The sequence below is a fragment of the Daphnia pulicaria genome, chromosome 5, assembly GCF_021234035.1.
Source record: "Daphnia pulicaria isolate SC F1-1A chromosome 5, SC_F0-13Bv2, whole genome shotgun sequence".
Classification (NCBI taxonomy): domain Eukaryota; kingdom Metazoa; phylum Arthropoda; class Branchiopoda; order Diplostraca; family Daphniidae; genus Daphnia; species Daphnia pulicaria.
The window spans coordinates 6,443,323-6,571,929 of record NC_060917.1 but is presented as its reverse complement, the minus strand read 5'-3'; the positions used below and the strand labels follow the sequence as shown (position 1 = coordinate 6,571,929).

Sequence of the window (128,607 nt, the reverse complement as noted above, 5' to 3'; positions counted from 1 at the left end):
TCAGCGAACGCCAATTGGGGTGGGCCCAATTCAAGGAGTTGAAGCGAACAGAAGTCCCGGTGGGTTGGTTTAAGGATCTGTTGGCCGGTCGAAGTAATTTCTTCGGTATTCTCGGAGGAAGCTTGGCAGCCGAAGTCAAGGTAGCCAAACTGGCGGTAGAATCGCAAGATCCATTCGTGGAAGCCGCAGCAACTGCTGCCGCTGCGACCGAAGCCACTGTCGTCGAGTTGGTGCGGTTGTTGCTTATCAATGGAAACAGTCGATCGTGAACCATGCGATTAAAACTAACTCCAGGTGAGGCAAGAGCTGGTGATGAGCAAAGTGTTTCAATGAAATCTCCATAAATCGGCCACGAGTCCTCGGTTGGAAAAATGCGGTTGAAGTCCCCGCGCCGCTCATAATCATCACGCAACTGAGTTAGAATGCGTGACTCCTCGGCAGTGATGTGTGTCGAGGCGCTACTCGTCAACTTGACGGTGCGAGTCTGCTGCAAGCGTGACCGTGGGCCGGTATCCGCCGATTGAGCCCTTCGATATTGATTACGCTCGGTAGATGTAGGCGCAGTTTTAGCCCGTCCTTGCCTTTGAGCGGCTACTGATGAACCAGGCGTCGTCTGCGTTGTTGCAGGGTCCACAGCAGGAATTCCCACAAGCGTCAGCAAGTCCGACAGCATGGCCGATTTCACGCGAAGATCCAATGGCGAATCACAACCCAACGAAGGTGACAAATTCACTTCCAAAAGCCACGGCTTCAGATCCGAATCGACAAGAATATCAAATCCGTACAACTCTTTGAAAACGACAACCATTAGATTTGACATCATTTTATCACAACATTATTTGCGTTACCAAAACAGTTGTTTCGATTTGGCACGAACATCTTGCAAGCCGCAACAACTGGAGGAGTAGCTGCCATGATGGCTTTGATACAAACGTCTTCAATACGACGCATTAGACGATTCACATCCTTGCCCTGTACATCAAAAATAAATTAGAATCATATAAATCGTTGAATCATCGAGAAAATATGACCTGGGATCTAAGATATTTGAGGAATCCCGTCAAGGATCTTTTGTGACCAACATCTTCCACACTTGGATCTTCGGAACTGTGGAAGACACATCAGATGTTTACGACTACGCTCAAACTCTTTCTCTGAAGTTGAAACTTACACTACGAAATCAGCATGATATTTGTTGATGCTGTAGTTACACAGGTGGATGCAGGGATTATCCAAACTGCTTTGATCAGCCGTGTACTTGACTGCGGCGAAGCGAACAATTCCATGACGATAGAGGTAAATAACAAGTGGATCGTAAGACGTAACAGCAACGTAGAGACGTAAATCGCACTATCAATAAATTGATAAAATTAATTTACTAAAACGAGAAATAACATTAAGAAATGTTACCTTATGGCCATCGACTAATAAAGGATTGGCAATATACTTGGATACGAGCACAGGCTCCTCCATCGGGACTTCTTCAGGCTAAATACCAGCGGTGAAAAAGTGATTATTGGCAAATTACAAGTTTAATGGGAAACCTACTTTGCTAACTAAATAGATTCCACGCCCCCTTGACGAAGCTACTGGTTTGACTATCCATGGGCCATGTAATCTATGGTGAGCTGACCAGAAATCCCTGCAAAATGAAAATGAAGAATGTCAGCATTTTATAATGAGTTGCGTGTTGTGCTGCAGTGCTACCTGTATTCATTTGGCATGATAAAGCTGGGTGGAAGGAAATCAAAGTGCTTGGACCCATGGCAGTGCTGAAGCCTTGCAACATTTTTATATAATCTGTCCTTTCTTGTCAACTCATATGACCTAGGAAAGTGGTTTACTCTCTGGTAGGATCGTAGTGAAGAAAATGTGTGTGGCCTAGGGTGGGAACCAGTCCAAAGTAGGTTGAAGTCATTATTGGTAGCTGATACCTCTGTCAGACCATGTGAGGACAATAATGCACTGACCAGCCAAGTGTCACTTTGAGCGGTACGGAAAGTAAGGTTCAAGGCTTTACCAACCTGGCATTTAAATTGTTTTGAAAACACGTTTTAAAAATTTGATTGGCTCGCCAAAATGAATTTAGTAATACCTGGAATGGTGGTGTACCTGACAACACACTTGCTCTAAACTTTGCAACAGGAGGTTTTCTTCCCGACTCAATCTGAATCAACCAACTATCCAGCTTTCTCAAGTCATCCCTTGAGAGGAAAAGTTTTTATTTAATAAGAGTATCAATCAATTAGCATGAAACACATGACTCACTCTGAATCTTCCACCTGGTTATTATTATTGGTGGGAGCAGCAGCCATATTACCGATTTAAATTGTTTGACTATAGAAGATGATGCTGAAAACAAGAATGACTTGAAAATACTCAAGCTCGACATATACACGTACACAAAGAAGAAAAAAAAAAGTAAGTACAACAAAATCTAAAGGCTGAGCTGCAGCATTTTCACGACTTGTCCCCACCTTTCAGAGAACTGAACTAAACTGAACTGAAGAACCTGAGGGAAAAGAATTTCGGAACTATACGCTGTTGCCATGACGACGATTGACGCAAGCCAAACTCAAAGTCCGGACTACTTTTTTATTTTCGGGGGTTGTTGTATCGTCCTTTTCCCGACTCTAGGAGGTCTATCTCCATCAGTCCTTAAACATATTACATTGACGATGGCTATGTGGCGAGATGACTTATCGACACGAAACCTTGTGGGGGTTTTGGTTGTCATAAATAAACGTTCATGGGCCCCATGTTATTCGTTTCCTTTCACGCACTGTGCGCTGGCAATGAATTAAACATTTTCTTTTATCTCTCTCTGGTCACCGTAAAACACGATTTCTCTTTCTTTTGTTTCTCCTGCTGAGAAAGCCTGTCGTCCGTCTAGCTGACTAATTTTATGTGACTGGGGCAGGTATAGCACATTACGCTCGACGGCGCATATAATTCAATTACAATAATCGATCACAGAAGATTGGATGAGCCCATCTCTATTCGACCTACTTTTATGGCGTTGCTCCCCCGTTAACGTGACCCACTATATATACTGAACTATCTTTTATAATGAATGAGCAACGCCAGCAGCATATAGACACGGATGTGGTTTGGTGTGTGTGAAGTAATCGATCGGTGCTGGTTCCTCGTGCCTATATAGTTGGATCGTTACACAAAAGAACCCCCCCAGGAGGAGAAAGAAAACCCAAAAGGAAAGAAGAAAATGACGACATGCAGTAATAGTTCTTTAAAATGTCATGCACCATCAGCGGAGCTAGAGAGAGCCGCGCATGTATTTCTGCCGGTGTATATAACGAGCGAGGGGATAGGAGCTGACGGGCAATTTATGGGGGGGGGGGGGGGGACGTTTGTTTTGGGAATAGAATATTTCATAACGCACAAAACATGTTTCGAGGAATGACTTTCTTTTTTATTATTTGCAGCGAATGACGTCAATAAAACAGGGAAATATCTCAAAAATGGAATTCATCCAGTCACAATGCCACAATAGTCTAGGGTATAATAACGTGACGTATGACGACGGAAATAATTCATATTTATATACTGTATACACACTATATGCTATGATGAAAGATATAGTTTCTCGTGTGTGAAAACGAAAGCATAAGGAGAAACAATAACACGAGACTGGGAGGGATATAATTATCACAAAACCAAGACCTTGGTCTCATCCAGCCAGGCTCCTCCTCCTCCTCATTCCCCCCCTGGAAGTTTGATTCAATTCTCAAGGTGATGGGAAATGTCAAAAGCCCAGGAGGATGTGAATAGGGATCGCAAGAAGCAAGAAGAATGATAGAAATTGACGCATAGTAGTAGTAGTAGTCGCACTAGCAGCAGCGCGGTTACTAATTACTGGTTGGCACTGATTAGGTTTCCAAGGTCGTAAATAGCCCAAACTATCCCGAGCTCGAATGCAGACCACGTACTGGGTCGGTCGATCAAGGCCGTCAATTTGATCCGAACGCAAACCGTAGCCAACATCTTTGGCGATGATTGGAGCGCTGACAAGATCGGGTTGTCCAGGAAGTTGTTGCTGTTGTTGTTGTTGCGGTTGTTCTTTCAGCATAGGGCGGACCTCGACAGAAAAATCGCCCACGTCCTGCCGCGTTTGCACGTACCAACTGTACGTGATGGACGAGCCCAAACTCGTCACCTCACGAAAAACGACGTCTTTGACGATGGCGTACTTGGCCTTGTCGTTCACGCTGCGTCCGCACGTCAGCGATTCGTCGTCGACGGACGCCAAAGTTTTTCCGGCCAGCAAATGCGGTTCTTGGCATAGAGTTTGACTCCACGGATTATGATCGTCTCCTGCCCGTTGCTGATCGATACCACTCAGCCAAAACTGCAGTGGCCTCAGTCGGCAGTCGCAGGCGATGGGGTTGCCTTCCATCAAGAGCTCCGTCGAATTGTTCTCCATCAAAAACATGAACTCGTCGTAAAAGCGCGTCAGCCGATTGAAGCGCAAGTCGACCGCCTTGAGCCGAGGAGAGGCCACAATTTCGTCGACGGGGATTTCCATCATCAAGTTGTGACTCAAATCCAATCGAGTCAGATTAGGCAAAGGACCCAACAACCCTTTGGCTAGATGCGTCAGACCGTTGTGAGCCAAATCCAGCGACTGCAAACTGGTCATGTTGGTAAGCACGCCTGTAAAGAAACGTCAAGAATCGTTAATGAATTCAGATGCGGCAATCTAATGCGAGCGAATACCTTTCCGGATTTCGTTGAGGGAATTTCCCCTCAGGTTGAGCGTGCGGACTTTTTTCGTGCCGATGAGAATCTCCTTGGACAAAACGGGCATCCGATTGTAGGATAAATCAATCTCGGACAATCTGTAAGGAATCCAAGGGCTCTCCGGGAAAGTTTTGGGCGAAATGAACGATATCTGGTTGTGAGTCAGATTTATCTATAGAAAAATAAGAAATAAAACATTCAATCATCATTCGAGTTATTCAGAGACCACTAGTCGAAATGTCGTACCCTTTCCAGAGATAGGCAATCTTCCAGGATCGAGTGGGTTTTATTGTCAAGTCGTTCTAGATTGTTGTGGGAGAGATCTAGCGTCCTCATCGACACCAGTCCGTGAAAAGCTCCGGTCGGGATGGAAGAGATGGCGTTGAAGCTCATGTTGAGGTGAAGTAGTTGGAGCAGTCCTTCGAATGCTTTCTCACTGACTCGACTAATGTTGTTGTGACTCAGTCCCAATTGGAAGACGATGGGCAGACGGCCAAACGCACCGCGATTCAACGAGGTGATGTTGTTAAAGTCCAGGAAAATGTACTGAATCGTGTTCAAATCGGACAACGACTGGTACGGCACGACAGAGACGGAATTGTTTCTCAAATCCAGTCGCTGCAAGCTGATGAGATTGGCGAAACTGCCCGCCTCCAAGTTGTCGCCGATTTCGTTGTTGCTCAGATCCAGTCCGAGAAGAGAGTTCATGACGGGCCAGATGCGGTTAGCCGGGATTTTGGACACGCGGTTACTGGCCAGGTTGAGTTCCAATAGGGAAATGGGCAGCGTGAAAATGTTGGAAATGAAATTGTGTTCCAGTGAAAGCCAGCGGATGGAAGAGAGGCGAGTAAAGGCGCTCCTGGCCACTTCTTTCAGTTGGTTGTGACTGAAATCGAGTTCAATTAACGTCACCATATTGCCGACGGCAGAGCCGCTCAGGGTCGTCATGTTGTTGTAACTGAGATTCAGATGGCGCAGAGTAAACAAATTGGACATGGACGCCCCATCGATTTCCGACAGCTCGTTGTGCGACATGTCGACAGTGTGGAGCTCGTACAACTTGGGGAAGGTCTTCTTCGGCACCACCTGCAACTGATTGTAGCTAACGTTCAAGATGGCGATGCCCGTCATGTGCTCGAACGGGACGTGCGACAAATTGGTGATTTGATTGAACTCGAGTCGCAGTTCGAAAGGGTAAGTGGTCGCATCAAACGCAGTGCGGGAGAATCCCGTCAATTTGTTGTGCGAGAAATCCAGCAGCGTCATATTGGCGCAGTTGACGAAAGCTCCAGCCTCCACCACGTCCAGTTGGTTGTAACTAATGTTGACTTTGGCCAGATAAATGTCTTTGAAAGCGGCTTTCTCGATCTTGGTGATTTGGTTGTCCGACACGTCAATGTTTTCGCAAAGATTCAATTCGTGAAACATTTGAAAGTCGATTTTCGTTAAGATATTGCGGGCCAGGTCGATGGTGCCGATACGTGACACGGCGCCAAATGTCCCTCTTCCGATATCGCTAATGTTGTTGTCGCTGAGGTACAGCCGACGAAGGAAGCGCATTCCGCGGAAGGAATTGGAATCCAATTTTTGAATTTTGTTGCCACTCAAATTCACCACTCGCAACACCTGCATGTGGCCAACCAAACGTGAATTGAAAATGATGGGAGTGTTATTATCATGTCAATTAAAATTTACCGTGTTGCGTGCAAAGACTCCGCGAGGATATTCCGTCAATCCGTTGTGGGACACGTTGACATTAATCAGTTTGGCCAGATCGGAGAAGTAGGTCGGCAGCAATTTCGAGAGGATGTTGTGACCGATGTCAAGTACTTCCAAATTACGCAGCGGTTGAAAGATGCCCTTTGGAATTTCTTTCAACTGATTGCCGTGCAAATCGAGCGTTTTCAACTTGTCGAGGCCGGCGAAAGCCTCGGGCATCAGCTGCGATATGTTGGCATTCACTAATCGCAATTCCTCCAAGTGAAGGCCAGCAAAAGCTCGACTGGAAACGTTGCTCAATCTACTTTGATCCACTCGCAAAACGGTCAAAGACGATAATTTCTTGAGACCTTCCGGTATTTCCACAAGTTCCGTCCGGGTCAGGTTGATCATCATGAGCGTATTGTTGGATGCGCCGAGGAAGGCGTCATCTTCAATGTACTGCAGGGGAGTGTCGATGATGACGAGCCGGCGGATCTCGATGTTGTGGAACAATGGACCGTACAACCTTGAAGAGGGGGGAAGCAAAACATTTCACATTGTAGAAAATGACATCAGACAATGACTAGTGACTTACCGAGAAATGCGAGAGTTGGATATGAGCAGCTCGTCAATAGGCGCCCGAGCATTGTTCAGTCCAACAGACAACGTGGCCAAATTCGTTTTATTACAATGTATCACCTGGCAATAAATTCAATTAGTTATTGGGATTGAAATTGTTTTTTATTTAAATGTGCATACCAATCCAGTATCTGCACCACGAATACAGACGCAGGGATAGATGAGCCTGGGTTCTTCCGGACACGGATATTTGGGTCCGGGTGGAATGTAGATGGAAACGGAAACTTGCAGTTGAAGTAGTAAGACAAGGGAAGATAAGAAGAACAAGACCCGACCACCAGACATTCTTGCAATTGGCGGGGGATGAACAGAGTCTTGTCACTTGTTGATTGTGTGAGAGCCACGAGAGTTGGTTCAATAGAAAAGAAAGGTGGGCTGGGCAGAGTCAAGGCCAGCCAACAAAGTTCGCTTCTTTACTACACAGTATATTAAGAAAAATTCTCTCGCCACCTTATTCGGAATACGCCCGACGTGTACGTGTCTATGTGCAAGAATTAAATTAAAAAGAAAAATTTGACTCTTTCACTTTCCATTGGCCGTTCCCTTTGCATTCGCATGACTTTCACTCGACTGTGTCACTGGCCGATTTCTCTCGATCAGCCAAACTGACTGCAATTATCCCACGTGAATAATGGCACGCAATGCAAATAGTGACTCACGCTAAAAAATTTAGAAGATCACCTGCAATAGAGCGTTTAAACGTAACGTGAGATTTTCTTGACCAAACAAGCCCAAGAAAACAAACGGCACGCGTGAATAGAATGAGGCCAAACGGTTAAGCGAAGAAAAGAAATAAACCAGGGCTCTAGTTATGATCACAGTTGCAGGATTTAGTCCAATTTAGAACACGTCGTGTCTCGGAATATGTCACTTTGCGGATGAACTGGTGGATGGAAGCGCACACAAGAAAGTAGGAAAGGATCACAATAAGAGAAGAAAAACACGTGGAGTCTGGACGAGAGTTGGAGCTCAACTTGTGCATTTCTTGCCGAGTGGATAGGTGTATAGGAGAGTCAGTCGAGTGGAAAAGAACCCCCGTTAGGCCAATGACCCACTTTCAATCCCTCCCCCTCACCTCCGCAGGCCAGCAGCAGCAGCTGCATGTACCTGTACCACTTCTTTTCTATTTTACCTTCCTTCCAGAAGAGTCTCGAAATGAAAACAAACGCGCACCGAAATAAAAGTGTGTAGGAAGGAAGGAAATGAGGATGAAAACATCAATCCCAGCAGGGGGGGGGGGGTTTGATGACGAAAACACCGAAAAGAAAAAAATATAGAAAGAGAAATCTTTCTTTCCCAGCATTACCTCCGCAAAATGAGGCGGAACGACGCCCTTTGAACGATAATTTCCCAAATCAAGAATCTTGTTATTTGAACATAAAAACGAGCAGTTATCGCACCTTCGCTCTCCATGTGTCAGCGTTCTTCTACTTGGAAAAAAAATTTCACGTCATTTGCATGCGTTTTCGTATCCTTTTTTGCGGTCCTGCAACGCCCATGATCGATGCGAAAATCTCGCCTACGCTCGCTGAACAATAATTCTTTTTTCATGATGGATGGATAAAAGATGGCCGGGTATTATCGCAGCCTCTCCTTTTCCCGAAATCCACTGGAAAGTTAGACAAATAACAGTTTTGGGCGTAGCTATATGCTAATGAAAAACAAGCGTCGTCGAGGCCATTGCAATACACCATCACTTTCGCTTAACTAAGCCAAGACGACCAAATTTTTTTTTAAATAAAAGATAAAGAAAGGTTCTTGGGGCCCAAGGTGCCCGCTGCTTTTAAAATGGTCATTCACTGCGTCCTTGAGAAAGGAAATTTTATACCATGAGGAACCGGAATCTGCTAAAACCACCAGCTGTCTATAAGAAGCTTACAAATACTCTTTTACCTGTGTTATTCGGGGTTTGCGCAACGACTTACAAGGCCAGGCGAGCTGGCAATACAAAAAGTCTGGCGATTGGCTGTTTTCAAAAAGAAACAAAATTTGTGGAGCTGTCAGTTGATAATAAAAGATAAATAATAATAAAAAGTGTTACCATTTCTTTCCATCCATCTTCCCGCAATACAAGGAAGACAACAACAAAATGTAGTAGATATAATACCTTGAGAATTTATCAACTGATTAAAAACCAGACTGTCGAATAGAAACGTCATGCAGTGGAACCTGAATTATTTTGTTAAGGACGTGGCGAAATGGTTGAGGTCATTATTCCCTTAAGAATAAACAGTGCACAAAAGAAAAATAACGACAAAAGTTGTCTCCTTCAAAAAGGGGATGATGATGATACTACCGCCCTTGGAAAAAGATGAATACAACCTGGACGTTTCTGGCGACTTTTTGTACATCAGCTCAACAACCCCGCATCTTTTCGACACAGGTTCTACATCCTGCTTCCAAATTAAGGCTTGCAAAGCTTCTTCTGTTTTTTTTTTTTTTTTTTTTTTCTTCCAGTAATTATCGCCATTGTTTCTTGTACGACGTCTCCTACCTGCATCGCCATTAATGGGCTCCTCCTTGCAGTCAATTATCAGACGCGCGATGTTTGGCCAACTAGGGAAAAATGTTATGAACATTAGTAGTCAAATGTGTGAGACTAAATTCAAGAGAAAGCGGAAAAGAATCGCCACTTTTGTTTCCAGTGTCTAGTCTTTTGTAGATATAGATGAAAATAGGTTAAACCTGCGATAACTTCCGCCATAAAATATTTAAAAAAAACTTTCGAGATAGGAAATATAAACAAGTTTTCAGACCTTCAAAAGCTATTCATTCCGAAGAGATTAGAATATGATTTACATCTTTTTTTTTTAGCAAACCACAATAACTATTGAAAGAAATTCTTTGAAGCGCAGCACGAGCTGCTTTTTTGGTTTTGTTTTACTCGTGGGAGGCTGTCTTTTTTCATTCCGTGTAGAAAACTTTCAGAAAAATTTCCAATTCCTTTAAAGTATTCTCACGACCTCGTCTCGACAAGTAAGCCATTACAGAAAAAGAAACGGATTCTCTTTGTTTTGTTTTCTTTCAACAAAGTTAAAAGATAAAAAGAAATGATCAAATAACCGTTTGTGAAACGCACTCGATTTTTGATGGACTGCTCCAAGGTATTTCTTGTTCGGCGACTCTTTCGAAAACCAGTAGCCTAAACTAGAAAAAGGAACGGCTTAATAAGGCGAATCGTACTGGCAAATAATTGATTGCAACTTTCAGAAAATAAATAAAAAAATAAATGAATAAATCTTTGGTGGTGACCTCCGTCAATTCCCAAGAATTGCGTTGACATTGATGAACAACGCTATGTCTGCTACCTACTAACTAAAAGGTTTATCTGCATTAATTATTTTTTTTAAAGCCAAAATGTAATCGAAGAAAAAACGGTTAGAATTCCAACCCGTTAACAATTGAACAGTGAAAAATATCATATGGTCCTTTAACGACTAATCCAAATCTACCTATAATATTTTTAAAAGTTAAAATTGGATATCACTTGGTCAGTTGGATTGGACGGAAGCCAAATATTCAAGGCGGGCAGGCATTTCATCGGCTGGTCGGTTATAAGGAGTCCAAACAGGTTCACCAACGAAGAAACGCTTGGCCTTGATGTAGTTCTAGAAATAGTCAAAACATATTAGCACAAAATGAAAAATGAAAGCGGTCTGGTGAACGAAAACAACGAGAAGACACAAATGACTCAACAACAGACCGAGGAATCCAACGTAAAACGATGGTAAATGCCGGCGGGCAAAATCAGCAAGTCGCCAGCTTCCACTTTAATGCGGATCCAGCTGTCATTCTTTGCGTCTCTCACATCGAAAAAACCGGAGCCAGCCACTACGAATCGGATTTCTTCGTCAGTGTGTAAATGCTCGGAGAAGAAAATCTTCAACTACAATTATTGCAAAGAAATAATAAGTAATTGATTAAGCAATTAGATTGCAAATAAAAATATAAACCTTTTCTTCGTAGTTGGGTAACTTTTCGGGTGATATCTCGATCACATCCTCGTAGTTGTAGCCTCTATCTTTCTTGATTTTATCAAGCATACCGTCTCCCTCGTACGTGTCAATGTTCAACTAAATCAAATCAATAAATTTAATTTTTAAGGAAACAATGCGACAACTAAATGTAAAAGATTATGTATTAACCTTCCAGTGGAGTACTCCAGTAAGATTGACGACATCTTTCATGTCTACAGGCTGGGGTGGATTTTTATGGTGATCCAAACGCTGATCCTCGTCCGAGTCGTCCATGTACCAAGCGCTAACCATCTTGAAAAAATAAAATAAAAATAAATCAATAAATGTCAAATTAATTCCGATTTTCAAATACATTTTTATTGAGCTCATTAAAAGATGAGATCACTTATAATGGATTTTAAATTAACATCCAGTTTGTTTTCTAATTGACGATAGGTTTCCATGGCAACGGCATGGAACTCTGAACGATCCGAGTGGACGAGCTCTCCATAAAGATAAGCGCCCATGGCCGGATGTTGAAGTAGAAACTGCTGAACCAAATGCAAAAGCGGAGTACACCGCTGAGCAACAATCAATTCGCAAGCACGGTGGTAGACATCCGCATTCATCAAATGAGGCTTGTAATGATCCATGAAACGGCAAACATTTTTCGAAAGTAATTTACTTTCCAATACCAGTAACCGATCCAATAAAGCAAGGACTTGGTCAGGTGTGGATTGAGGAAATGTGAACGAGGGTGGATTTTGTTTGGGCCGCCGCTTCCAATACTCAAAGTGCTCAGCCACTTCGGCGTCCAGGCGATTGGTAGCGAATAGGTCGTTGTTCAGTTTGGGCAATAAGGAGCTGTAGAGCCACATTTGCGCATGGTGCCGTATCTCCTCTTTTTGCTGGAATCGAAGGCAAAAGAATTCGACGCATTCGGCTGTGGTCACCAAACAGCCGTGAAAATGTTCGACGAAGCATTTCAATGCCATCAAGAGAGGATCTAAGCCAACAATGTTGACCAGCTGAATCAGAAAGAAATAACCCTTCAAATAGGGAATTTGCGAGACTGTCTTGTCCCGATTCAAGCCATTGATAACAACGTTAAGTTCCGGATCGAATGCGCTCATCCGCTGCAGAGAAGGATCGACATTTTGGCAATCAGACTTGAGGATCTCATAGCGATTGATTGCCTTCAACGCCATAAGTTCATTTCGATGAGCAAACTTTGACATCTTTAAATCGACGACATCCTACAGAGAGAGAGAGAAAAAGAAAAATCATGAATAAAATGTCTATTGGAATTTGCATTTAGAAAAATACCTCCATAAAAGTCGCGAAACCTTCACTTATCCACTCTTCGTTCCAGTTTTTCGGGCCAATGTTTATGCCGAACCAAGAGTGACTGATTTCGTGGCCAAGTCTAGCCAGCATCGGTGTTTGGCCGAAAAGAATGGTGGGCGAGATCAATATCAGACCCGGAGACGCGAACCCGAGACAGGCCACAGATTGTGGAACGATGATAAAATCCAATTTCGGAACAACATGCCTTCCCAGAATGCGATAAATGGTTTCAATCGAAGAAGAGATGTAATCCTTGAGAATCGATGGGTCAAAGGAATCTGAATGGAAGACTCGACAAGAGATCCGAGGACCGACAACATCAATCTGGGCGAACGGACACGGATAATGCGGATGGCGACATTCTATCAATCGATCATCAGGCACAACACATTCTACACTCATAGGAATGTCAGTACATTTCCATTTCCCGATTCCAAGAGCAAAAGTAGATATCGGTAGCAGCATCGACGTGAAAAAATAAGTACCCGCATCAGTAACAAGCCCGGTTTCGTCACCGGTGGTGGTTGCACTGAAATCGTTTGGGACTTGCAGCAATAACTGCCAAGTAGCCATGAGAGCTGGTGCATCTTGACTGGGCATCAGAGATCGATTGTTGATTAGACTCCCAGTAGTAAGGCAGCAAGAATTTGCTCCATCATCATCAAGAATCCAGGAAACTGAGCTTCCTTCTGGTTTGGTACGGTAGTGAAGACAAACCAGTGTTTCTCTTTTTTCAAGAGATGTTATTTTAACACACCAACTTTCCAAGTTAGAGTTCAGTACTCTCCTGGCTTTCTTTGACGTCCAATAACCAAACTGCTCGAAATTCTTTCTTTCCTCAAAACTGCTTAAAAAGGTCAAAATTTCCCCATCGCTGCAATCAACTTCTTCCACTTTGTCAATAAATAAATCTTTGAGATCTAAAATCAATACCGACTCTGGACAAGTACTTTTAACAAAAACATAAACTTCCCCAGAAAAAGTCTTTTGTTCCAAATGACAAGTTAACTTCAAAAGGTAGTGTTCTACTTTATAGCCACTTTCCAAACTGAGCAGTGGCAGATCTAGACTTTCCTCGCTACTCATTGCAAACTTAACTTTATCCCAATAATCAATACATCAAAGGTATTCTGGTGAAAAAAATTGGCAAATTACCTTAGAAATGATACCACTGAGACAAGATTCGTGTTATTCAGCGGTTCAATCGCTGCACATGTGGCAGAGAGCAGAGTGGGACAAATTGTTTGACGCGGGATTAGTCGTCTGCTACTGAACTAGTTCGAAATAAAACTGTTAGATGGCGAAAATTGTCTGCAAAAAGGAAAGTAGATCAACGAAAAATCGTGTTGTTTGGTTTCCAAACAAAAAGAAGAGAAATTCCGGATGTCGAGTAACAACGACTTATGGGAATCGTATTGTTTTACAATCATGCCGTTGTTTGACATTGTTCTTCTGTGAGGCATCTTCACTTGTGGGTCTTGGACAGATTCAGTAGGTATATACCCGGTTTGGCTTTTCAGCTTTGTTATTGTTGTTATTTGTTGTTTGGATGTGAGTGACGCATACGACGACGTGACTACCCTCATTTTATCGTAATCAGGTTATCGGTTGTCTTTTAAGCAGCAACAAGAACCAACTTGCTAAAGAAGCAGTGTAACATCACTCACCAATGTTTTTGTGTATCCCTTAGGATAATGGCAAACAGCAATGGGGAATCCAGTCCTCTAGCTCAACAGAACATTCCACCCTTCTCGGTGAGAGAAGTCTACAAAGCGGGCTGGCTCAAGGGTGTATCATTCCCAGGCGAGAGGAGAGGAGTCATCTTTGGCAAAAAGTATGAACGTCTGTGGGCCCTCTTCTGCATCCACGATGATGTCCAGCCATTCCTGGAGTTTTACATCGAACCCAAAGCCACTCCAATGCACCAACCTATTTGGGCCACATCGTTGGCTCAGTGCATGCATGTCTCCCATTCCATCGCTTTGCAGGGTGACACCTTTGAGTTTGTGGTCACCTGTCGTGAGTGCACCGTCCTACGTCTGGGCGCTTCGACTCGCGAACAGATGAACGAATGGGTGGACGTTCTGAGGAACCGTCTTCGCGACATTGGTGTCCTCCAGCCAAAAGAGAATTTCTACTCTCCCCTTCCAGAATCTGCCAAACCTCCGCCCATGACGAACCTCTCGTCCACCAGAGACCCCAATTCGCCTCTGCCACTTCCGCCAGCCAGCCGGAATGCACTCCGTTCTGACCAGCAGCAGCAGCAGCAGCAGCAACCAGACGTGCTTTACGCCGACACAATCGAGTCGCAGGTGACGACAGTGTCTCAGTCTGTGACTGGCGATGCAGTCGAGTCTCACGTCACCGTCATCTCTGTCAACGAAGACATTACGGATGATTCAACCTTCCATGCCATCGAACCCAGTGCCGTTCCAGCATCCACGCCCAGTATGTTTTCGACGCGTGTACGAATCGCCAGTGCGCCGAGTTCCTTGCGCGAAGCCATCCAAGTCGAAAACAGTTACGAGGCCATATTTAGCTCTTCTTCTTCTGCTCTCCCTCTTCTCGCTACCCCTGCGACTCCCACAACGACCCATCACCGGAGTAGCCGGCAGCTACCGGAGCTTCCTCCGGGCCCATCACCAACAGCAACAGCAGCAGCTCATCCAGCCGATCACGGGGTGGTCGTGCGGACGCCGTCGCATCACCACCATCCTCTGACTCATCACAACATTGGAGCCCACGGACAAGCCCAACGAACTCGCGAGGGTCTGAGACGGACCATGAGCGTCGGGCAGGAGCATCAGCATCTCCATCCTCAGATGCCACGATCCATCCCTCCGCCTTCGTTGCTTTTGCAAACGGGACCCCCTGGCCGTGGGGGCAGAGATGGAGGACTCGTCCTCATGCCGAGGCCTCCGCCGATGTTTGTCTCATCTCCTCCGCAGCCTTCGACTAGTTCGCATCACCCACTTGGCACGAGACACAGCAGTCCCCTGTTCCGGCCGACTCCGTCCAATCACCAGTCGTCGGGCAACAGTGCGGCCCTCCAGCCCGTCAACGCCAACCACGGCCCAGGTGGCCCGGAGTCGGGCTATTCGCTGAAAGAGAGGCAAGTGGCCCGTCTGCGGATGGAGATGCAGCATCCAGCCGGCGTCCGCATCATCCTCAAGAAGAGGGACTGCCACAACACGATAGCTTTGATCGACGCCCTCGGCACTGTTTGGTATTCCATTCGCACTTTTTTGGCCTTTCATTTTTTGGTCTCAACTGTTTTTTTGATTTTCTATTTTGGGTGTTTGGCTGTTTGGGGTCATTTCTCGCAGGGTGGCCGGATGGCGGCAGAAAGAGAAGCCGCTACTTTACAACGTTTTCCATATCGGCGATCAAATCATCCGCGTCAGCCATTGCAACGTTTCCTCATCGGTCGATGTGAATCGACTCATCAAAAACGAATCGTCCGGCCAGGTATTAAAAGGACAATCTCCGCTTGACTTCCGGTTTATCTCTCAATAACTGACTGACTCTCTCGTCTTCAACTTGCAGATTGAATTTATCGTTCGCCGGATCCCTTTCGGTCGGGTGTTTCACCTGCGGCGTGAAGCCGAGGGCCAAAGTTTGGGCATCGTCCTCACCGAGGCGGGCGGCGGTGCAGAGATCCGCGAAGTGGTGGCCGGTGGATTGGCTGCCCAGCAAGGCGTGCCACCGATGGCCCTGAGTCCGTTAACGCTCATTTCATCTGCCTCGTCATCCTCGTCCCCGATGCCCTGCTCTTGGACGTTGACCGAGATCAACGGCCGCCCATTGAATCTTTGCTCCAAGGAAGGCGAGGCGAGAGACCGGCTCAACGCGGTCGGCAAGGCCGTTTCCATCCTCATCCAGCCGACCGAATTCGTCAAATTACTCAAGAAGCAAATCAAGAGCATTCGCGGATACAAGGAATACCTACTCGGCTAGACCACAACGACATATCATCACATTGGCTGCAACTTTTCCCCTTTTAATATTAATTTTAATTTTTGTTGTTTTTCTTCAATGACTTGATGTCCTGCCCAACGAAGAAAAAAGCACAACGACCTATCAAACATTTCCCAACCGATTTAATTATTATATACATATACATTTCCAAGTGTTGATGATGACCATAATCCCCCAAACCCCTTTTGTTTATTTACCTGTTTGGATTTTTGCGGTTTTGTCTCTTCTCCAAGAAGAAGAATCCCCGTCTCTCTACATTTCTCCATCTCTCTCTCCCACCCTCTCTCCTACAGCTTTCGTGACTGTGATACTTAAAAAACAATTTTTGTCAAAAACAAAACAAGCCGGGATGAAATAAATCAGAAAAACTACAAATTCAACCAAAAAAGAAATGACAAATAATGACGGACCTGCCGCCGGCTGGAAGTCACGACGAGAGTCAAAGCCACAAGTCGACGATGGGCGCGATCGGAATTCATATATATTTGATTGTATATAAGGTGTTGAAACATTGAACGAACGAGCGGAGGAGGAGGAGAAGAGGTTGAAACAATTGATTAACAAATTCGGGAAATGACGTAATAAGACACGTAATCGTGAAAGGGGGATAAATAAAAGTGTTAAATAGAAATCTATAGCATCGCATTACGGTGTATCATTTAACGCGCCCATTTTTTGTTTTGTTCTCAGGCGTCATCACAGTTTCAACCGGCGCTGTTCAGTAATTTGTCTCTTTTGAAATTCAGACAAGTTACTGGCCATTACGGTGATCGTTTGTATATAAATGTTTGTCAATGAATGGGATGCAGATAAGAGGATAAGGTAATGTTATATGACGTTGAAGAATGCATACCGTAATAGTTTGTTTTGTTTGCGACGACGAAACTAAAATCCAAAAATAACAAACACCTGCCTGGATTGATTGACTTGTTGAATCCAACCAATTAATCCAGTCCAAAAATATGAAGAAAATGAAGAAAACAGTTTGGAAAAATAAACGGCATCATATCGGATTAGATAAACATACAAAGAGACAGGGAGATATGATGATATAGTCAAGTCACGAGAGTCGCTCAGCAATGTCCTGATGAGGGTAGAAGGATTAATGGATGAGGTACACAAGGACATACGGACGACGACGCCCCGGGCAATTCGAATTCAATTTTCATCAGCCGAGAAAAAGAAGAAGAAGAAAGATGAAAATTTCAAAATGAAGAATCAGAATGTCGGAAAAATTGTGCACGGAGATTTGTGTCAGTGTTTTGCTTTTTACTTGGTTGGTGGCGCGAAATTGCCCTTTTTCAAAAAAAAAAAGTTGAGATCCATCAGTTGGTTTTTTTTTGTTTTGTTCGTTTCCTCGGGATTGATTCACGGGTTTGGGGGTTGGGTTGGCGTTTCAGACGTGACTGTCTGTGTGGTGTGCAGACGAGGACGAGGATTCGGTCGGATTGACGACGCTTGTGTGGGACGTGGTCGAGAGAGTGGCCGTCAGCAGAGGTTTGCTGGACGCCCGGTTGGCGGCCGAGGTGCAACTGCCCTGGCGTCCGTATTTTTGCAGAACGGGCCGGGGACTGTTGGCGGCCGCCAGGAGATCCTCCTTGGTCATCCGCTTGATGAGCTGGTGCTCGCTGTTGCTGGTGGTGGTGGTGGCCGAGTGTGAGGCCGTGCCGGACGTGGTGGTGGTGTTGAAGGTGCTCTGTCGGCTGAGGTGGCGCAGGAGCCGCTTGCGCCGGCCGGCCCACGTGAAGCCGAGGGCTTTGAGGAAGGCCGTCCGGAATTTGGATGACATGACGTTGTAGAGGATGGGATTGATGGCGGAATTGAGGTAGAACATGACTCGACAAAAGTTGAGCACGTGGTAGTACGTCTCGGGTCCCATCATCTGAATGTCCTCGTCCGACGTCAGGATGAACCACAACGTGAAGATCTTGAAGGGCAGGAGGCAGATGAAGAAGAAGACGACCACCGTGCCCAGCATCGACACCACCTGCGTGCGTCCAATTTATGATTCATTAATTTCATTGGGTTTATCCAATAGGTGACGATTATACCTGGCGACGGGCCCGCAAGTTGGGGTTGACGTGATCCGTTCCGGCCGCTACCGACGCCGACGTTTGCACCTGTTCACATCCAGACAAAAACAAACTTGTAAATAACATTCGGACATGATGGCGTCAATGATTCGATTTCTACACGTCGGCGTGTACGAGTGGAAGGAAATTCTGGGACCATACGAGTTCGAGTCGGATCCGACCCACGACTCGACCACAATCAAAAATTCCATCCAGGTTGTAAACAGCAGGTCAGTTTCCTTTTCTCTTTTTTGGGCCCGTTTGGCGGCACGGCCGTTTTGGCCGCCCAGGAATGTCAACGACATTTGCGCCGTGTGGGGTTGCGCCATTCAAGAAAAAAGAAGAAAAAAGAAGTGGAAAGAGAATTTCACCTGGATGCGATGATTGGAGGCTGTGCAGGGATCGGCGACCAAGTGGCGGGCGATGACCGAGTAGATGAGGACGAGGACGATCAAGGGCAACAAGAAGAAGAGGCAAATGGCGGCGATGTAGTAGAAAACCGACCAGAAGGTGTTGGCCTGCGTCACGCAGCCGGCAGACGATCCCGCCGTGTTCTCGTCGGCTTCCAAATAGTTGGCCAGGAACAACATGGGACTGCAATGAGGTAAGAGAAGAACATTTTGTCAGAAAGAAATAGGAAAAAAGGAATGAAAAAGGTTTCGACTCCTTTTCCTTTTTTTTGATATTTGGAAAGCCCCGGCCCAGCCCCAGCCCCAGCCCGACGAAATCCTCAACACGGGATCGGTTAAGTAGTCGCTAGTAGTGGAGTAGTTTCATCACGTTCCGCTCGGAATGACCCCCCCTGCTGCTGCTGCTGTACGGATAGAGCACTGGGCGGCCGCCATCTGAGCCCAGCCCACACACGACGCCATGAGCCAAAAGAGCCAAAAGAGCCGAAAGCGAATCCAGTCCGAGTCGAGTATAAACATCATCCTAGTCGTCGATGGATATCGACACACACGCACGGAATTTAAAAAGAGCCGGTGGGGGAATATCCACATATACTACACCACCCCCAATAACCACCAACACCAACACTCTCACTATATACTAGTCGGCCGCCGACTATACAACACTCTCTTTGGCCATACCCCCCATCTCTCTCTTTCTCAATGGATGCCGGATGCAGTGGCAGCAGCTGCTGTCGGCCACTGTTTTCAACGCCGTCGGGTTGGCAGAGTTCAATTTGAACAGGAATAAATCACGTGAGGAATCATAATGGGCCGGCGTATAGTGTGTGAAACATGACTCGCCAGTTCATGGGGCCAACACATTTTGGCGTCTTGTTTTTCATCCGATCAAAAATAAAAAAATAGAAATGGAAAGAAGAAATAAATTGCCGGTGAATTGGCGAGAAAACGCAATGACAATTGGGATGAGTGTCTCTGGCGGGTTCCATCTGGCGCCGACGCGATGACCACCGCCGAGTAAAAAGATGGAAATCACCAGCTCAGCCACTCGAATTGCTCCTGTGGCTCTCGACTCGACCTGGGGTCTCACTCACTGCGCATTTAACAAAATTGAAGAAGAAAAAGAAGAAGCAAAAACGGGTGGGCAGTTTTTGAAATTTTTGGCACGTCAACAATTCAAATTGGCGACTGTCAAACGTTGGCCGACTCACGAGACGGCGGCATCTGGGCAGCAGCCCTCAGGGTGCTGGGCCAATGTTGGATGAGACCGTAAAATGATTTACGAATCAAGGTCTCTCTCCCCCCCCTGCGTTCACGTCGCCTCCTTCAAAAGATGTCCTGTAACTGATAAGACGAAGAATACCAAGCCGAAAAGATGCTTCAATCTCGTTTGACGTCATCTCGTCCGTCCGTCCGTCCATCCGTTCGTTAGGCAGTTCCTTCGCCAACCGCAGCCAAAAAGTTATTCGTTTGCCACCCCATCCCCTCCTCCCCCTTTGAGTTTGGGTTGATGACTGGACCCTGGACACAAACGAGTAGCGGCACGATATCGACGGAACGTCAATCATTTCCCGCCTTTTAGGGCGTGGTCGCCAACCCAAAGTCACAGCCAAATGTCATCAATCAAAAGCCTTTGACGAGACGCACAAGAAAACAGAAGAAAAATGAAAAATGAAAAAGAAAAAGGAATGTGTGCGTCCAGGGCGCCAAGGAGATGACGGCGACCGCGGGATAAAAAATGGCCAGTCCCAACCGCCGACTGACTTTTTCGGAACGTCAAAAAAACCAAAGAGGAGAAGAGAGAAGGCGAACGAGAGGAAGGCGAACGAGAGTCAAAAAGTTGACGGGTTGCCCGTCTCTCTGGACCGTCGCCTCTAATGACGACTCCCTGCCCCCCTCCTAGAGGACAGGTAAGATTGCAGAGTTAATGATCATCATCATCAACGTAATGATGATGGTCTGTTTCGACCGTCCGTCCACATGCCGTCCATCTAATCGTCCAGGCAACAGAAAAGAAAAGAAAAAACCCACTGGAAGATGATTCGAGTTGTCCGGCTCTTTTGGCCGTTGCCCGGCGCCAACGAAAAGTCAAAGACGACGAAAAGGGGGAAAACATCCGAATGGGAAATGCAACGTGATGAATGTACTACGGTCGTCAACTCCTACGCCATTTCAAAAGGAGAGAGAGAGAAATGGTGGTGGTGGTGGTGAGCGGCCGTTCGCCTCACGACCCTTTTTCTTTCCTTTGTGCCGGGATAACAACTCACAAACTTTCCTCATTCTTTTCAAATTAAATTTTTCTAATCAAAAACGGGAAAACATGGACGCTGAAAATTGCCCAGCGACTCACGGCGCCAAAAAAAAATTCAAAAAAGAAAAAGAAAATTTCGTCCGGTGATGTATCGGTCGTTAAGCCCCTCCCACCCACCATTATGACTTTTGATTGGGGAAAAATTCAACAGTCTCATGGCGCCATGCGTCATCTCTCCCTCCATTCATTTTGATTTTGTTTACACAATTCAACAAAAAGGAGGAAACAAAGAGTCCCGCGATGCACACACAAAATAAAGTTAATAAATGGTTATATACCCAATGCTCCCCCCTTCTCGACCGGTGGGTGTGAACGACGTCCGCAGTTGTTTAATGGACGTGAAGACAAACAAAGTCGGAGCATAGGGAAAGCCGAATTCTAACCGAATTTTGTTTGTTTGTTGTTTTTACCTGGAGGTGATGCATCCGAGGACCCAAATGGCCAGGATGATGAAAAGGGCTCTCATGCGGGTGCAAGTGTAGCCGGCCCTCAGCGGACGGGTGATGACGTAGTAGCGCTCGAAGGAAATGGCCAAGATAGTCAACACCGAGGCGTGGGCCACCGTCAATTCCACGAACGGCACCAATTTACCTTTGGAAAAGAAAAAAAAAAAAACAAACAAGAAAATGCCATCAAATCTATATTATAGGAGTGTGTTGATCAAATATTGGAAATGTAAAAGAAAAAATAAAAAGGAGCAAAAATGCGGCGATGAAACGATATGCAAATAGACTTTTGGCTGTGTGTGTGTTTTCTTTTATGGCTGGGCGACTGGGCGATGAAATGAAATCGATTTTTAAAAGACTTGTGTTATGATTGCAGTCAAGTCTCAACTGAACTGAGCGGCGCTGGCTCATTTTCCATCGGATGGAATTTATTCCCTGATTAAAAAGCCGTTGCCATTTTCAAACTATCGCCAAGATTTTTATGACTCGCACCACCAAGTCGACTCGTCCTTCTCTCTCACTGTGTGTGTCGTCGCGTTGTAAAACACGGCCATAAAACCACAACAAGAAAGAAGAAGAAAAAAGGCCCCCTTTTGTGTGCGAGTTCACACTATTATTATCGCATCGGCATAATGCACCGCCGGCCAGCCATCCAGCCCATTGCCCATTGCCCAGCTCTGACCCGAGAACTTTCTAAAAATGGAATGAAAAAGAAAAATGTTGAAAATTTCGATGAGGATGGAAATTGTGTGTGATTGATTTGGAAATGGGCAAACGCGTAACAGAGAACCCAACCCGGATATTATTATGAACCGACCGAAATGGTCGTAGTCGGTTGTCCTCCTCCTCGTGTCTCACTGCACTTTTCTCACCGTCGAGGAAATTGAGTGGTACCTACTACGACTGGAATAACGACTGGAGTAAGGCTCTTTTTTCATTCTTCTCTTTGCGGTCGTCTCTTCTTTTATTCTCCCCCCAACGAAAAAATGAGCCAAAAAGAAGAAGAAGGTACCGAGGCTGACACGAAAATGCTAATTCCTAATTCCATCCCGTGAAGAAAAGGCCAGGGGATTCGACGGAGGGGGGTTTCGCCTTCACAAATAAAAGTCGGCGTGCGTGTGCAGTGTGCTCAGTGTGCGTGAGCAGAGAGCAGAAGAATAAAAAGGTAAAAAAGGTAAAAAAAACAAAATTCTAAAGGAGAAAGACCCGGATGGAGAGTGCTGAGCGCCAATGGAATTTCTTTTTAACCAAAATTCCATCCATCCCTTCTCACGTCAAACTGGCACACACGCCAGGCCAGGGAAATTCATTTCCTTTCGTTCGCCCAGTTTTTCCATTTTTCATTTTTTTTTTCCATCATAAATCGGTGAAATAGACTCGAGGGCAGTGATTAGTCGTGTTATTAGTCGGAGGAGAAGAATATAGAGAGAGGTTCATAAGAGTCGATCGCGGGGCCTTTTTGGTCATGGCCATCGAATTGGAACAGTTGAGCGAGGGAAAATTGATTGCGCCAGGGATTCCACGACGACCTGAGCAGAGCGACATTCACGGCATTACTGCGGTGGGGAAAACGATTCGACTAAATGAAATCGAAAGATGATTGGAATTCTCGTTTGTCATCGCTGCTCAACCGACGACGACTACTAATGAAATACCCAGAAAAAGAAAATGTCAAAACTCTTCTGCAGAGACAAATGGCCAGAGTGGGTGGAATTCGCCCTGCCCAGCTGCAGCACTCACCTCAAACTGCATTACGATGATGATGATTTATTATGGTTTTTATGTGGCGAATATAAGAGAATAAACAAATTTCCCTTTCTGTATTGGTTTGGCCTATTCTCCAAATGGCGACCTCCTCCTGCTGAGGTAACGCAATCATCTCCTCAACGGCCGAGAGGTGTATAACTAGAAATAAGTGAATACGTGTAGTACGGTCTAATTCGATTTCCAACGTGCAGCTCTTTTTATTTTTGCGATACTCTAATTTTACTTTACTTAATACTTTTGTGGTTTTGTTTTGTTGTTTTACCCCCCTCATTTCTTTTATTTCCGTGTAGATTGTATAGTACAGCCCATTACCCCGGGGGGTCTGGCAGCTTAATGTGATTCCACCTTTTTACCCAACTGCACTATACAGAGTATATGCAGAGTATACAAGACTATGTGATCATTACTACGGACTAGGGACTAGGTGCCGCCAAATGAATAAGGGGCTTGGGCGCAGCAGAGTTTGCCGGCCCACTTTGATCACATCGCCCAGCAGCAGCAGCAGCATCAGAGAAATGCCCATCCGAAAACCAACGTCATCATAATCATCCCCGCGGCCAATTCCCGACTCACGCACTCGATCAACAGATATCCCAAACCGACGACGAAAACTACGACGAAGACAACCCGATCCGACGTGGGTGCCCGGCGCTCGTGCCGGACGGGTTGTGTCAAGACGAGTTTTTCTATTCTAAAAGGCGATTGGCATTTCTGCGCATTAAAGGCAGACGGCAACAGCAGCCGTCGGTTGCGTGTGACGGGAGGCCAAACGATCAAAAGTCTACACGTCGTTATCCTGAAGCGAACAACAGTAACAACAACAACAACACACCCATGAGTGGTGTTGGTGGTGGATGGCCGGAATTGACTTGATGCTGAGATATTCATCGAAAAAGAAAAGCCAAAAGAGGAGCTGCTACTGAGAAATGAATTACCGTAGTCTTCTTTTATTTTATTTTCTTTTTTTGTTTGAATTCTTGGCCTCTTTATTCTCTCCGACACCTTTGTGATTTTTTGGATTTCTTCGACTACCACCAAACACCAATTTCATGCATGAGATCAAATCGTCGTGGTGTCTTATAGCTGGCGATGGCCTACACAATCAACTGGGTTCTATCCGTTTCGCCATCAGATGGGTCGGATGGCGTCGGATGATGGATCCGAGTTATCATTCAAATTTCAGCATTTAAATAAACAAGAAGAGACTACCCATCCAAAAGATTTAACTCTGAAGAGGACGAAGCAACAGGCAAGAGGTAGAAAGAAGTACACATACTGTACGTCATGTCGTGTGGTAGTTGTACAACCACATCAGCCGAAGCCCAAAGTTCAACAACCTCCCGAAAAATCTCCAAAAAAAGTTTCGACTTGATTCGACATTCAAAAATCGTTCCATCAATTGATCGAAGTCGAGGATGAACAACTAGCAAAGAACAACAACAACAACAACATTTTGGTGTCCGAGTTGCCTGGCCAAAATTCACGGCGCCGGCGAATGATGGATGAGTCATTTGGCCCAGCAAAAAATGTGTTTCGCTTTAAAGAAAAGAGAACGAAAAAGTTACTGGGTCTCTCTGACGTGGGGGGGACACACACAAACACAAAAAAATGGCCATAGCCGGGCGGTCTGACAGTTGTCTCGCAATCATAAAATAATCAGGTCCAGGCATCGTCTACTGCAACTGTGGAAACCTGTGCAATCAGTTTGTTTTCATCTCTGAGTTGATATCAAAAAGCGACTGATGCAGCCAGCAGCCAGTTTTTGTCTCTCTTTTTCTTTTTCTTATTCGTATAATGTCACACACATTCAAAAGCGATTTGTCTTATTGTCTTTTCTGGTTTCGCAGGCGAGTCAAAAGATTTTCCCAGTGCACAGTCACAATTCTTTTTATTTTTATTTTTCTCTTTGGCTACTGCAATAGTCGCCGACACACGGCCACACCTGGGCGTCCGCGCCCCGTTTCTTTTTTTGTGTCTTGTCCGTCCACAGCGGCGGGCGAGTTTTTGGGCAGAGGCGTCAGCGTTTGTTTGTTTGTTTGTTGCTGGCCCTGCGTGTCATAGATGTTGGTGGTGCGTTTACAACGACAAGACAACAAGAAAAACAACAACGAGAGAAACAAATGACTCTGATGGCCAACGTCGAGCGGTGCGGTCTCCATACACAGTCAAAAGTGGCCAAGAACAAGAAGACGACAAATGGTGGAATTCAAGGGCCAGCACCATCATAAATCCACTGTTGGGTTTGGGTTGTTTTCGCTGGGGCAAGGAACAACCTCCTGGGCCGGCCAGCGACTTGACAAGAAGCTCAGGATGACGAGCGGCATCATGCCGTGACCCGGCGTCAACTCATTGGCATTCGTCATTCGATTGTTGTTCGATCCGTCCCCGATTTCTCGTTTGCCGTTTGGCCGGCCGTAATGTCTGCGCCGTCATCGTTCCACGTGCAATTGCCGATAGTCGTCCCGAGATTCGACAAAAGGGGACGACGGCATCGACCCAATGATCTCCGCCCGCCGCCCACCAAAGAAAAAAGTCGATTCGCCTATTCTATTCTATTCTTCCGTCGTCAAACGGACGGGACCTTATTTCACATGCCAAAACGATTCAAAATATCCAAACGACACACACACAAGTCTGCCGGGCGGCTTTTTTGCTGGCTGCCAGGCCCAAAAGAAATGCGTGAATGCGTCTTTTGAACGTCACAAAATTTGTGTTCACGAACACACACAAACGACCAATGGCCAATCGTGACGTCGACAAAATAACCAGAAGAAAAAAAGAGATTTCCTTTTTGGAGATGAGAATTATTGTGAGATGAAATAGAATTTTTATTTTTCTAAAAAAGAAAAAATGCCGCCGGATAAACATGATTCACTCCACCCCCTTTCGTCTTTCTCTCTCGTCCACACTTTTTTTTTCTTTCGAGTTGTTGTTGTTGATGTTGTTGTACCACCGCCGACTCTACCCAGTCCATCCCAACTCTCGACTGTAAATAAATCAACAAACTTGAACAGCTAGAGAGAGAGAGAAGGAGGGGAGATTGCAGTGCACACACACAGGAAATGACGTCGGTTATGAGGGTTCCGGCTCTCATCTGGCGGCCACGACTATTTACCGAGCGGCTCGCAATAGGAGCCGACCCTGCTGCTGTTGCTGCAGCCCTAATCGATGTTTAATAAGTTGGCTCTTGTCTAATGTTATTGACGTGATGATGAGTCTCGGCAGTTGGGGCAACAACAACCAGCACACTAGCACGCCAGACGGGGGGTGGCCAATCCACAAATCTATAGACTCTCTTTCTTTCTTTCTCTTCAGACTCTGTTGATGAAATGCCGGGCATATCCAGGAGCTACGCAACTGCTGGCCAGATAGTCCCGGCGGGCGATCGGCCAGCAGCCAGCTACTACTACTACTCCAAGACAACGAGTTTCTGTCTAATAAACACAACGTCATCTTGTAGATTAGCGGAAACATGGAACCAACAGCCGCCAACCGCCAACAACAACAAACCAACGGAGCGATTGAAAAGGAAACTTTTTGACGTCGATATGGAAAGGTGGGCACGTCAGAGTGTGGAAGAAATCAAGCGGACAACATCCAATGCGTCTGCCAAGGTGTTGAGGGACAGGTGCGTGAGCGACTTGGCATCTCGTGCGATCTTCTCTTTACACGGCATCGACTTGTTGTCGTCGTCTCCATTTGACTTTGGAGACTCGAAATTGTTTTGACTTTTTGACGATTGCGACGCAGAGAAGAAGAAGAAGAAATCAACGGTGACGACAGCAGTTGCCAGTTGCCTATCTGTCGACGTTGTGTGTGGTCGACGTTGAAGCCCCCGAATGATCAGGGCTGCAATCTTTTTCCCCCCCACGATTTGATTTATGCACGACGACAATGGCAAGCAGGACTAGTGCACAACTCTGTGCAAACCGGTTCTGTCCCGGCTCATTGACAACCGAGTCAACCGTCCGCCAGTGTCCGTCCCTTTGCCATTGAAAAAGGAGCGAAAAATCAAAATAAAATGAAATAAAAAGCTCAAAGGTGTGCGCATTTTGGCTCCTTTTGGGTGTTCCTTTGGTCGATTGGGATCTCGAGCAAGGAGCCACCAACACATTCCGCACTTTTTCTTCTCTGTCGCCTCTCTCACCCACAAGGAAAAGGCGAAGAAACAGGTATGTATACATACTAGGACAGCTGCCGAGACCAACCAAAAAGAAGTTGATGTTGTTGATGTTGTTGTCGGAGACGGAACGGGGGGCCATCAGACAATTTCATTAGACAATTTCTTTGGACGCTCATTCCGTCGTGCGGCCGCCTTTATTTACGAGCCAATAAAAACAACAACAACAACAACAACAACAGGGCCGTCTTCTCGGCATATCATCACATCACGACAAAGAAAGAAAAAAGAAAAACCAGACAAAAACTGGACGAAATAATAGGCGGGAGCAGCGCAATTGTGACGATTATTCGACCGTAGAAAAAAATATCCGCAGAACGACGGAACTTTAAAATGAAAATGGGCCGTCATCACGTCATTAACCTCCTTCCCCCCTACCTCTTGGTTCATTATTTGGAGAAGGAAGAAATTCAATTTGTCGCGTCGGCAATTTCGACTGGCGCAATCCGTCGAAATGTCACGTCAAAATTTCTTCTTCTTTCATTTGATAATTTCACGCCGCAATTAACGCATCAAGAGAACCCGACCTCAACAACAGCAACAACCTGGTCCCCGGCCATAATAATTATCTTTTGGCAGCGGGTGGCGGGCGCCACCAATTCAAATGAGTAACAAAAAACCCGCCAGAATAAAATAATGAAATAGTGAAAATTGGGTTGGAAAACTCACACATGACTTTGCCAAAGATCCAGGTGTCGCGTCGCTCGTAGATCTCGACGAGGACGGTGGGCATGCTGACGCAGAGGACGAGGATGTCGGCCAGGCTCAGGTTGAGCAGGAAGAGGTTGGTCGAGTTGCGCAGGTCGCGGTTGTTCCAGATGACGACCGGCACGAGGCAGTTGCCCACCAGGCCCACCACCAGGATCAAACCGCACGACAACATCATCAGCAAACTCACGTAGGCCGGGAACCGCTCATCTTCCTCCTCCGAGGACGACGACTCCATCGAATCGACGACGCCACTTGTCGTCGTCGTCGACATCAACAAGGTCGTGGCCGTCGCCAGCCACGACGACGACGAATTGACGCCACCGCCGTAATATGACCAAGTCGTGTGGTTGTTGCTGTTGTTGTAGCTGGCCGAGAGGAGGTAATCATCAGGTGGATAAGTGGAAGGCAACAGGAGCGACGGCGGCGTCGGCGGATGCGACGCTGACGACGACGCTGACGAGGAGGAGACGAGTGGCAGCCTGGGCAAGACGGTCGTCGTCATCATCCAAAGTTTCCATTCGGCGGCCATCACCACCACTCACCACGCATGACCTTCTGTTGCAAAGTGTACAAACGAAAATGGAGAATTAAACAAAACCAAAGTCAAATTCTTTTTTCCTTTTCATTTTCTTCCGTGCAGAAAAGCCAAGATCAAAAAGCCAAATCCGATTATTCATCGATTTCTCGACTGCCAAATAGCGAGGAGGGGGGGGAGAGGAGGAGGAGGGCAAACGATATTGGGAGAAAATGGATCAATCAAACAAAGCGTCCAAGGTATTTTGGCTGGGCTCACGAGACGCACTGGCTCCCCAGCTGGCCCATTCATCATCGGCGGCCATGGCCACAAGGATGTGCCAGTCCACCAACCACTCACCCACCCCAAAAAAACAAGAAGAAGAAGAAGCAAATCCATACACGTAGTACTCGTGTAACATTTAAAAACAGGAATCTGCGCTGCTTGACGACAGTCGACACCGCAGTCAAAAGATTCAAGCCGCCGTTTTGGTGTGTTGTGCAACAACAGCAACTCGATTCTTTTTAAAGACGATTTGGACAGAAACTGGAGTCACATTTTCTCAACTGCCACTGTCCGGCCAAAGGCTCAAAGGGGGTGAGAGAAGTAGCTGGAACAGTGTTGACAAATTGGGGAGAATCAATTGCGACCAAAGCCAATGTTTTTTTCCAGCGTAAAATTTTTTGTGTAGAAGGAGAGGATGGCGCCCGGTCGTGATTGTTCGTGCGGCGAATCAAGTACTACTAGCTCTGGGGCCAGCCAAAAAGAAAAATGGGTGAAATAAATTTCTTTTGTTTTTCCTTTTGACAATGGCAACCCACAAACAACTTGAGCAGTTTGTCGAATTAACCAAAAGGGAAACGAGGGACCGTATGAATAATATCATCCGAGTACAAAAAAATAAAAATAAAAAAATGAGTCTTGTTGTTGTTGTTGTTGTTGTGGGCTTGATTGGATCTCTCTTTTTTTTTCGTCTTCTTCTTGCCAGCCACTCGGCGCAATCAACAAACAGACGAAATGGCCCATTGTTTTTCCCTTTTGGTTTTCGTCGTCTCCCTCTCGCTTTTTTCCTTATTATTCCCTTTCGGCCCGGCCGGCAAAAACAACCAGCGACAACAACAACAACGTCAGAAAATCGCCATCGAGAAAATTCCGCTTGAAATTTGGCCAACTTGGATGAAAAATCAAATCGCGAGTTGATGAGCGTCGGCTGATTTCCTTGTTGTGATGATTGGCATCGGTCGTGTTCTTTTTTAAAAGGTGCCGGTGATGAACGCGACGGATTTCGGTTGTTTCTTCTTTCCTTATTATTATCCTATTCTTCAATCTTGTCTGATGAAATTTTCTTAACCATTTGCGCCTCGTTGCCTTCGTCTCTTCTCGCACTGGCCGTCCGACGACGACGAGATAAAAGGGGGAAAACCTTCCGCACCGCCAAAAATGGGAGGGAAAAATGGAATAAGGCAATGACTGGAACCTGAAAAACACGTCTGCAGCTCTCTCGGCTGCTGCCCGGCTAAGATCGGGCCAGCCATCCAACACATTGCTGATGCATTGGACATTATCTCAACTTTGCCGGGAAGAAGAAGAAATAAACCAACAAATGAAAGCAGAGCTGCTTAAACTTGCATAATAATCACTGTGAGCGATTACAGTCTCATCCCATCTTGGATTCACTAGACGGCCGGATAATAATCGTAATAATAACCAAATAGCTCAGAGGCTTGGGCCAAGGGAGAGAGAAAAAGATGGTCAAAGGCGATAATATATAACATGAGCGAAATACACGAAAGCAAAAACGAAGAGAAAACACTTAAATATTAAATACTGTTGCCAGTGTTTAGCGTTTTGGTGTGGAGATAAATATGAACTGAGCTGTCGGTGGGGGACTCTGCGGCTATTAGCCGGGATATTAAGTAACAACGTTATTATCAAACCTTCGCTTTTTGTTGACTTTTTTCGTCTTGTAGTTGCAAATGTTTCTACAATGTTTTCTTCCTTTTTCTGTCTAAACAGTCTAAATATTTAATGCGAGTGCCACACATTTCAGTTGAAAGACAAACGAAGACGGAGCAACGAAAGGCCAAAAGAGTCAGACGCTAAACTCATCCATCTTTGACGTGGCCGCAGGACCAGCTCTTAACTTCTATTCGCCAAAAGCTGATTTTTGTTTCTTTTTCTATTTCAGAGTGTTAATTCTATTTGGTTATTTTGGGTTGGTCTTTCGTTTCATTCAAGACTGGGTCCCCTTGGTGCTGTGTACAGCGTGCCATACCTATATTAGTTGCAGCGTGTAGAGCCCAAGAGTCTAATAAAGTAGACTAGAGCTGCGATGTTAATGCTAATGCTGTTGCTTAAAGCTCGCCATTCTTTCCAATCAGCTGATTGGGTAGTGACTCGAGTGAGTTAGGGTAGGGTAGCCTATATACGGAGAGAGACCCGTTTCTCTTCTTCTCTTCTCTGAATAAGGTCAAATGCTGGGCAAGACGGCAACAACAACAACAACAGCAGCAACGACAACTACGGCCATACGTAACAGCATCAGCAGGCCATCGAGTTACGAGAGTCAAAAAAGAGAAGCCCAAACTGTTGTAGAGAGACGAGAGGCGAAAGCCTTGACAAGACTGGCCAGCCAGCCAGTCAGTCAGCCGGCCCAGCAGTAGCCTGGCGCATGTATATGGGCGACGACCATTTTCATGGACCGGCAGCCCAAAATGGGCCAGTCTTATTCTGTGCTCTGCTTGATTCCAGTCAGCCAGCCTTATAGAGTTCACACTCTCGACGTTTGAGAGACCAATATCAATCATAAATATTCATTGGCGAATGCTGCTGCCGTTTTCGACTTTTGCAACACGATCATCTTCTCCGTCCGCGCCACTTTTTCAAATGGCCAAAAGAGTGTCAAGGAGCCGAAACAGGAAAAAAGAAGAAGAATCAGTAGCCATCTCAGTTTTTCTTCAGTTTTTGTTTGCAGAAAAGAATAAAAAATAAAATAAAAAGAAGAAGGAGTATACCATGTGGCTACTGTGACGAATTTGAATTCCGAGACTTTGAGAGAGAGAAAACATTTCACGTCCTTTCCTTCGAGTGGCTATTTAACATTTTTGCCAGTAGAAAAATAAAAAAAAATAAAAATAAAAGGATAGGCCAAAAAAGTCATTGGTATGCGAGTGTGCGAGTGATCGGTCAGTGCTGGAAAATAATTAAAAAAGTATCAAAAGCGGGGTAAAAAAAGAAGAAGAAAAAACACAAAAAGAGAATAAGAGAGAGTCAGTCAAAAGAGATAACGGTCAAACGGCGCTATAGGGTTCATAGAAACACGCCAGCCAAAATGGACTGTCGGCGCGCGTTGCCAATGCAAGCCAAAAAACCTTTTTCTTCTTATTCTTGCATATCTACAACACAGAAAGGACTAAGCCTCTTCTTCTTCTTCTCGGATATTTTACGGCGCCCAGAGAGAGAAACAACACAAGGGGAATCCATCATCATAAATCAAGAGTAGCTGTACACGTTCACTGGCTTTTTGCTGTGCGTCTAAAGGCGAACTTGGCCCCAACCGGCCAAGGGGTGGTGGTTGGAGGGAGAGTGTACACAGCTATACGAAAAATGGTGTTGGGAACTAGACTCGCACATCTCAAATCAAAGCCGATTTGGTTGTTAACGTTACCGGGTCGAGGCGTAAGCACAAACACGTCCAAGTCCAGGCAGCAGCAGCAGCAGCACCTCCTTATTCTTTTTTAACGGCCAAAAGCTCCCGAGGCTTCATAAGGAGATGGTGGGGTCTTTACATCAGCTCAGAGGCCCGTCATAATCTAACGAGAGTCTAGACGCGCGTGTGCGGTGCACAACCGCAGAAGAAACAAACAAACAAACAAAATAAATAAATCGACGACAAATTCAAATGCAAATTTCCAACTCAAAACTCAGACAGGCGAAAAAAAAAAAAAAATCCTCAGCTGCCGGACGCAAACGGCTGGTTGTTTCACTATGATCTTTCAACTGTTGTTTGTTTGTTGTTTCCCCGACTTTTGCTTCTGCATACAAATCGTTCAGAGAACAGACTCGAAACAGTCAGCTCTCGATATAAATAAACAGATAAAAAAGAAAACAAGAAGAAAACCGGCCCAGCGAGTGATGCTGAGTGAGAAACTGAATAACGATGGGCCGCGACTGACCTCAATAATCAAACCAACATCCCAAGTTCCAACGACTGAGCTAAGTCTCTCGACTATTCGACTATTCGATATTGCAGAGTCAGGGTGACTTAATGATGCGTGCGGTCGCGGGATGGCGATGGGAAATGATTCATTCACGGGCATTCCGTCCAAGGACAATGAAGGAATTAACGATGGTGTAAGGTGGGTAGTGGTGAATGGAGTGGGTGTCGATACCCCGACGACGCAATATATTAAAAAAGAAAAAAAAAAGGCCGACCGCATTCGTCATGTTTTTACCCGTGGTCGTGTGTCGTGACATCGGTCGGTTTAATGTTGCAAAAACACGCCAGCAGAGCATATCCGGGAGCAGAGCCTGGAGAGTTAATGCAATCGCATCTTGTCGAATAATAAAAAAGAGCCAAACAGGAAACATGGGGGTAGATAGAAAGAGACGATGGATAGCCAAGAGATTGTCGATGCTGGTGGAGTCCGACCAACAACAATCGGACGGACAGGCAGAGCCGATTCTTTGCTTATAACTACGACGGGACCTCTGATATTCTTTTCGAGCTGGGCTCTTCTGTCTTGCGCATTTCCTCCCCTCCTGGCTGAAAAGTTGGCAGCGGCAACAACTCCTGTGAATGACAGCAGGCCCAAAACACAACGCCAAAAAGGAAAAAAAAAACCTCCAAAAAAATTGAGATCACGTCAAGTCAACTCAACGGAGATGATGATGAACCGACTGCAACCCGAATTAAAACAAAATATCCACAGTAAAAACTTAAAAAAAAAGATTTGAAAGAGAAAAGAAATTGTGGCCGTCTTCTTTTACACATCAAGGAGATGTAGGCAAAAGATGTGCCCGCTTGAATATTTCATTTGAAAATCGCAACAGAGAAAAGAGAAGAGAGGGGGATCTTTTTGGGTTTCAATCTCGTTGGGTTGCCATAGTCTCGGAGGGGAAATAGAGAGGCCGATATAAAACAGCAGCGACAGTCTGAAAATACAAAACAAAAAGGAAGAGAGAGAGACGTCACCGAGTCCCTGCGACGTTACTGGGCTCTGATGAAAGAGGCGCTCGTTTTACTATCGCCCGCAAAGGTTTGGGGTTGCACTTTTTATATTTATTCTTTCGGGTATTATTAGTAGGCCCATCTTGCCAGATCCACTACTAGCCTTGTCTCTTTTCTCCTCTTCTTCTTTTTTTACGAGTCACACACACACAAGGAAACAGTAGCCAGCAGAGGATCCATATCGGTATACGCCACCATGTTCTCCTTTTTGTTTGGTTGTGTGCCCGCCTTGTTTTTTGACTGAATTATTTATGTAGCAAAACAAACAACAGGAAAGAAGAAGAAAAAGAGTTGAAAACATCAGTTGTCGAGACACACAACAACAACTACGCTACGAGGAGGAAAAAGTCAAAATCAAATCAACTGAGCCAAAAGAAAAGAAGGAAAACCTATTAAGGCACTGCTGCTGCTGCTGCTGCTGCTGCTGCTGGATGACGTCGAATGCGGCGGATGTGTACAAGGATCGATGAATCAGCGACCAACGATATCCCCCCCTCACCAAAATGACTCGCCACCTGACCTTAACCCGCAAAGAGTTTCGAACGTGAACAAATAGACAAGAGTCGATAATTGTCCCCCAGTCACCATCTTTTCTCTTTTCTATAGTGAACGAAGAGGGGCCGGATGTCTCTCTCTCGTCTCTAGTTGCCATCCATCCATTCAATCCGATTACCATATAGATTCAAACTAGCACCTTTTTGTTCATCGTTTTCTCTTTTTTTTGGGGGGTCTCCCAGACTCTTTGCTATTCGGCACACAGACTGTTCGTTTGATCCTCTATCGCCGAAAGTTGCATGTGACATCCAGCGTTTCTCAGCAGCTTCGGCGTCTTTTTCTCTTCCCAGCAAAACGTCTGGGACTTGACTTGTCTCGAATTCAGCCGGGGACTATTTGGCAATCGACCAGAAACGCTTTGATTCCATCGGCGAGAGAGAAGAGAAAAAAAGAAAGAGATGGAAAGGCAAGATCATCCGATGGCATTTGCATTCGATAGACTCACAGTGGAGTGAGAGAGATGAGCAGACAACCGATGGCTGCGTGAGAAACTCGGCTGCTCAACTCGACGGCATTTTCATCTATACATGTTAAGCGTCAAGGGAATTATTATCACTGTCCTCGGTTTGATTCTGATTCGACCCATAAAAGGAGACACACTGGAGAGAGAATGGCGAAATTGGCTTTTCACAGTTTGTGTCAGTCGCCGTGACGTTGATGCGATTGTCAATTCAAAAAACTGCAGAAAAATGTGATGATGATGCGACCGTACAGCGTGAGGAGGAGACTGTCGTCTGCTGCAGCTGTTGGCCGCCGACTAGCGCGGGCGACCGGACTATAGCACTCGACTCGACTCATAATTCCAGATAATGGCCGGTTAATGGTCCATTTCTTCATTCGGATGACTGGCCAAGAATATTGGCCGGCCAATCACGAGGCCAATAACAACCGACACCCGTCCATCCATCACCCGTCCATCGTCGTCTGTGATAGCCCTTCTCCGTCGATTGGCTCTTTTTGGGGCTTCCAGCAGCCCGTCCTTCCGTCTCCTTCACCTGACGATGTCATTGACGCGATCAGACAGCCAGGCAAAAAGGAGAATTTTCTTTCTGACAAAAACCGGATGGCTCCTTCTCCTGGGCTGGTGCCGGACCCGCGCGATAATATGACGCCCGCCCGTCGCCATTTGCATACGAGAAAATATCCGCCGACACATCACGAGACGCCGCGGTTACGGCCCAAAAAGCAAATGAAAAGTGAAATCATCAGTCAATCATGCATCAGTCAATCATCAGCGTCAAAAATGTGTAGTGGCGTGTGCGTCGGTGGTTTATGCCGTCGTCTTTTCCCTCCAGCCCCGACTTGAAGAAAATGAAAAGGACGGCGGCCAATCTCGGTCACGAGGTTATGTCAATAAGTTGGACGACTCCCTCCCTACCGACTCTGTATGCAGCAGCAGCAGGAGCAGCGGGCACAAGTCGACGCTCTTATATTCGACGGATGTTTGACGTGAGACGAAAACCGGATGGTCTCCGCGTAATGTGTCCCTACTACTACTCCGTCTAGTCGCTCCAGATGTTACCTCTCAGAATCTACAGCCCCCAGACGAAATCACAAACATTACCCAATTTTTCCCTGGCCGTCTTTTGCGCCAGATTTTGCCGGCAGGAGAAAAGGCGAGCCTATCGAGTTGCCACCCATACAGAGACAGGCAAAGACAACATCATAAAAGCAGGAAAAATGAGCCCAGACAGAAAACAACAAAAATCGAACCAGGTCCCCATTTTCTCTTCTAGTCCCTACCCAAAAAGAGTATCGCCCGAGCGCCAGACAGTCTACCAGCAGCAGCAGCAGCATCGGTAGGACAGACGTGGATGTAGAGAGACCCCAGAGTCTTGCCTTGGCCCCGCTCCTTGTCTATTAGCATTGGCTCCTTGTTGGCCAAACATATGACGTGAGACTCTCCCATATCCCTAAACTGTATAGGTGAGTCCACAGGCGCCCATTTCGTCTCTTGTGTAGGACAAAACGGGACGGTGTGCAAACACAGACGGAAACGGGACCCTATGTAAACCCTCGCTATACGGTACACGTTCCCGCACTGCTCCCCGAGAGTCCCGGTCAAATAGAAGAAAAACAAACAGCCAAGAAAAATAGATGGACGACACATATCTCAAGTGAGTCAAGACGATGAGAGGATAAATCAAATCTTTTCTCGCAAAAGGAAATAAACGCAACTGACGTCACTATTATTGACACATTTGAAAATCTCCCAATCGTGTCAAGACTCGCCTCGATGAAGCCAATAACGTGCCCGTCCAAACGGACCAGATTGGGGATGACTGATGGCGTCCCAGCAGCATTCCCGTCTCTCTTCAGAAAGGAAATATTTATACACTTGTGACGGATGCATCCAGCATCGATGGATTGGCGCCCACCGCTAAGAGGTCGACTCATTCCCTGACACTTTGCTCTTCATTATCAGCTGCTGCCTAGAGCATTCCATCAATTGGCCGTTTTTCTATCTCGGCCATATTTTTTGGAGGGAAATTCAAAAGGAATCAAAAGCAACATTCAATCGAGTCAAAAAAAGATTTGCGATTCGCTATAGGTCGGGGCTCAATTTTTTAATGAAAAATGTGGAGAGGGGGGGGGAAGGGAATCGTTCATCACTGCGATGGAAAAAGAAATTTCTTTTCATATCAGCAGCGCAAGATTATTGCGTGTAAGACACGACAAGGCACTGGGATCTCTGGTCGCGTCTTTCATCATCTTTGACGATGAAATGAGAAAAAAGAGAAAAACGGGAGTCGAGAAATGTCCCGAAAAACAAATCAAAGGACGCAGACAATGTCACGATGGCAATTATAATACATCGTCGTCTCTTACGGCCAAATTGACTTTGAATCTGATTGCTATTATTCCTCGTTTTGGACCCACGACTGGGATTATTGGGGTCAATAGCGACCCCTTGAATGCACACGCGTGCATAACTGGCCGAGAGGAGGGATAAAGTTGTTCATATTTAATCCGCCAACGACCCATCATCCATGACTGGCCATCCAATGGCCATTGACGTAACCATGGCGATGGCCAGCCGTTTTCCATCATTCGATTGCCATGGGAAAAATAAGGTTGTTGCCACTGCCGGGCAGCCAGCAGGGCGACGTACGTAATATCAAAATAGAACCCATTTCAGATCCATCAGAATTTCATTCACAACTTTTTTCATTTTCGTGTCACGTCCATCGTCTTCTTTCATGTCACACAGTCGAAATTGTGGTGGCTCACCTTTGACGTCATCACGGTCCCTGGGAAAGAGCAAAATAAAGAGCAAAAAAGGGGTGGGGCCAGGAGGGGTGGCCGGCGTAATGACCACCACCGTCGTCGTCATCGGATCCAGTTGGAAGTTGAGATAAAAATACAAAGAGAGTCGATCAAAACGGGATTGAACGATAGATGGACCGATGGCGTGATACTCTCAAAAAGGAACATTCCAATGCCAAACAGAGGTGGTCGCATTTTACAGCAACAACAACAACAACAATAGCAACAAAAAAAGAAAAATTGGGTTTTCTCGTCGTCCCATTATTTTTGAAAAAAAAAAGAATTGGCGCGCACGTATACGTACCCAGACGGAATGAAGGGACCCAAAAGTCAAGTTGGGCGGTAGACTTGGCTGTGGCCTCTTGTGTCAAAAGAAAAACCGGCGGTTCTCCTTTTATTGTGCAGACCAAGACGAAGAATCAAACGGTTGATGAAGAAATTCGACGATTTGATTGGTGAGCGCCAAATTCAAACGATTGTAGTAAAAAGCCGGTCGTTTAGGATTCGCCAAAAGCGGACGACGACAATGACAATGTGGCAATCATTAGAAACCGATTAAAAAACACTTGAACGATGGGAATGAGTTGTGTGTGTTTGGTTTGTTTTGGCCTTTGATGCCCACACGCTGTTGGTAGAACCAATGAGACTTGATAGTATAAAAGGTCTATATAAGGTTGCATCTACAGTTCTCGCTCACTCTAAGCACTGCCACACAGCGCACACGAGTTGGATCGCCGAGTTGTAGATCAATCTTTCGATCTCTTCTCCATCAATCTATCGACTAGTTTCGCTCGATTTCCCACGCACACGGCGGCCAGACTTTTCAATTTTCCAGCTCGAAAGAAAAGAAAAGAAAAGGAAAAACAGAAACGGCCTTCTCGTGAGAGAGAGAAAAGAGAGAGAAAATCAAGTCTGTCAAATGCGTTGCGGTGCCCCAATCACCACCGCTCGGTCAATCATCAACTTTCACTGTGTCTGATCCATTGCCGCCCACCAAAGGAGTCTCGTCGTTGCTGCCGGCACAGACAGTTGAGCCAGTGATAATGATTATGACAATAATAATAATAATAATGATGATTATCTTCTGTTGGAAAGGGTTTTCACACACAAACAGCGGGCACACGACGACGCATCAGCGGCTTTCTGTTTCTCTTTTGAGATGAATGTTGGGATTGAATCAATTTGAATGTGGCCGTTACATTCGGTCGCCCACGTCCGCAAGGCGTGGATGGATCGGCCAAGAAAACAACCGAAAGGATCGAGCCAGAAAAATAGCCAAAGGAGAGCAGAGCAGAGCAGAGCAGAGAGCAGGTCAGACGTCGGAGACTGGCCGGAGCTGACTGAGCTTTCCTCTCTCTGTGTACAACACCTATAACCATAGCAGCAGCACTGGTGGTGGCATGCCCGGCCCATGCTATCGTGCACTGTATAGACGCCGGCCTCACTCACGCACGCTCACGAGAGGAAGAAAAAAGCCCATAGAGTGGATGTTGAGCGCCCTCTACAGGCATCGGCGAGAGGCACAAATAAAAAAGAAGAAAAAGACTAAAAACTCTTTTGCTTTTGGCTTATTTTTTGGGGGGGTGGGAGAAAAATTGAATCAAACGTTTCGAATCTTGTGTGTCCCCGTTTTGTCGCCGACGTGATTTGATTCCGGTTGAGTTTGCAATTTTGCGCTTTTGTCTCGTTTGACTTTTCTTCTTATTTTTACGACTGCCACCACTACTGAAACTACGTACGCTGCTGCTGCTGCTGCAACGACACGAGAGTTGTCGTTGTAGTTGTTGAAGTTGTTGTTGCTGGTGTTGTTGATGTGGAATGGCGTGGCAAACAAATTTATTTGACTCGGCGTCATCTTAGGAATCCAATGAAAGAGAGAATGAAAGAAACTCTGGTCGCGGTGATTAAATGTAAAACGTCGCAGAGACTCTTGACGGGGAATGTTTTTCCTTCTCCTTTTATTCAATTGGCGTGTGTTGTGGATGTGCCCAGATGGACAGGCGGCCATCAGTCAAAAGGGGGGGAAAAATGCGATTCACCTGCGGAATTGCGAAATTGTCCAGCAGCAGCAGCAGCAGGAGGAGGAGGAGCTTTTTTGTGCGTCGTGTTGGACGTTTGACAGGAGCCCGTCATCGCAAAAAAGAGGAGGAAGCAGCCGAGGAAAAAAAGAGACAAGACGAACGGACTAGGTCGTTTGAGATTGAGCAGCAGCAGTAGAGTGCCATGGCATATGACAGCAGCCGAGAAATAATAATAATCATAAAATGGGAAAGAAAAAACAGAAAGAAAAAAAGGGGAAAAGCAAAACAAGGACAAAGCAACCCCGAAAAGGAAAACAAATAACCTCGAACCCCCCCAGTCCGTCCGACAAGTTTTAAAAAGATGTTGAAGAACAAGACCCCCAAATAAGTCAAAGAAGAAGAAGAAGCCAATGCGACGACGACGAACTGCTGGACGGCCGCACGCGTGCGCCGTTGTATTTTTAAGCGGCGAATGTACACAACAAGAGGAGAAGAAAGAAGAAGAAGACGACCGTGCTGTGTACAAGATATAAATAATCCGCATGGCTCTCAAATGACGGCACAGCAGTTGAGCACAGCCACACAGAGTCCCACCAAGCGAAAGAGACAATGGCGCCACCATCACAAACTTGACAAGATTTCCATCCGCTTTGCATTTTCATTTTTCCTCTTTTTCTTTTTTTACTTTTATCACTTTGGCTTGCGTAAACTTAATAGATGATCGTCTAAACATAGCATCACTACCAACTACTAGAGCTTTTTTGCCTGGCGATCCTTCGCCGGTCCGATCAAAAAATAACTTTCGACAAAAAGGAAGAACCCGGTGAACTTATTTCCAAAGTCCCCCAACATTCCCAACGTTAAGCACTTGACAAGAGTATAGAATTTAAGCCAGATGCTTTAGCCGCTTTAGTCTCGGCCGTTTGTTTGTTGTTTTGAAAATTGGCGGGCCCTTTCAGTTTTCACGCGCGCCTATCTCATCGGCCCCAGCAGCCACCAGTGCCGACCATTCAGCGTCCATGGCGTCGGCTCGACGGCCAATTTCCACCGAGCGACCAGTTTGCCACGTTCAACTAACGACCGACAGACCCACCGAAAGCAGAAAAGGATTAATGACGTGCCCATTTTCGGTGAGAAAATTCTGAACAAACAAATTTCGTCCAAATAAAAAAGGAAAAACAAACCGACGTCGACGCCGGGCCGTCCCGCCGCCACCCGTCCGCCCCGTTACATAAATACATGAGGGCAACACACGGGAAGGGAGAAATAAAAAAGGATAAACTTTGCGACGGTAATAGCGTCGCCGTCATCTTTGATTCACGCGGCTCAAGGCGAAACGATCCGCGACGGACACAGCGGAGGGTTCGGGCCGTGCCGATTTATTTTTTTCTCCCGCCGACAATAACCAAGTCTCCTCGACTCCTCGTTTGGTTTATTGCGGCCCTGCAAAAAAGTCACGCGGTTCTGAAAATAAAACAGGTTACGCCATAACCATCAGCCGAAAATGTTTGTGCCGTCGTTGCGTATCTGAACTTGTCGTGTCCGGGACAAGAGGGGCGGGAGGAGAAAGAGGAGGCGGTGGCAAAAAAAAGGAGAATTGGAGATGAGAAAATGTTGCAACGGGCCGGCCGACCCAACGACGCCATTTCGAAATTGGCAAAACAGAGTAGGACGCGGTGGTGGTGGTGGTGGTGGTCCGTTTGTATGAGCCCAACACCGAAATAGTTGAGCCATCTCTCTCTTGTCCCCCATTATATGCATGTTCGACCGTCCGTCCGTCCGTTTGTCCGTCGTCAAGCCATTCCACGAATGGCCCCCCCATGTCGCCAAAATTTGAATTTGATTGAATTTCCAAACAAATTTCCAATTGGAAATGGAAGCGAAGAGAGAAGAGAGATGGGCGATGGCGGGCCAATAACAAGTCGCTGGCCCGTTAGGTTTTTCGTTGCCAAAGAATTTGGCGTCGCCGACCGCCCAACTGACAAGAGAGGAACAGCACTGCACTGCACAGCCCAAAGCTTTCGACTTGGCCATTGTGCGTGCCGTTTGACATCGTTTCATCATCATTTTATGGCTAGCGGCAGAGACGTTTTCCTTTTCGTTTCGGGTCCGTCACTTCCAATTTGACAAGACACGCCAAGTTTGAGACGACGACGACGACGAGGGGAGAGGCTAACGAATTAGTAAATAAAATCCCCGAGCGACGCAAACAAACGACGTCAAAAAGATATGCCAACTTGACAACGGCCGCCCATTTCTCATCATCAATTTCATTCCTTCTTCTTATTCTCTTTCAATCAGACGCCAATCAAGACTTTGCTGCTGCCTGTATTACAATACAACAAACAAACAAACAACAAGAGAGCGCATTGTTGTTGTTGCTCTTTATAGTCTCGTGAGTGGACGATGATGGCCGCCAGCGCCTGCCAATCGCCCGCGATCCTATCGGTCGGAATGGGACCCCTAAAAGCCAACAATAGCCGGCCATTGTCTCTCGGTGCACCCACAACATTCTGTTTAACCCAAGGCGATAAATCACATTTTGATTGGCCGTACGTACTATGCACATTTCACCCCATTATCATTTCCATTTGATTCATTAATGTCATCGCTCATGTTGGACGTTTATTGACCACCCCCGCTTGGCCCTAGCCAAATGAAAAAACAATCTGTTGTCCAATTTTCGTGCCCATGGCCTTTTAAAAATAATAATAATAATAACTAAAATAATAGAAAAAAAAGGGGGCAGCCAAAGAAAAGAAGACGACGAAATTGGTGGTGGGGAGCAGTTAACAGAGACGAATGGGCCCTTGTCTCTCGATGAAGCCAAAACACTTAGTCAGTCACCTCCTGCTCCTGCTGCTGGCCTCTTCAAAGAGAGAGAGAAAACAATGGCGACTTGTGGGCGCTCGCTGGATGAGCAACGCGCAAATGCCACAGCAAGCCACAATTTGGCGACAGCAATTTATTTCTTCATTTCGGCTTAGGGGGGAGAGAAAATTCCGCAGCACATTTCGCCCATAAACTATATCGGGCTATGAACAGCAGCAAGGAGATCTAAAGCGCAGCATTGCCTGCCTGTCTGTCTCTGTGCGTGGCCCAGCTGCTGGATTTGACATATTCCCCATTTACCTCATGTCATCCGGACCGCAGGATCGTTGCTGGGAAACAATACAGACAGACCGGCAACAATCCGAGAGCGAAACAAAAAAGGTGAAACAAAAAAACAAAAACCCGGGAATTTTAAAATGGGAAAAAAGAAGTTTGCCCTGGATTCTCTCCTCCGCATCCGCATTCGCAAAGCTCTATCCGACGCTGTTGCCGCCCTCACCAAAACGACTTGGCCTGTTTCCCCCCCCCCATAGTCGCTTACGTAACAATGTTGGCTCGCCCGACCCAACAAGAGATCAGAAGAAAAACGAAAAAATTCGTCCTCGGCGCTGTTGTTTCGTCACCAGCAGCAGCAGCAAAGTCCGGTAGCTGGAAAGGCACTCGGCATACGCCACTCTCTAATCGATTGGCAACATCCGAGTGCAGTCGACAAACAAACAAATAAGGGACAACATCAAGATCTTTTCGATTTGTTGTTGTTGTTTCGACTGGCCAGCCGATTATTCTTTCGTCGATGGATGGAAAACAGATTTTCACAATCGGACGGGGGGGACGGACATTTCAATGTCGCCTCTTCTATGTACACTAGCCTTGTGCTGATGATTGTGAAAAATGGCTAGCAAAAAAAGAGAAATGAAAACGTCTCCGGTTACTCCACACAGCCGCCCGCCAGTCCAGTCCACCTCCACCCCAAAGAATCACAAAAGTCTAAGCCAAACCAAACCAAATAACAAATGAGCAGCACCAATGCCCAAGAGAAAGTCTTCTTTTTTCTTTTCATTTTGGCTGTGCTGTGCATCAGCCAAACCAAAATACATACCCGTGAAAAAAGAAAAGAAAAAAAGGTCACGCCAAATACAAATTGGAATCTTTTTTCAAAAAGTCGCCACTAAACTGTTTTCGGTGTTCCACACTGGACACCTTTTTGTGATATTCGATATCCATTTCTATCCTTGGGGTCGGCGATTATCAGTCGTCCTTCTCATTTTGGTTGCCTCGGAAATTGATAAAAATACTTTTTGGTGGAGCCTGGGAAAAAGGGGGGCAACAAGAGCGTCTTCCCCTTTTTTCTTTCTCGATTGGGCAATCGGATATTGCAGCGTCGAAAAGAGTTGTGAATTACCTGTGCGCTGTTTCGGTGCTGCTGCTGCTGTTGCGACGTAGTGGGGCCAATGGCGAAGGGGCGCCGAGATTTGGAGCGGATGTGTGTCTGATAATGGCAGCCATCAGCAGAGCTGAGAGAAGCGACGCAGTAGTGCAAACTGCCAATGCGATATTGGATGAGATGACGCAACCTATAGCATCTAGTGAAAAGGAGAAAAAGAAAAAGAGAGAGTTATTATTATTCATCCCCGAAACGGATGTTCTGGTGAGGAGGTACTTTGGAAAACCGAGTATAGCGTGAGCGAATCGCTAAGTAGCTGAGATCCTCTCAAACCCATTAAAGTGAATCGCATTGTGCAATCGATCCTTTTTTTCCGCCACTGAGATAGTAGTAGTAGCAACCCCGCAAAAAAAAAAATAGAAATCCGCTCCACTTGTTTTGCTTTTTCCCTGGGCTTTTTTCGGGACTCTTCTTCTTCTTCTCCAATTCGGCTATTCCCAAAAGACTCGCCACTATTTTGGCGTCGGGTTGTATAGGAAAATAAAAAGAAGAAGAAGAAGAAACAGATTTCTGTGCATTGTTGCTTATCTGGTGGCGACCGAGCGAGAGCCATTGTCGAAACCACCAAGTTCATGTTCCAGCAAAAGGCCATTTCTCATTTCAAGAAAGAATTAAAATAAAAGAGGCGCCAGTCGACGTCGTCGTTGGACTTTTGGACTCTTGTCTCGTTGCGTATTTGACTCATTTCCCAATATGCCCGACTCACTTCGATCCGGCGCATTCTTCTTCTTTACTGCGCAATTTTTCCAAATTAAAAAAATTAAAAAACTAAACCTGAAATCTTTTCTTAATCAAAGTCCACCCCATGGCAAAATAAAACGATAACTGCATAACCAAACGAGAGCAGTCCGACAATCGGCAACCAAGCGCAAGCCGACGGGACAGGAGGAGGGATGACAATTGCCACGGCGTGTGTACATTTACGCCGTGGCAATCGTGGCATCTGCCCCGGCTTCCGTGAGGTTGGTTCTGCCTCTATTATCAAATATGGGTCACATGACGGAAAAGGGAGGAGATGAAATGCATTCAGCAGAAATATGAGATACGCACACAGACAGTGTCCGAGTGTCCGTGTGGGGAGGGTTGAAAAGAGTTGGCAATTGTTGACCCAGCTGCCACACAAGTCCCGTCTTTTCTTTTTCTCCATCTCTTCTCGTGTTTGATTGTCGGCGGGAGGCAACGGCCACCGAGGGAGCCCTGCTGCTGCCGCCGCCGCAACTCCCGGCAACTCCAGGGCAACTCTTTCATGTCTGGCGTGTGATGCGACAAAAAGGCCAGGCAAATCTTGACGTGCTACAATATAGGACAGCAGAGTGAGGCACTTTGGCGAGTGTAATAGCCTCGCCGCTGGCGGCTGGCTCCTTCGTCTCCCATCCGACGAGCGCCACTTAACTCTGCGTGTGTTTGCATACATCAAATAAGCTCAGCGGATTCAAATTTCCCGCCCCGTGATTCATCGCCCTTTTATACACGTCCCACCCGCAGCCCAGCATGCAGCCAGTTATTAAAGTTCATATCTAATATATAAATATAGCGCTTAGACAACCACCACCACCACAACTTTCCCTTGCTTCTTCTTCTTCTTATGAATATCAATCTTAAGACTCTTTCCTTGCTACTGCTATCTATCCACCCCCAGCAGCAGCAGCAGTGTTGGTAGTATTTCACATAAAGTTCAGTCCCATCTCCCTTGTCCGCCTCGGCTGGGCTGAGATGTTAGAAGGGCGTGGGCTAACAAATAGCGGAGCACATCCGGTGTGCCGTTGAGCGGAGGCTGATGGTCCGACGAGAAACAAACCACCCCTATGCGTGTCTAGTACAGCCCATTACATATACGCCATCCTGAGACTGCTGTGTTGCATAGGCCTCTCTTTATTAAGACGACGACGACTTGCCCCTATTCTATTTTGATGGATGAACCAACGGGGTAGAGAAATACAAAAGAAATAAGAAAGAAGAAGGAAGGAAGGAATTTAGAGAGAGAGACAGAAGGCAAATAGAAATCCATTTGTCACGTCGTCGTCATCATCTCCATTGCGCCATGTGATCGATTGGCAGTAAGGGCGCGACACAAAAAAGAACCCAGCCGAAGAGGAAAAACGTCTTTACTTTTTCTGTCATGTTGGGCTTCTCTTCTGCTGGGAGGGGATCATTTCAGAACAAAAAAGATAGGAAAAGAATGAGAATTTCAAGACAAACACAAATTGAATAAGTAAGTTGGGATTGTAATAGGAAAGAAGAAGAGAACTGGCGGCAACTGAATCAACAATGTGGAGACTTCCTTCCTTCCTTTTAGTCCACACGCCGACCTACAACAATCGGCCGGCCCACGTCTTTCACCAGCGGGGCAGCAATGTGTTAACACATAAAAAAAGGGGGAAAAAGAAACGACGGCACCTGTCAAAACAAACACAAATCTACGCCACTGCCACCACGGTTGGAAAGATGGCGCCTTCAACAGATTTTCTTGTTCACAAAGTGCAGTTCGTTTTTCTTTAAAAGAAGAAGAAATAATAAAAGAGCCGGGGCTATTTCTATTTTATAGGACACCTTCCCTACTCCTGTCGTCTATTGCCTAAACATCCAGCAAGACACTCACTTTGTACCAACTATTATTACGGTGATAGTATATAGGCCGAGGTATTTATAGAATCAGATTTTCCCATAGTGGTGGTGCAGCTCTCTTCACATGCCATCGATTACACTTGTCGTCGTCTCTCACTTCTCTGGCTCAGAGAAAAGACAACAAAAAAGGAACAGCTCCATCTGGCGTTGTGTAATAGACACAAATACACAGACACACACAAAAGGAATAAAACGGCCAGATAATTGGTCTCTCTCTCCTCTCTCTGTCTATTACGTCAATTGTTTGTCTTCCATTAACGTTTGCACAAAATGTGTGTGGCGCTTTTTGGTTTGATATCGGCGAGGGAAGAGTCTGGCCGACACCACATAATCGGGTCGACCCTCAATGATATGAAGCAAATCATAAAAAAAAAAACAGAAAACTTGTGTTTGCCAAAAGCAAAAAGCGTAGAGCCCCCTCACTCCCGCACGCGCCGTTATCTCCCAACTTGGTGGGAGCTCAAAGCTTTTGGCGAACGGGCCAGCGTGATGGATGACAGTGGCTATATGAGAGACGCATTGGGTGGCACGAAAAGAAGAAGGAGCTCTCTTTTGTGTTTTCGACTGGCGAAAAAGGGGAAAAAAACAATCATCGCTCGAAGGATAATAAAACTGCTGGGTAGTTTCCATTGAAATCGATTCGGAAATGGCACAATTCGCCATTATCAGCCGGCAGAGAAAAGGAAGACGGCAGCAACACTCTCTTGGAAGAGGATTTGGATTGCAATTGATGAATTGCCGTGTCATTCGATCCTTCCGATGGGCTGAGCCTCTTCCCAGCCAACAAGCAGAAACAAAAGAGCAACGCCTCGGCGACGATAGCCGCCCGAGTTATTGGTTACATTTCATCAACCATCAAAGACAAAAAAGAAAAATCCCCATCCAAAATAACAACAAAAAAGAAGCTTATCATCCGGCAGCAGCCGTTTGCCCGCTGGCAAATGGAGGGAATGACGCCACCCACCCCTCCACTTCCATATATTTATTTAGACGTCGAAAAATAATAACGCAAGCACACTTGGCACCGTCAACTGAAACAAATGGCTCAAACCCAATGAACCATCGAGTCGATTTTCATTGAATTTCATCACGGGGCGCTTGAAACGAAACAAAATCCAATTGAAATCTACTGGCCACGACAATTTGTCATTCTCCCAAAAAAAAGTTTCGAAATTTTGAAACAATTTAATCAATTCAACGAGAAAAACCTCCAATAACGTTCGACGGAGATTGGCCATCTCCGGCGAACGAAATACATAATACTATAATAGAGAATAATAATAATCATAACAATAAAAGTCTCTTATATTCCCTGCCACTAGATCGTTTGGTCCAAGGAATTTTAGTTTTGAGGAGGGCCAAGGCCGGAAACGGATAGCTACTTTTAGCATAATGAAACCATTGTGTACTGATGTACTGTACGTCCCGTTGCCTCCCGCTCGCTGCGCATTTCTACCCCGTTTTTCTCGGTTTCTTTCTGTACGCGTCCATGGACAGATAGGGTCGTTGCCGTCGATGAAATTTAGCCGATCCTAAGTGATTGGTCGAGCATCCAAGACAAGAGAACAAGAAGATGAAGCGGAAATTCTTGTTGCAACAATTGGGCATGAAGAAAAAATAGAAATAAAAAGGGAAACGTACAAGTGGGACGATAGGCGACATCATCGTGATGCCCAGTGTCGTCGGTTGCGCAACTGATAGCAAACACACTGCAACAATAGTCGCATCTCCCAGTATGGCGTCAGTCGGTGTACTATCACAGTTATTATTATTGTTTCGTTTTTTACCTCGTCTCAATCTCACTCATCGTCATCTCTCTCTCTTATTCTTTGTATAAGTACTGGCTACTACAGACTGCGACTGTCATTTCTAGCTGGCTCATCATCATCTTTTATTATTTTCCTCTTCTCTTTTTCTTTTTTGGTTATTATTTAGTGACTTATTCTGCTGCCTGGTTCTCTTCTGCCCGTGAACAGTTTCCCGTTACATTCGTCTAACCGCGCACTGTGTGTCTGTGTGTGTGACTCACTATTAGGCCGATCAGTGGCCGTGAACGAACGTCAGCCACACCAGAACCTTCTTTTTCTTTCTTCTGCTCTTCACTATCTCTTGCCCGATTTAACCGACATGGATAATTCTACAACACTAGACGACATGACGATGGGCTTGGCGCTGATCACTCGAGCTCAACCTTCTTCCTACCCACTCAACAACCACCACCACCACTGCATCAGCGGGGGGTAAAGAACGGGTGGGTTCTTTTATTCTTTTCTTGTCGTCTTGGAAACGGCCATAAGCAGCAAAGACGAGACGAAAGAGGAGGAACAGAGAAATCGATAACAACAAGCAGAAATCTACATAATTCAATCGTGTAAAAGCAATAAGCAGCAACCCGAATCGCTGAACATTTCCGGGGACGAATAAAGTTCACGAGATCAAAATTCTGTTGGCCCAACGGCAATCGGATGGAAACGACAAAAAGGAAAAAAAGACAAGAGGAAGAACGAAACAAGAGGACGGAAGAAGAAGAAGAGCAGGTGGGGGAGTAGTTACACCACCACCACCACCCACCGCACTCCATCGCTCGGATGATCCAATAGAAACCGAATGGAAATGTGTAACCAGTTGCAGTCCGTGTTCAGACAAAGAATCGTCGAGACCTTTTTTTTCCATATTTCATCGTGCAGTCTTGGCTCATTGAAATTCGCTGCAGCAAGTTGCAACAGCTTCGGCCTGATGGATGGACAATCATGACGACCATCCGATATTCCCACCCAGTGATGGTGACGGCCTTTGTGCTTTTAACATTCATCGTCTCAAAGTCCTACATCCTCCCAGGGGTCACGGCAGAGTTTTACATCGGAGAATATCAAACGTTTGCCGATCATTCCGCTCGGAATAAAGTGAAAGAGACACATCCTGTATTTCGTCCGTACAACAACATGAACGACGACAGCGGTGGAGGGTAAGTCAGAAATGTTTCGCTCCTTTTTTTAAGTTGGCCAAAACATCAAAACGCCATCAAATAGTTAGTGACCAAAAGAGGGGAAAAAATGTCTACATGGGTTGTCTAATATCAAAAGAATTTGTTTTGATAAAAACATTCACGTTGGTGAATACGAACACGCCAAAGAAAAGTAAATAAAAAACAGTTTCATGTCGCCATTTGGGGGGTTTCCATTAAATTCTGTTCAGTAGTTCAATTCATTTGAAAACTATTTAAAAATAAAAAGAAGAAGCACGAATATGACGAATCGCTTTTTCTTTTGTCTAACACATTTGAAGAGGATATTCTGTCTGTCCTCTTCGCTACTCGGAATAAAAAAAAACGCATGCAAACACGCGCCATCAAAGAGAGAACCACAACATCCTTGACCAACATTCCGGTTTGGCTAGAATAGCTCCTAATACCAGTGCTATGCGCCGCCAATGATATCCTCCCACTGATGCGGTATTTGACACTCGGATTAACCTCGCCGCGTGATGATGGCTCACCAATCACCATCACACACAATAGAAAAACCCAGTCAGTTCTTAATTGCGACAGCCTATGCAGTCTGTCGATGGATGTTGCAACTTTTAAGAAATTCAAAGAAATCGAGTTCCATTTGCGGGGGTCCCAGTTTTCTTAGAAATAGACACGCCAGTTCTAGTTTCAAATGTGCGTAAATCAATTGTACAAAGCAACTAGTCCAATTGGCTTTAGATTTCAAGTAAAGTAGATGAGTCGAAGCGTGAACGAAAAGTTAGGATGCGAGCGGAACAACAACTACATATACAACAGCACTTGTTCTGTAATGTATGACGCATTCATTATGAAAATCCGTTTCCACTCTGATGGGTCGTTTGATTGAATCCGCTGATGTATGCATGCAGCAACACTTCTTTTTCCTAGTATATTCGTCTACTCCCTACGACCACTATAGCATACCAATGTTAACGACCCTACACACTTGTGACACTTCCTTGTCTGCTCAATCTTCATTTAACGGTCGGCGCTCAATCAAATGTTGAGACCGTTGTTGGCGGGAGTTTTTTGTACTCGTCCTAATACGATTTGCGTGCTGTCTGAGTGTCTAATCATAAAAACCAATCATCTCCAGGATTGATGACGACGACGACGAGAGCAACGAATTGATCGGGAGATCACAGTCGGAGAAGCAGAGCCGCCGCCACCACCAACATCGCCAGGGTTCAGTCGGACGCGGATTGAGCACATTCAACCCGTTGACGCCGGGCGGAACCATTTACCTGGCCTTTATCTTCCTGATCCCGTTGACGGTGGGCAAGACCGGCTTTGGCCAGGGCAAATCCTATTCAAAGACCAACGGTCCACTGGAGCGTTTAATTGACAAAGTCCAGCAAGACCAGCAGAGCCTCTACAGTGAAATGGGCTACGTCGACGGAAATCTCATGTTGCGCAGAGCCTGGCGCGACATACGTGACTCGCTGGCCAAGAAGCTGCTCTGGTGGCCGTGGCGACGGCGCCTTCGCGACATGTCAGACATCGTCGCCAGTAACAGGAGGAATAATGGCACCAACCATTCCAATCGGAAAAAGAGGAAGAAAAAGTACTACTACAAGTCCGCAAAATGACGACCACTGCAGTAATTATCGTTAATTTGTCCTGCTGTTGATCCCTCCTCCTATTTATACATAATCTGTATGCACACAAAAAAAGAAAAAAAAAAAGAGCTGGGTCTGTATCCTTACAGTTACGACATGGGCGATGTCTAAGCTATTTCTGTAAAAAGGGGAAAGAAAATAAATAAAATAAAATAAAAAGGTGGAAAGATACAAGAGTTGGCTGTTAACTGTCTAACGGTGAATGCAAACGACTAGACTGAACTGGACTGGATGAGTCAAACTTGTCGTTTACAAATGCTGAGCGTGCAAGGGGCAGTTAAACGGAACCAACCATCAACAGCTACCGCGCGGTGGATGAGCCCAGCAGCTCATAACTTTGACTTCAATGACCGGTCGAAAACTGTTTTCGACTTGTGTGATCGGTACAGCGTAGCAAAAAGGCATGCATTCGATCTCTCAAAAAGTACAAACAGTCTTACTCTCCCGGTCGTGAAAAAAAGAAAAGTCCATCAGTCCAAAATTCAATTCAAAGTGCCATCTAGTCGACGGCGATGAAAACGAATCGGGATAAATAAACACGCCTACCATTCACGTCACGTAACAAACTTTGACTCTAGCAGTCAACAACACACACAACCGAAAAGGTATTTTGGTTGTGTTCTGGATATTACTATTAGACACGAAAGAGTATCCAGTGTGACCTAAATCGAGTTGAAAGTCATCAGTACATTTGCACAGTCAGTGAGGTGCTTCTTCCTTTCGTCTCTCGAGACACTTTTTCCCCTTCGCAACTGGCCATCATCATCGTTTGACGAGTGATTTGACTATAGCAGCTCGAAAAGAAAAAAGAAAGAAAGAATGCGGTTCGTTCAATTTCGTTCGTTGGATGACTCACAAGAAACAATTCGAGTTGGCATTCAGAATGTAGACAATGGCACCGTGCTGGACCTGACCGAGGCATTGGACCAGCCCATCAACTTGGCGAATGCTCTGGCCAAATTGGGCAGCCAGGGTGTCATTGATGCAGCAGCCACAGCAGCAGCCAGGTATCATCAACATTTCTCAGACCAAAGTTTCTCTCTACTCCCTTTTGAAATAATCATTTCGACAACAATAATCATCATAATAAAAACACAAACGAATGCCATTGCCCAGTTTGGAAAATCGAAAAGTGCTGGAGTTGGAGCAGTCGAAATATCAACTTTTGGCTCCCATCACGTCTCCAGACAAGGTCGCCTGTATTGGAATGAATTACAAGGATCACTGCGAGGAACAAGGGGCGCCCATCCCTCTGGAGCCACTCGTTTTCTGCAAATTCCCCAGCTGCATTATCGGCCCTTTTGACGACATTCCCTACCCAACCGACATGTCTACGGTATCTATTATACTATGTGTGAAGATGCCACGATCGATATCCAGCCGAGAGTGCTGACGACATATTTACTGTTATTACGTTCAAATAGGAGCTGGATTGGGAAGCAGAACTGGCTGTCGTCATTGGCAAAAAGGGGAAAAACATTCAAGCCTCCATGGCCAAGGACTATATTTTCGGATTCACAGTGGCCCACGACGTGACGGCGAGAGATTGGCAACTCAAGAAAAACGGAGGCCAGTGGCTCCTGGGAAAAGCCATGGATGGCTTCTGTCCGATCGGACCTTGCATTGTAACAGCTGACGAAATCCGCGATCCACACAAACTCGCCATTTCATGTCGTGTCAATGGAGAGCTCAAACAAAACAGCTCAACATCTCAACTTGTTCACGGAGTTTACGATTGCGTCGCTTGGCTTTCAAAGTAAAATTCTCAGCCTCTCTCGATCGGAAACGAGACAATTTGATGCAAATCTTTTTCTCTTCTAAAAGGTTTTGCACGTTACTGCCCGGTGATATTATTCTAACTGGAACACCTCCCGGAGTCGGAGTGTTTGCCAAGCCAAGCCCTCAATTCTTAAAAGTATGCACATATTTCGTCCGTTTTCTTTTATTTATTTGGCAATAAATCCGTCGTCATAAAACTTGACTCTTTATTATAGAAAGGCGACGTGGTCGAGTGCGAAGTGGAAAGCATTGGAATCATCCGAAACGCAGTGATATGAAGAGAGAACGTGCGCAACATTCTTGATAGATATAAAGAGTAATAAAGAAACTTGTTTACTACTGCAAACGCATTACGGTTTTTCATTAAGGACGGAAATCAAATAAATAAGTGTTAACGATTCTCGGCTGTCGATTGATGGCTGTCAAACGATCCAGACACACTTTCCGTGAACATAAAAAAAAAACAAGAAAAATCGCCAGTCATAATCAAAAGAGCAGTGCTTCCATCTCCTGGGTTCAAACCAAAGTCACAATCAAAACATTCGTTTCCATTCGTCGTCTGCTGCGACAACCTCTCTCGTTTACAGCAGAGAAAAAAGTACAATCTCCCCCCAAAAAATTTTCTTTTCTTAGTTTCACCTTCCAAGAAAAACAGAATGCGGTTCATACAGTTCAGACTGTTGAACGATTTGACTAAGGTCACCCGAGTTGGACTGCAAAAAACGAACGGCAAAATAGTGGACCTTAGCAAAGCCTTGCCCAGTAGTCGCTCTCTGATCGATGCCTTGACCAAATTGGGATCCAAGGGCTTGGTGGACAGAGCCACACAAAAGTAATGAATTATTCAAAATGAAATTTACAACAGCCAGTTTTAGAGAATAACAAAAGTTTGCCTTCCAAGTTTGACTGGTGATGAAAGAGACTACGACCAATGTGAGATAATGGCTCCCATCACATCACCCAGCAAAGTGGCTTGTGTTGGATTGAATTACAGAGATCACTGCGAAGAAACCGGGAAGCCTGTACCAGCAGAACCCATTTTCTTCAGCAAATTCCCCAGCTGTATTGTGGGCCCTTTTGATGGCATCCCTTACCCAGAAGTGACCAAGGTAAACTCTATTTTTCACCAGTCAGTCAGTTATCCATAATTCAAATTTGTGAACTTGGCATGGTAAAAGGAATTGGACTGGGAAGCTGAGTTGGCTGTCATCATTGGAAAGCAAGGTAAAAACATTGATCCAACTGAGGCAAAGGCCCACATATTTGGGTTCACAGTGGCTCACGACGTGACAGCTCGAGATTGGCAGTTCAACAAAAATGGAGGGCAGTGGCTTCTTGGAAAAGCCATGGACGGTTTCTGTCCTTTGGGGCCTTGCATTGTAACAGCTGACGAGATCCCGGATCCTCACAAACTCGCCATTTCATGTCGTGTCAATGGAGAGCTCAAACAGAACAGCTCAACATCTCAACTTGTTCACGGAGTTTACGATTGCGTTGCTTGGCTATCAAAGTATTCTCACATCCATCTCAAAAATTATTTTTAAAAGAATATTTCACTAGACAATTTCAAATCTTTTCTAAGGTTTTGCACATTGCTGCCCGGTGATATTATTCTTACTGGGACCCCTCCTGGAGTTGGAGCTTTTGCCAAGCCTCCCCTGTTTCTCAAGGTTTTCCCTTACTATCCATAAAAAAAAAAAAATTCAGCTTGTCAATCGAAATTTTCCATATTTTTTCCAGAAAGGTGACGTCGTGGAATGCGAAGTGGAAAAAATCGGAATCATTCGTAACCAAATCATGTGATTTCTATTCAAGTGTGAAGAAGCCGAAAAATGAAATAAATGCCTTTAGATCCGCTACGTTAAATAAAAATTTCGTAGTTTCAGTTTCTTTTCATTATCAAGCATAGCTACGAAATTTAGAAAACAATCAACAAAGCTTAAAACAGAAACTTGTTGTAGATTAAATCGAGCGAAATAGAAAAATGTCATTTTGAAATAAACGCAAAATAAACGCCATCTATTGCTCGCTAATTCAAAAACAAAGAAAAACAAACGAGTCGTCTGCAGTCAAAATAGTCACTATACTCCACTTCCACCACAACATATGAAGAAAAGTAGTTTGTCCTCGTTCCTAGAATTTTCACAACGTAATTATTTAAAAGAAAAAGACGATTCCAGTTTAAACTAGGACTGTAGTAAAAACGAACTTTAAAAAAGGCTCGATAAAAAAATATCGTTGAAGGTTTGTAAAAATGCGTTTTGTTCAGTTCAGATTACTCAAGGACATGATCAAAGCCACACGAATTGGACTTCAAAAAAAGAGTGGAGGTATTGTTGACCTTAGTGATGTGTTACCAAATTGTCACTCAATAGTTGAAGCCCTGGGGAAACTAGGAGGAAATGGTCTTATTAAAATAGCTCAAACCAAGTATGTTTTTCATCTCAATAATTAATTTATCCCAATCAAAGAGTTAACAAGATTTTGAAAATTAATTAACAGTTTGGCAAATAAAGAAACAAGTTGCAGCAAAGTTCAACTACTAGCTCCCATAACATCCCCAGACAAAATTTTTTGTATTGGATTAAACTACAGAGACACTTGTAAAGAACTGGGATTTGCACCACCAGATGAGCCTCTTGTTTTCTCAAAGTTTTCTAATTCAATTACTGGACCTTTTGACAAAATAAAGAATCCTGACATTTCAAAGGTTAAAATGTACACAAATTTCATGTCTGCACTCAATCTTTCAAGAATTTTAATAAATTAAATGTTTCGTTTTATCCTGACAGGAGGTATTTTGGGAAGCCGAACTGGCCGTTGTTTTGGGGAAAAAAGGAAAGAATATTGAAGCTAGCGAAGCAAAAGATTACGTTTTCGGCTACACAGTTGCGAACGACTTGACTGCACTCGACTGGCACAAGAAAAACGGTGGTCAGTGGCTACTCGGGAAAACAATGGATGGCTTCTGTCCCATAGGGCCAAACATCCTTACAGCTGACAAAATTCCCGACCCACATAACTTGAAAATTTCATGTAGCGTCAATGGCCAAATCAAACAAACAAGCAACACCAATCAGCTCATTCACGGAGTCTTTGACTGCATTTCCTTTTTGTCAAAGTATGTAACGTTATTAACTTGATGTCACCAATCTCATGTTAATACGTTGACAATAACCACCAGGTTTTGCACACTGCTTCCTGGTGATATAATTTTAACTGGAACACCCCCAGGATCTGGTGGATTTGCCAAACCTCCTCAATTCTTACAGGTACATTTCGTATTTGTGTTACCCATTAAGAAACATTTCTAAGGCTTTCTTTCGACAACAAAAAAAAAATCAAAGGAAGGAGACGTCGTGGAATGCGAAATTGAACAATTAGGAAAGATCCGAAACCAGATTGAATAGTTGTCATCCCGCATTGATTAGTATCCAATACAAAAAAGAACTTCAAATTGTGTTTCGCTTAATTCTATTAACAAAAGCCACCTGATAAGTGTTGCGTGTAAAAGCGTGTAAAAAAGATTCACCAACCTCAAAGGTGTTCGTGTCGCCAAGAAGCCTATCCGAGATGAACGTAAATGTTAACTGAAAAACAACTCACACTCGCATGTTCGATGTTCGCAAAAGAATGTTATATTGAGAGGTAAAGAACGAACAAACGATCAAAAAAAGCCTTTAATTATGGCAGTGAAATATTCTACTCGCCCTTTAAAGTTGACAGTAGCTCGCCACCCTCCCGCAATTCTTTGATAATATCCAAGCCACCGGCGAGATTGCCCTTGACGTAGACTTGAGGATACGTGGGCCAGTTGGAAAACGTTTTTAAGCCCTGCCTCACCTCTTCGTCAGTCAAGATGTCAAAAGTTTCATACGGCAACCTACACCATACACCACAGACGGTTGGTATATTCGAGATCGAGACAAAAAGAGATATTTTTAAGGAACCTACTTGGTATCGTTCAGAATTTCAATTAACTGGCGGGTGAATCCACATTTGGGGACGTGACGGTCGCCTTTAATGAAGGCCACCAGAGGAGCCTTGTTTGTCAGCTGTTTCAATCTGCAATTCATTCACATGGTTATTGATTCATCGAGCTGCAACTCGTAACATTTTAGCTCGATTACCGTTCTTCCAAAGTGCCAGTCTTGGGTAACATTTCAGCCAGATCTCCACTTGCAACCATTTCTTTCATGATGTCTAGCCCGCCAATTAGTTCTCCTTTGATGTAAAGCTGTGAATGATCATCAATAATGTTGAAACATTCATCCAATCTTGTTGAAAAGGATCTTACCTGAGGATATGTTGGCCACTTTGAGTAGATCTTCAAATCTTCCCTTACTTTCTCATCAGTAAAGATGTCAAAGGTGCCGAATTCTGCTTTTAGTTCTTTCAAAATAGCTACTGCTTGCCTGCTAAATCCTTATAATCAAATTAAGAAAATATTAAATAAGAATCCTACACATACTAGACTATGATAAATATCTTAATATTACCACATTGGGGATTTTCAGTATTCCCTTTCATAAACAACATAACAGGTGCTTTGTTAATTAACTTTTTCAGGATTTCATCTGAATTTCCAGCAGTTGACTTGGTATTTATAACAGCTTCAACTGGTTTCACATCTCCAGACAAAACAGGGGCAGAAGCAGCTTCAAGAGTTTGTGCTTTGGAATTCTATGAAAACACATTACCAAAATCTGAAATCAAACAATTTTCCTGCTAATAAACAAGTTTGGCTTACATTGTTTTTGACCATTTGTGTGAGCTTAGCTGCATTGGCACCATCTAAACGATCGACTTGCTTCCCCGCCAAGTAGAAAAGGAAGGTGGGGACTGCAGATATCTTACACTGCATAGAAATCTTGGGAAAATTTTCAGCTGGGATTTTAGCAAACATCACTCCCTACAAGACAAATTATAGCTGTTACAACTTTTAAGATATTTAAATGTGAAATTCAACCTTTAATTCTTCTTCTTTTGACAAGGTATCGAGCACTTCATTCATAGGTTGGCATTCTGAGGCCCATTCAGCAAAGAAGTGAATCACCACAAGTTTAGGACTTTTTCTATAGAAATAATCATTATGAATAAAAATTTGACTGTTACTGTAGTTAATATTTACACAAAAGTCTCAAAGTGCTCTTGCGAAGTCAGTTCCAGAACTCCAGTTTCAGCCATCGTTAATTCGTTATCTTGGGACTGCTTCAAACAAGATTCGCGATTATCAAAGCGCGCGACTTTTATGTCTTCGGGACTCAGTGACTCAGTCAGGTCAGATCTCAAGCCTCAGAGAGGAAATCAAGCAGACGACGGACGAAAAGCGCGCTTTCGGTTATTGTCCTCACATTTAGGAGATTATAGTAAACCTACTACTACAATATGTTCACGTGATTAAACAAAACTCTCAAATAGTCAAAACGCTGCTATTAAAACATATTCGTAAATCAAGCATTAACCATGCATTAACAACTTAGAAAGCGAATTCATGACATGGAGAACAAGGAGAAGAACTAATAACCAGCTGCTAATAACGTGTTTTCGAAACTCGATTCTTCTCGAAAATTTAAAAACATGACAAATCAGGAGGCGGCTGTTGTTGCTTAAAAATATTTCAAAATTCTTCGGAGAGCATCTCCGTCATCGAGAAGGATTCAAAAAGACAAAAAATGAAGAAGTCGCATTCTCTTCTGCAAGCAAAACAATAACAAACAACCGTAGCAGACGACGGGTATGTTCAAACTCAGTGTATGTGTGAATTTCTAAAGACGTGAAACGTGTCTGTGCACGATTTTTAAAAACGAGAATTTACAATAATTTTACTCACACACTAGAAAAAAAATCTTAAAATTTACCTTATAAACTGAATGATTATTTCGTCATGTCAGCTTCGGACCATGAAAACACTTGGAAATTGCTTCACCCAGAATTGTTATCACAAGAAGAGCTTCTCTGTATTCTTAGAGAGGTAACAAACCAATAAACCCAATAACCAAAAATTGACATTAAATGTTATACATTAATATCCACAGAGAAATGTAAAACTAGATGAGGAAACATCTCAAAATAAAGCTCAACTAGTGGAACTGTTTAAAAGAGTAGCAATGCCCCAGTCACAGCGATCTTGTTTTCAAGACAAGACAAGCAAAATGGAAGTAGACCAGCCATCTTCACCAGTCAAACTGTAAGTTTATTTTTCTTCTTCAATATTTTGATAGATTGGCAATTTTCTGAAGTGCACTACTCTTTGTGTGGCTACAGAAACTCACTTTCAAGAGGATATCAGTTGAAACAAAGTTCTGGTTCCACAACATCCAGCACATCACACAGCAACATTACAAGCCAGCTAAATAAAGTCAAACTCAAGCGCAATGCATCTGAAATGAGTAAGTGTACTTCTACAGATGGAGCAAGTCCTACTAAGAAAAGGGAAAAGATAACATGGCCTTAACTTGAATCATGTATTGGATGTCTTTTAAACCACTGCCTCATTTGGGAGTATTGACATATGAATAGGCATTTTTGTAGGGTTTCCAGAGGACTTTTTGCAATAAAATGTTGATAATCTTTGGATTAATGTCTAAAAGATATCTGACTTGAATGATAGGCAATTGATTTATTGTAAGTTACTATCTGGACAAGTAAGTTTTTCCTGATTTGGGTAGCATGTTTGTCCCAGAGTGTAGGAGGCAATCAGTACAGTAGCGTTGTTAACTGGACATCCCTGTGGGCTGATCCACTCCCTGTCAGTCTCCCCGTCGAAATTGCCGCACAATCCACAGTGTTGATTTTTGTGAAACCAAGTGGGAAACACGGCAACGTGACTCCCGCTGTAGTGCACTAAAAGTCCAGCTCCAGGTGAAGAGATGATGTAAATAGGCGCTTGATATCGTACCCTATGATTTTTAAAGGTTAATGACTATCGAAATCTGCTTTTCTCTTTTATTTTTAACTTACTTTAAAACGTAGAAATTGTCTCTTCCCTCTGGTAGAGTGTATGAATTATTTGATACATCTATTTCGAGGTCGTTTGCCCTGACGGTAAATTGCTTTCGTCGACCGCTTTCGTCTGGCATGATTTCAATCGTATGTCCACCCACTTGTACTTTTGTTGCCTATTTTTTAAAGTTAACCGCATTGAAAAAAAGGGAAAAGATTCTAGAGATTTGAGGAATATTTTTACCAGTGGGTAAAGTCCGGTCGTACGCCGAACAAAAACACCGAAGAGGGGATTTGATCCGCAGTCACTCGTGACTAGTGTGTAACAAGGTGAAAAGGTGTTGTTGAATTTGAATTTGTCCAATGTCCGGATATACTGTGACGTCACAAGGCACGAGGCTAAAATAAAGGGAGAAAAGATTTGAATGACGTTTTAAATTACATTTGTAATGGTGAAATCAATTACGAATGACGTCGCCCTCGTAAGCGATCCGAGCCGTCTGCGAAATACTTGTCGATGGCAATAGGAATTGGCCAACGGGTATATTGATATGGTCGTATCGTTCGATGACATTGTTAGTAGCCCAGTGCAAGTTGACCATCTGATGGCCCTCTTCTACTTTATCCGGTAGAAAAGTTACGTTGACTTGCACACGTCCGACTTCCTTGCTCTGCCCAACTTGTTCAGAATTGGCGTTGGGTTCGGCCTTCCAGTAAGGCAAAAGGGACAGACTGATGAGGTCTCCTACTTTCCCCATCATTTTCTCCAGCTGGAATGGAACAGCTGCGAATCTGAACTCGAAATTGTAGTTTGAAAGCGTAGTAAAGTCGAGTGCGGCACGGTAGCAGGCTTCCGTTTGAGGAACGATTCCTGGGGCCCAGTTTTGATTTTTCTTTTCCCTTTCGCATTCTTTGTAATGCCAAATATTGGCTGCACTTCTCCTTTGCATCACCCAGCTGCCAGCTGAGGCCTTGATTCCCATTTTAAACCGAAATTGATCGGTTGGGCACTGAATAGAGTTTAAAAAAAAGAATATCGTTAGATTGTAGTTGTAATGTTTTTCCCGGCAAAACCACTGAATTGGACTACATGCATTTTCTACACCTTTGTGCAAGTGGTAAAAATACACGTAGTCCACTAGACCAATAAACCTGTTAGGATGCACATTTGATTGCGACTTTAATTTAACCCTATTTAAGGTAACGAGTCAACTAATTAGAGAACCAATGGGAAGGTAAAAACTTTATCACATACTTGGGTAGACGAAGAGACGTCTCCCATGACGTATTCAATCGATCCTTGCGCAACGGGGGGTTGGGTGTAACTGGAAATGTCAATGACGTCGACAGGCGTCGGTTGAAATGTTGATTCCGCCTTGAGACATATCAAGAAATCCTTGGGGATGTTGAGCTGTGGCGAACGAGCCACAAAGGCGCGAACGTTGACGTTGTTTCGTGATCCTGCATTCTGTAATTTATTCAAACGTTACTTTTAGATAAAATATCGATCCATATCGATCCATATCGAGATCGAAAAAAGTAAATAATAACTTACCCGGTATTCGTAGGTCATGTCAAGTTCTCCTTTGCGATCCGTAGTTGCCGTTTCTCCTTTCCAGTTGACTTCGATTTTGACTGACATTTTTCCCGACTGCCAAGACACTTCCGCATCGTCGCTTACATTCGATTTCATTTTAAAGCGGAAGCTCATCTTTCATTCAAAGGTTTTTATTTTAGAGTTCTATTTCATTTCCAAATGAATGATTCATTGAATACCTCCTTGACGGGAAGATGGCTTGATCTGAAAATCCTACCCCTAAATCCGCAATGGCGGGCTTCCGGCTGGATAAACATGTGATGCTGCAGTTGGAGAAAACTCAAATATGCCCATCCAGCTAGGTTTCCACTATATCAAACATTTTCTGTTTAAATAATACAAAGAACCTTTCAGAAGCAGACCCTGATTGAAACTTACCGGAAGTTCATACTGAGTGGATTCAGGGCCTCGAGGACCGTTTGAATTTGTTTGCCAACCGAACGACCTCCATCGCAATTGAACACTTGAGCATGCGCTTCCGTGCCCATAAGGGTAGAACTCAAATTGGCAATAGTTTCCTATTTTTTAAATAATGGATTTGAACAGCGATTTCTTTGGAATTCAATAACAACTAAACTCACCGTTTTTAAAACTGTGTCTTTTCTTGAAATTACAAACACAGGTAGACACTGCGGACAAGCTCGTTTGACTTTTTCGTACGAAGACTCGGACGGTCTAAGCGTAAGGATCGTGCGACCAAACGAGCTGATTTCTATGGCATTGGTGGCTGTGAATTAAAGGAAAGCAATTAAAAAATGTTATTCCAACTACGAGTATTCGAATTACAAGAACCTTTAGGGTTGACAATGGTGACGTCGGTTTGCATTTTTTTAGGGTCGACAATCACTTCGAAACTGAGCGGCACGTTGAAAATGGCCTTGCGGTTACGGACTACTCCTTGGGTAACGTTTAAGGGCGTAAAATGAGTCAGGATTCCATGATCCCCGTATATCTCTCCGCTATTAAGTGATACAACCATCAAAAGGTTATTAAAAATCTCGTAGAAGGAATGAAAAAAAAGTCATACTATAAATTGAGGTTGATGTTGCGACCAACTGTTCCGGCTTGTTTGGTTTTCGCTATCGATCCTTTCAAAGAGATGAGGATCGGAGCACTGAAGATGAACGAAACCGGGATACCTAATCCATTGGGTTGAGTGTAAAGTAGAGCGCCCGTTGTAGCGTAGCGTTGAATATTAAAAGATAAATCGTGAAGAAATTCCAGATTCGTAGCAGCTAAAATGGAATTCAATTAAAGTTAATTATTATTTCTTTTTTGGTTCGAATAATTTTCTTACATGCCAACGCCGATGCTAAAAAGTTTTTGTCGAAATTGTAAAACATGATTGTCGCTCCGTGTAATTTAAAGGCAATGTCCAAACTGCTGACTCCCAGTTCTTTCCTGGGTGCAAAATTGAAATCGTCCATCGTTGCGGCAATACGGGACATAACCAAATCTTCCTTTTGTAGGGTCGAACTGAATACACTGGTAATGTATTTCCTCATACCAGACATCCGGACCGTGAACTTGTTAATTGATTCGTAAAAATCATTAATTATTTCCTCTTTTCTACTTTTAGTTTCATGTTGTACTTTACCGAAAAGGGCTGAACAGTCACTCCTTTGACAAAGTAGAGAACTTTACCGGCCACAAAACCGGGAAGATCGTCAAATTCCGAATTGGTAGTCTTCAAATTGAGTTGGCTGCCAAATGAGGAACGGCTGTCGAGGAAATCGAAAGCGTATTCGGCCGAACTACTCGAAGCGGCCATTTTTTCGTCAGCAAACGCATTAAGAATTTGCTTAGCCCTTGCCCTCCTATTTGTTGATTGATATCGTTATACCAGTGCTCGTTAATAGTATAAGTTACGTCGGTGTCACTTACACATGAGTGTTGCAGGGGTTGTGATTGTTGGCGATGGTTTTGATAGCCGAAATAACGTAATGACGCACTTGGCTGTTATTTTCGCTAGACAGCAACTGCTGCATCAGTTGTAACATTTCTGTAGTAACGTGTTCATCGAGGATCACTTGAGCAGCAGCGATCCTCACTCGGAAACTATCCTTGACATCTCTGAGTAGTCGAACTAAAATATTCCAAACCTAGAAACCCCACCCAAAATGTTTTGTAGATTAAAATTTCATCATTTTGAAATTATGTGCATTTTTTACTTTGGCTTGTGTCTTGTACGGAGCTAAACCTTTGATAATATAGACCCTCAGGTCATTGGCACTCTCGTCATCGAGGGGAGCTCTCTTAATTGCCATTTCCAACATGGAATTCAGTGTGTGACCATAACCGACATTTTGCAGGGCGTGGACGTAAAGAGCTCGATCGGCAAACGAATTTGAACTTGCTGAATATTAATGGATGGAAATGAGTATGGGGGGAAATCGCTTTAATCCTTATTACCACTTACATGCAATAATGCCGTAGTATTTCTTTTGCCACTCGTCGATTTTGACGGTTCGACAGACTCTGGGTGCGGAGCAAGTTTTCCCGACCAGACTGGCAATGGCCAGAATAGCCGCATTTTTAAAAACGTTCAATTGATCGCCTTCGCCCGAAATTTTGGCTTCGGTGATTTGCTGGAATTCCAGCAGTAGCTTCTCTGACGGTTCTTTGACGTAAATTCCAGCGTAGGCAACGAGGCGAGCAGCACTCCATACATCCAGCGATCCTTCCAGGATCAAATCTCTGATGAGAATAACACCGACGTTGCTCCCAGAATGCAAAATCAGATCCAAAAAAATGTTTCTGTTTTAAACAAAATGCAAAGTTTCAAGTCTTTCCTTTGTTGGAATATATAATGAATTCAATCGAGTACCTGGCCGAATGGAGTTTTTCATTTTTGGGAGCAATGGCTAATTCCTTGTAAAGGGCCTTGGCATTAGCATAATCCAAGGATCCCAGTTGATATGAGATGGCTGAAAGAGGTAGGACGTCCATGCTAATCCTTTGTTCCGAAGTGTACGACTCGGCCGATAGAAACTCGACGGCATTAATGAGATCGAGTTGGCTCCTGCGACGAAGATTTTCTTGGCCGTAGATCAATGACTCTGGGTGCAGCATGAGATTCTGTGCCGCTTTCAGGTCCAATGTCTTTTCCTCGCGTTGGAATACAAACTTTAAATGGTCTTTGAATGCCAACTTGGCCGGAGTGATTGACTCGGTCGAACGTCGCGTTTTTTCCAGATGCAGCGTGACACTGTCAAAAAAAAGGATCAAGCCAAGTTTTGTGTATCGATTAAAAAGAGGACAAAAAAGTTGTTGGGGATTAGACTATAAATGATGGATGCCATGTAATTACGTACTTTGTTTTGCTCTTCATGGATGACTTGTCGACGCCGAAGGGATCGAGCCATACGACACCGGAAGATTCGATTTTCAAGAGCTCTGGGTAACCGCGATTGATTGCTACGACGTACGTAGCCGTGCTAGTCAACCCTGCGACAGTCTATATCCGTGTAATAGAACAAAAACACACAGAAAAAAAGCCATTCTATATATTACCATCAGCAGCAGATGAGTAGAATGTAGAGGGGAAAGAGAGAGATAATTAATTCATTATACCTGCTGTCCTCCTCCGGGACACGAGGGCATATCGATAAAAGTCCTCCATCGACCCAGTGGCAACTCTGGGCACGAATCCAAGTCCCGATGCTTTGTCACACTGTGCTGGTTCTCACCCATAGGCGAGGAGTAGTAGTTGACTTCGCATTTTCCGTACAGCGATAACTGAAAACATTTCAAAAGGAAAAAAGATAAAAACTATTGGTCCTATAATAGAAAGCAAGGAAAGTACTACCTCTTTGTCGCTATAAATGTAATTGTTGATGCCGGATAGATCGACTTGCAGTATCGATGCAATGGAACGCTTAAAGTTGGTCGACCAAAGTGGCTCTTTGTCATCCGGGAAAGCAGCTCCTTCGACCTTTTGTTGCAAAAGAGAATCAATATGATTCAAATGATCTTTCCACTTTTTGATTTTTTGGAAACAAACTTTGGATCCCGAGTAGAGAAGATGAAACGGTTTGCTCAACTGTTCGTTAAGTTCCGTCAATTCGATAAATGAATTGCCAGTCTGAGAAGATTTTTCCCCATGCTTCATCGCCAGAGAAACATTCTTGATCTATACAAAAACATCAAGTTAAATGGAAAAATTCTTTTTAAATCATTTAGAAAAAAAAAAACTAACTTTTAAAAGTGATCGCCATTTGGTGTCTTCAACTTTGGTGATGACGTAAAGTTGTCCCCTGAGCCAAGTCGATGTGGCTACCTGATTGTTTACCCCCGAGTCGCTCTCCATTGACGCCTCCCATTCGTATCGATACTCGATACCTTCGCGAAATGGAGGTTTACTTGTCGAGTCTGTCAAAACTTGGTTCGTTGCCAAACCTAATCAGATTTAAATTAATAATATTAGCAAATTGATTGAGGAAAGGTTTCTTTTTCAGTTTCTATTCTATCACTTACCGAGTAACAGTAGACAGAAACAGAAGAGACGCATGGTTGTCCGACGGTTGGAAAAACACTGTCGCTTAACACCAAGTGTGTTGGCTTACTGGATGTTGAAAGCAAGGCAGTTTTCAGAATTTATATCAGATCGGCCTTGGCGTTTGGTGATGTTTGTTCCTGACTGGTAGCTGCTGGCTGGCATATCCTACTCCGCGTTTTTTCGTTCATTTGTAAACTATGATAAGATGGCTTCTTGTATTTCAAGTTACCTTTGACCTCAGTCGCAGCGCAGCTGGATCATTTATTTTTTTTCTTTCAGCAAGGCATTTTACTATCTCTTGTTCATCACCCCTTTACTCAATCCGTGAAGGAACATTTCCAAACAGAAATGTAAACAAATTCCATTTTGAGTTTTCGAATAATCCATATTGTTCGGTTTAAAGTTCATTGGTCAGGATTCAAATAACTACCCAAACGTTAATAATGGTTAAAGTATATCGCTATAGGGTTATAATTGTTAAGTTGAATTTCAAACCGGAAAGCAGACGTCCGGTTGATGTTTGGGAGGTTGCCACAAGTCTGTCAAATCTGTTTCGGAAATGGAGATGATTACCAAAGTTTAAGGAGAGGTTTATGTAAGATCTGCTGGTAGTCGCAGATCAACATTTGTTTTTGGATGTTGCTTTCTCTGCAGGCGATATTCGATACATCCATGTGCTCAGCAACAACTGGCGAACGAATTGACATGAACCTCCTAGTTCGAAGAAATTGTAAGAGAAAATGATTAGGTCATGGGCTCTTTTTCTAGTTTTCAATTCAGTGTTTTGACAAGAATGCCGGCGCTTCACCATCTGGTCTGCATTGATAATATCAATTAGTTGGAGAGAACGTATATATTGATGTTTTCTTACAACTTAAAAAACGTTAACTTATACGGGTTGATAAACATTTTTTTTTTAAACGAACATGTCAATCTATAGAATCGCGTCCAAGCGGACAAAATATCTTAGCCTAGAGAGGCGGACGGACGAAAATAAAGAATGTCAGTCGGACATGAGAATAACGGTCAAATCTTTCCAGGCATCCATCACATCGTTGAAATCATCCATGGTTTCCGAGTTGTTGACGTCTTCGAGATCCGCTCCTGCGTTTTCATCTTGAATAAAAATAGAGATTTGGCAACCAAAGGCACTGTGAATATTCACGCAAGGATTACCTTGAACGACGGCATTGGCGAAATCATCGGCCAGAGTAAGAACTGCTTTCCAAAGTTCGGAAACGACGACGTAACGTTCGGTAGACAATTTCGGGTTGTTGATGATTTTGGAAATCAGCTGATGGACGCAGGTTTTATCGATGACAATTCCATTCTTGAAAGAGATGAAGGGCTTTTAATTGTTCCTTAGAAGTACCCCTGTGTGTGTGTGTTGTTAATTAGGGATATTGTATACGTACTCTGGCTCCTGCGTTGTGGGTAGCGAAATGAGGCGAAATCATAAGAGTCAGGGCCATGAGGAGTGAGGCTGTTGAAGCCCGCTCACTTTTGTAGAGGACAGCAAAATAATCGACGACCAAGTTCATGTCGATACAGCTGAGAGGCAACAAAATGGATGAGAAGGAGCGCAGCAACCAACAGTTTGGCACGTCTGTCAACCGGGACAAAGACATCAATTAATGGGCACACACAAAGGCCAGACAATTGTCTCCTGCACGAGGACTTTACTTGAGATCCAGACGAGGACTTCCAGTGAAAAGTAAGGTGACCAATTGGGAATCAATTGAAGGATCCCGATGGTTTTCGCAAGTTTGACGAAAACGTACGTGTGCTGCTCAAAAGCGCGGACGTGGAAAGCGAAATGCCAATCGATTTTGCCTTGGAAAAAGTTTTGTTGTTAGTCGTTTGTGGTCGGGCAGATTGCAAAGTGTGTCTAATACCTTGTGCATCGATAGGAGCGTAGAGGAGAAGGAGAACGTTCGCCAATTGTGCGGTGCCAATTTGATTGGAAATGAAACCAATCCAGATGGCACGATCGTAATCAGTCACCGATCGATCCAGAAAAAGGAAACGTAAATTTCGGCGTAGAAACAGCTCATTGTCGAGGTCGGTGCCCGGTGGATCGCAGACGAACCGTGAAATCTAATTTGCGTTCAGTCGTTAGACGTATTTGAAACGGGTAAACTAGAAAGTTTTATACCAACCGAACGATACAGGAACAGACGATCGCTCAGGAATGTATAAACCTGTGCCAAAAAAGGAAATAAAAAATAAAACCACTCCTTATAACACACACACATATAAACTTGCACCTTGAAACATTCTCCCTCGTCCCATCCGGCGATGAAGGATTGCAACACAGCGCCAACGAAAGGGAGTGTATCGAATGAGTTGGCAGATTCTTTCTTTTCCACCAAATGTTGGACCTGCAAGTGGAGTCAACTTTTTTAAATAGGCAATCTAAAGCTACGTGCGAGAGTTTTGTGTAACCGTTTCAATGTGGTGGTAGAAGAATTTGAGTCTGGAATCAACGGTGAAGAGGAAACTGGTGCGTTTCAATAGCTGACCAACGTTGAAACTCTGTCGATTCACACAACAACGTTAAATGTGTGGCACAAATTGATTTTTGTTATTTCATTTAGGTGATAATTACGTGACGAAAAATGTGATGATTCGAGGTAGTCAATAGGCGAGCGACTCTTTGGGCGAAATCCTCTCCCAAAACGTAGATGTAAATGACTTTCCCCATGGCCTTTGAGGAGATTGCCATTTGACTCAATTCATCCACTGAATAGCCAACGTATTTACAGAGTTAATCAATACAATTGCCACACTAATAAAAAGGAATATAGTTACGTGTAAGACAACGAAAAATGTAGAACATGAGGTCTTCTGTGAGTTTGCCGAACAGGGAATCTTTCAAGTCCGGAGCCAGATGTTGGTCAATCGACATTTCCATAACTTTTCTTTTCTTGTGGCCGAATTTAGACATAATGGACTCTAATGTATGTTTAAAGCCTCTAGCCGAGGTTGATTGCTTCTTGTCGGTCATTTTCTTTAGTTTAATTGTGTTGGTGCACTCGGGAGTAAAATTGGTAGGCCCACCACATCGAGCCGAGGAAAGAGACTAATGAGTTTTCGATATTCCCTTCCCCTGGCCCTAAAATTCGCGCCCAAAAATCTGCACACGTGATCGACGCTGTTGCCGGTTCTTGTATTTATTTAATTCATTTGTTTTTTTTAAATCAATATAAACTTATCAAGTATTTATTCTTTTTAAAATAAATACCACGTGGGGCTTGGTTATTTTCCTGTTGAAAGCAAGGTGGGCCTGATAAATTGGTTTATTTAGACTCGTTCTTTTTTCCCAAAACAACAGATGGCTCTGCAAGAAGTAGGCGGGGTTTTCCAACCTCCAGAAGACGAGGTATCTAATTAAGTAATTTTCCATCATTTAGTCAAAGTGTCTAGCCCTGACTCCATCAGACCACCGTGAAATTATTATTTTAATCCAGATGAAAGCATCCGCTTTAATGTACGACCTTTTTCTAAATAGATGAGTTGCCAAGCTGAATGCAGTCAGTACGAGACCAAGTCTAAACGACTTTTTATCAGTTGGCAGTCCCCGTCCCCCCACACACATCATCGTGCACGGTCTGAACGTTACAAAGTAGTCAAATATTTTATGAACATGCTCTGTATCATTTTCTGTAGGAGCTGAAATCTTCGTGTGTGCACAGGGTAACTATTCAAGATCCCGTGTAGACCTTGTAGAAAGGACCGCCTGCTGGGACAGACAGTCACGATCCGCATGGTATTTATTATTTGCAAGCAGCCCACGCAATTTTCTTGCAAATCTTTGACTGAAATGTCCTTTCCATGAATTTTTGGCTGGGGGGGGAGTGCCGAATGCATCATTTTGTCGATAAGCACTTGTGCACATACTCAAGAGTTGCAGAGTCTAGGGAGTTTAGATTATCGCTGGTCGTGAGTCATATTCGATGACGTGCTGCTTATTATTACAAACCATGAAAAGATAACAAAACACAAGAAGGGCATTCACATGGGCAGAAGGAAAAAAAACAACTTCGTTCGATCAAAGAATTCGGCTGGGGGGAGAAATGATACATGTAATAGACGTCGGATGTTGGCAGGCGGAAATGTATGGATATGGTTGTTGGTTGGAAGCGATCAAGAGGAAAACGGCGGTCGGCGATAGAATTAAATTTTGGTGTGACCTTTACTGTGTCTTGTAACGATTACGTATGCAAAATGCAGACAGGAAAAACTTGGATTTTTTGTTGCATCACGTTTCCCACCAACGTTTCTTTGTCACCATTTTGTTTCTGCTGCCACGTTCCAGAACCAACAAATCAAGCCACACCCGTTTACTTGAATTCCATTCAAATTGTTGTGTGGTACATCATTGATATATTTGTACGTGCCATGTCGTACAAGGAACCTGTGGGAGTTCGTTCGGTACGATTAGAAATGGAATCGCTCTTCCATGTTACATACGTTTTTCTTTCATAATAAATCTATATATCTGTACTTGGGTAAAACCCCTCTGCATTATGAATGAATATTTGAGAAGTTTTCTTTTTTTAATGGATTGAATTCGATGTAGAGAAGGATGAATGAGATAAAATCAATTCGGTTTTGTTGGGGGATTGTAGGTGGATTTCTGTCGAGTTGGCAACGTTGCGACAGTGCGGCCATATTGGTGGTTTTGACAGAAGAGAAGGGAAAGCTGACTACCCGAGTCGCCCACTGCCCTGTCGACGGCCGTGTCGGTTTCTCCTGTGACGCCCGGCACAAGACCCGAATTTTTTTTTATCGGGAATCGTAAAAGACACAATTCATTCAGCAATAATTATCTGTCGTGCTAATTTTGTGTCCGTGTCTTGATTTGAAGAAGGAAGAAAGAGCTGTTCTCGTGTCCTTTTTCCTCGTTGAAATTGTGTGTGTGTATGTGTGTGTGCCCAGTTTGTCTGTCTTTGCCATCCGAAGGGAGTATTGATTTTCGGTGTATGTGTGTCTGAGAGTGTGAGAGCCCAGTGCGTGTGTGTAGCCGACGCCGTCTACCACTAACTATTTGGTGCTTTTTTGGGTACAATTCTCTCTTTGAAGCTGTCGGTGGGATTGTAGGCCAACCCTCAAAATGACCAAGGACAGATTAGCAGCCCTCAAAGCTGTGAGTATACGCAATCATGTTCTCTTTGTTGTGCACAGCTCTTGTCGCTTGAAATTAATGCCTCGTAGTGCAACACTCATTTACTCCTCTTTTTGCATTCCTGCCGATTCAGGCACAAAGCGAGGATGACGACACAGGGCCAGATGATGTGGCCGTTACTGTTGAGGCCCAGGATGGATACATGGAGGCCTTCTTTGCAGAGGTAACTACCCCTCCGTTGACTGTTCCTTGTTTATTTAATCCCATTACATCTTTCAGCAGTTGGCCATAGCGTAATCATGGTCCGAGCATTTGCATAGACAAGACTCGAAAGAGATGAGGGACTAACCATGCACCTGAATAGATGGCACAAGAGTGTTCAGGTTGGAACGTGGAGCAATTTGGCTGATGGTGTCCCTTTCTGATGAGAGAGAGGGATAGCAGAGGGTGGAATTCATTAGCCATAATTGTGTTTACGATTGGCTCTCATTCATGTTGGTAGTCTGCTTTTGATAGCGCGGCCAATAGTAGCGTAATGACAAGAGGCGCGGTAGCATCAGGAGCCTCTGATGAATTGCAGGGGGAATTGCATCAGCAGAACGCTGTATTATAAGAGAGAGAAGCACTAGGCTTCTAGTCTTGTCAAAAGGAGCATTAAAATCTTGTTTCTTTCTTTCTCTCGTTGTTGTTTCAAAGTAAAACTATATCCCACCCCATCAGAGTGAGGCTTCCTTTCATCTACGGCTGCGCAATCCCCACTCGAGCTAAGAAATAGTCCATCACTTAAAGAATCTCCTGAACGGGGGGGAAAAGTTTGCTAAGTTGTAATGATGAACGGCACACACACACAGGGACACAACCACCATTGAGAAGGAAGGAAAGGGGGGCTTTGTTTGTTGGTTGACTGGCATGAAGACATGGTAGAGTAGCCTAGGCGTGCGGTAATCGAACGGAAGATGCGGCCGGGCGTGAAAAGCTGCTGGACATGTGATGGACGATTGTTCGTGGAATCGCTTTTCTATTTGTGTGGAAAATGAAAGAAAGATGTCAGGAGGTCAGCAATCTTTTTGCGTGAGAGATGGATTCGATTTCATGTGTGTGTGCTCTCATTTTATCATGCCAATTTTGCACATTTCAGCGACAGGGGCACCGAGAAAGTCTTTGCACTTGAGTGGGCGCTCCATCACATTAAACTACGTACCCCCATTGATCAGTTCCGCGACTGCCTTTACCCAATCTTTTTATGCGTCAGCATCCCCACCCCGACCAAATCCTTGCCACCTCGTCGAGCTTATGCAACGTCACTGTATCAAATCTTCTTTTTTCTATTTTAAAGCTCCTTTTTTCTCCAAAAGGAGGCGACTATCCTCCTTTTCTTCTCTTTCTTCTCGAGTGGTTTTTCTCTTTTTGTTTGCCCGGAATTGTGACGCCCTCCCACACACACGCACGCACGAACCGTCCCTGCCAACTCGTAACCTTCCCGCGGACAATTTGGAATCGGGCCGAATTTCAATAATGCCTCCTTCCACAATGCGCCACTCTCCCGTCACCAGGAGAAATTCTAAAGAAGGGGGGGGGGGCCAAAGAAGTTGAAAGGCCTAATCAATACATTTGTCCTGATTTATTTTCGAGCCATTTAGCTCTCGGCCGATTCTTCATTCAAACTTTTTTTTTCGTCGGCAGGGAAACGTTGGACCCTCCCACGTTTTTATTATTATTAGGAGGCGATCATTACTAGTACCGTGCATATACAATAGTCTCAGACCCAAACCCTCCCTCCCGATTCTCAATGTCTGTGTGTGGAGTAATGCGTGCGCCGCCCGCGCGGACAGGGTGTGTGCGTTCGGGACTCAAAGTCACATACATCGATCGATGGCAAAGGGAAAAGAGAAAACTAGCAGCCTTGGTGGTGGTGGTAATGGAAGAGTAACCCTCTCGCTCTCCAAAGGGATGAAAAGTATAGACGCAAAAATGAAATAAACCAAGTATAGGAGTCAGTTGCCATGCCCTTTCTTCTTTCCCATCTTCTTCCATCTTTTAAAAAAAGGCAACTTTTTCTTTCTTTCTTTTTGGCTGGCCATGGACGGAGTTTTCTCGGCCGAATGGCCACAATATCTGGGGGGGAAAGAACGATGATGATGATGTAATCGATAATCGATAGTCTCCACCACCACAGGATTAGGGAATATATAAAAAGAGGCCAGCAGAGGATGGATGGATGAGGATTACATTGAGCCAGGCTACAAGAAGGGGCGGCCATTTTTTGTAACTTTTGGATTTAACTCAAATCAGGTCATTTATATTCGCTGTGTCTTTTTTGATTGGATAATAGGTGAATGAGATACGGGAGAATATAGACAAGATACAGGCCAATGTTGAAGAGGTCAAGAAGAAACACAGCGCCATCCTGTCGGCCCCGCAAACGGACGAAAGTAAATATATAGTTATACCATTTGTGCCAATCCCGTCAGTGGATCTAAATTTGATTTCCCTTTTTATTTGCAGAGGTGAAGCAGGAGCTCGAGGATCTGATGGCCGACATCAAGAAAACGGCCAATAAAGTTCGATCGAAGCTGAAAGGTAACGGTTAGATTGACCTTTTGTTGTTCGATTAACGATAATGACATTTGCACTGATTGGATTTGCAGTCATCGAACAAAATATCGAACATGAAGAGCAAACGAATAAATCGTCGGCTGATTTGCGGATACGTAAAACTCAGCACTCGACACTTTCCCGTAAATTCGTCGAGGTCATGACCGAGTACAACCGCACGCAGACCGACTACCGTGAGCGATGCAAGGGTCGCATCCAGCGCCAACTCGAAATCAGTACGACTTTATTTCTTTCTTTCCGGCCCGTTTAGAAATTATTCAAATTGACTTTCAACTTTGTTTCTTTCATATGCAAACATCAGCCGGGCGCACGACTACCAACGAAGAGCTTGAGGAAATGTTGGAACAAGGCAATCCGGCCGTTTTCACTCAAGGCGTAAGACATTTGCTGGCTGTTTGCTCTTTCAATTAGGCCACAACTTACATTGTTCTGGTCGTTTTTTCAGATCATTATGGAGACGCAGCAGGCCAGGCAGACGCTGGCGGACATTGAGGCTCGTCACGCCGACATTATGAAATTGGAGAACTCGATCCGCGAGCTGCATGACATGTTTATGGACATGGCCATGCTGGTCGAGAACCAGGTACGCATTTAAACACAGACACGGCACACACGCCGATTTGATATCCCCAAAAACGTAACGATTATCTTTGATGTGTCTTTGGCTGCTGCTGCTGTATAGGGTGAAATGATCGATCGGATCGAGTACAATGTGGAACACGCCGTCGACTACGTTCAGACCGCCACTCAAGACACGAAAAAGGCACTGAAGTATCAAAGCAAAGCTCGACGGGTAAGTTTTCAGTTTTTGATCCTCTTTTCTCCTTTTTCTTTTTGGAATTTCCACTCGATAGAATAGTAGACGTCGATCGTAGTTGATATATAAAAAGGGGGGGAGGATTCATTTTTTATTTTACTTTGCTCTTTTTATTGTTGACGTTTCTATAGCTGGCATGTCTATGAAAAAAACTTTTTCCTACATTTTTTCACATTTATTTTTATATACGAGTCACGGACAAGTTGAAATAGAATTTTTCTTAAAACATTTTTTTTATAGCAGCCAGTAGATGGGCTATGCTGCAAAATTTGGCTGAATGCTTATTATTTTTTTTAATTATTATTATTATTTGGTCAAATTTTGGTTTGTTTATTCGTTTATTTTTCATTTCCCGTGTAGAAAAAGATATTTATTATCATCTGCGTCAGCATCACGCTGGTCATCGTCTTGGCCCTCATCATCGGATTTACAGTTCCTTAGTAGTCGAATTTCTTGTACATAAAAATCGCAACACACACAAGAACACGTTACGTTTTCCATTGAAAAACATACAAAGAGATAACAAAAACCAATTGTATTTAAACATTTACGAAAAAGGGAGAGACAACATTTTGATGATGTGTGTGAATGCCCAACGGCCTACAGGAATCGATGAGAACCGCCTCCGCTGTCTGCCTCTCTTTTTCTTTAGAAAATTTACTTAAAAGCATTTGAAAATAACACACACGTCTAAAACAAAATACCGGGAGAACAAGACTTACCAAGAGAAATAGAAATTTTCCCTTCTAATTTTTTTTTCTTTTTTTGTTTCTTTGATTCCTCGCTATAATTGAATTGCAATTAACCTTTGTGTGTGTGCTATTTTATTGTTTAGTTTTTTTTTTGTCCCTTTTGGTTTATTTTTCCCCCTCCAAGATTATTTGATTGGTGCCGCCCTGGAACGAGTTGATTAGTGCGCATGTGTCGTATGTGTGTGTGTGTGTAAAATAGGAGAATGGGGGTGGGTGGAATGATAAAATCATCTTTTTTTCCTTTTTTCAAACTCTTTACACATTTGGCTGTTATTTTTTCCTTGCCACCTTCTTGTGTTGCCCCGTGTGTACATAATTTGCTGTACATTCAAGTATAAAAACAACAACCCAATTGACAACAACCAACACAGTAGTGGAATGGACTTTTTTTTCTATTAATTTGATTTTTCTTTCAATTTGAATAAAACGACGCTCCTATTTTGAGTCTCGTGAGATTGCTGCTGCCTTTTCTGTTGGACAATTTTTTTTTCCTTTTCGTTTTGTTGTGACTGCAATTGAACAACAAAAGAACTTTTGTAGCTTTTTGGCTTCCAGCATTTGAATTAGTAGATGAAGGAAAGGAAAAAAAAAAAGAGCTAACCAATCTTCTCTCTATCTCTCTCTCTTTTCTGTCTCTCCTTGATTGCCTTCCTCTCTGTGGCACAACAACAACACTTTTGGGTGTGTCGTTTGTTGGTTTGGTTGTTACCTGTGTTGCGGCTATTTGCAGAAGAAGATTATGATCATGATTTGTTTGGCCATATTGGGAGTCATCTTGGCCTCTACCATTGGAGGATACTTTGGATTGTAATTCGTTTTTTTAAAAAAGAAAAAATTAACCAACCAACTGCCCAATCAAAAGCTTCACAAAAGGCTTTTGTGTGTCCGCCAGCCTGAATCAAACAACGCCGAGGCAACCAAGTAAAGAACCTAAAAATGTCTTCTTCGTTTCCTTCAAAAAATTCAATCTGTTTGTAGCCAGAAAAACAACCAAAAAAGGGCCTCTCTCCCCAACTTAAAAAAAAAGCCCAAAAAATCTCTTTATACATGTTTCGTTTTTCATTTCGATATAGTTATATAATTCTCATTTTGAATTCCTCAAATTTGTGTGTGATTTTTATCGGTTGGCTGACGAAAATAACTTGTAGAGAAGCGCCCGCCAGTTTTTGCTTTTTATTCGGTTTGAACACACGAACCCTTTTCTTACTTTTACACACACACACACTTGCGAGAAAAAATTCAAAAGAAGACAACAACAAAAAAATTAATAAAAAAGTAACGAAATGAATTATAGTTGAATGTCCCTGAAGCTGCTATTAAAAAAGAAAAAAAAACTGATGTTTAATGGACATTTTCCTCGTCATATGCAGTAGCCTCGATTTTCCATTGTTTTTTCTTTTATCTCTTTAACTTCCCTTTCTCTGTAAGTATATAATGTTTGACACACACACACACGCATGTGAACCCAGTCAGATGTTGTTATTGAATCAGCTCGGTACTTATTATTATTATTATTATAAATATGATGACGATGTATCTATGCATTTCCCCCGCCAACTGGAAGGTCTGGGGGTTTGTTACGTTTTCAAACCAAAACATTTTCGATTTGCCGAGTCTTATCCAACCAAAAAATAAGAAGCTACAAGTTGATAAACACCAAACATTTTTTTTTTTTAGGGCTAAACCAAAATTTTCTTTTTGATTGTTTTTCCATCATCAGTAGACGATTTTACTTAGCGCATTACTATAACTCTTCTAAACGGTTAATCATTCACTTTGTAAAACAAATAAAAAAGTCGTCCCTATTAAAACTTAGGTCGTTTATTTCTTTTCGAAATTCAAATCCCACATCAATTGACTTCCTATATAACTCTCTGCTACTGCTGCCACATATTGTGGATTCCCCCCCAGTTATTATTATTATTATCTAATTAATTATTGTTCTCCTCTTTTCAATTATTTTTTCATTTTTATTGTTGTTTTTTGATTTTTCGCCACTTGATCCATTCTCCTGCTCTGTGTGTGTGGTATTAAACAAAATATAATAATAATAACAAAAAAAAAGAATTATATAATCATGTGAATTTGTATAATGACATCATCAACTCTCGTCATATCGCCCGGAACTGCCTCATCTTTCACCTGTACAGTATGTCCGTTTTGATTATTAGTGTTTTGTTTTGCATCTTGTTTACGCTGATTCTTTTATTTATACCATTAGGACAGATGGGTGAACTGTCCGACAATATTTGTCCCGTGCTGTCCGTTCATGTCAAATTGTCAACGTAAAAAAGATCAAGTGAAACCCTCCCTCTTAGAGAACTAAAAGACCATATTAGGAAAGCCCCTGCGAATCAAAACAACAAGCCATAGAAATATTGGATGGGTCCAGCCAGTTGTGAAATATTCATATATGATCGCTGCTGCCCACCAACCAACGAAAATGGTGGTGCAGTTCTTGTGCGGGATACATGTACTAGTGTGTGGTGGCTTTGCATTGTGTTGGACTTATCCGTTTTGGAAATCGATCCGTGCCGTTGTTTTCGTGACGACGACGGTGACAATCGAAATGATACACGAACGGCAGCAGCTAGCGGCCCAATCGTCAATCCTGCAGCTGACAGCAGACCCGGACAGACCCTTGTACACAGACACACAGGCGATATAGACTGTGGGCGGCGACGGCGTGCGATATAGTCGGTCGACGAATGAGACGAGTCGGGACCAGAGTCTCTTTGGCCCCAATCGATCGATGTGCGCCATGCACATGGAACTGAGAAGAAAATCCATACACACACTACTATACACACAGTCTCTATCCTCTTGATGGCCCTTGAGCTCCTAGTGCAGAGGCTCCTATATAGCTCCTATATAGTCTGATCCCTACCTCCTTCCGGATCCCGCTCGTCCTCATTCACGAGAGAGATTGCCACGTCACGCGTCACAGATTCCCCAAACACACAAATAATACGATATCCAAATATCAATTCTAGAATGTTGTCGTTATTATTATTATTTATTTATTTTTCATCGCGCGTGACGTCTGTCATATTGAAAGCGCCTGCGCCAATCGCATCAAAATGTCGCCACATCTTTCACGACGCCGGCCAATAGATCGGACAGAGGGGGGCGGCGACCAAATAGGACGACGACGTCAGCAGCAGTAGAAAATAAATCAATTCTCTATAGCTCTTTTTTGTTTCGCTATAAAAGGCCTTCTCCACGTCTGTGTACAACATCGCTATTTCTATACCGTCGTCGTCATATCTAATATCTACATATATATATACTAAAGGAAGCCGAATGACCGATCGATATCGCTCCGGCTTTCTCTTTTGTTTAGGCCATTCAAAATGAGATACACATAGACATATGGAGATGTGTGTGTGTATAGAGAGTCTACTACTGCAACAGCAGCACTTGAAAGTTAATAAGAAACTAGTTCACTTTGTTATTGCTACTTCTATTGTTCAACTTTTCCCTTGATACTTCATATATTCACAAGAAATAAGAGCTAGCTCCATTTTCATCACGGCGCTTTGTTGACGTAACACACATTTCAGGTGGTAGAGAAACGTCTGACGTCAAAGACTTTGATTCATTTTCTCCCCAAAAAAGGAAAATAAATAATCAGACTAATCAAACTTTGATGTTGGAAACTCTGCTCTTGTCGTGGAATAAAAAGACCATGTGTATAATTTTCTTTACAAGGACGAATGGCTACACTTTATCGATTTCTCCAACGGTATTGCATGAAAAGAGGATCTTCTTCTTTGGTCCGACTCTACATCTATTTCCTATATAGTAATGCAATGCAATTAGGATATTGCCGATCAAATTCGGCGCGTTTCCTGAAACGTTGCGCGGAACACTAGTCCGCGCCATCTGCACAAGGCCCCACAGAGTTTCTTTAATTTATTTTTTCCCAAAAGACATGGTCTCGAAGATGGCTACAAAAATGAAGCCGGTTGATAATTCAGTCAACGAGAGACGTTTGCGGCCAATTTACGGTAAATGATTGTACGACAAATTCATCCCCCCAAATATAAACCTCACCCGTGACCCCAAATAAAAATCATTATGTTTCGGGGGTCACCCCACCACACACGATTCTTCATTGCTCCGAGTTAATTTGTTCTCTTCACCTGTCTTGATTTCCATAATCATAACAGATTGGCTGGATAATGGAAACAACAAGAAGGCTCTGCAGGAAGCGGAAAAGGTCTTGAAAAAGCAGCCAAACCTACAATGTGCCAGGGTACGCTGATTGTTGTAAACATTGGCTCTCAAGTGAGGAAAGTGTCAAAATGTGGGAGATATTTTGTTTGTTTAGGTTCTCAAGGCCCTGGCCATGGTGAGGCTAGGGAAATCAGAGGAGGCCCAGACCATCTTGCAGGAGGTGCAATTGGAGGAGCCTTGCGAAGATGCCACACTTCAAGCCATGGCCATTTGCTATCGGGAAACTCACAGACGTAAAAGCAAAGTTCTCGCTCACTTGGATAACTTCTTTTTAAATAATGTGATCTTCTTTTACACAGCTGAACTGACGTGCCAGATTTATGAAGCGGCAGTCAGGAAAGACCCTTTGAACGAGGAGTTTCTGTCCCATCTCTTCATGGGCTATGTTCGCATTGGGGACTACCGAAAGCAGCAGCTGACAGCCATGGCCCTCTTCAAAGTCAAGCCCAAAAACCCATACTATTTTTGGGCTGTTATGAGTATCCTTATGCAAGTAAAGTTCACCTTTAAGAAAAACTTGCCTTGGAATGTTGATGTTGATTTTTTTTGCCACTTTCGTAGGCCTACGTCAACGACGATACCGTATGCCTTACGATAACGTTGCCGTTGGCCGAAAGAATGATCAAAAAGTTTGTGGAAGAGAAGAAGATTGAAGCAGAAGCTGAAGTGCAATTGTACTTGATGGTTCTGGAGAAACAGGTATTCATCGAGAGTAGACGATATTGTTTTTTGTTATTGCATCCATAACCAAGAGCCAATATATCTATCAACAGAAAAAATACCAGGAGGCCTTACAAGTGCTGCAAGGATCGCTATCGGAAAAGCTGGCGAATGGCATGATTGAAAACAAAAAGGGCGAATATCTTAGGCAAATGAAACGCTGGGATCAGATGTTGGATTACACCGAGGAACTTTTGCGTTCAAACCCGGACCAGTGGAGCTATTACAGCCTTTACATGGAAGCTTTGTTTGAGTTGACCAGCACTACCAACGCCGATGTGATTGGCCGAGCGAAAATCTTCCTCCTCTCTTTGATGGAGCAAGAAAGACTCAAGTCAGAAAACAAGTTGCGGGGCCCTTATTTGGCTATGCTCTTTTTCTGGCAGCAACTCCAACAACGAAACTTTGACGCTTCCACCGTTTTCGGTAATTTTGCCATCGCAAGTTGCCTCCTTGGTCCAATTGTAACTTTGCCGTTGTTGTTTAGGCAATTTCAGGGAATTCGCCCAAGAGTACGTGGAAGTAATGGGAGACAAACCTTGCGCTTTCCAAGATCTTCGGCCGTTCGTCAGCAGTTTGCCGGCCGAACAGGTGAACGAATTTCTTGGTTGTGTTACCCAATCCGTTGGCTTGGATCAATCCAGTCCCCAATCTCCTACTACGGTAATATTTGATATCTAATTCCAAGGCCTAGGAACCAACTAAAAGTTTCTCTATTTTCTTTTTTAAAGGTGAAGCAAATATGCCGGCACTTGTTGCACATCCAGTTGAATAGGTTCCTCGGTCAACATGATCTGTTAAGCAAAGAAGAAAAAATTGAGCTCTCTCAGAAATTGTGGGGCCATTATTTGCAAACGAAATCTCTGAATGCTGGTCTGTTGGCAACGGATTTTAGGTATCCAGTCTATGCTGTTCTTTTTAAATTTATCCACAGATGACTAAGCAATGCTTTTCTTTTTGAATGGGGTAGACCGAACGATGGTTATGCCTTGTTGGCTGCCCACCTTTTGTTAGATACGTGGAATAACGATCCCGTTGTTCTCGACAAGTGCCTGTTATTACTGGAAACGGCCCTAGCCAACAGTCCAGCTAATTACCACCTAAAATTGCTCGTCACCAGAGTATATACACTAGCTGGTAACAACTAAATTAGTAACAGTACAGATCAATTTAATAGTTATTTTGCCCCATTTTTCAATAGGTCACGGCCGTGCAGCCTTCCAGCGTTACGAATCGTTGGATGTTAAATATATTCAATTGGATTCGCTTGGCCATTTGCTCTGCCGTCCACTGATTTCGATGGGATTGCCGTACACAGCTTCGCCACTACTCTCCAACACGTTACGTTTTTACACCACGCACGCAAGAGAAGTATTCTATTCATTCCTACACGCAATAGTTTCAGGAATCTTCTCATCTGATTTGGTTTTCACCATTTCTTCAACAGACATCCGAGTGTTTAATTTCGGCCTATAAATTTGGCTCTTTCGGGAAGATTCCCGAGTTTACTCAATTCTGCCAACGGCTGGATAGCTCTGCTCACTTTGCCTCGTCCACGACCGAGCGCATGCTGTTGGATCTGCTTCTGGACGGCAGCTCCCATACGAAATTAGTTCAATCTGCGGCAGGTATGTTTGCCGATCCCGACAAAGATCAGCCAGATTGGAAAACGTGTGTCGATAATCGTGACTGCGGCGTCTTCGTATCTTGGGATCCACCTGCCAAGTAACGAAAACTAATCAGTTCCTTTTTAAAGAAAGGATCACATTTATCTTATTTTATTGTGTTTTTTCGCGTTGGGGGTAGGAATTCTCGCGAAGATATGGTCAAGACAACATTTAAAGATGAAGTGAAATTTGCGCAACTGCGAAATCGACTCGTCCACTCACTCATTGCCACGGTTTCGCTTTCGCCCAGCTGGCAGGTTGGATCTAGTTGTAGAATTTTTATCTCTGATTTGGTTTGTGCTGACAAATTTCACGTTCCTTAGAGCCAAGTGCCAGAAACGAAAAATCGAACGGACAACTCGGTCAACGGTCAGACAGTTGAGGAGCCGACCAATCAAATTGTTTTACAGCGACTTCTCAGTGAAATTCGCCATTTGTTAACTGAATTGAAATCAGAGACTTTTATGAGCCATAATCAGGTAAAAGAATGAAGTCGTTGGAGACTTTTGATTTGTTTTGATGCTGAATTGTTTCTTTCTCGTTCGCAGTTTTCAGTACAAAGTCCTCCTCCTCCCAGGCTTTATACGTACGTGGAAAACGGCGTTCTTGAACCGCTTTTGATCCTGATGGATGTCGTTGCCAAAGGTCAGTATGTCATTGGCAGCGATGACATCCTGGAATTTGAGCGCGCTCTTAGTCAAGTTATCGAGTCTGCTCAACTCTCAGTCCCTAGCGAAGGTTTCTGGAGGAATTACATCAGACTCGAGCGAGTTTACAACGCCGTCGAGGTAGATGTGTACATTTCTGGGTGGTCCTCGTCGATTGCTAATGATTTGTGTTCTTGGATTGACAGACGCTTTGTTTGTGTGTGTTGATCGTCTCCACGATGCACGCGATAATCAAGACCAGCAACGCCTTGATCAAGAAGAAGAAGAAGAAGGGAGTTGCCAAGAATGACGATTCAAATAGCGGGGTGGGTATCGCTAAATTCATTTCTAGTTAAATGTCGAATTAATAATATCAAAGTTGTCGGTTCAGGTGGAGCAGTTTGCCACACTGGTACGCTGTATGACGTCGAGCATTGGCAAAATGGAAGTGCTCTTTGAAGAATTGAATGTCCAAGTCTTCTTCAGCCAGATGAAGCTAACGGATTCGGAAATCGCCCAAGGAGCAGAGGCCATCACGGCTGAAATACAAAAGAAACTGAGTCAATCTCCCGTGTCGGAAATGAAAAGTCTTTTGGCGGACAAGTTGAAATTATTAGAGACCTGCAAGTTGTAATACAAAATAAAATCGTCACTGCAGCTACTCTCAAAATATATTGTCTTGTTTGCTCATGTTAATTGTTGTTGGACTACTTAATTAAAATCGTCTGTCAGGGAAGCCATCAAAGAGGTTAGAGAAATTAATTCTGGTCTAGGTGATGCCGCTTACTACAACCATTAATTTTTTTAGGTAAAAAATAACCATGGGAATATGAGACCGCAGAAATAAATGTCAATTGTAGGAATTTTTCTTTTTTTTAAATACATTCTGATAAGTACATTCTGTAAGAAAGATTCGTGACGCTGTCGATCGCGGTCGAGAACCAATTGGTCGAAGAAGTTTGGCATTTGACCATCAGAGGGACTCTAGTCGTCTGTGCTGCTGCTGCTAAGGGCTGTCACTAGGTGGCTAAATATTTCAGTGTGTTTAGGGATCGAACTATTCAGCCCTAGTATGTTGGTGTTAGGGGAGGGGTCATCAAAGTTTTGAGACGAGTCAGACAACTTAATTCCGTTTATTTCATTTCTATCGAGACGCTATTCGAGGATGGTCACGTTAGTCGTTGCGGGGTACTTTCTTTCCTGATTTTGTTCTTCATAAAAAAGGTAATTCCTGCTTTTATTCTTATTGTTGGTTTTTTACGGTTAATTTTCGAGTAACATGGCCTTAAATTTATACTAGCTAATTCCATGTGACCATGCCTGTTGCCCACTTGTTCAAAATGTCGTCTCTTGCTGCATGTTGCACGTTTCGCCACATGTTAAGTACTTTGAACAGTACTAGTAATATTGTTTAGTGAGTTAATAATCCCAAGACGTTTTTTCCACATCAATGGAATCATCTGTGATTTAATTTCTTACATTGATAATTTAAAGCAACACGTCATTGCATGACCTATTTTCTGCTATTTGTTTTGTAAATTTTTCAATTGAGAGATGCATTTGAATTGAGCTTGTGAAGACATGCATTTTAGTTAATGATTTGAAAAGTCTATTTTACTAATCTAATTTATTTTGTGACAGGTTGGTGGAGATTTTTCTCAACGTGCAGTGCCAAGTGAACAAGATGCCTGTGATGTATAATTTTTGTGAGATGAAAGAGTAAGAGTGAAGAAAACAGGAAATCTGAAATTGTATCAATCTTCTTAAAAGAGTCAGTATTTTGCTTAAATTTTAGTCTGTATTGGTTCTTTGCTTAGAATTTACTCGAGTTGGGCTTTTTGATTTAGAAGACATTTTACAACTAGGCTACCAACTGCTTAAAATAAGAGCCTTTGTGGAATTATTTTTATCAGCTTGTGAAATGTAGTATTTTTTTATGCTAAGTCTCTATTGTATTTGTTTTAAATGTTCTTGGTTTATTAATTTTCCTTTATCTTGTAGGATTCCTTAGTCAGTCTGGTGTAAGAGCTGAAAATGGTGTTGATGTCTGGTGTGCAATGGTGTGGCAGTCATTTTCTGATAAGAGAGATGTGCTGAAATGGATCTTCAGTAGACTTGCAGTTCAACATCAGACTTCAATTTACCATGGTGTCCATGCAGAGTTGGGCTGTTGTGCTAAATAGTTGGTGTTGCCTGGCATTTTGTTGGTGTGTTCTCTTGCTACCTGTACCCATGTTGAGGTGATGCTGGATGGAAAGTTTAATTTAATTTTTGTCTTGTAACTAAATTTTGGTAGGTAACCTAACCTGTACATTTAACTTTCAATATAGGTTTGATGTATACTCTGCTTCTAAATGAGACAACTTGTGAAAAGAGTCAGCTTGTGAAGAGATGAAAAAAATTCTTATCAAGTAGAACATTTGTTCTTCTTTTTATATTTGAAAATATCATTGGTTTATTAACTTTTTTTGTTTTGTAGGGTTTCTTGTTCAGTTTGAGCTGTTAATGGTGTTGTCTGGTGTGCAGTGGTTTTGCAGTAATTCAGTTGAGATGCCCTGAGATGGATGATGAACTGCTGAGACTTCTCTCACATCATCTTTTTCTATGGAGACGCTGTTCGAGAAGGCCATTGCAGGCAACTTTCTGACATTGTGTCTTATAAATGGTAATAATTACTGCCTTTATTCCTTAAGGTTATTCAAATTAAATATTTTGTGTGGTAAACTTTTGGGTATTATGGCTTTTCACTAGTACTTTCATAATTGAGTTTTCATAGTTTTAATATTAACATCCTGGTGAAGTCCAAGCTTTTCATTGCGTTACGCGTACGTGATCGCTGCCGTTTAATGAAGGTTTTCTTATAGAGGGTTTCAACTACATTGCAAGACAACATTGTGATGGAAGTAGGAAATCTGAAATAGTAATAATGCCATAATGGGATGTGGGACACCGGCCCACGCCCGTACAGATTTGTCACTTTTTTTACCAAACAGAAATTGAAATTCCCTTCATTCTTTTAAAGCTTAAATGAAGTAGTCATGATGTGATGATCTTAGGCCATCTTTATATTTCCCTCTAGTTAAACCATTTTTATCTTAAGTGTAAAATTGCCTCAATTTTTGAGTATTTGAAGTTTGAATCATTTATTTTATGATTGTAAGAAGGTTAAACTTTAATTTTTTGTTCTACTTTGAAAATTTTGGTTTCCATGGTCAGTTTGATGTTTGAGCTGTTTTGTTGTGGCTGTTTGTGTGCAGTGGTTTTCCAGGACAAATGTGTTAAAAATATGTGCTTGTGCCGACTTGCATGCAATGGGAAATGAATTATTTTTAATTGAAGAAGAAATAATTGTTTTTTTTTTTTAGTAGTCAATTGGCTTTACTTTTTTTTCCATGGACCAAGTGCCTGATGTTGGCAACATGGAAATTTAAGCCACTGACCTGACTTCATTTTCTCTGGACAGTGTCACATTGTTGGTGATCAATGCGGTCGACGTCAACATTCTTCTTCTCAAAGGTAATTTAGCCAGTTGTGATATTGGGTTGTAACAGGGGAAGTATCACTTAGTCTAATTAAAATATTATAGTGGGTTAAGAGTTTTTCTGAAAAGATACTTGCTTGCTCAACTAGCTTTTGCTGAATTGTAATTATTATGATCTAACTAAAACATTGCATTCCCTTTTCCAAAACTTCTGATGCAACTTTTCTTGATATTTTAAACATTTGTTGCTGCTTGGATTTAATTTAAATTTGACAAGACTTCTTTTTAATACATGTTTTTTAAGCTGGTTTAGGTTTAAAATAATGATTTTTCTTTTTCCCAACAGATCTTGGTGACGACGTGATCATCAATCTTCTACATGCAGTTTTTGTTATCAACAATTGGAGAAGTAAGACTTGTAGCAAAGCTGCAAAAAAAAAAATAGTAATTTGCCTGAGATATTATTTGCGACTTGGGAAGTGTCTAGTTTTTTATTGAAATGTTGTGTTCTGTCAAAAGATCAACTTCAAACTGACTCAGGAAATTAGTGATAGTACCTTGCATTATGAGCAGACCCTTGTCTATTTTACTAAGAAAAAGTTAAAAGAAATTCATGGTTTTTCTGTCTATCTAGTATAATATCCCTGTTTTTTCTCATAGGTTTCGACGGAAATGTGTAGCAGTTTTGCAGTCCTACTCCTGTTCAAGCTGTTGCTTTCCTGAATTTTGCTGGAGTCTTTGAAGTAGCTGAACCTGAAGTTATGATGCTGGTGTTATCCTGAAATAGCTGATGTTGGTGTTATCAAGTTACTGCGGCAGTGCAATTCGTGTTTATATAATTATTATATCCATATAGTATGTGATTGCAGTAACCTCAAGCTATTTCGTTATCCATTGTGGCATGTTGCAATCTGATGTATGTATAAACAGCAGTGTTTCCTGATATCATCCTCACCCAAATATATCCCATCACCTATCCCACATTATCAAGTGAACTTCAATATTTTGATGTGCGTTGGAAGTTGATACTTTTTATTTTTCACAATTATATGTGAAATGTTATAATAAATAAAAACACAACCAATTTTATAAAACCAAATAATATACCTAACGAAATAAAAAAAAAATATTTAAATATTTAAAAAATCAAATTAATTAAATAAAATTTAATTTAAATCAAGTAAATTAATTAAATAAAATTTTAATTTAATATTTAATTTAAATCAATTAACATAATATAATTAATCCTAATTTAATTAACCTAGTTAATTGAATCAATTATTACATACATTCATACAATTCATACATTTCTTCATTTTTCAGCCTAAATGATAAAAATTTAATAAACAAAGCGTCCAGTACAAGGCAAATGTTGTTCTGTGCAAATTTTAAAGCAATTTATACCCAAATAAAACACACTCCTTTTGTCTCATTTGGGTTATAAACTGCTTTTGAAACTGGCACATACAGTCAATAAAGACAGGGAGAGGAACATACGAGAACTTACGAGTTATTAAGAGAGCGATTAACCATAGTACTTCCGGCTTAGACATCTGACAACTATCAGTCTTGAATTACAGCTTTCTCTTATCAGTTTTCACCAATGGATGAAGTCCATGATAAGTAGCGAAGGAGTTACCCTGTTGGCAGAATGAACATTTATTAGGATGACAATAACTTTAAATTAGATTTGAGCAACAGAAAGCAATACCTCAAATCAAGAGGGCCTGTTTAAGGAAGTAAAAAGGGATATTCAAGGGTAGTAGCCAACGGGTTACCAAACAAAGGACCTTGTTGACTGTAATATTGTCCTTTTTCTTCAAAGGACATGACTTCTCATAAAGTCTGTCATGCAAAATTTGAAACCTAAGAAATAAAAATAAAAAATTAAGTCACCTTGTTTATAATTTGTGTCATCAATGTCAGATAGACGTCAGTGCAGAACAATACTTTAAATACATATTAGACGGCAGCAAAGAAAGTTTGGTGACATGACAAGTAAACTTACACACTAAACTACCAATCAGTTATCCAAGGTTCTCTAGAAGATGGAATTAGAGATTGGTCCATGCTGGGGTTGATGATCTAGCAAGTCTAATAGAATCAGTCGATAATTATGATGATTCCCAATAAAAAATGAGAACAATATATAGTTCAGCAATACTTGATTAAGCTAGTGTTGGTTGTGTTACCTCTGACATTTGGATGACACATTCAGTAGGGTCCCAGGATTTACAACACAATAGTTGACAGTAGGCTGCATGCCCCTTTCACATTTTCTCCTGGAAATGAATGAGAAATATTAAGGTTATTAAACCCATGTACAGAGAAGAACACATGCCCAACAAATTGCACACGAAATATATCCAATTTACCAACGAATTCATTGGTAATTTTTGAAGAAAATAGCTGTAGCTGAACTGTTGACAACGAGCCGCCATAAGCACATCAACACAATATTCTATCACGCCATCTATTTGACACGTCCAAAACCCACTATCTAATGGGTCGGCCTTAGATAGTAAAAAAAAGTCACAAAAGTAATCAAAAAGACCATTTCTGTTTACTAAACTTGGCATGGGAGTCTTAAGAATTGTACAGAGAATAAAGCTCACTTGCTAGTTTTATGCAAATTTTCCGGAAGTATACCGGAAGTAGACGATAGCGCCTCAACCATCGGGCTGCCGACAAAATAAACCAGATATTCGTGATCTCCATGAAATTTGGGGTCGATTAGATGTGATTTAAACGAAATCCAGATTTTGGCCAAAATCGAGAATTTTCCTGAGACATAGAGCTGTATTTCACGACGGCGTGACAAAGACATATCATTATAAAAGAGTAGTAGATGTACCATGGGGAATTTCAATTGACTAGGCGAAGGTAGACGAGAGATGGAACAATGGAAATAATATGCAGAGCGATGAAAAACGAGATATAAAACACTACGATGCAACGATACAGAACAAGTTCATGCAATACATGCCATATAATTACAAGCAAATCCATTAAGGAGCCGGAATATTGGCTTCCTGGTCATCCCCATGTCCGCGGATGTGGCGATGAATGATGGAGACAGATCCCTGGATGGCCATCAGACGGCACTTCCTCCGGAGGCGGCGCCAAGGAGCCGGGGGGATGTTGAGGGCGACGGCCACTGCGTTGTTTGAGGGGAGCCAGGATCCCAAGGCGCCAATAACGAAGGGCAGAGTTAACCCCAGGCAGCTGTATTTCTCTATTTTTCTGGCATGGCCAGCGTCGAGGGACTCGGGAGCGTCGAAGGTGATGGTGAGATCAATTATTGTTGGTGGGTCGGTCGAGGAGATGACTATGTCCGGCCTCAGGGTTGAGCCAGGGAAGACTCTGTTGACAGACGCTGCATGGCCGGCCCTGGTGATGGTTTTCACAATTTCCGCCAGCACGAGGTCGTGTCGGCGGCCAATGGCCGGAAGATTACTGCGGCAGTGGCTGGTTACGTGTGAGGTAGTCTCGGCATCAACCTTGCATCTCCTGCACTTGGTGTTGGGAGCAGAGCAACCAGGATTCCCGAGGAGCGGAAGCAGGCCGAGGCGGCTCTTGTGGATGAGATTCCACTCGTTGAATGAGAGGCAGGTCCGATGAGATGAGAGGCGGGCAACGTCGTTAGATGGGTCGAGTAGTAGCCCCCTTGCTACCCTGCCCTGATGCAAGGCATTTGTGAGGGAGATTGTCCAGCGTTTCCGGATGACTGAGCGGAGGCCCCTTACAGCTTTCAGCGAGAGGCAGGAGACGTCGTCGGCGATCACTTTGGTAGATTCATCGCCGGATACATCGATCCTAACTTCAAGTCTTCGTGCTGATTTCCTGGCACGGGACCAGGTATTGGAGCCACACTTGTAGAAACGGGTGTCGTGGAGTCCGCCTTCTACCGAGCCAGAGAGGTAGTTAGAGAGGGGCAGCGGATCAGGCGGCTTGCCGTTGAATCCCCTGGAGATGTTTTGGCTGAGCTGGGCTCTGGCAGTGAGGCGGACCACCGGATCGTTGCTATCGAGGAGTTGAGTGGCACGAGCGATGATCCAGATGTCCGAATCTTTTGCCAATTGAGAGGCACCTAAGCCGCCAGCCCTGCGATCGGAATAGAGGAAGCCGTTATGAGCAGTGTGGGGGACGTTGGAGACAAATCTAAGAAATTCAGAGCAGCGAGCGTCCATCTCGCCCAGGAAGCCACGAAGGACCCGCCCTGTGGCAAGATGATGAGAGAGAGACGGAAGTAGGTGGGCTCTGAACACTTCCAATTTTTGCCAGGGCGCCAGATCACAGTCAGCTAGCTTGGTTAGCTTGTCAGGCAGATCGGAGACGGGGCGGAAGGTGAGACGAGTTCCGAGAGGGACCCCAAGATAACTCTCAGTTTCGCCCTCCTCCAGTCCCCGTAGAGACGTGCCATGTATGGTTAGGTGTGTGGAGTGTGTTGCCTTTCCTTTCGAAATTGCTAGGAAGGAACATTTCCCAACGTTGAACCGGAGTCCAAGTTTGGCCGCCACCACAAGCATAGCGTCGAGAACGGGCTGGAGCTGTTCCGGGGTAGTGCCGATGAGAGAGACGTCGTCTGCGTAGGCTGTGGCTTTCAGCATGGAGCAAAAAAGGGGAAAGCCAGAGTTGGAAGGGGCCTTTGCGCAACGGATGAGTGGTTCAGCTGCCAGGTTGAAGATAATGGAACTGAGGCCATCACCTTGTCGGACACCAGAAGTGGGATGAACGGTGATAAGTTCTCGGCCAACCACAAACTGGAAGATGCTGTCGGTGTAGATGTCGGAGAGGAGGTCTCGCAGCACAGTCGGAATCGGGAGGGACGCGAATAGCTGGTGGAGAAAGTCGTGGGGGAGCGAACCGAAGGTATTGGCAAGATCCAGCCAACAGATGGTGAGGTTGCTCTTCTTCAGTTTCGCCTCCTCAATGGCCGACTCCAGAAGCATGGTGTGTTCCTGGATCCCATGCACCCCAGGAAGAAAGCCTTTTTGCTCCGGTGAGAGCCAGTCGCAGTCGGACGCCACTGTGGTAAGGCGAGTGGCGATGGAGCTGGAGAAGAGCTTGTAGATGGTGGAGAGGAGCGAGATGGGCCGGAAATTGGCGTAGTCGTCCGGAGAGCCTTTCTTGTACACCGGAATGGTGCGGGCAGATTTCCAGCAAGTCGGGATGCCGTATAACCAAACCGCGGCGTACAGAACCTCCAGCAGCCGTCCAGACGGGTCAAGACGTTGAATATCTTTGTATTCGACTCCATCGGCCCCGGGAGAGGTGTTAGATGCCCTTTTGAGCTTGTAGGCAATTTCCTGTCTCGAAGGTGGTAAGGAGAGCAAGGAAAGATCATCATCCGAAGGAGGTGTCCAAAGGCACTCGTCGTACGCGGCTCTAGCTACCAGGATGTCATCTGGAGGAGGTCGGGGCTTCTCATAGGTGGTCTTGAGGAAGAGAGTTGCAGCTTCAGACGAGCCAGTGTAGCTCTGTGAAGTTTCCCCCAGCACTTTGCGGACAGCTCGCTTGGGATATCTCTTGAAAAGAGCCTGAAGTTTGCTGGCGGCCGCCCATCGCTTGGCGTTGTTTTTGCGGCGAACCCGCTGCTGCTGTCTGGACTGCTGCCTGTGTGGAATGGAGCCAGGAGGGGTCGTCTGAGGGGTGCGTGGAGGACAGGTGGCCTCGCTGCTAGGTGTGTCTTCCTTCAATGTGAGAGCGTGCCAGTTAGTAGCAAGATCAGAGGCAATCGTGTCCAGCTCAGTCCTGGAGGAGCAGTTCAGGATTGTTGGGGCCCAGCGCTCATAAAAGAGGTCGGCGGGAGATAAGGCATCTTCATCTTCGAGCACTCCGCCGTCCAGGTCGTCGAATGATGACTCAAATGAAGAACTGGATGCGTCGGAGAACGGAGGAGGCGTGGTATCTGACGGAAAGAGTGGAGATGGAAGTGCCAGATGTTGATCATCTAGGTCTCCATGGGAGACGCGTGTAGGCTGAACGATTGAAGGTGGTCTAGGAGATCGACTAGTCGGTGTCGAAAAGGGCCGAGCTTGTGGAGGAGAAAGAGCCGGAAGTGAAACGTTGACGCCTGCATTGCATGCTGTTTGAGTGACGGTGGAAGGAGCAGGATCCCGGCGGGGCCTGCCAAAGCGTGCCGTGGGGGGAGAGCAGCCTGAGTGTGGTGATGGGATCCATGAATCGTCCCTCGTCTTGCGAGTAGAAGTGTCATCAGGCGTCTCGTAGTAGGTTGGCGCAGGAGTCTGAGCAGGTGTAGTCCTAACAGTATCCAAAGAGGCACAGTTAGCCGCCCCAGCCAGGGCACCATTCCTGCTGGCCTGTTTAGCAGCCGCACGGGCAATGACAGAAGGGTAGCAGCGGTTGGAGCAAAACTTCTTCTTGTCGTTGTGGCAGATGAAGGTATTTCTGCAGGCACTGTTGCCACAGGCTTTCTCCATGTCGACGGATAGACGGATGGCCAGAGGCTGCCCCGATTCAGTGAAGTAGAGTCGGAGTAGAAGAGTCGGTGTAGTAGAGTCGGTGTAGTAGAGTCGGTGAAGTAGAGTCGGTGTAGTAGAATCGGTGTAGTAGAGCCGGTCAGTTGACGCGGGCCAACGAGCCGGACAATCTGACGGATGAAAAAACCAGCTGACACTGAACTATAGTTCAGGAAAACTTTCAAAACCGGAAGTACGAAAACGTACAAAACAAAATATGAACTTTACCACAAATTTGACGAGGATCACGAATATGTGGTTATTTTGTACGTCGAATGAATATTTACTGAACTACTGACTGAAAAGAGAAAACCGGAAGTAGAAAAAAAAACACATTATTGAAAATCTAACAAGTGAGCTTTGTTGCTGAAACAGAAACTGACAGTTATCACTAAAAATTTTTTTGAAGTAGCATTGAGAAAATTCTTCAGAGATGTGCAAAGTAAGCGTATTTAAACTGAGTGGAAAAGTGGAAAATTTTCAACAGCTATGGCTGTCTAGCGTCAGAGAGAAGAAACGTTCAACTGTAACATGAAAACAATGTCCGATCTAGCTCGTTGACATTCAATTGAAAGAACTGGCAAACAAAGGTAACAAATAATTTTGGTACTCACGTAATATTCTCCATGCAAAATTTCATCAAAAACAAATCCACGCACCTTCACACATCACCAAAGACGAAATCCCCAAGGTGATATTGAACGCCACTTCAACTTCTACACTGAGGAGAAGGCACTCAAGACAAATATCCGTTCATGTTGTCTGCAAGTGATTCCAGACGTTTCAGGGCAACAGTGCTGGACGCTGGACAGTGGATTGCTGAAAGGGAAAACATCCAGTTGGTAAGGTAAACCTGCCAGTTATTCAGAATGTGTTTCTATTCATTTTGGACACTACTAGGCTACGTACTACAAGGCAACAACAAACATTAAGTCAATCACAAATGATGGTGAAGATGAAAAATCCGTTCCACACTACCCTGTCTCACAACAGCAGCATGTTCCTGGATCATTTGATCCTCACTCTAGGGACTAGGCATCTAATTAAATTAATGTTCACCTGTATCACCCCTTTAGCTTTATTCCTGTAATTCTAGTACCATCTAGCGTCACGAAGGACAATCTTATTCAAATTCCCAAAGATTTGAATTAGAAAAAAATTTACGTTGTGAAACAATAATAAAGAACGGAAGAGACATGGTAAAACTGCATTGCATCACAATTCGAGTAGGCTACGCTACTTTTCTTTCCAAAAGGGTTTCCAATTTAGTTTCAATTACTGGAATGCAACAATGAAGATTAGGAGGAAATCATTTTAACTAAACCGATTTATTTTTGTTCAAAACCCTAAACAGTCTAGTTAATTTTCGATTGGAAAAAAGAAATAATAAAAGGAAGGAAAAATAAGGCAGAAAGGTGAACAGAAAGAATGTTTAATCTGTATACGTTTAGGTAATATTGAGAGAAAATCAGAGTTTCGGTAGACCAGCTGTGATCTGACTTTCAATGCCACAATGATCTTTCCCACGAAGAAGTTTGATATAACCATTATCACCCCAGTCGGTATTCCAGCTGTTAGCAATAAGCCAGTATGGAACACCTTCCTCGACGCCCCATCCAAGAATTCGGATGGCGTGACCGCCGAGTGCTTTTCCATGTACGTGTTGGTAAACGCCTAATTGAGAGATCAGAATAGCAATAAAAGATGATTATAAAAAAAGGCCTAATTCTTTCATACCTGATTTGTAAGTAGGAAAATCTTCGTAAACGGTTAAAGCTCCTTCAACCGGGCCATTGTTCATAATCTCTAACTGAATGTCTTCCATACGTTTGTGAACAGAGTAAGAAGAAGCACCTAATTTTTAGGAAACAAGCACTGTTAGTTATTTTGAATTGAGAACGAGAATTAAACCGGACATACCATAGTGAAGATCTTGCGTATAATCGACTGTATAACCATCTTCACAAGTCTTGAGGCATTTCGGGGTACCGCCTCCCTCTGAGCAAGGTGGACGATCACCTGTTGTATGATGCTCACATGCGGGAATAATGTACGGCTGGCATCCCTATATCGCCAGAAAAACAGTTAATTATTCAGCACACCTAAAAATTAAGTATATAAACTTACTTGACTTGAGTTGTAATTGCCTCCAGTGACAATACCCTTCTTAACCCAGTGGCTCCAAGCAGCACCAGGGAAGCCACCATTGCATCCAAAGCCACATGTGTAGCAGCAGCTGACCAAGTTTTCGGCTGAGAGATGAGCATTTACTTCTCCCTTTGAGTGAATGCAAATACGATCTGACATGGCCTCTACAGCTCCAAAGGCCTGAAACCAATATAAATAGAAAAATTAAGACACATTAAAATCAGCAAATTTTAAAAAAAATTACCCAGCAAGATCCACAAGAGCCTTGATCTCTAATTTCTTGGATGGTGGGGCAATCTGGCCATTGTTCCCGAGCATCAAATGCCTCTGGAATAGCCTGGTTACTAAACATCTGGCTGACATTCTTCAATGGAGGCATGTACAAGTTTGAATCTGGGTGTACACCCATCATTTGAGTCAGGGCTCCCATCGGGAAATTTTTGCCAAAATTGCGTCCAGCCTAGGAGGATGAAACATTAGTAATTCATCAAAACACAATGTGAGTAAACAAGGGTCATATTACCTTCCATGTTGATTTCATGGAATTTATGTGATTGATAAACTCATCTGACAAGGGATTAAAATACTTGTTTGACTTCAACTTCTTGGCCTGGCTTGTAACCAGTACAACAGCAAAGATTATAGACAAAACTGTCTTCATGGTGAAACTCTGGAAAGAAAAAGAAAATTTCACTTTAAAATTAATTTGTGATATAATAATACATGTATATCAATTATTACAAATAGAAACATATTCAGAACTTTCAGAGCTTCCCAATGACAGTCTAAGATACTGACTATATATTTTCTTTACAACAAAGAAACGCGTGTACCATTATCAGGGGGGAGGATTCAAGACGATAACATTTTGGCAAACTAAAGAAAGTGAGGGGCGTCACTTGATTTCTGGAATTCTACGTAATGCAAAATAACTCAACAACATCTTAAACCCTCATGACACAAATAATTTTATTTAATGGAAACTAAACTGAGAAAAGAGATGACAATCCCTGTTACCTTCAATTCCACTATGGGCGTCGCAAGCTACGAAATTGACTATTGCTGACTTTCAATATTGCTTTTACAGTTTTACACTGTCCCTTGGAAACAAAAATACGCAGTAAACTGATTAGGAAAACGTAATTTCTCCTTTTGTTCGGACTAAAACAAAGCCCTATATTGACAGACAGGCCGCTACAGTGCATTCAATTTTGTTGCCATGCGCATTTAAAAGTATTGTCCACCAGAGGCGCTCTGTAACATGTAGACGTTTGAAAGACATCGATTCGAATGAGTCATTCTGTCAATTATTTTGGGAAAAACCGGAATACATTTCTAACCAAATAAAACCGTCTAACCAAGCCTGCACACGATTGGCAAACTCCCTAACAACCAGTGAACGGGGTTTTCCATTTGAAATGTCTCAAGGTAATTTAGATGTGGTAATTGGGGTAGTTCATGGCCGAATATACAGGTAAAACTGGTTTTAAATAGCATTTACTTAGCGAAATGTGGATTAAAATAGACATAAGAATAGTCCCGTAAGACCGCAAACCTCCATGAAACGAAAAATTAAGCTTTATTCTCTGTTGGCTGACTATATGGACAGGAATAATAGTTTATACGACAGGTGCACACAAAGTGATTAACCCCGATTAACCTGTGCTCACATCACCAAAGAACATCAAACCTTTCATACCGCTTGCTGTCGACACAAATCAAATAGACATGATGTCGTAAAAAATGGGATTTTCCACATGTTACGTAACAGTGGTGAGAAATCGTGAATCGTGAGAACTGCACACTCATCATATCGTAAAAGGAAACTACAAAGAAGGTGTCGCTTGATGAACAACAGAAGATTTGGTTCCAAGACGTTGGAACAATGGTACCACGAGAAAAAAAAGTTGCGGATGATGGGAAGAAATGGCTCGCTTCAAATAACACCTTAGATAACCTCAAGGACAAAAAATAGCAATAAAAATTGAGATTTTTTTACGATTCCCTTTGTCTTGAAGGTAAAAAAAAAAAAAAATCGATTCTGGACATTTTCACAGGGATTTTATTTTTCATCTGGTGAGCTCATGTAACCGTCGATCGGCAACTATTCCGCAATACCACCTTGAGGGGTAGAAATGAATGTAACGTACACAACGCAGTGAGCCTGGCATTTCTTAATTGGATAGCCAATGGACTAGATACTTTTGAGTGCATTACGATTTACATGATCAAGTTAGACTGTACGCACAGCAACAGTGCTGACATGCTTTTTTTTTTGGTTTGCGCACCTCTCTCCTCTTGAAACTACATACTCCATAAATGTTTGAAATTTGGGCAAAACCCTATCAAAGGGAATTTATCGCTATATAATTTAGAAAAAGAAACGCAAACACTTAGTTTCCCACATTAAAACAAAACTTGGATACCATTTCTGGCTGTTTGTTGATTTCTAGTAGACTAATGGTGGAGAAAGGGGGTTTTTCACGACCGTTTAAAAGCAACAGCACCTAGAAGGGGCAGGTAAGTTGGAAAATAAACGGAAAACGAAGAAAATGAAAACTTAAATTGATGTCAAGGTCAAATGAAGGACCAAGAGTTCGAGAAGTGAAAATGATGAGCTGGGTCGAAACTATACTGCAGGTATATCTGAAAAACAGGTTAACTATGTGTTGTGATTTAGAAACTTTGAAAAAACATCGCATCCCTGTTTGGGGTTAATATCCGTGTCGACCTACTCAAGCGCGTTATTGGCGTTATCTGGCACCAAAGATCCTAAAGTTTGATTTAGTTAATTCCAGTTAACATTTCTAGTAGAATAAAAGTCCAAATAAAAGAATGTTAGTGAAAATAAAACAAATTCTTTTCAAATAAATTACCATCGTCGTATTTACCGCGACAGCTCCTGTAGAAAGCCCCAGCTTTACATATTTCAGCGCAATAATTGTAAAATGGCTCCAAGTCACGTGAGGATTGTGTCATAAAACATGAGCGAAATGATAAAAAGAAAAGAAAAACACACGCTGCGGCGCTTCCACAATTTCCTTGAGAAAGAAAACAAAGAGACAAGCCAACCATGGTGAAAATAAAAATAAGCGGGAAGGAAGAAAATGGGCAGGATATCAAGTTGACATCGGCCAAGTATAAAAAGGGACCGACACCACCAGTCATTCTCATCGTCTGTTGTCCTGCAGTCAACAAGAAGACACGCTTTCATCAAACAGGTAGGCCAGGCCGAGGTCTTTTATTTTTATTAAGAGGATTATAAAATTCATCCCTTGTCTAGAACCATTTAAATAAGACGCTTGAAAAGAGCACATTTAGACACGGATCCTATACGACCAGAGAGAGAGAGAGATGGTGAAAGTGCATGTGCACCCCTCCCACTTTCTCTTTTGCCGTCTTCCCTTTACTCTGTGGGTCATTTTCAATGACAACACACTTTCTCTTCGTCTCGCACCTTAATGAACACGTCCCCAGTCTCCTCCCAGCTGGCGAGGATAAAAACACGCTAGCGCTCCTGACAATTCATACCAGTCTATCTTTAAACGCAGAAGGAGAATGAAGTCCACCGTCGTAGTCCTAGTAGTGCTGGCTGCCCTAGCCGCTACCGTCTCCGCCCAGTTGGCACTCGAAAACGTCGATGTCGACAATGTCCTGAAGAACGAAAAGCTCGTCAAGCGCTACATCGATTGCACCTTGGAACGTGGTCGCTGCGAACAAAACGGCAGAGATTTGAAAGGTAAAAACAAGAAATCTATGAAATACTTGCGCTGAAACACATTTTTAACTTGTCATAATTTTTTAAATAGTTATGATTCCCCGAGTACTGAATGAGGGTTGCAGTGGGTGCACACCCAAACAGGTTGAGAACTCCAACCGAATCATCAAATTCATGAAGGACAATCACCCCGGAGACTGGGCAGCCATCGAAACTAAATACAAAACGGGTTAAATGCTGCTGCACTTCATTTCTCAATTTTACTATTTTCATTTCGCCCCTTTTACAAGTCACTCTTCCTATGTATCCTCGGCACATGTATTTTCAAGGTCTCCCTAAAAGGAATGATAAGAGAAAAAAAAAGTGGTGAAACCAATCTCGATTCCATTCAATACATCTTTTCGGTGAATCCTTTGTTCTCCCTCTCTTTTTTCATACTCACAAGGTGGTGAGAAGATAAATTTAAATGAGTAAATCGCATTCATACTCGACTGGTCCTCTACGCCTCAGTGGGTAATCTCACGGATGAATTGGTAGCGCTAAACAATTAAACATTTGGCTTCAGACTTCTCTTCTTTCTTATTAAGACTAAGATTTCTACAACCTTTTTTTGAACACCTGCATGTATAATATAAAAATATTCAATCCATTTCAATAGAGTAATATGTAATTGGCCAATGAAGGTGTATAGTACACCTTTTTAAACGAGGCAAGATACTTGGTATGGAAATGTTGTCACCAAATCAGTGGGTCAACTCGTCACTGTTACATTTGTTCATGTTTTCCTTGAGAATGATAAAGGGCTTGTTTTATTTTCTCCTGAAGAACTCCCCCAGTTCAAAGCCTTTCTAAAAATGTAGAGGACAATAAACTCCAATATATCAACTCAGATTTCACATTGAGCAGTGGCCTGTCCAAGATTTCATTAAATTGGGTCTTTGAATATAATATGTTAGCAAATTTACCAGTTGTTGTGTACCAGTGATCATCAGAGAGTGCAGTTGAGAAATAGAAAATAAGAATTTTTCGATACAATTTGGGTCAATTTCTAGACAACTGTCAACTGTTCTTCTTTCTGTACAAATCGGTGTTGTAGAATTACAGAGTTTTCGAATAATCGGGGATTGCTCTGATTAAGAACCAGGCATGCAGGCACGTGGTTAATTGAAGCAATTATTACAAAGGATACGTCCGAATGAATGTGAAAGATTTTTCCTTTTCTCACTGTTGACGACATTAATCTGTAATTTATTCTTTGATAAGCCAAATAATCTATGACATACTTGAAAAGACTAGAATTTATGTATCGAGACTCAAACTTGGTTGGGCTCAATTAAATCTGCTGGAAGTCTGAAGTCTGAACCATGCTGAACTAAGAACTATTTTGAACTACGAAAATCGTCTGCGGTGGTGCAGTGCGGCTACCAAAAAAAAAACAAAAAACAAACGAGGCCATCTAGAGGTCAAACTAAGCCACCTGAGAATTCAGCGAATAAAACCAAATATGTAAAACAAGTGGAATACTGCATTTCATTCTTCAGAAGAACATTTTGATCTCGCCCTTTCAAACAAATCTTCCTTTGTATCCCAAGCGATTGTATTCCTACCAATTTTAGGTCCTCATGTGTGTTTTCTTACACTGGAGCAGCTCACCGATCATCGGAGTCTAATGATAGGTCATTGGCGGGAAATCTATATTCAATAGACCTACACTTTTGGTGAATCTCCTATTCTTGCTTGTTTTCAAAAAATAAACTAGTATTTGAAGGTGGTGAACCATATTGACGCTCCATTAGTCATTTACATATGCATAGTGTACTCACGAATGAATCAGTAATGACAGACAATGAGCTTCGAAAGGTAGTTTTCCCATTAATCATAATCAGGTTGAAAACCTTCAAACATTTGCATGTCCACAGTCTGTGGCATGTCCTTGAAATTGATTCAAGAGAATACGGTAGGACGAGAATGCAATGCGTTCCATGCGGTTTAAATCAATTTCGATCAATTTAAAATAAGTTTTTTTGTGATTTAATAACAATAGCAAATTATCATTAAAAAAGGTGAACCATTGATAATTGTAGCTTACGTTTACTTGTTACACGATCTTGTTGTTTTTGCAGATATACCGTCTGCAGAGCTTTTAACCGCCATCTCTTGGTGGGAAAGTAAGCATCTAGGTAACCACTAACCAGCAGCAGGTAGTTTAAACGATTTTGAAGGTTTTCTTATTTTACGCTACACCACCATTGAAATATTATGTCTAGTGATTTTTCAGTAACTCAGGCTTCATTACTGACAAAAAAAAATTATGAATAAATAATTAAACTTGAAGAAAATGAAGAGAAACCACTAAACCATCGAGCGAAGAATCATCGCGCACCCGCTTTTCTGCCATCCATCTTGCCTTGCATCTTTCAAGGCAATCGGCAATCAAATGTTTTTGAGGGGCGGTTGAATTAAGAAGAGCGATAGCAATGTATGGTATAGCTATGATGATTGCAAAGCTAACATGTAGAGTTTATAAAGGAAGAATAAATAACAATTAGTTGACTTGAATACCTACAAGTTTTGGACTACAATCTGCAATGTATTAAACGAATATTTAAGAAATAAAGAAAAATATTTGAAAAATGATGTAATATACGCAAGCTATAGACTAGCTGTCATCTGCCATATTGAAGTGATGCACCACATTGACTATCCATTGGCCTTCAACACCTTTGGTAAACTCCCGTATGAATCGGTAATTACAGATGACGATTTTATCGCGGTGCTTTTGAAAAGTGCTCGTTGGAGGTCCACGTTGGAAGTCCGAGTTTTTAAGCAGTTCACTGAGTCCTTTGAAAATGTGAGAGCAAACTGTAATTTCTACGAATCGTTCTTGAACACCTAAACGAAACAAATAAACATTAATAATTCATGTGCAACAAAGTCTATTAAGTACCTTCTTTATTATCATTCATGATAATTCCAACTTGATATGGAAATGTCATGTACACATCTTCTAGAGTTGATAAAGCAAATTGAGCCAACTGTTCACTGCTACACCTTTTCATGTTTTCCTTAATTTCGTTGTAAGCTTCTTCTTCCAAAATTTCTTTTACACTCTCAAGATCTCCCACTGAGATGGCATTGGCAATGATAAAGATAGCCTGTTTGGCTCCTCGAAGAAAGTCATCCACAGTAAATTCATTATCAAAATAAGGTTTGACAATCCAACCGATCTGCAACATACCGCTGATGCCCTTAAATATGCTTGGCCTGTAATGATGTAAAAGATGTTTTATAAAGAAATATGGAATACAGAGTACTATAATAAGAAATAATTCACCAAACAATGTGAGGTGCATTATTCATCAGACAAGGCAGTTGTGTGGCTAACTTCTGATTTCTGTTTTCCAGCCGATTGCTTGTCGTAGTATGCAACGATCTGCAATGAACGGATTTCACTGAGTTTTCGATCAATTGAAAGGGTTCTAATGTTGGTAAGCAACTAGGTTGACGATTGACGAAGACACAACACGTCATTCGAGAGGAAACTAGTGACCGAGAATGAAATATATTCCTCACAATTGAGGACATTAGTTTGTAAGTCATTCTCTAGTATGTCAATTAATCAACACACCTAAAATTTAAAAAAATTAAACCAAACCAATCTATTTATTTGTTTTACTGTACGCGGCTCAAGAGTCAAGCCACTCACCGAGTACGAGTATAATAATATCGTCTGCAAGATTTGCACGCACTCCATCTAGCGAGAGAAATCATTATTCTTTTGAGAAAGAAATCAAATTTTTCTCCTTATTCCATCTTCTTTAACATCAATTAAACACCATCACATTCAATTCGGCCGATACCATCTCCGTTACTAAATACTAGAATGAAAATGACAAGAGTTAATTGAACTAATGTTTTATTTCAATTACTGTCTGCTGTGTAAAGTGAAAAACGATATTTTGTTATAGCGGTTCTGGTTTTTTGGGATCAAAGAAATGTGTAACTTCTAGAATGGCAGTCAACCGGTAGAACTCGTCGACGAGGTGCCTGTTGATGAAATCAGGTAACCCATTAATAACGGGAATAGGTATTCTAATCAATTCAGTGCAGTTCGAAGCTACAAGAATTTGAAGCTCATCGAATGCAAACGCGGTAGAATCTCCCTCACTTTGAAATTGAAACAATTCGCTAGGAAATTCTTCACTTGTTTCAGTGGGCATTTCCCAAACAGTCAGAGAGTTTTTTTCATCGTCGTGAGAACACGTGACGAGATGATTGGAACTGAGTAAAACTTGAACGGTACTAACCAGCGCTGGCCAGGTTTTCTTGCATTTCAAAGTCTTGGGATCCCACAGTTTGATTTTCTGTACATCTTCTTCAGTTGATACGGTCGCCAAGCGGCCACTGTGGCAAGAAAAGTGAACTAAATTTTGGTTGGTGAAATCAAGTTCATGAAGGAACTGGAAATGCCGATCAGCTGAACGCAGTAGAATTTTTGAAAACTCGAATGACTCCATAAAAATTGCGAAAAAGTTGCTATCCGATTCAATCTGGCAGACAGTAGTATACGGAATATGTTCTATCCTTTCAACGACATTACTGAAGAATTGACCATCGTCGGAAATGCGTCGAAGGCTAAATACTGTGCTGTCCCAATCGTGGCCGATTTCACGATCAGGATAGGGCGGCTCGGTTCTGAAACAGCTGATTAAAATTCCGTTTGCCATTTGAATTTTAAGAGAAACCACACTTTCTCTAGAAGGCACTTCCTCGCCGTTAAAAGACTGGCATTCACGTCCAGCTTTCACATCCCAGACAATAATGTTCCCATCCTCGAATGAACAAAATACCAGATTTTTCCAGAGTAACAAGTCGGAAATACTTGTCATAATAAAGGAATCAGGAGAAATAATGACTCCTTCACATTCCAATGTCCAGCGATTCCAGATATTGACGAAAGGTCGACTAAATTCTTTAGTAACACCAAAAACAATGCGGTTGGCATCCATTTTAAGGTGGGATACATTCAGTCCTGCGAGGGTAGTTGTGGTGGTCTGGAAGTTTCCAACAGCCCAATTCTCCTTGAGAATTTGCCGAGTCTTGAACAAATTCTTCAGTAAGGTTTCTTCTGATTTCACCAAACGGTCAGCTTCCCATTCCCACTGATTGATTGCTTCTCTGCGCTGAAAAAGTGTAGGAAGAAGTGAAGACTTGTGACACTCTTGACAATAAAGTCTTTTCCACAGCTTGCCTTTCTTTATAGCTGAATTCCAATTTTGACACACCAACTCGCAGTTCATTAAACTGATGAGATCAAGATGAGAAAAAATGTCTTGTGCAATCAAGTCCATATGTCTCTTTAACAAAAGAGTGATAAAATCCATCCCACCATCTGAATTATAAATTAATAAATGCAATCATTGATCTACTAAAAACAATAGAATATAAACTACATATATAGTGTAAAGGAATACATACCAACTGTAAAATTTCAGTACCACAACAATTCTGAATGTCTGTATACGCCAGGTATCTGACCCCTCTTTTCCTTTTATTTTCATGATGGTAGCTAGCTATGCTTTGGTAGCATTTTGTACCTGGAAAAAAGAAAACTTGCTCTATTGTTTTGCTGTCAATCAAATATCAAATGGAGAAATACGAGGCCGCCTGAGGTTAAAGCGTTGCCAATTTTCAAAATTCCAAACAAACTAGCGCGGTAACACTCTTTTTTCAAATTTTGTGTTTTTAGCGCACTTTAGGAATACTTCTATGCGAATGCTGTGGTAGATGTCAATGCGAAAATGAAAAACTTGTTCAAAATTCCTTAAAGCTAATAAATTCGTTGCACCATTTGCAAATATCAGCCAATCATACCTCACGCATGTCCAATTCGGGAATCTCGACGAATCGACGACGTCTAGAAAAAGGACAAGGAATCTGTTAGTGGGTTGGCAGTTGGACCCCCGTCATCGTGCTGCTTGCAACGCTCATTCTCCTCCGTCTTTCGATTCACTCACGCTTGACCTTGCCGCTGTTACCGATTTGTTTGTTGATCCATCAGGAAAATACGGAACTGTCTCTTTGCTGTTGCCAATTTTTAACTCAGCAGAGTCCGTTTCCCCAACGTACTCATCTTAGTGGTCACCAGGCATCCATCCACCACATCATCGTCTGCGTTGGCAACTGGATAAAATTAAGATTTTGCACAACTGTCAATCCGTAGCAGGTAACACACATCCATTTCATCCTCTGTATTATTTATTGTAATTATTTCAATTGAAAACTAAATACCTCGCAATAACTCGGCCAACAGTCTAAACCGATTTTGTAGTATCCACTGCAGCGGAGGGCGAACCATCTTCGTCCATGGTCATAGCCTTGTAGTAACTCTGCCGTGTGCTTCTCTCTTAGTGTAGAGTCAACATGGCAAAACTAGGGAAAGGGAGAGCGAAAACAAAATGTAACTCGATGGCCTTGCTTCGCTCTCTTGTAATTCCGCTGCCATGTTTAGAAACTGTAAAAAAAAAGTCGCAGAGCTCGCTGGAATGTGGATAGCAGATGCGATGTTCGATGAAGGGCTCAGTCATAAACTGGTTGTATGGTTATTTCGTTTCCTGGTTTACTACTGGGAGGAGTCATGAATCAAAAGAGAATTACTTCAACAATAAACGGGGAAATGGCGATTTGGGTTTGCGCCGTAAAGCGGAAGACGAGGGAAACCTTGATGGGTGATCTTGGTTCCCAACATGTCCGCGTGATTGTCCATATGCGTCGCTGTCCATATATTATTGGCTGATGGGAGAGATTAGACTATTCAAGTCGCGCACCGAATGGAAATGTCACATAGAAACAACTGCGCACAAGAGTCTATCGACTATCAGCATATCGACGGCCGTGAATTTATCGACCTGTCTCTCGATTGACTGTTGCATTCAACTCCGCCCTATTGCAGTGTCCTTTTACTACCCTTGTAAATTATCCGGAAAACGGATGATTAATTGTTATAATATTACCATGTTGAACACAGAAAATAAAGGAAAAACTAAAGATAGAAATGGGAGATATACCGAATTCAACATCGATGAGTACCACCAGTCATCAGCAGTCATGGAACCTTAATGGAGATGCGGAGGAAATACAACTGTACGAGACACAGTATCCAATCTCCGAATGGGACCAAAATCTAGGTGTGGACTATTAAATCTCATGAAAAACTCTATACAACTTGTGCTTTCTTCTTTCTCACCTGTGAATTATTTGGTTTTTCTTGCAGATTTGTTGCTGGATGAGCTCCAGGAGAGTGTGTCGTCACCTCAACAAGCAAAAGGCAGGAATCAAATTACATCGCTCCCTACAATACCTGCATCGGAACGGCAATCACCAAACAAATCCGTCAGCTCTAGCACCAAGGTTCTCAGTAGCTCTCAATTCCTTGCCTTGGCGGAAGAAGCCCTACGGCAAACGACCATTGCTCGTCGTTTACTCGAGTCCATCGCTGATGAACCGACAGCTGCAAACCTGCCATCCAGTCCCACGTCTGCAAATGCAAGATTGTCATCCAACACAATCGCTGGATCGCAACCACCCGAAACTCTGTTGACAGATAACATAAATAGTTTGGCAGCAACGGAATCCGACAACAGCAATCCTCCAACATCCGTTTCAGAGGTAAAACAAAGAGAATTTTAACTACCTGTCCAAAAGAGAAAAAAAGTAAATAAAATAAAACCTTATCTGTTAAAGAGAGCCAAGGCTTGGACCACTCGACGAGTCCAAACAGTTCAACCCCACCGACTACACCACAGAGAAAAGTGTCTGATGGCAAATCGACCGAGTCGTTTCCAACTGCTGAAGGTCTGCGCTCGTTCAAACTGCATCCGGCGACCATTGAAGACATAGAAACGGCTCTCACCAATCTCAAGATCGCAACCGACAGTAAAAAGATCCTGACATACACTGAACACATGGAATACACACAAGTGCCATCAAACAGCGACATTACCGGGTCAGTGATGAGTGAAGACAAACCGACTGAATCCATTGCAGCTGAATCACCGCCCAAATGTTCCAGCGATAACTTGAAAATTCTAGAATTCACCGAGTTACTGTCGAGCCAAAATATAAATGCGAGCAATGGATTACCTCCTACTGGAACTGATGGGAGACTGCTGGAGTCTCCGAGCAATAGCACTGACGGCCAGAAGGTATTTGATGACAAGGTGAAAAGTACGACGTCTCCATCCGACATCGATGAATGGGCAACTAAACTAGCTCAATTGGATTCAGCTCTCAACTTACTCATAGAGGGTTTGGACAATCACATTGATTAAAATCAAATCATTACCCAGGAGAGCACCAACAAATTCATTTATAGTACTTGTGCCAAAATTGCTTGCCTAATTAACAGCTCTACAAAAGGATAGGTCACTATTTTTAATTCGTAAAAGTTACTTTTTCCTATCAATCCATCAAGTAGTTCAAGAATTTTGTCGACCCTATAAGTTTTTCTTCCCACAATTTGAAGGAAAAATTACAAATGTCAATTAAAACTCATTTGAATACAAAAGAAAAATCGTGACAGTTAAGTTCAGCCTGGCAAAATGTTTGTGTGGTACTGGGCTGCAAAACGATCACATTGTCAGCCGAAAACCCACAAGGAAAACAAAAAAAAGAAAAGGAAAACATACCCTTGCTTCGGTGGAATGTACGTCTGGCACGCGCTTTCAAAGCAACTGATCAGCATATTCAATCAAACCATTTTTTCAACAGTCACCGATACTGATATCGACTACATCCGCACGAGGATACCGTCAATTTCTATTGTTGTCCGCTATTGTGTAAACCGGAACGTTCCGTCCAGTTCAAAGTTAAACGACGTGATAAACTTTTCTTCTTGTGAAGACGTCGATGTGCATCATTATATACCACACTATGATATACTTGAAGATGTGCTACTTCAAATTTTACTCGTTGATAAAACTGTTTGAAAAGACGCTGAATCTGTTATTATTCCAAGTGGCATCGATAAACAATAGAAAAAGGATTAAATCAGAATCTATCACTGAAAAGGGGAAGGCACTTCACGTTTTCATCATCTTCTATACAACCGGGAAGGATACTGGTGGCCGTTGGAAAATAATTGAGAGCCCATCGTCTTTGTACCCTTGTAGCAAACAAAGTGTCGTTAAAAACAAGTTTTAAATAAAATAAATATCTTGGCGGGAAATTACCGGTTAGCAGCTGTTTAATTTACTCACACAACATTATCAATAGGAATGGAGTTTTTCCAGAAGAGCGAAATCTCACACATCAAATCTTTAACAAGCATTGGAGTTGTATCCAACTTATCCGAAAGATCATTGATTCCATGACGGACTTCGCTCAACTTTATGTGAAGATTTTTCATTTCTTTCTGAATTTAAAAGAGAGAATAAAAAAGAATACAAATTTATTGGACTATTGAGGAAAAGAAATTAGGATAATAATATTACTTTTTTTATCGACGGATCATTGACGTCCAAGGTTAAACGGAGCAAAGTAACTATGTTGAACAAATTACGATAATTTTTTAATTTTTGCCGATTTAACAAATCAACCAATCGATATACGTCTTTTACCTATTAAAATTATGCTTCTTAGGCCAAATATTATACCAAGTTTTATTTGAGTTACCGAAACACGGCCGGGGAGGTCAACTTCTTCCAAATCCATGAGATGTTGTATCGCAAAGTAGGCGGCAGACTGCTGAAACATCACTCCACGGCTTGTAGTCGTTGGTATGCTGTACGTAATCCGTTGAACCATCGCTGTAGGTTCCAGGTTCTCAATCCAACACTGCAAAACAAGTTCTTCAATCTTAAAACCAAAAAGATAAGTTGGAGAACTTAAAACAAATCATAATATAAAATAAATACCATTTTGAAATTAAGTTCACTCCATTCCTCTACTGTAAAACTTTCAAGTATACGCGATACAATGTCTCTGATTTTGAGAGTTAGAAAAGTGTCTCCAGCTAAAAAATTGGCCATGTAAAGGTTTAGCAAAAGGTTGCACATTCCAATTTTCTCGTTCTCGGAAAAATAGGGATATGTTTTCACATTGAAACTCAAGAGAGACAATATTTTCTCCAAATTCAAGCGAGGGAAAGGGACAGCATGATGTTTTTTCGAATTGAAACTGTTCATGGAAAATTTCCGGAATGGGCGAGGAAAAGAAATGTCCGAAGCCGCAGGCCAAAGCTTGCTTTGAACGGTACCAAAATTCATCAGGGCTAGAAGTAAGTCAGGCACTTCAATACAGAATTGTTGAGTTTTATCAGATATTTTTTCTGAAAGAATCTTAAGACACACTTCTGCCACATCTTTGCTTGTTGTCACTGACATTAGAAAGAACAAATATCTACATGATAATTTGCAGGTTTTCAGTGATCGTTGTAATTGATTGCCCTAAAACAAAATGAGAAACAATCAGTTAGAGCCACAACATTCAATTTTGTAAATTATACCTTTATTTCTGACCGCAAATAGTTCACCAAATCTGAAGAAGACATCTTTGGAACATCTTCAATACCCAGATCTTTATCAAGCCAAGAATAGTTTACTTCGTCTAAGGGAATGAATGAAGATGATGATAAGATTTAAAAAAATCCACCAATTGAGAATTTACCTTCTGAATAAAAACGATAAACTTGTGTGTCATCAAAAATATCCAGAACTGTAGCACGATTTAATTCTTCCTGTCTACTACTTTGTGACGAAGCACTCTGAGATGATGATTCAACGAGGATGGAGGCTTTGAGTGAAAATGTGTGTAAGTTTTTTTTTGCCCAAACAGAAGATAATCCATTATATGTTAACTGACCTGAAAAATTTGGGGTTATGGGCAAAGAATCATTGCTTTCTGACGGTAAACCATTGAGCTCCAGTTCGCGTTTTCTTCTTTCATTCCTTTCTGCCAAGATTTGAAGAACATCTAGTCTCTGATTGATAAATCAACATTTTAAAGCAATGATATTGTAGTTCATTCGAAAAAGAGTACGTTACCTTCATTCTGTTTTCCTCGATTAAATCAGATAAAACTGTTCGAGATTCCAATCTAAACTGACTAGACTGCTAATAACACATGTTCAAATGTTTTTTTAACTGAATCGTCTGACTAATGCAGCATAGTTGCCAGTTTAACAATTTAAAACTTTTTTTTCCATTTTTTTTCCGACTTCGTTAATTTTTCTTATTCATTACGTTTTATTTTAATTATTTTACATGATATCATTATGTTTTTTTTACTGTTAATATTTTTCCTTTTCTTTGTTATTGTTAAATGTTAATAAAATGTTTCGTCGTCAACGCGTACTCACCACATATTAACTTTCGTTTCATCGTTTGCTGTAGACCATATGCCAATTTTATCATAACTGGGATTTAACCCAGACCCAAGAATTGTTGAACTAGTAGCAAGGAATATTGAAATCAGCATTGAACTCTGGCTAACATGCCGCTGCAAAAGCTCGGCAAATGACTACTCCAGCCGTGAACCACTGAACCCGTCAATAATTCGCAATCCATGTTTTAAAATAATCCCATCCCCACTTGCTGTGACACAGCATCAGCACCTAAAATCGCCAATTATATTGTCGACATCGGAAACTTCTAGAATAAAATTTAAACGAGAATGAATCATGACTTATAGACTCTTGTTTTAGTTAGCAATACATATATCCTTTATTAAAAGTTCGCATGGTCCAAGTCCTTTCGTCATAAACTATGAGTTACTGCTTCAAATGGGGTCCAGTGTTCAGCTTCCACTTCCGGAATATTCTTGGTACCGTTAAGCATGTGCCTCATTGGTTTCTGTTTTCTGAGGATGAGTCCACTTTATTATCTGATACAGTACTTGTTGCCGCCTTTTGCCGCCGCAGAGACCCTTGGCTTTACCCGTTTACCGAGAGATTCCAGGGCGATGGTAACAAAAGCTTAAGATTTAGACAAATTTTCAGGAATTCTCCTATACAAAGCCGATTTATGTTAGTCAACATTCAATGGCAATAATAGTAAAATGAATAAAAAAATTTTTCACCAAAGATGGTTAACACAACTATAGGAGATACTGCCTACTGGTGGAATATATTCTTCTGTACTTGCACTTATTGGAGGTCTTGACAAGTTAAATTTTTATGAGGTCTAGAAGTTGCTGAAAAAGTCAACAGGTTATCTGAGTAAAATAAAACAATATTTCTTCTGTTTAAGAAGTTTGGCTTACATTGTTTTTGACCATCATTTGTGTGAGCTTAGCTGCAATAGCAATATCTATTCAATCGACTTGGTTCCCCGCCAAGTTGAAAAGGAAGACTGTGGACTGCAGACATCTTACACTGCATAGAAATCTTGGAATAATTTTCAGCTGGGATTTTAGCAAACATCTCCCCACAAGAAAAATTAGAGCTGTTAATTTTCTTTAAATCAAATGATTTAAATGTGAAATTTAAACTTTAATTCTTCTTCTTTTGACAAGGTTTTGCACACTTCATTCATAGGTTGGCAATTGTCATACTGAGGCCCATTTGGCAATGAAGAGAATCAGCTCAAGTTTAGGACTTTTTCTGTAGAATTAATGATAGTAAAAAAAAATGTGACTGTTACTGTACTAAATATTTACACAAAAGTCTCAAAGTGCTATTGCGAAGTCAGTTCCAGAACTTCAGTTTCTGAGTTTCAGCCATCTTCGTTATCTTGGGACTACCTCATACGAGATTCAATTACCAAAGCGCGCAAATTTTATGTCTTCGTGAGAGGAAGTCAAGCAGACAACAGTCGAATTGCACAGTTGCTTGCGGTTTTGGAGATTATAGTACTAACCTATTATTAACAAAATATGTTAACGTGATTAAACAAAAAACAAAAACAAAAAGTATGAAAAAAAAACTAATCTCTCAGTCTCTAAAACGCTCCTATTAAAACTTTTTAAATCGTGAATCAAACATTAACCACTAACCAGTATGGACTAACAGTAGAAGTGTCTGTAGTTTACTAGCTAAACAAACAATGAAATAGATTATTTTTAATGTAATTGTGTAAATTAAGTTAAAATTTTGAACCCTTGATGGATGGGTATGACTTTACCTGATATTTTCGGTAGTTTCAACCACGAGCAGAGACCATTAAGGAAACTGTCAACTAATGCTCAAAACTTTAACTTACCATTGTTATTTTAAGCAACTTTGTTGAATAAAGACCACATCCACATGCAACCTATTTTTGGTTTTGTTCTATTTGTAATATTTTATTGCTATGAATGAGATGTCGTATTACACAAATTTGGTAGCTATTGACAAAAGTTTTGTGAAATCAATCTTTTTAGCTACACTCCTATCTTTAAGAATTTTTCGTAGGATGGATGGCATTGGCACATGAATTCTTGTTCCAATTGGTGAGCCTTAATATCAAAATTTGTTATGCAATTTAAAGTTGTGAATGCATTTAAGTAAGGAATTACCATTGTCTTCTATCAAAACAATATTATTGCTATCAAACTTTGGAATTAATGGTTTTTGCTTTTGTTTACAACCAATAATAACAGCCTTTTTCTTTTGACCCTTGATAGCCACTAAAACTTTGTCTCCTAAAAACATTAAACAAATATTTTAAGTACATTGAATCAAGTATTCTAAATATTTATTTACCAATAGTTCCGACACCGGTCTTGTTGTAAACGTGAATACACTTCGGAGGTCGGCCCTCAAGCATGGCCTCCTTGCCAATGGGGCTATTATCCACAACTCGAAGTCTTGTGAGCAATTGAATTTGATTCAATGTTTGACATTGATGAAAGGACCTACAAAATGGAACTGTTAATGGTATAATACGTGCAAAATTTTGCACTTGGAGAGCCATGATTCCCCAAAAATAGAATCCTTGAGCGAATGTTTTGAGTTTTCCAAGTTCTTTCTGCTAGAAAAACGTTGCCCGACGTTGCCTGAATCTGTCACATTCGAAATTAATTAAATGACGTTTATAAAGTTATCATAAATAAAAAAATAAAACTATTTTTTTCACATGTATTAAGTTTTTTTAAATTTTTCTACGTTTTTTCTTGGATAATTAACTTCAAGTTTTCCAATCTTGCCTCCAGCCTCAGCGGCAGCGGCTCTTCTTAGTGTCTCGACTTTTGTTTACTGAAATCAAACGTTCGATTCACGCTCACGAGGAAAGATGTATCAATATACCTTGTTACTTGTAGCTATCGTAACTTTTGCTATTTTCAAGTTCTTCCAATACGGCGGATGCAAAAAGTTGTGCTCATCTGGGAAAAGTGTTGTGGTAACTGGCTGCGATTCGGGAATAGGACTATCTCTGGCCATCACCGCGCATAAATTAGGTTTTCATGTCTTTGCCACTTGTCTGGACAACAACGGATATGGAGCTAACTACATGCGAGAAAATTTTCCGGACATTGTCGTCGTTCCCATGGATGTTACCAACCCTGCAGATATTCAAAATACCCTGAAAGTAGTCAAAGATCATCTGGAAAAGACTAAAACAATTCTCTGGGCCTTGATCAATAATGCAGGTGTCTTAGTCTATGGACACTTTGACTGGCAATTAGATTATCAAGCAGAATCACAAGTGCAAGTTAATTTCTTGGGTGTTTTGCGAGTAACAAAGGCATTTCTGCCTCTTATACGACAAGCTAAAGGCAAGCAACATTGGGTGCTGGTGAGGGTTTCCTTTAAACCATACTAATAAATTATTAATACAATATATTCTTTATTAACCCTAACAAAGGACTAAACTTAACATTAATTTTGTCTAGAAAGCTAATAAAAAACTGTTATATAACAATATTCACCTACCCTCTAGCACAAAAAATTCTATAATTATTATAAAATTCTATAATTGAATTTACCCTTCAGGTAGGGTCATCAACATAACAAGTGCCAATGGCAACTGGTGCTTGCCCGGACTATCTGTCTATTGCGGCACGAAACATGCCTTAGATGGGTTTTCAAACTCACTTCGAATGGAGATGAGACCTTGGAACGTCAAAGTCATACTTATTAATCCAGGTACGTGAACCCACCGGCATGTTTCTAGTTGTTGAGTACAAATAAATTGATCGATTCTTAGGAAACCTTCCTGGAAGTACTAGGATTTTGGCTGCCCAAAGCAAACACGCAAAGGCCATGCAAGAGAATTTTAGCGAAGAAGATAATCAAGCCTACGGGGAATATTTCGATCTTTTTCAAAAGCACTTGCAAACTAACTTTTGTGCTACAAATCTTAATCAGGTAACTTCCTAGGGATGAAAACATAAGCAGGAGTTATACATTACCTTTTTTTGGTAACTTTTGATATAGGATCAGCCGCTGAACGACCTGAAACTGAACAAAATGCTCGAATCTTCACTTTTGATGGAAAGCCCCCGTCCATTCTACTCGAACATAAATTTTGGTTTTCGAATGTTTATGCTCGTAACCAAACTCGTACCGACATATTATGGTGACCGGATGATTTTGCAGATGTGGGGTGATCATGTCGGGTACAACCTGGATAGAGACTTGTCTATGTAAATTTAAATTGATTAGATTCCTAGATTAGCTTAGTCACGATAAAAATATAAAATTTTTTTGTCAAATGAGGTTTATTATAGTCGTGTGAAATACGAGCCAAACAGTGCATTAAACTTGATTAGAAGGGGAAAAACCAAAACTCTTTCACGATAGCCTTTGGCGTAACAAAATCGAAGAGAACCTAAGTAGGGAAGAAATTTGTTCAAAAACTCGGAACACACTTCAAGTCACTCTTGCTAGGCTGAAACCAATCAACTTAAAACTAATAGTTTAATGAATGAGCTATTACTTGTGACAAATCATGAAGAAATGAGTGAACGAATCATCCTGAAATGAAAAGAAGAATTTAGTAATTAACTTCAAAACAGAATCAACTAATCTACTGTACCCATAGAGGTAGAAAAAAAAGGATAGGAGATAGAAGGCCAACTTGATCCATCCTTCCCGTTGACATTTATTTAAGACATCTTGATTCATGATGTTTGTAGGATCATAGAGTCCAGCTCCACTCATCACAGGTCTGTTCAAGTATCTGAAAAAATAACATACAACCACATTTTGCTTTATCATTCATTATACACTATGCAAAATGGTTTACCTGTGGATGTGATAAGCAATTAGTGGAATATTGAACATGAGTGTAAACCATTCTCCCGCAAAGAGAAACATCAAGTTGAATAATATGTGAATAGCATATTCAGGTAGAACTAGCTGAATGGTGGCAGAAAAATAAGATCAAAGACATAATTAGGTGATTGTTTCCAAGGTATACTGACAGACAGACTCAAAATTATTCTCACCGGATTCAAGCTGCTGCACTGATCAATTGGATTTTTATAATCTGTCTTGAGCTCGTCAAAAGCAATTATCTGTAAAGAAGGAAAAGTTAAATAAAATGACCAGTTAAAAAATGATAATGGAGAAAGGAAAAGGCGAAAAACCGGCGAATAGAGTGGTCTCTGATGCGATATGGCTATAAAACTGAAGTAGATTTCTCACGTGGAATATAGAGAAGAAGATGAGGAAAGCGTCTAGGACGAGAGCGCAGATGTAAGAAAAAGCCGCAAAAGTGAACGCCATGATGAGTTATACTACAAGATTTCTTTGGATTTATATTAGAAATCTTCAACATCAATGCACAATCCTGGTGGTTTTCAAGGAGGAGCAGACGTTTCGGTTTCTGACAACAATCAGTTGACGATGCGACGTTGCCGTTTCAGATAAATCGACTCGTGTCATTTTCCGAGAAGCAAATGAATCACAAAACACGATTACATTCGCCTCTGAGAAATAGTATTGAACATGATTGTTTTGAAACAAGTGACGCCAATGATAACTTAAGGTGAAATTGGTCAACTTTTACTTCTCAAGACGCAGCAAAAGAATATTCTCGACACGATACAAGCTGATTGTTAGAAACGCATCGGGTTCTTCATTTCGGTTCTTTTCAAGTCCATAATATAGTAGGACACATATGAGTTGCTGACAATAGAGCAATTAAAAAGTAGACTAGTGCTGCTGTGTGATGGGACGCTCTCACCTATAATTCTCGCCGAGTTGCGCCATATTCTGAAGCGGAGATTCAATTTTTTTCAATATTTATAGTAGCGCCAATAGATAAAACGTTTGTATAATGGTTACGACCCGTAAATTAGTCGGGTAATTGATTGGGAGCAGAATAATAATACACAGTCGAGAGCTTTAAACATTTCAAAAGAAGGAAAAAAGAAATCTAATGATAATTGTCGAGCCTGGTATCAATTACAGCCAGTCTCGTTAACGGCAAAGAAAAAGACGAAACGCGAGAGTCGGGGGCCATTATTATATTCAACTTAACTATTACGGTCACTAATAATCAGCTGCGGCACATATAGAGTCAGCATAGCAGTGCCGAAATTTCTTTTGAATAGCCTTTCTCTCTGAACGCGTTGCCAGCCGAGTTTTTTGTCGCCGCAATTATCCCGAAATTGTAAAAGGTCATCCAGTTAACCTCTTCTCTTTTAACCTGCGCTCAAAACTGCTCAAGAGTCTTGTTGAATAAAGTATAGTTGGCTGGCTGAATGTGGTTTTGTTATCGATTTAAAAAGGCCCAGCATCATCGCACAAATCCAGTATTATAAGCGGATGTGAAAGTGGCCAAAGGACAGATTTATACAATTAGTAGACAATATACGACACGATCGGGGCTGAACAACATTAACTCATCCTACCTCTTTTCCTCATCTCGCATGTATAATTACAGTCTTTTGTGTAATGCTGTGCAACCTCCTCCAATTGCCACCGCTAAATCATCAGTTCCTATTTTCAAGTCTATAACGGATATTGCCGAGTACTCATCGATAAATTATTGAAGCGAAAGAAAGTAAAGGCCCTGAACTGTAACAATTAGAGCAATTCTTAATATTACGAGCCGAGTCCATCAGCTTTTCTCATCTCCAAAAATGGTCAAATTTTTCTCTGCGTCTCGACGACGACACCGGGAGCCTCGCCTGTTGGATGATAATCATCCGACACGCGTCGCATTATATTTGTGAAAATATAATAACGTGGAAGGTGAAAAGGAAGACGGACTGCATAGAATTGGTGTCCTCCACACATACATGTGCTCGTCGACTGTATATATTCTCGGCTCACGAACGAGAAAGTCACGATAAACTCGAGAAAATCACGAACCGCACGCTCTCGCCGAGCTCTGTAAAGCATCAGCTAAACTATAAGCCACCAGCAATACCATCCAGCGGCGCTGCTGCCACAATGTAGAGCATAAACGATCGCATGCCGTACCGTACGTAGTCGTACCAAAAGGACCTTTGAAATTTTTCTCCATCGGTTCGTCTATTGTTCAGACACCAGCAGCGTAGGCATCGTCTCAAAACGAAAGTTTTCTCTTCTTCTTCTTATTGTGACGGGAAAAAGAAACAATCGTCCAAAAAAGTTGCGTGTCGAAAAAAGGCAGAACAAACATCACTAAGAAATGGCCATCCAGGAATGGGCTGGGGTTCGTGCTGACGATTGTTATATAGCGGCGCTGCCAAACCTTTTCAACAATATATAACGACCGATATAAAACCGACGTAATAGTCGATCTGCACAACACACATCTAAATATAGCGTAATGGCTTGCTGCTGTTGTGTATCGGGTCATTATCCACGTTGTGTGTGTGTACTTGGAACCAGAGTGAATCAAACGAGTGAATGGGCTTATAACATATCGCCAGCGATATATAAAAGTTGGGTAGCCAAAAAAAGGCGGGCCGCAAATAACGAAAAATTAATACACGGAATGATGATGATTGTAAAACACACACACACCAACAAAGTTACATCAACAACAAGTTTCTCTATCGCTTCGTGTGATGATGCAGTAATAACGAGATATGGAAAAAAAAGGCTCTGGAGCGGAAATACGAACGGATGCAGCAATTCGATTCGAAAGTTGTTGATGAAATATCATCAAACCAATCAAGAATTCAGTTGACAATCTAGGCAAAAAATGAAGGTGAAATTCATATGGTCGAAATTCTAATTCAATGCCAACCCATATGCGCTCTCGTTATTTTTAAATCAAAAAGTATAGCACATAATAGGATGAGGTCATCTTTGCTCACGCTCGGATAATTATCATTCCAAGACAAACAATGTCTAAAGTAAGCCTATATACACGTATAAGAGTATCAGTCGCTTGCTGATTAAAAGAATCACAACTAATGAAGATAATCACACCCTCTGGATGAAAGTGAATCAGGTCCGTCCTCTGGTATAATTTACCCCACATTTTTTGGCACTGGGATGAAGGCCAGCATCGCATCGTTGTACAGGTAAAATTGTGAACGAACGAATTTCTCTTCTAAAAAAGAACAACATTTTTGCTAGCTCCTACGACACATCGTGCTGCTGTTGTACACACATCATCCCCCTCTCTCTCTCCCGCATCATGTCTATAACCTCACGCGCTAATGCTGGGCCCAACCAAGACTCTTTTTTTTACGTAACATGAGAGATGCTGATAGGTGGCCCATCAGATGAGATATCCGATGGAGAGAGAGAGGAGAGAAATATAAGTTTGCTGATGCTATTATGTCTTTGGATGCGCGATCATTATCGTGACCTTACTTTCCCTTTGCACTCATTTCAAACTGAGCGCCTCTCACACTTTGTGTGTGCCACTACACTACACTCGCAGCAGCAGCTCTTTTTTCTTTTCTGGTTGGATGTTGTTGGAGCGGGAATATAGAAAAGAAGTGAGAGGCGGGAGCGAGAGACGCCCACCCACTGCTCATTCCAGGTGATACACAACGACGGCCGGAGAGATGAGCTTTGCTTATACTCTCTCCGCGCTGGTATATAAACTCGAAAATGTAACGAAATTCTACACAGAACCACATTCAGTCACTCACCTGCATTCACGTAGTCTCTTTTTACTCCAGAAAAAAAATTAACTTTTGAATTAAACATTTTTTAAGTGAATTTGACTTGATGCTGAAAATGAAGGTGATTTCATTTTCTAATAAAATTATTATTGTACAACTAATTTGACGATAATTAAATTCTTTGAATAACGAAAAGGTATCCGGACTCGTTTTGGCCATTTGTTTGGCGGTGGTCGTCAAGTCTCAATTAATCGATTACGACGAATTGGCCGGTGATTACGGACTGCGTAAATTATCCAAGAAATTTCAACGTTCCACTCAGACTGGAGGCTACCAACAACAGCAAACGGCCGGCAATTCAGGCTACAACAACCAACAACAACAACCGGGAAATTACGGACAGCAGCAACAGCAGAGCAGCGGAGCAACAGGTTACCCGCAACAACAACAGGCAACAACACCAGCAGCACCAGCAAATTATCAACAACCCCAACAATCCTCTACAGGAGGTTATCAACAACCCCAACAGGCTCCTGCTGGAGGTTATCAACAAGCGGCCAATTCCGGATACCAACAAGAGAATCAGAAAGCATCCGCCGGATCCTACCAGAACGAGAAACCTGCCGCCGCTTACGGTAAGGACAACGGAGCCAGCAGCAACTCTTACGACACCAAGGTAAGCCCCAATCATTTGAATTGTAATAATAATAATAACTGAATGAATTTATAAGTAAATGATGTGAATTGTGGCGGAAGGAAAAGGGAATGCCGTACGATTTCTCCTGGGCCGTCAAAGATGAGCCGAGCAACAACGACTACGCCCATCAAGAGAAAAGCGACGGCCAAGTCGTCACCGGATCTTATCGAGTTTTGCTTCCGGATGGACGCACTCAGATCGTCACGTATCGAGTCGAGGGAGACAGCGGATTCGTGGCTCAAGTCAAATACGAAGGCGAAGCCAAACCCTATGTTCCTCCGGCTAAAACCAACAACAACAACAATTACGATTCCGCCGCTTCCGGAACTACTGGCTACCAACAGCAACAAGGATCTACTTCCGGTGGATCATCTTATGGCAGCTCTTCTTCCGGCTACGGCACTCAACAAGGAACAGCTTCAGCTTCATACGGACAAGTACCAACGCAGTCAGCAGCCGGATCTTCTTCCCAGGGATCCTACGACGCTGTTCAGAAACCGGCAACAAGCGTCTACGTGCCTCCAGCTGCCCAGCCACAATCCAGCAACAATTACGGAGCGGCTGGTGGTGCCGCTGCTGCTGGGAGTGGTGGGTATGGATCTACCAGCCAATCGGCCGAATACCAACAACAGCAACAACCAGCATCCAGCAGCTATGGAGCTGCTGCTCCTACAAACGGCCAGAATAGTTACGGGTCATCCTCCCAGCAAGGAGGATCGGCTTATGGAAACAGTGGCAATGCCCAGCAGAAACCTTCCGACAGTTACTTGCCTCCTCCACCTCCTCCTGCAGCCGCTGCTTATTCGGCTGGATCATCGGCCAGCTACGGAGGTCAACAGTCTTCTTCTTCATCCAATTACGGCGATGCTGCAGCACCTGCCCAGCAAGGATCATCTTACGAACAGAATAAGCCCAGCGACAGTTACCTGCCACCCCCACCAGCCCCTGCTGCTAACGCTTATCCTTCAGCCAGTGCTGGACAAGGATCTGCCGGCAACTACGGAGCTGCTCCCCAACAACAATCTTCATCGTACGGATCGACGCAATCATCAGCTGCTGCTTCTTACGAGAAACCCAGCGACAGCTACTTACCCCCACCTGCTGCTGCCACTTCAGCAAGTGCTGGACAAGGATCTGCCAATTACGGAGTTCAATCTTCGGCTTCATACCAAGAGCCCAGCAGCAGTTATTTGCCTCCTCCTCCTCCTTCTCCTGTCTACCAGCAGCAAGCGTCTGCCCAGCAGCAAGCGACGCCGGCCTATCAAAGCAACAGCGCCCAGACACCGGCAGACACTTACCTGCCACCCACTGCCACCTATCAATCAGCTGCTGGCCCAACAGCCTCCAATTACGGAGCCGCTCAACAACCCGGGTACAACCAACCGTCCGCAATCAGCAAACCATCCGATAGTTACCTGCCACCGACGGCCGTTTTCCAGCAATCGGCCGCTTCCGCAGGATCGTATTCCATGAGCCAAGGAAACGGTTACAGCAGCCGACAAGGATTGGCCGGCAGCACGGAAGAAACGACGACGTACAGCAGCAGCATTGCCGACGGCCAGTTGTTTCACGGCGATTACCACCAGAAAGTGGCGTCGTCTACAACAACAGCGTCGTATGGCGAAGCGGCGTCCACTTTCTACAATCAGCAAGGATTTGCTTCATCGGGAACCAACGGCCCCGCCGCTTCTTCTTCTTCTTCCACCGCCAATTATCCAGCAGGTAACGCCCTTGGCGCTTCAACGGCCAATAGTTACAACCGAGCTCGGTCTGTCGTCTATTCTCCTGTAGGATGGCGTTTATTTTAACTCCTTTAAGTGCCTTTATCCAAAAAGATATAAAAATTAGAAAGCCAATCGCCATTCGGCCATTCGGGAATAACATCCCATTTATTAGTACTTTTTAGCTTAATCAATAACAAATGGCTTAGTAATATTTACATTTAATAATAGTAATAATTAATCATCGTCTCTATATTTCCCGATGCTGCTGTTTCATCCCCACTCAATTTATGTATACGTACTATCAAATTACTATGGAAAATAATACACTTGTGCTCAGCATTTTTACAAATAATACCAATCGGCAGTCTGTCTATTCATTTCACTCTTTTAGAATATCGTATGGTCAGACAAAATGGTTGAAAGTAAAAGTATACTCACCCACATATACAAGAAACTATACCAAGAATATGAGCAGTGAAATTTATTATACCTTTACTCTGACAGCCAAGAAACACAAGAAGAGTCCAAGAACAATCAGCTGATCGCGATCATTGCTAAACAGCATTAGCCAAGGGCATGATTCGATAACTTCCAACACAAATACATTATACAAGATTAAATGCTAGGCAAGTCTCTAGCTTCTTCCGGCCCATAATAATGATTCGGTTGGTAATAACGAGGATCGGGGCCAAAGGATCGCGCTCGCCATGAAGAAGGTCTCAAATAAAAAGGAATGATGGATTGGTGACGCTCAAAAGTGATTGACGATTCAGTGGTTAAAGTGTCCGGCTGCTGGGTGGTGGTGATGTCATCCGGAATAGTTGTGGCTTCCACTTTTATTAATTCATCCACTTGTTCCAATGGCGTTGTGATTTCTTCAGCTGGTGTAGTCGATTGGTGAGTCAATTCTTCGTCGTCAAATAGATCGGTCGTGGCATCAGTACTAGTGTCATCACTTTCAATTGTTACTGCTGATGCCTCTTCTTCAATAGGTTCTGCCAGCTCAGCTGATAAGGTCAATGGTGAAATGACTTTAGAATAGCGATCCTGAATAATTGGTTGAGGAGGACCATGGAATTGATACTCGTAAACTACACCAGGACGAACGTACAGCGAGGGACGGTACCAGTACGGAGTAGGACCGCTCACTGCTAATGATGAAGTAGTGGCATAATAGGGCTTGCTGGTCGTTTGATAAGAATAAGCGGATTGCTGGGAAAAGAATGTCATCGGATAGTGATGATACGTCGGTTTCCTTATTGGCTGATTATTGTAGTCTGCTTCGTTATTCCTGTTGTCTGCATGGTTATAGTTGTAGTGAGATCTGGCTGATGATATTACCAACGACACAACCAGCAACAACGTCTATGAAATAGCCCAACGAATTAATAATAAACAGTTAAAGTTAACAATTGGTAAATTTACCTTCATGGTGACGATCTTGGTTCAATTCTAACAGTTTGTAAAAGAGTTCCAGAGTGGACAGTTGGAGAACAATCACTGGTACAACTTGCTACAACCGAGTAGCGTCTTATATACATTAATGTAGCAAAGGTCATCGATTCCGCTTTACGTCCGGCCTTCCGTCACGGCCAAATGATCCGCGTCGTCCTTCCCCTCTATATAATTCCTTTTTATTTACCTCATCACCTCGAGTTTATAGCAGCCGAATTATTGAAATGAAATGATCATCTACTTGTACATTTAGATCGCAAAGCGGAACTGTGTTGGCAAGGCCGTGCGTATAAATTCCGGTTGTTTCTTCCGACGGATATTGCAATAGATAAATAGGCAGCAGCAGCTGCAGCTGCGGTCGCTGTTGTTGTGACATGATTTCGATATCGACTTTGCAACAGAGAAAACGTTGAGGAGATTGACGTAGAGAGAAAGTCGTATGGGTCCAGCACGTTTTCTCTTGTCCAAATTGACTTTACACGCGTCGGCCGTATAGACTTGTGAAGAAAATGAATTGAATGGCAAGGAAGATGCTCTAGAAAACGGCCTTCACAATCGACTAGTTGGAGAAGAAGAAGAGAGAGTGACGCGCATCTTTTCTCCCATGTCTTTGACGGGTAGACAATGGAAACCCATCAGTGGATATTCTTTGCGACAAACGGCATTAAATTAAAAGCGCATCGCCATTTGTTGGTAAACAGAAAATGGCGTGTGTAATCCGCAAGAATGATGTAATTACTGAAAAGACCATGAAGAGGACCCATTCACTTTTTTTTTTTAGTTTCGGTTCTTTTCCTAATTTTGTCGACGTAATTTACGATTGATATAATATCTGTCGCCGATATTTTTATGGCGTGGGTAGCCAAGCGCAGATCCTCCGCTGCTACTACCGACGCAAAACCGGAGGCTATATAGTGAAAGTGATGTAATAAGCTTTGAGATCTAGGTCAAACGTCGTCTTCATTTTTCAACAAAAACAGCCGGAACCATAATCGCTCGTTTATTTTCCATAAAATTTTTTCTTCCATCCACAAATCCATCACAACGAGTCGAAGTAAGGCGAAATTTAAATATTGAAAAGGTGATGAATCATTTTCTTTTTTTGAATTTTTAATGAAAAAAGAAAACACGACGAGCAAGGTTACACGGATGATGTCATCGCCGCAACTGACTTGTCCATCACAAACAACGAGTATTGATAGAGATGTGCATCGTCATTATTTCGTGCTGTCGATTTTCGGCTCAGCGTAAAATATGAATCGCTCATACAACCGACCGTGAAATTTCCCCCCTTTTTTTCGAGCATTTATTGAAGCTTTGAAAGTAGAACAACCTTCAGATTGTGAATAGAGTCGACAAATCAAATAGATGCGGCCCATGTTCCGGTTGAATTATACCATTCGATGAGATGGAATTAAGTCGTTAACTGACCGCCAAACCGTTTACAATTTGAAAGATGACACGACAAGAATAAAAAACTATTGAAATAACAATTTGCACCCATTCTAATCCCTGATTTATATTCCAAAAATGTTCTGACGAAATTTGAATGAGAAAAGTATTTCGCTCTAAAGAAGAATTTACAACCCAAAGTTTGAGAAACACGAAATTCAATTACAAAAGAAGAACAGCAGTTTTAGACGTGCCGATACACATGTCTGAACAAGCGAACCCAACGACACAGTTTCGAACGTGCTGTCTTGATAATGTTTACGTACCCGATTTCCGATGCGGCCAGTGGAATATTGCGAACAACAATCAAAGGGTAGTCGAATCCAGAAGCCAACTCAGTCCAATCGATTTTTTTTTTATTACGCTGGCGTTGTAGTAAGATTGCGACGTACGTGCTTGAAGTTTGGCAAAGCCACTTGATTTCGCTAGCCTACTGTTTCGCTGTGGAGTTTTCTGTTTCGTTTCTTGCCTTGACTTGAAATTGTTTTGCCTTCACTATGGTTGTTTTTCCTTCACTATTTTTTTTTCCTTTTCTAGAGTTCTTTAGCTTTTTTTAAAGTATGTTTTGCCTACTCTAAAGTTCGTTTGCCTTCTCTTTTTATTTTGCCTTTTCCACAGTTCGTTTGCCTTCTGTAAGGTTTGGTTGCCTTTTGCAAATTTTTTGTTACCTTCTGTAAATTGTTTTGGCCTTCTATGTAGAGTTCGGTTGCCTTCTCTAAAGTTCGTTTTCCTTCTCTCAACTCATCTGACCTTCTCTAGAGTTTGTTTGCCTTCTCCGAAATGTGTTTGCCTTCTCTAGAGTTCGTTTGCCTTCTCTAAAGTTCGTTTGTCTTCTCTAACGTTTGTTTGCCTTCTGTAGAGTTCGCTACCCTTCTGTACATTTTTTTTTCTTTCCTTGTTTTTAGCCTTCTCTAAAGTTTGATTGCCTTCTTCATAATTCGTTTGCCTTCTGCAAACGAATTTTGCCTTCTCTACACTGTTTTTTGGGCCTTTCCTAGAGTTTGTTTGCCTTTTTCATAATTCGTTTGCCATCTGTAAACTTTTTTTGGCCTTCTCGAAACTTGTTTGCGCCTTCTCTAGAGTTTGTTTGCCTTCCGTAAGGTTTGCTTGCCTTTTGCAAAATTTTTTGTTATCTTTTCTAAAAATTTTGTTTTTGACCTTCTTTAGTTTGTTATGGCCTTCTCTAAATTGTTTTTCACCTTCGTTAGAGTACTTTTGCCTGTTGTAAAGTTCTTTAGCCTTGACTGTAGTTCTTTTGCCTTCTGTAGACTACATGTGCCTTCTGTAGAGTTCCTGAAACTTTCCTTCATCTCATTTGCATGTCTTCTGGGCCTTTTCTAAATATAACGACCTTGTGACAAGTTTCCCCATTTCCGCAACTCACAATTCCCCTTTTCTTTAAGGTTTTTTTTGGTTTTTTTTTTCTGCCTCGCTTTGCGTTTTTCTTTATGGCCTTCCCTTCTCCTGTTTCATTTCGTGAGCGCCGCTGTCTTTTCCTCCATTTCATTCCCTTCTCTCTACAGTCGTTTGCCTTTTCTTATTGATAAAGTTGACCTTTTTTTTTCCCTTAGAGGGTGGATTGCAAAGTTGAGGTGGACGCGTTCACGTTTAAGGCAACATGTACCTTTTCATTCTTTTCCCAACACTGCATTACCTTCTCCCTTTATTTCATTCCCTTCTTTACAACCTCGTTTGCCTTCTCTTATTGATAGACTTGACTTTTCTTTTTCCCTTAGGGAGTGGATTGCAAAGTTGAGGTGGACGCGTTGTAACCTTCTCGCTGCCTTGTTCTAGTCCAATTTTCCTTTTGCTTCTCTTACTGCTATTGCCTTCTCCCGTATTGCATTCTTTTCTCTCATCATCTCTCGTTCCTTCTCCTCAATTCTCTTTTCTCCTTTTTGTTTTCCTTCATCCATCCATTCCCTTCACTTCAACTCTGTCGCCCTTCTATTTCACTCTTTGCACCTACTTCTTTGACAGTTTCGGCCCTTCACTTTGTGAGGGGTGGCAAAACTTCAAGCACCGACGCCGCAACGCCTCTACATACCAATGCAACGCGCCACCATGTAAAAATGCCGCAAACAGTTCCGCGAAACTTGGCCAAGAGATCTTGCAGTGTGCACGGCGAAACGCAGGGAAAAATTCGGTCTCTCAGTCGAAAGTTACATTTACTCAACATCCAAAGGAGTAGTCTTTGCTTTAGATGAGGCACACGTGAAAAAGCACACACAAACCCGGTAAATGAAATAAACATATGTATTAATTAGTTACTTTGGCGCCAACTCGAACCAAATAACATTCACTTGCCGCGCATCTCAATGTCTGTCGTGATATTCCATATTTCAATACTACTAGCGAACCGGATGCGCGTCCAGGGCCGGTCTTTAATTGGCATACTGTAAATTAAGCCATTCGTGCAAAATTCCCTTACCGATTACTCCTTCCTTAACGGCGACCATCTCGCCCGCAATCAAAATCCTTTTTTGAAAGGTTATTTCATTGCCGTGATATTCCATAAATGTAGTAAAACAAAAACATCAAGTAAAGAAAAAAAAAGCTAAATGAGAAAAAGAAAATAAATAAGAAAAAAAAAGAAATAAAACAATAGCTTGCATTTATTTGAAATCCAACTCGCCATTTCATAACCGTTCATGATGCAGTGGTTAGCAAACACAATCACAGAGTATTTGCCGCGCACTCCACCCCGTCGTGTGCACGGGGCCATGATTCAAACCCAGCATTCGTCAACACATTAAATAGACGGCACTGAAATTGCCAATGAATAAATCCTACCCCACCCTTTTCCCACTTCACCCCAGATAGGTGTGTGTGTGTGTGTGTGTGTGTGTGTGTGTGTGTGTGTGTGTGTGTGTGTGCGACAATCCTGAGCCACCGTGTAGAATTGATGCCCCAAGTAATGTTAACCATTGTTGGTAGATTTTCGTCACATCGACCGAGGTCAGACGTAGCCTCGGGTGTCTTTGACCTTTTCCGCACGTAGAAATCGGTCGTCCAATGGCAACGTGCGCGCAACGACACATGAAACCAAACAGGAAAAAAAAAACACACAAAAATCCACCCCACCCCCCTTTCCCCCTCCTTCCCCCCCCCACCCCCCAAAACCCCCTTCCCTTGTATAAACAAACCCAGCCATTCTCGATTTCAATGAAATGTTACTTACAATCTAGAGTTTACCATCAAGGACAAGGAGATACCGTGACATAAACTCATCGAGTCCAATGATTCTTGAATCGTGCATCGACTACCTCACGTAGCACGGTCAACTCTATGACGGGTACCACCTTCGAAACGTTAACTGAATTTCGAGAGATATCAAACTTAAACAAATGCCCAACATTTCCTGCAACTTTGAAATCTAAACAATTTGAAATCTATTCCATCTCCAATGTTCACACACTACAAAAATGTCGACAGCAACCTGAAATTACGCGCACAACACGTGCGCATAACATACGACAAGTTACGTCTACAAGTCATCCCATTCCTTTTGTTATTTAAAATTACAATAACCATGATGTGACAAGAAATAAAATTAACGTAGTTAAAAATTCCAAAGCAATGTCAAACAATACATAACGTGGCAGCCGGTCATCAACGTTAACCAATTCAAAAATTTACCCTAGACAAACCGCAAAGAGATCCGCCGTACAAGCTACAACCCTCTACAATTGTGCACTACACCGTATACATAAATGAGCGCTTTTCATCTTTCAATCAACGCAGTTACTTTTTGGAAGTTGCCTTGTCAAGTTCAGTTGTCTTTTTCCTTCTACTAACAATCCGTATAACTTATCCAGCAACGTGTGTGACAATCTCTCCATTGCAACAAACACACATTGTTTCTTTCCAAGTCGTCCATGAGCTTAAACTCAAAGAACGGACATAGTGTTATTCAATTAGCCGATCTACGAGCAATATATTTTCTGAGATGTAAATTCAGCTATTCACTGCTTCACTTGCTTCTAAAAACATACACAATTTCTCTACTGTAGTTGATTAAAACTATAACATTTTTAATTGTTATTGGTTTTTTTTTTCAACTCTCTACAGAGTTGTTGCATATGGTGAAAACAGTCAATGAACTACATCAACGTTTCACGCACAAGACATTCGAAACGCATTGATCCACTACAGTCATTCCAAGGACCTTCCACAATCTCCATCAAAATCCATCTTCAACGTTGCGTGCAGGTTGGCTGGTTCGTAAACCAAGTTTCGGGTGACGAGCTGAAAGTCAGCCGCTTCACTTATTTGAAGCCGTCACTATTTGCGGCAAATCAAGCTGGCTTCGTCACGGCATTCCAACGTCCGCAGCAAAACAATATCAAATGGCTGACAAACGTCAACTACCCATAAGATTAGATCTGCAACAAAACAAAAAAAATTGTTTAAGAACGTCTTGTGCTGACGCTCCTTCCACCCGGGCCTCCATCGCCAGTTCGGTGAAACCTTTGAATAAACAATGACTCATTCTCTGCTACAAATCATTGCACACCAGTCATCCCAGTCAAATTTCAAGAAAACACGATAGTAGCTCACTACCAGTTCCGGACGGCAATAACGTTTGCTATCGAGATGCTGTATTTCAGGAATTTCAATCTAACTCAAAAATCAAAGGAACAATCATCAACTGGTGAGTGCATTTGAATACCAACTACAGCAAGAAAACTGGGAATAGTGTTTAACGCTTGAAACTACG

At 42.7% G+C, this 128,607-nt stretch overlaps 27 protein-coding genes and 4 long non-coding RNA genes across 53 annotated transcripts in view; 14 read left to right on the top strand and 17 right to left on the bottom strand.

The window, feature by feature from the left end:
* The window catches only part of LOC124340492 (tubulin polyglutamylase TTLL5-like), a 4,466-nt gene extending 1,911 nt beyond the window's left edge, over positions 1 to 2,555 (bottom strand). The window contains exons 1-9 of the mRNA XM_046793031.1: positions 2,269 to 2,555; positions 2,096 to 2,204; positions 1,708 to 2,024; positions 1,549 to 1,642; positions 1,411 to 1,488; positions 1,172 to 1,350; positions 1,032 to 1,107; positions 849 to 972; positions 1 to 789 (exon numbers count right to left, since the gene is read on the bottom strand). The exon at positions 1 to 789 is cut by the window's left edge and continues 84 nt beyond it. Coding sequence (XP_046648987.1) covers positions 1 to 789; positions 849 to 972; positions 1,032 to 1,107; positions 1,172 to 1,350; positions 1,411 to 1,488; positions 1,549 to 1,642; positions 1,708 to 2,024; positions 2,096 to 2,204; positions 2,269 to 2,315 — 1,813 coding nt within the window. The 5' untranslated portion in view covers positions 2,316 to 2,555. The remainder of the gene's footprint in view (positions 790 to 848; positions 973 to 1,031; positions 1,108 to 1,171; positions 1,351 to 1,410; positions 1,489 to 1,548; positions 1,643 to 1,707; positions 2,025 to 2,095; positions 2,205 to 2,268) is intronic.
* An 853-nt stretch (positions 2,556 to 3,408) lies between these two features.
* LOC124340487 (toll-like receptor 3) lies at positions 3,409 to 10,318 on the bottom strand. Of its 2 annotated transcripts, XM_046793026.1 has the most exons (7): positions 9,140 to 10,318; positions 7,219 to 9,064; positions 7,055 to 7,158; positions 6,454 to 6,985; positions 5,005 to 6,384; positions 4,735 to 4,930; positions 3,409 to 4,671 (listed from the first exon to the last, which is right to left on the bottom strand). In XM_046793026.1, exons 2-7 carry the CDS (start codon positions 7,381 to 7,383, stop codon positions 3,764 to 3,766), a joined length of 3,285 nt encoding a protein of 1,094 aa, XP_046648982.1. In that variant the 5' UTR covers positions 7,384 to 9,064; positions 9,140 to 10,318; the 3' UTR covers positions 3,409 to 3,763. The 2 variants fall into 2 exon arrangements, with proteins under 2 accessions (XP_046648982.1, XP_046648983.1); XM_046793027.1 differs by having other exon boundaries at positions 7,219 to 10,318.
* Positions 10,319 to 10,448: 130 nt separating this feature from the next.
* Positions 10,449 to 13,671, bottom strand: LOC124340560 (1,2-dihydroxy-3-keto-5-methylthiopentene dioxygenase-like). 2 transcript variants are annotated; one of them, XM_046793152.1, is made up of 5 exons: positions 13,557 to 13,671; positions 11,244 to 11,366; positions 11,052 to 11,171; positions 10,802 to 10,984; positions 10,449 to 10,706 (listed from the first exon to the last, which is right to left on the bottom strand). In XM_046793152.1, the coding sequence occupies exons 2-5, from the start codon at positions 11,364 to 11,366 to the stop codon at positions 10,590 to 10,592; spliced, it is 543 nt and encodes a 180-aa protein (XP_046649108.1). In that variant the 5' UTR covers positions 13,557 to 13,671; the 3' UTR covers positions 10,449 to 10,589. The 2 variants fall into 2 exon arrangements, with proteins under 2 accessions (XP_046649108.1, XP_046649109.1); XM_046793153.1 differs by having other exon boundaries at positions 11,244 to 11,369; positions 13,559 to 13,642.
* Positions 11,414 to 13,547, bottom strand: LOC124340503 (aminopeptidase O-like). The gene is made up of 2 exons (XM_046793064.1): positions 12,381 to 13,547; positions 11,414 to 12,310 (listed from the first exon to the last, which is right to left on the bottom strand). The coding sequence occupies exons 1-2, from the start codon at positions 13,485 to 13,487 to the stop codon at positions 11,444 to 11,446; spliced, it is 1,974 nt and encodes a 657-aa protein (XP_046649020.1). The 5' UTR covers positions 13,488 to 13,547; the 3' UTR covers positions 11,414 to 11,443.
* LOC124340494 lies at positions 13,587 to 16,749 on the top strand. Of its 2 annotated transcripts, none has more exons than XM_046793037.1 (4): positions 13,587 to 13,892; positions 14,092 to 15,627; positions 15,728 to 15,869; positions 15,948 to 16,749. In XM_046793037.1, exons 1-4 carry the CDS (start codon positions 13,699 to 13,701, stop codon positions 16,356 to 16,358), a joined length of 2,283 nt encoding a protein of 760 aa, XP_046648993.1. In that variant the 5' UTR covers positions 13,587 to 13,698; the 3' UTR covers positions 16,359 to 16,749. The 2 variants fall into 2 exon arrangements, with proteins under 2 accessions (XP_046648993.1, XP_046648994.1); XM_046793038.1 differs by having other exon boundaries at positions 13,764 to 13,896.
* Positions 16,750 to 17,690: 941 nt separating this feature from the next.
* Positions 17,691 to 44,212, bottom strand: LOC124340511 (growth hormone secretagogue receptor type 1-like). 4 transcript variants are annotated; one of them, XM_046793081.1, is made up of 6 exons: positions 44,098 to 44,212; positions 28,235 to 28,831; positions 21,583 to 21,763; positions 18,823 to 19,045; positions 18,431 to 18,499; positions 17,691 to 18,366 (listed from the first exon to the last, which is right to left on the bottom strand). In XM_046793081.1, the coding sequence occupies exons 2-6, from the start codon at positions 28,803 to 28,805 to the stop codon at positions 17,776 to 17,778; spliced, it is 1,635 nt and encodes a 544-aa protein (XP_046649037.1). In that variant the 5' UTR covers positions 28,806 to 28,831; positions 44,098 to 44,212; the 3' UTR covers positions 17,691 to 17,775. The 4 variants fall into 4 exon arrangements, with proteins under 4 accessions (XP_046649037.1, XP_046649038.1, XP_046649036.1 ...); XM_046793082.1 differs by lacking the exon at positions 44,098 to 44,212 and adding an exon at positions 38,147 to 39,239 and having other exon boundaries at positions 28,235 to 28,828; XM_046793080.1 differs by lacking the exon at positions 44,098 to 44,212 and adding an exon at positions 38,147 to 39,238.
* A 5,132-nt stretch (positions 44,213 to 49,344) lies between these two features.
* On the top strand, positions 49,345 to 51,833 carry LOC124340553. Its single transcript, XM_046793145.1, has 2 exons — positions 49,345 to 49,729; positions 50,868 to 51,833. The coding sequence occupies exons 1-2, from the start codon at positions 49,515 to 49,517 to the stop codon at positions 51,358 to 51,360; spliced, it is 708 nt and encodes a 235-aa protein (XP_046649101.1). The 5' UTR covers positions 49,345 to 49,514; the 3' UTR covers positions 51,361 to 51,833.
* Positions 51,834 to 51,965: 132 nt separating this feature from the next.
* On the top strand, positions 51,966 to 53,510 carry LOC124340544 (fumarylacetoacetate hydrolase domain-containing protein 2A-like). Of its 2 annotated transcripts, none has more exons than XM_046793132.1 (5): positions 51,966 to 52,397; positions 52,507 to 52,726; positions 52,815 to 53,146; positions 53,215 to 53,305; positions 53,385 to 53,510. In XM_046793132.1, exons 1-5 carry the CDS (start codon positions 52,210 to 52,212, stop codon positions 53,445 to 53,447), a joined length of 894 nt encoding a protein of 297 aa, XP_046649088.1. In that variant the 5' UTR covers positions 51,966 to 52,209; the 3' UTR covers positions 53,448 to 53,510. The 2 variants fall into 2 exon arrangements, with proteins under 2 accessions (XP_046649088.1, XP_046649089.1); XM_046793133.1 differs by having other exon boundaries at positions 52,270 to 52,397; positions 52,503 to 52,726.
* Positions 53,511 to 53,716: 206 nt separating this feature from the next.
* LOC124340547 (fumarylacetoacetate hydrolase domain-containing protein 2-like) lies at positions 53,717 to 55,054 on the top strand. Its single transcript, XM_046793137.1, has 5 exons — positions 53,717 to 54,001; positions 54,071 to 54,278; positions 54,348 to 54,679; positions 54,752 to 54,839; positions 54,910 to 55,054. Exons 1-5 carry the CDS (start codon positions 53,826 to 53,828, stop codon positions 54,970 to 54,972), a joined length of 867 nt encoding a protein of 288 aa, XP_046649093.1. The 5' UTR covers positions 53,717 to 53,825; the 3' UTR covers positions 54,973 to 55,054.
* Positions 55,055 to 55,262: 208 nt separating this feature from the next.
* LOC124340548 (fumarylacetoacetate hydrolase domain-containing protein 2-like) lies at positions 55,263 to 56,626 on the top strand. 2 transcript variants are annotated; one of them, XM_046793139.1, is made up of 6 exons: positions 55,277 to 55,318; positions 55,439 to 55,599; positions 55,672 to 55,879; positions 55,962 to 56,290; positions 56,354 to 56,441; positions 56,517 to 56,626. In XM_046793139.1, the coding sequence occupies exons 2-6, from the start codon at positions 55,457 to 55,459 to the stop codon at positions 56,577 to 56,579; spliced, it is 831 nt and encodes a 276-aa protein (XP_046649095.1). In that variant the 5' UTR covers positions 55,277 to 55,318; positions 55,439 to 55,456; the 3' UTR covers positions 56,580 to 56,626. The 2 variants fall into 2 exon arrangements, with proteins under 2 accessions (XP_046649094.1, XP_046649095.1); XM_046793138.1 differs by having other exon boundaries at positions 55,263 to 55,599.
* A 154-nt stretch (positions 56,627 to 56,780) lies between these two features.
* On the bottom strand, positions 56,781 to 58,489 carry LOC124340537 (glutaredoxin-3-like). The gene is made up of 8 exons (XM_046793124.1): positions 58,301 to 58,489; positions 58,139 to 58,244; positions 57,920 to 58,081; positions 57,669 to 57,852; positions 57,467 to 57,594; positions 57,300 to 57,406; positions 57,124 to 57,234; positions 56,781 to 57,052 (listed from the first exon to the last, which is right to left on the bottom strand). Exons 1-8 carry the CDS (start codon positions 58,354 to 58,356, stop codon positions 56,872 to 56,874), a joined length of 1,035 nt encoding a protein of 344 aa, XP_046649080.1. The 5' UTR covers positions 58,357 to 58,489; the 3' UTR covers positions 56,781 to 56,871.
* Positions 58,490 to 58,879: 390 nt separating this feature from the next.
* LOC124340569 (ashwin-like) lies at positions 58,880 to 59,748 on the top strand. Of its 2 annotated transcripts, none has more exons than XM_046793162.1 (3): positions 58,880 to 59,143; positions 59,208 to 59,359; positions 59,431 to 59,748. In XM_046793162.1, the coding sequence occupies exons 1-3, from the start codon at positions 59,057 to 59,059 to the stop codon at positions 59,624 to 59,626; spliced, it is 435 nt and encodes a 144-aa protein (XP_046649118.1). In that variant the 5' UTR covers positions 58,880 to 59,056; the 3' UTR covers positions 59,627 to 59,748. The 2 variants fall into 2 exon arrangements, with proteins under 2 accessions (XP_046649118.1, XP_046649119.1); XM_046793163.1 differs by having other exon boundaries at positions 58,884 to 59,143; positions 59,437 to 59,748.
* LOC124340483 lies at positions 59,623 to 66,295 on the bottom strand. Its single transcript, XM_046793019.1, has 23 exons — positions 66,188 to 66,295; positions 65,910 to 66,109; positions 65,715 to 65,843; positions 65,520 to 65,645; positions 65,285 to 65,449; positions 65,026 to 65,168; positions 64,539 to 64,919; positions 64,131 to 64,468; positions 63,883 to 64,067; positions 63,596 to 63,813; positions 63,309 to 63,528; positions 63,009 to 63,237; positions 62,739 to 62,946; positions 62,504 to 62,670; positions 62,293 to 62,438; positions 62,090 to 62,229; positions 61,891 to 62,020; positions 61,670 to 61,825; positions 61,370 to 61,582; positions 60,581 to 61,124; positions 60,359 to 60,513; positions 60,133 to 60,290; positions 59,623 to 60,071 (listed from the first exon to the last, which is right to left on the bottom strand). The coding sequence occupies exons 1-23, from the start codon at positions 66,219 to 66,221 to the stop codon at positions 59,792 to 59,794; spliced, it is 4,665 nt and encodes a 1,554-aa protein (XP_046648975.1). The 5' UTR covers positions 66,222 to 66,295; the 3' UTR covers positions 59,623 to 59,791.
* A 752-nt stretch (positions 66,296 to 67,047) lies between these two features.
* LOC124340521 (F-box only protein 47-like) lies at positions 67,048 to 69,308 on the bottom strand. Its single transcript, XM_046793101.1, has 10 exons — positions 69,021 to 69,308; positions 68,818 to 68,951; positions 68,655 to 68,744; positions 68,477 to 68,590; positions 68,369 to 68,410; positions 68,105 to 68,306; positions 67,893 to 68,042; positions 67,625 to 67,815; positions 67,386 to 67,539; positions 67,048 to 67,325 (listed from the first exon to the last, which is right to left on the bottom strand). Exons 1-10 carry the CDS (start codon positions 69,214 to 69,216, stop codon positions 67,213 to 67,215), a joined length of 1,386 nt encoding a protein of 461 aa, XP_046649057.1. The 5' UTR covers positions 69,217 to 69,308; the 3' UTR covers positions 67,048 to 67,212.
* A 319-nt stretch (positions 69,309 to 69,627) lies between these two features.
* Positions 69,628 to 77,138, top strand: LOC124340545 (syntaxin-1A-like). Of its 2 annotated transcripts, none has more exons than XM_046793135.1 (11): positions 69,628 to 69,818; positions 69,879 to 69,978; positions 70,841 to 71,358; positions 71,471 to 71,560; positions 73,670 to 73,769; positions 73,843 to 73,917; positions 73,986 to 74,168; positions 74,255 to 74,328; positions 74,399 to 74,536; positions 74,636 to 74,746; positions 76,253 to 77,138. In XM_046793135.1, exons 3-11 carry the CDS (start codon positions 71,326 to 71,328, stop codon positions 76,331 to 76,333), a joined length of 885 nt encoding a protein of 294 aa, XP_046649091.1. In that variant the 5' UTR covers positions 69,628 to 69,818; positions 69,879 to 69,978; positions 70,841 to 71,325; the 3' UTR covers positions 76,334 to 77,138. The 2 variants fall into 2 exon arrangements, with proteins under 2 accessions (XP_046649091.1, XP_046649090.1); XM_046793134.1 differs by having other exon boundaries at positions 69,630 to 69,818; positions 75,131 to 77,138.
* A 2,247-nt stretch (positions 77,139 to 79,385) lies between these two features.
* Positions 79,386 to 83,491, top strand: LOC124340491 (N-alpha-acetyltransferase 25, NatB auxiliary subunit-like). The gene is made up of 16 exons (XM_046793030.1): positions 79,386 to 79,532; positions 79,695 to 79,780; positions 79,856 to 79,994; positions 80,061 to 80,254; positions 80,323 to 80,460; positions 80,535 to 80,907; positions 80,969 to 81,144; positions 81,213 to 81,376; positions 81,452 to 81,618; positions 81,683 to 81,852; positions 81,929 to 82,206; positions 82,288 to 82,405; positions 82,472 to 82,627; positions 82,697 to 82,936; positions 83,002 to 83,121; positions 83,187 to 83,491. The coding sequence occupies exons 1-16, from the start codon at positions 79,457 to 79,459 to the stop codon at positions 83,427 to 83,429; spliced, it is 2,838 nt and encodes a 945-aa protein (XP_046648986.1). The 5' UTR covers positions 79,386 to 79,456; the 3' UTR covers positions 83,430 to 83,491.
* Positions 83,492 to 83,877: 386 nt separating this feature from the next.
* On the top strand, positions 83,878 to 87,242 carry LOC124340577. 8 transcript variants are annotated; one of them, XR_006918075.1, is made up of 7 exons: positions 83,878 to 84,019; positions 84,437 to 84,546; positions 84,797 to 85,035; positions 85,126 to 85,206; positions 85,275 to 85,460; positions 86,623 to 86,685; positions 86,937 to 87,242. It is a non-coding gene; the product is annotated as an uncharacterized LOC124340577 (long non-coding RNA). The 8 variants fall into 8 exon arrangements; XR_006918072.1 differs by having other exon boundaries at positions 86,623 to 86,720; XR_006918073.1 differs by lacking the exons at positions 86,623 to 86,685; positions 86,937 to 87,242 and adding an exon at positions 86,198 to 86,314.
* Positions 87,243 to 87,819: 577 nt separating this feature from the next.
* Positions 87,820 to 88,745, bottom strand: LOC124340584. The gene is made up of 5 exons (XR_006918101.1): positions 88,652 to 88,745; positions 88,469 to 88,558; positions 88,285 to 88,370; positions 87,988 to 88,142; positions 87,820 to 87,916 (listed from the first exon to the last, which is right to left on the bottom strand). It is a non-coding gene; the product is annotated as an uncharacterized LOC124340584 (long non-coding RNA).
* Positions 88,746 to 89,284: 539 nt separating this feature from the next.
* Positions 89,285 to 92,719, bottom strand: LOC124340739. Its single transcript, XM_046793346.1, has one exon. It carries the CDS (start codon positions 92,717 to 92,719, stop codon positions 89,285 to 89,287), a length of 3,435 nt encoding a protein of 1,144 aa, XP_046649302.1.
* Positions 92,720 to 93,354: 635 nt separating this feature from the next.
* LOC124340587 lies at positions 93,355 to 94,175 on the top strand. 2 transcript variants are annotated; one of them, XR_006918104.1, is made up of 2 exons: positions 93,355 to 93,600; positions 93,659 to 94,175. It is a non-coding gene; the product is annotated as an uncharacterized LOC124340587 (long non-coding RNA). The 2 variants fall into 2 exon arrangements; XR_006918105.1 differs by having other exon boundaries at positions 93,355 to 93,605.
* LOC124340532 (cathepsin B-like) lies at positions 94,068 to 96,084 on the bottom strand. 3 transcript variants are annotated; one of them, XM_046793119.1, is made up of 7 exons: positions 95,924 to 96,084; positions 95,430 to 95,576; positions 95,151 to 95,366; positions 94,886 to 95,086; positions 94,679 to 94,823; positions 94,496 to 94,612; positions 94,068 to 94,432 (listed from the first exon to the last, which is right to left on the bottom strand). In XM_046793119.1, exons 2-7 carry the CDS (start codon positions 95,565 to 95,567, stop codon positions 94,227 to 94,229), a joined length of 1,023 nt encoding a protein of 340 aa, XP_046649075.1. In that variant the 5' UTR covers positions 95,568 to 95,576; positions 95,924 to 96,084; the 3' UTR covers positions 94,068 to 94,226. The 3 variants fall into 3 exon arrangements, with proteins under 3 accessions (XP_046649075.1, XP_046649074.1, XP_046649073.1); XM_046793118.1 differs by lacking the exon at positions 95,924 to 96,084 and adding an exon at positions 95,740 to 95,758; XM_046793117.1 differs by lacking the exon at positions 95,924 to 96,084 and adding an exon at positions 95,648 to 95,674.
* An 869-nt stretch (positions 96,085 to 96,953) lies between these two features.
* LOC124340590 lies at positions 96,954 to 97,943 on the bottom strand. Its single transcript, XR_006918109.1, has 3 exons — positions 97,783 to 97,943; positions 97,333 to 97,713; positions 96,954 to 97,268 (listed from the first exon to the last, which is right to left on the bottom strand). It is a non-coding gene; the product is annotated as an uncharacterized LOC124340590 (long non-coding RNA).
* Positions 97,944 to 98,036: 93 nt separating this feature from the next.
* On the top strand, positions 98,037 to 99,033 carry LOC124340573 (ejaculatory bulb-specific protein 3-like). The gene is made up of 3 exons (XM_046793167.1): positions 98,037 to 98,127; positions 98,458 to 98,645; positions 98,716 to 99,033. Exons 2-3 carry the CDS (start codon positions 98,465 to 98,467, stop codon positions 98,856 to 98,858), a joined length of 324 nt encoding a protein of 107 aa, XP_046649123.1. The 5' UTR covers positions 98,037 to 98,127; positions 98,458 to 98,464; the 3' UTR covers positions 98,859 to 99,033.
* Positions 99,034 to 101,173: 2,140 nt separating this feature from the next.
* Positions 101,174 to 102,454, bottom strand: LOC124340516 (m-AAA protease-interacting protein 1, mitochondrial-like). The gene is made up of 3 exons (XM_046793097.1): positions 101,959 to 102,454; positions 101,572 to 101,888; positions 101,174 to 101,516 (listed from the first exon to the last, which is right to left on the bottom strand). The coding sequence occupies exons 1-3, from the start codon at positions 102,222 to 102,224 to the stop codon at positions 101,284 to 101,286; spliced, it is 816 nt and encodes a 271-aa protein (XP_046649053.1). The 5' UTR covers positions 102,225 to 102,454; the 3' UTR covers positions 101,174 to 101,283.
* A 2,243-nt stretch (positions 102,455 to 104,697) lies between these two features.
* LOC124340555 lies at positions 104,698 to 107,229 on the top strand. 2 transcript variants are annotated; one of them, XM_046793147.1, is made up of 4 exons: positions 104,698 to 104,850; positions 105,677 to 105,811; positions 105,898 to 106,292; positions 106,368 to 107,229. In XM_046793147.1, exons 2-4 carry the CDS (start codon positions 105,679 to 105,681, stop codon positions 106,521 to 106,523), a joined length of 684 nt encoding a protein of 227 aa, XP_046649103.1. In that variant the 5' UTR covers positions 104,698 to 104,850; positions 105,677 to 105,678; the 3' UTR covers positions 106,524 to 107,229. The 2 variants fall into 2 exon arrangements, with proteins under 2 accessions (XP_046649103.1, XP_046649102.1); XM_046793146.1 differs by having other exon boundaries at positions 104,713 to 104,850; positions 105,652 to 105,811.
* A 385-nt stretch (positions 107,230 to 107,614) lies between these two features.
* On the bottom strand, positions 107,615 to 109,782 carry LOC124340523. The gene is made up of 9 exons (XM_046793105.1): positions 109,667 to 109,782; positions 109,485 to 109,602; positions 109,290 to 109,415; positions 109,129 to 109,229; positions 108,539 to 109,069; positions 108,297 to 108,479; positions 108,116 to 108,241; positions 107,855 to 108,036; positions 107,615 to 107,787 (listed from the first exon to the last, which is right to left on the bottom strand). Exons 1-8 carry the CDS (start codon positions 109,670 to 109,672, stop codon positions 107,878 to 107,880), a joined length of 1,350 nt encoding a protein of 449 aa, XP_046649061.1. The 5' UTR covers positions 109,673 to 109,782; the 3' UTR covers positions 107,615 to 107,787; positions 107,855 to 107,877.
* A 2,089-nt stretch (positions 109,783 to 111,871) lies between these two features.
* Positions 111,872 to 112,583, bottom strand: LOC124340564 (39S ribosomal protein L14, mitochondrial-like). Its single transcript, XM_046793157.1, has 3 exons — positions 112,303 to 112,583; positions 112,116 to 112,241; positions 111,872 to 112,055 (listed from the first exon to the last, which is right to left on the bottom strand). The coding sequence occupies exons 1-3, from the start codon at positions 112,511 to 112,513 to the stop codon at positions 111,928 to 111,930; spliced, it is 465 nt and encodes a 154-aa protein (XP_046649113.1). The 5' UTR covers positions 112,514 to 112,583; the 3' UTR covers positions 111,872 to 111,927.
* A 213-nt stretch (positions 112,584 to 112,796) lies between these two features.
* LOC124340539 (D-beta-hydroxybutyrate dehydrogenase, mitochondrial-like) lies at positions 112,797 to 114,254 on the top strand. The gene is made up of 4 exons (XM_046793126.1): positions 112,797 to 113,315; positions 113,533 to 113,685; positions 113,747 to 113,907; positions 113,977 to 114,254. Exons 1-4 carry the CDS (start codon positions 112,832 to 112,834, stop codon positions 114,187 to 114,189), a joined length of 1,011 nt encoding a protein of 336 aa, XP_046649082.1. The 5' UTR covers positions 112,797 to 112,831; the 3' UTR covers positions 114,190 to 114,254.
* On the bottom strand, positions 114,242 to 115,398 carry LOC124340567 (protein cornichon-like). Of its 2 annotated transcripts, XM_046793161.1 has the most exons (6): positions 115,189 to 115,398; positions 114,990 to 115,058; positions 114,788 to 114,900; positions 114,578 to 114,721; positions 114,479 to 114,516; positions 114,242 to 114,370 (listed from the first exon to the last, which is right to left on the bottom strand). In XM_046793161.1, exons 1-5 carry the CDS (start codon positions 115,267 to 115,269, stop codon positions 114,489 to 114,491), a joined length of 435 nt encoding a protein of 144 aa, XP_046649117.1. In that variant the 5' UTR covers positions 115,270 to 115,398; the 3' UTR covers positions 114,242 to 114,370; positions 114,479 to 114,488. The 2 variants fall into 2 exon arrangements, with proteins under 2 accessions (XP_046649117.1, XP_046649116.1); XM_046793160.1 differs by having other exon boundaries at positions 114,242 to 114,516; positions 115,189 to 115,396.
* A 3,143-nt stretch (positions 115,399 to 118,541) lies between these two features.
* On the top strand, positions 118,542 to 121,332 carry LOC124340495 (spidroin-2-like). The gene is made up of 3 exons (XM_046793039.1): positions 118,542 to 118,680; positions 118,756 to 119,235; positions 119,316 to 121,332. Exons 1-3 carry the CDS (start codon positions 118,666 to 118,668, stop codon positions 121,062 to 121,064), a joined length of 2,244 nt encoding a protein of 747 aa, XP_046648995.1. The 5' UTR covers positions 118,542 to 118,665; the 3' UTR covers positions 121,065 to 121,332.
* Positions 121,333 to 121,359: 27 nt separating this feature from the next.
* On the bottom strand, positions 121,360 to 122,602 carry LOC124340551. Its single transcript, XM_046793142.1, has 2 exons — positions 122,406 to 122,602; positions 121,360 to 122,345 (listed from the first exon to the last, which is right to left on the bottom strand). Exons 1-2 carry the CDS (start codon positions 122,409 to 122,411, stop codon positions 121,596 to 121,598), a joined length of 756 nt encoding a protein of 251 aa, XP_046649098.1. The 5' UTR covers positions 122,412 to 122,602; the 3' UTR covers positions 121,360 to 121,595.
* Between the last annotated feature and the right edge of the window lie 6,005 nt (positions 122,603 to 128,607).

Coding starts and splice junctions, on each gene's coding strand:
- LOC124340521 (XM_046793101.1), bottom strand. CDS start 69,216: ATGACCGACAAGAAGCAATCAACCTCGGCTAGAGGCTTTAAACATACA. Junction 68,591..68,654: donor TCTACCACCACATTGAAACG/GTTACACAAAAC, acceptor CTCCACTTGCAG/GTCCAACATTTGGTGGAAAA. Junction 68,307..68,368: donor GTCTGTTCCTGTATCGTTCG/GTTGGTATAAAA, acceptor AACGCAAATTAG/ATTTCACGGTTCGTCTGCGA.
- LOC124340487 (XM_046793027.1), bottom strand. CDS start 7,383: ATGTCTGGTGGTCGGGTCTTGTTCTTCTTATCTTCCCTTGTCTTACTA. Junction 6,385..6,453: donor GAGTCTTTGCACGCAACACG/GTAAATTTTAAT, acceptor GGCCACATGCAG/GTGTTGCGAGTGGTGAATTT. Junction 4,672..4,734: donor CCTCAACGAAATCCGGAAAG/GTATTCGCTCGC, acceptor GTTTCTTTACAG/GCGTGCTTACCAACATGACC.
- LOC124340495 (XM_046793039.1), top strand. Junction 119,236..119,315: donor GCAACTCTTACGACACCAAG/GTAAGCCCCAAT, acceptor TTGTGGCGGAAG/GAAAAGGGAATGCCGTACGA.
- LOC124340503 (XM_046793064.1), bottom strand. CDS start 13,487: ATGAGTAGCGAGGAAAGTCTAGATCTGCCACTGCTCAGTTTGGAAAGT. Junction 12,311..12,380: donor GTTTCGCGACTTTTATGGAG/GTATTTTTCTAA, acceptor CTCTCTCTGTAG/GATGTCGTCGATTTAAAGAT.
- LOC124340569 (XM_046793162.1), top strand. CDS start 59,057: ATGTCAGCTTCGGACCATGAAAACACTTGGAAATTGCTTCACCCAGAA. Junction 59,144..59,207: donor TTCTCTGTATTCTTAGAGAG/GTAACAAACCAA, acceptor TAATATCCACAG/AGAAATGTAAAACTAGATGA. Junction 59,360..59,430: donor CCATCTTCACCAGTCAAACT/GTAAGTTTATTT, acceptor CTCTTTGTGTGG/CTACAGAAACTCACTTTCAA.
- LOC124340573 (XM_046793167.1), top strand. CDS start 98,465: ATGAAGTCCACCGTCGTAGTCCTAGTAGTGCTGGCTGCCCTAGCCGCT. Junction 98,646..98,715: donor AAACGGCAGAGATTTGAAAG/GTAAAAACAAGA, acceptor TTTTTTAAATAG/TTATGATTCCCCGAGTACTG.
- LOC124340739 (XM_046793346.1), bottom strand. CDS start 92,719: ATGGAGAAAGCCTGTGGCAACAGTGCCTGCAGAAATACCTTCATCTGC.
- LOC124340553 (XM_046793145.1), top strand. CDS start 49,515: ATGACGACCATCCGATATTCCCACCCAGTGATGGTGACGGCCTTTGTG. Junction 49,730..50,867: donor AACGACGACAGCGGTGGAGG/GTAAGTCAGAAA, acceptor AATCATCTCCAG/GATTGATGACGACGACGACG.
- LOC124340491 (XM_046793030.1), top strand. CDS start 79,457: ATGGTCTCGAAGATGGCTACAAAAATGAAGCCGGTTGATAATTCAGTC. Junction 81,377..81,451: donor CTGTTGGCAACGGATTTTAG/GTATCCAGTCTA, acceptor TGAATGGGGTAG/ACCGAACGATGGTTATGCCT. Junction 81,853..81,928: donor ACACCACGCACGCAAGAGAA/GTATTCTATTCA, acceptor TTTCTTCAACAG/ACATCCGAGTGTTTAATTTC.
- LOC124340511 (XM_046793081.1), bottom strand. CDS start 28,805: ATGGCCGCCGAATGGAAACTTTGGATGATGACGACGACCGTCTTGCCC. Junction 19,046..21,582: donor CTCGGATGCATCACCTCCAG/GTAAAAACAACA, acceptor ACCTCATTGCAG/TCCCATGTTGTTCCTGGCCA. Junction 18,367..18,430: donor ACTTGCGGGCCCGTCGCCAG/GTATAATCGTCA, acceptor GGACGCACGCAG/GTGGTGTCGATGCTGGGCAC.
- LOC124340547 (XM_046793137.1), top strand. CDS start 53,826: ATGCGGTTCATACAGTTCAGACTGTTGAACGATTTGACTAAGGTCACC. Junction 54,002..54,070: donor GTGGACAGAGCCACACAAAA/GTAATGAATTAT, acceptor TTGCCTTCCAAG/TTTGACTGGTGATGAAAGAG. Junction 54,840..54,909: donor AGCCTCCCCTGTTTCTCAAG/GTTTTCCCTTAC, acceptor TATTTTTTCCAG/AAAGGTGACGTCGTGGAATG.
- LOC124340564 (XM_046793157.1), bottom strand. CDS start 112,513: ATGGCTCTCCAAGTGCAAAATTTTGCACGTATTATACCATTAACAGTT. Junction 112,242..112,302: donor GACCGGTGTCGGAACTATTG/GTAAATAAATAT, acceptor TAATGTTTTTAG/GAGACAAAGTTTTAGTGGCT. Junction 112,056..112,115: donor TGTTTTGATAGAAGACAATG/GTAATTCCTTAC, acceptor TTTGATATTAAG/GCTCACCAATTGGAACAAGA.
- LOC124340567 (XM_046793161.1), bottom strand. CDS start 115,269: ATGGCGTTCACTTTTGCGGCTTTTTCTTACATCTGCGCTCTCGTCCTA. Junction 114,901..114,989: donor AGTGCAGCAGCTTGAATCCG/GTGAGAATAATT, acceptor GCCACCATTCAG/CTAGTTCTACCTGAATATGC. Junction 114,722..114,787: donor ATTGCTTATCACATCCACAG/GTAAACCATTTT, acceptor TTATTTTTTCAG/ATACTTGAACAGACCTGTGA.
- LOC124340548 (XM_046793138.1), top strand. CDS start 55,424: ATGCGTTTTGTTCAGTTCAGATTACTCAAGGACATGATCAAAGCCACA. Junction 55,600..55,671: donor ATTAAAATAGCTCAAACCAA/GTATGTTTTTCA, acceptor ATTAATTAACAG/TTTGGCAAATAAAGAAACAA. Junction 56,442..56,516: donor AACCTCCTCAATTCTTACAG/GTACATTTCGTA, acceptor AAAAAATCAAAG/GAAGGAGACGTCGTGGAATG.
- LOC124340555 (XM_046793147.1), top strand. CDS start 105,679: ATGGGAGATATACCGAATTCAACATCGATGAGTACCACCAGTCATCAG. Junction 105,812..105,897: donor CGAATGGGACCAAAATCTAG/GTGTGGACTATT, acceptor TTTTTCTTGCAG/ATTTGTTGCTGGATGAGCTC. Junction 106,293..106,367: donor CTCCAACATCCGTTTCAGAG/GTAAAACAAAGA, acceptor TATCTGTTAAAG/AGAGCCAAGGCTTGGACCAC.
- LOC124340532 (XM_046793117.1), bottom strand. Junction 95,087..95,150: donor GCTCTTGTGGATCTTGCTGG/GTAATTTTTTTT, acceptor TATTGGTTTCAG/GCCTTTGGAGCTGTAGAGGC. Junction 94,433..94,495: donor TTTTCCTACTTACAAATCAG/GTATGAAAGAAT, acceptor TCTCTCAATTAG/GCGTTTACCAACACGTACAT.
- LOC124340544 (XM_046793132.1), top strand. CDS start 52,210: ATGCGGTTCGTTCAATTTCGTTCGTTGGATGACTCACAAGAAACAATT. Junction 52,727..52,814: donor ACCCAACCGACATGTCTACG/GTATCTATTATA, acceptor ACGTTCAAATAG/GAGCTGGATTGGGAAGCAGA. Junction 53,147..53,214: donor TGCGTCGCTTGGCTTTCAAA/GTAAAATTCTCA, acceptor CTCTTCTAAAAG/GTTTTGCACGTTACTGCCCG.
- LOC124340545 (XM_046793135.1), top strand. CDS start 71,326: ATGACCAAGGACAGATTAGCAGCCCTCAAAGCT. Junction 71,359..71,470: donor GATTAGCAGCCCTCAAAGCT/GTGAGTATACGC, acceptor CTGCCGATTCAG/GCACAAAGCGAGGATGACGA. Junction 74,169..74,254: donor CCAGCGCCAACTCGAAATCA/GTACGACTTTAT, acceptor TGCAAACATCAG/CCGGGCGCACGACTACCAAC.
- LOC124340537 (XM_046793124.1), bottom strand. CDS start 58,356: ATGGCTGAAACTGGAGTTCTGGAACTGACTTCGCAAGAGCACTTTGAG. Junction 57,407..57,466: donor AGTGGCCAACATATCCTCAG/GTAAGATCCTTT, acceptor GATCATTCACAG/CTTTACATCAAAGGAGAACT. Junction 57,053..57,123: donor GAAATTCTGAACGATACCAA/GTAGGTTCCTTA, acceptor TGTATGGTGTAG/GTTGCCGTATGAAACTTTTG.
- LOC124340539 (XM_046793126.1), top strand. CDS start 112,832: ATGTATCAATATACCTTGTTACTTGTAGCTATCGTAACTTTTGCTATT. Junction 113,316..113,532: donor TCTTATACGACAAGCTAAAG/GCAAGCAACATT, acceptor TTTACCCTTCAG/GTAGGGTCATCAACATAACA. Junction 113,908..113,976: donor GTGCTACAAATCTTAATCAG/GTAACTTCCTAG, acceptor CTTTTGATATAG/GATCAGCCGCTGAACGACCT.
- LOC124340523 (XM_046793105.1), bottom strand. Junction 109,230..109,289: donor TTATCGTTTTTATTCAGAAG/GTAAATTCTCAA, acceptor TCATTCCCTTAG/ACGAAGTAAACTATTCTTGG. Junction 108,480..108,538: donor GTGAACTTAATTTCAAAATG/GTATTTATTTTA, acceptor TTTGGTTTTAAG/ATTGAAGAACTTGTTTTGCA.
- LOC124340516 (XM_046793097.1), bottom strand. CDS start 102,224: ATGACTTACAAACTAATGTCCTCAATTGTGAGGAATATATTTCATTCT. Junction 101,889..101,958: donor AATGCACCTCACATTGTTTG/GTGAATTATTTC, acceptor ACATCATTACAG/GCCAAGCATATTTAAGGGCA. Junction 101,517..101,571: donor CATGAATGATAATAAAGAAG/GTACTTAATAGA, acceptor TGTTTCGTTTAG/GTGTTCAAGAACGATTCGTA.
- LOC124340560 (XM_046793152.1), bottom strand. CDS start 11,366: ATGGTTAGCGCTTGGTACATGGACGACTCGGACGAGGATCAGCGTTTG. Junction 10,985..11,051: donor TACCCAACTACGAAGAAAAG/GTTTATATTTTT, acceptor CAATAATTGTAG/TTGAAGATTTTCTTCTCCGA. Junction 10,707..10,801: donor GTTTTACGTTGGATTCCTCG/GTCTGTTGTTGA, acceptor GACTATTTCTAG/AACTACATCAAGGCCAAGCG.
- LOC124340483 (XM_046793019.1), bottom strand. CDS start 66,221: ATGCGTCTCTTCTGTTTCTGTCTACTGTTACTCG. Junction 65,169..65,284: donor GTCCCGGAGGAGGACAGCAG/GTATAATGAATT, acceptor ACACGGATATAG/ACTGTCGCAGGGTTGACTAG. Junction 62,947..63,008: donor TTTAGCATCGGCGTTGGCAT/GTAAGAAAATTA, acceptor ATTCCATTTTAG/CTGCTACGAATCTGGAATTT.
- LOC124340494 (XM_046793037.1), top strand. CDS start 13,699: ATGGCGAAAATTGTCTGCAAAAAGGAAAGTAGATCAACGAAAAATCGT. Junction 13,893..14,091: donor GTGGGTCTTGGACAGATTCA/GTAGGTATATAC, acceptor TGTATCCCTTAG/GATAATGGCAAACAGCAATG. Junction 15,628..15,727: donor GACGCCCTCGGCACTGTTTG/GTATTCCATTCG, acceptor CATTTCTCGCAG/GGTGGCCGGATGGCGGCAGA.